Source organism: Lottia gigantea (assembly GCF_000327385.1).
Source record: "Lottia gigantea unplaced genomic scaffold LOTGIsca_11, whole genome shotgun sequence".
NCBI classification, from domain to species: Eukaryota; Metazoa; Mollusca; class Gastropoda; family Lottiidae; genus Lottia; species Lottia gigantea.
This window is the reverse complement of record NW_008707001.1, coordinates 4,263,149-4,407,327: the sequence shown is the minus strand read 5'-3', so window position 1 is coordinate 4,407,327 and position 144,179 is coordinate 4,263,149. Positions and strand designations below refer to the sequence as shown.

Below are 144,179 nucleotides of genomic sequence, written 5' to 3'. Positions count from 1 at the left end.
GGTAATGATAAAAACGCACCAGTTCTCACAAGCACAGGCAGTGGTAGTATAAGTTGGGATTTGAAAAATTCATTAATTATTCATATAGTTACAATCTAATTAAACTATGTCTGAATCTACTGATGCAGCAAGGTATATCTAAACTCAAATGAACTATGAAATGTGACCTGTATGGCCAAGACTATTAAAAGATTATCCAGGATTAAATATTACATCACAAATAGTTTAACATACACCTAACAGAATTACCATATACTTGTTTTAAATAACATTGTTTCAGAGCAGGTTTGACCTGTTCAACCAAACTACCACAAAAAAAAAATCTGCATGTTTTAATGAGCATCATAGAGTACTTTATTTATTTAAAGGAATACTACCACTTAAATCTATTCTGCAATTTGTACTAATACCTACTTCTTAAACTGAACATAAAATTTCAAATTTAAGGATTTTGTTGTAAAGTGAACTGATGATTACAATGAGCCAACTCTAATTGGCCAAGATTGAGAATTCAATTCATGTTTATAAGAGGTTGTATTTGTTTAAGTCTAAATTCAGCAAAAAGGTTGCAAAAAATCAATGAGCATGATAGAGTACTTAATTGCCTTAATTTCAAAAGCACATTTTTTTTCTTGTATAAGAAACAAGATCAGCATCTTTAAGAAGCCTGAGGTTTTATTCAATTATTTCCTTAAATAAATTATTCACTGACGAAAGATTGAAAAAGAAAATGTAAAAAAAAGCATGACAGATTGCTAAATATTCATCAATCTAGACATTTTGTGATTTAATTATCCGATTACATGTCAGAATCTGTGATGTGGAAGAATTTAACAAGACTGAGTCATCAGGTGGTTCTCTTAAACTAACTTCATTACAGAAAATATATAAAAAATATTACAGAAAATATATAAAAAATATCAAATACGTTTATACTTTAGTAAATCTTATTATATGAATGTGATTGTAAGGTGGTTTATGACATTTATATGTGCAGATCAGACTTAATTTACTGCCTAGATTGGTTATTTGGTTTATTCTCTCTTATTCATTAAAGTGCATGTGAATTACAGATATTCAAGAAATTGGAATATTGCAAGTAAAAGCTGTAAGTAACCTTGATGCAACATTCAAAGAAAGAAACTTCATTAACATCAAATACTTGGAATTTAAGAAGAGAAAGAAATACCCTCTTGTTAGCAGATTGAATATTGAAATTGTGAGTCAGAAGGGATTAATTCTATCACAGATTTCCAGCTTCCATTCAATTTCTCAGTTAGAATCAGGATCCAATCAATTCTTGGAGAATTATGAGATGACATTGGCACTGACAGTTACATTATGATTCACACTTCTTTTACCATAAAAAAATATTTGAAGAGACATTCTATTCATGTATAAGATGGAACTACGGTAATTGCCTCCAGTCAGTAGTTCTACAGAGATGATTCAAATAATTTTGAAAGACTTCACTGGACTACATCATTACCAATCATCAACCTTATATCAGAAAATGTCTGAATGAATGATGACAAAAAAACCTTCCTTTGATGGAATGGTTTCATTTATTCCTTAAGCATTTCGAATAGCCATATATCAATCTACTCTATAGGACTGTGAATCTTTTACCAATAAATAAGTATTTATCTTGTTGCTCCTTCCATTTCATTTTTGCTTTTTTGTTCTTGGACCTGATATATAAGGCTACTATTTAACCCCACAATGTTACAACCTTTAGTTCCTAATCCCCTAGATCCCTTATTAATGCAGTGATGCCCTACCCCTATCCCCATTATCTCTATATTTAAGGCCTTGATTTCAGTAGACATATATAATCAATAAGTACTAATGTATGGTCTATAGTAATAAATAATAAATATATTGATACTAGATAAAACCAATCAATACCGACTGTTAAATCATACTTCATTTAGTCATTTAGTATCTTAGTTATCAGTTCCTTCCTTTGTTGGTAATTTGTACTATTAATATCACTGTACACTAATGTCTTTCTCAGACAAATATTTCATTGAATAAGGTTAAGACGTTACAGTCATCTTTTCATATGATCGATCATGTTAGTTCAACTCAAACAGCATAATATTCATATTGCTTAATGTCTTGGTGATCAAATTGCTTGCAGAGTTTAAGTCACTAGTCCAGTCTAATTGATTTCTGTACTATGTAAGGTAGAAGTGATATGAGAAAAATAGTCTTGAACCATGCCCAAACCAAACTGAACATAGCTTCAGACATTTCTTTATCAAATTGGTGGCTTAAGAAATCTCTTTTATGTCGAATGAAACTTTTTAAACTTCATGAAGAAATATAGGCCATCTTTTTAGTTCATTACATGACAAACAGAAAAGTTTAAAAATGTAAAATTAGAACAAAGCAAAAACACAATTATCACCTTTTCAGACTATGTTCAAATTAAAATAGCAGATTGAAGACATGATGAGGATTGTTTAAACAATGTCAACATTTAAACGAGAGACTAAATACAGACATAGAACACCTTAACATCATCATTTAACATCCTCTACTTTCTCTATTACCTTCTTCAAACACAGAAATACTTCTACCATTTCATTTATAACACGTAAATTACTGAGTCCTCCATCAATACATTCATTGTCAGTTTAAGGTATCTACTTTGTGGACTCATCAAAAAAGATACTGAGTAGACAAACAAACAATTGCCAAGTGCAATCAAAAATTTAGATGAGCTCTGTGTCGCTAGCAACGACTGCCACAATAGGAAATAGAGTGGATCTTAAACTCTTTTGACTTGACCAAAAAAACAATATTTATAAGAAAAGTGGACTCTTAAAAATCTTTTTATTTGGCTACCATGTTGTTGAAGTTTTATCTTCAGGTCAAGCAATTATATAGATGACAGTATCACTTTAAAAGAAGGATGTAAAAGGAGAGAAAGTTAAATTGAAGGGCATAGAGAATATTGAATTAGGAAACACTTGTTCATGTTGTTCTATAGACTTAATGCATGACATCAATAGTTGTTTGTTTATTTTCTACCTTCTTTCTATTCTGTTGTACTCTATCTGTTGATTATACAGGGCTGGTCAATATCAGCTTTTACTGGTGTTTCTACGGGAGGTAGATGTTTAAAGAGGCCCAGAACTGAGGCTGACTGAGCTTCGACCAACCCCCATTTTTAATTCCTTTTCATCTTACTTAGAGAAAGAAAAAGCCTATGAGCCCCACTTGACAATTCTGTGGCAGCCCCACTTAATCAATCATAGAAACACAACTGGTTGTATTCAATGTGATAGTCAGGCCTAAGGGTTCATTAACCAATTAAAAATATATAAACAGATGAGAAGTTGGTTCAAAGGTGGTGGATTCTTTGATTTAGTTTTACTGAATTTAAACTCTGTTTAGGAGGTTGACTATCAATTTTTGTAATTCTACAATATAACTGTCTGGTAAAGTAATATTTAAACAGAGATTGAGATCAGGTTCATTTGAACTGTCTGACATTTTGGGGGAAATTTGAAACGTAATTAGGTCAAATTCAAATATAGAACCTTCACATTGTCTCAATTAAGTTTTATTAACCTTTGCGACTTTATTTCAAATGATGTAGATTGACGAAATGACATTAAGGTATGAAAACAGTATGGGAGTGTTAACTCTCTGAAGTCTCTTTCTATTATATTTGTTTCAATCTTATCAACAAATTGTCACATGGTTGACGTTAATCTCTTAATCATGAAAAAATTCAGGGTTCGAATTATGTTGAAACATTTCATTAGCAATTTATTACACCAAATTTCAGTTTTGGATAATCAAGTTAAATTTTGATTCGCAATTCTTCAAAATTTGGTTACAATTCATGATAGTTTTCATGAAATTTATATTGCAAAAGGATCACAGAGGGAATCACAATTTGCGATGTGATACAATTCAAATAAAATCACCTGGAGTTTAAATAATTCAAATCTACTTACATCAAATCTGGTCTGAAACGATGAATGATGGCACAAAATGCCAGACCATCACGCCAGGATGTGGACATGTCAATAACGTTGACATCCCGATATCCCTCAGTTCGTCTAGCACACCATTGCTGTAGGCCTTTAATTTTAGACGCCATCTTATTTCAGCAGCAACTTATTTCTGAATCTGAACTAAAGGATTTCTTAACCTTTGACCTTTATTTGGTTAACTCAACATGATTGGTTGTTCTGAAAATAAAAAACAGGAAATGAAGAAGTTCAAAATAAACACGAGTTATTTGTTAAAGCATCTTTAAGGTTAAGAACTGTGATTATTTTTAATCTTTCTTGGTTACCATGACGGTTTACAAGTCACTTCTGAAATAAGACCAGATTATCTTTTCTCTTTGTGTCTTCACAACTCTGCATAAAAAAAAGTTGCAAAAATTTTAAAAGTATTTTAAATACAAAGTACTATTGTTCCTATACATCTCAGTTCAGAATTGAAAAGAATATAGACGGCCACATGCAGTATACAATGAGCGGACGTCGAGACAGTAATTCTTTTTGCCTGTCCTTTTTGATTTTAAACTGTCTTGGGATCTTCAAGGAGTCAGTAGAGTCATGGTTGTCATGGATTTTATTGAGCTTTCTTAAATTTATCCATGTATGTGAGACATTGATAGCATCATTCCAATTTTCAGTCTGTTGTCTGTGGGGTATGCAACTCCACTTGAACTAAATGTTTTATGACATAGCTATTTGAAAGGTACAGTTAAGTAATTCTACAATATCAGGAACTACTGACATCATCTGACAGAAATTGGAATATGCAAATAGTTGCCATGATCCTAGTACACATAAAAAATACAATCCTATAACTGCTCAGTCAGAATCTTCTCCTGTAACCTGCATCACAGAACAATTTACAATCAAATCTACACTCTATCATGAAATAAATTTAAAGATAAAACCTTTAAAACTATATTAACAGCCAATTCCAATTCTTAGTCTATTCAATAAGATCTCTGAATAAATAAAATACAGCTTTCAATTCTAATATATATTTCAGGACTAAGCCAATAGAGCAATTTATACTAATTATATAGTAGAACTTGTAACAGCATGTCTGGGTCAGTAAGACCAACCTTTAATAACCTTTTACTTAATATATGACCAGATCACAATGATCTTTGGCAGACCCAAATAAAACAATTTCATAATTCACCATTATAATCCATTTAAAAACATTGTTAGATTATTACATTTAGAAAATATTGAATTGATTTCATAACATTGTTTATCTAAATAACAATTTTCAGATGAACCCTAAGCGTGAGCTCTCAATGTGAATGAAAAAATAGCCATTTACCCTGAACTACCAGTAAAATAACTTACAGTGTATGATGTTAATTTTATCTGATGTCACTTGGTAACGACTGTTTCATCAATCAATGTATTATTATAGTATCACAGAATTTTGTTGCCCTTAGTCACAATGCTGGTCAAAATCAACGTCACCTCAGTTATGAAGATATAGCACAATAAAAATTTGTTTTCAAAACAGTAAAAGAAAGTTTTGCAGTCAATTGTCTCATAGCATTCTAGAAATGAAATGAAATGAATGGAGTTTTACGTCCTACTATTCTGGGCTAATGAAGACGGTCATAGCACTCTAGAATAAAACTATGACGTATGATTGGATTGTTTAAAAAATAACAGGATTTGACGTGAAATGCCATATGAGAAATTCGTCATGACAACAGTAAAAGGATGTGATCAACAGGATATGATATCTTGATATTATGACATTGTTTTAAATTAACTATTTCCTTTATAGTCTACTGTTATTATATTAACCAAATATCATACATTATTTTAAAATAGTTTTTTCCTGTATTTAATTGGTTCAGATCCAAAATCGGAATACATTGGCAATGATAGCAATTTCAAAATTACCAGTTAAAGCTTATACAATAAGGCAATAAGGAAATACCATATAAAATGATACAATAAAATACTTTCATTGTTCAAATAGTGCTCAATACATCAACTGAAGAGCGATATTTTAATAATTCTAAACATTATTTGAAATAGACCGAATTTTAAATAATATAGCTATATGGACTTTGAGTAAGAGTTGTCATGTTGAGAAATCAATGGCAGTTGCTTTAAGTGTCATAATGTTTCCCTAAGCTATGTGAGTGCACAATTACATGTTATTTTGATTTGTTAAATTCCAAATTCAGACTATTTTGGCAATGTTACCATTTTATAAAATAAACTATTTATATATATATTTATATTTAAAAATAATATATAGAAATAACATTTGTAATGGTATGTATTATATAAATATCATTCATTATTTCTAAAATATACCAAGTTTTAAATATGAGCTATGTGCACTCTGATGCACTATATTATCATCTTATTATCATCTTATTATCACCATGGTTAGGTGGGGTCAAGAAAATTAGATTTAACCTGTCTTATTGTCTATTAGATGAAAGAGAAAAGTGTAAACTAGTGATAATAAGATATTATTATCATTATCAACAGATAAACATTGGGTGGGATTTTTACCTCTTTCCTTTTCAAGTCACGATCATATCAAAAACAATTATCACAACTAATTGGCAAATTGTACCTTGTGAAAGCATACTGTATCTTGTCAAGGCATATTGTATCTTGTCAAGGCATAGAAAGGATGTAAAATTCTATTTCATTTGATTTGTTAAAGAGACAAGTTCGCCAATCGCACTTTAGTCTAAAAATTGTGCATATTTTTAATAAGTATAAGTATTTACAGCTCACTGTTGAAATTTGAGCCATGTATTCCCAGAATTATCAGTATTTGAAAGACAAAATGATGAGTCGAAAAGATATATAGAAATAGAGAGTAGTTTGAGGTATTTTGTAAGGAAACCTGTCACATTAAAGTTAAATATGAGCTATAATGATTAAAGTAAACCAGGATCAGAAAGGTTTCTCTATCACAGTGGGTGTATTTTTCCATTGTAAATAAAAACAGATTTTAGCACTGGTACCAGGAAACCAAGATTTTATAATGGTTAATGTAAAACACATTTTTTCCTCTTACAGTCATTGTGCTAGAAAAATACATGACATTTTTACCCAATTCTTCAACATTTCCTGTAATTCAAAATTTGAATATTATTCTTAAAATACTTGCGCTAAGAATAATAGATTTTTTAAATCACAGCATAAAAAAATCAGCCCACTTCCACTGTTAAACAATAGGTTTAAAAATATAACAATGGCAAGATCACAACATGTCAAATTTGATTCTAGCATCTGTATGCCGCAGTTTCTGTTAATGAAACTGGAAAATACATCTGTACAGGCAGACATGTTTAGGCTTCTATAAAGTTTGAATTTGTAACTGAAATCAGTTATCACAAATGGAATTCATTTCAACGAAACTGACGAACACATCTAGAATCACTTTTCTTTTTAACTATATCCCAACTAACAACATTTGAAAATTTAAAAAAAATGTTGACCCACATCAAAGAGTAGTAGGTCAAGTTTGAATGAATTACTGTAATCAGGTAAAATCTAAGATTCAGGTAAATAAAGTTGATCATCTATCATAATAGTTGATGATGTTAGATGTTGATAAAGTGTATATAATATAATGACAGTTACACACCTCTATCTTATATTTGTAACATCAAATTATGTCAGTTTCAAAATTCTTTTCCCATGTTTATGAATGAATGACATGAATTTTATACTCTATTTTTATGAATAAATTATCATAAATAACTTTTCCAGATTTTGAACATTAATAATATTTGTCCCTGATTTTTTTCTTGATGGTGATTACTTACTTTGTGTGCCCTCAATCAGATTCAATTTCAATTCAATCACATCAGATGATTAGCAACATATAGTGGAAAACAACCGATTGGACATTTTCTGTAGCGCCCACAACCAGTTGTCAAAATCTTTGACAAAACTCTAGTCTGTGACAAAAAATCGTTTTATGCCCTCAGCAATGTGGGCAAGCCTAGATAAGCTTGTCAATACTGCTCTCAACAGAAATAAACTGAGTGTATGCTGGCCTTACAGTATTAACTTTTTTTCCCCAAGCAAACAGAAGTAAACCCAAGCCCTTAGTGAACAAATATAGAAAACCTTAACACTACAGTTCCCTCAACAGAAGATACATGTACAGTTCATTAGTATGTATATCCTCGATGATCAAAGAAACAAGCAACCTGCTGAAAAGACAGTACAATAATCTGATGTGTCTGTATTCAGTTTGAGACACCAGTGTATCAATAGACAGAATACAATAGAGATGATGTGAGAATGAGAAGATATACCTCACGAACTCATCAGAATGTTAAAACCCCTCTCTTACCTAACAGATAGATTACAGTCTTCACAAGATGTATCCAAACTACTCTAGCTTAATGACCCAACTAAGCTTTCCAATATAAGTAACTAGTTGTTTGATTTTTAAGTAGTTTTACAGGTAATTAATGGTGTTTTTAAACTAACTTAGTATGAGGACTGTAAATCCAGCTCAAGGCTGTACCAGTATCTTTAATCTTTACACTAGACATGTCATGATTTAAAGCAAAAATCTATGTTTATTTTGATAAATCAGGGCCCCATTTTTTAACATATTTTAAGATTCATTTTTGTTGCTTTAAAATGTGCATATTTAACATTGGCCAGGATCTTTAAAATGGTTATATTTGCATGTTTTGTCAGATTTGAATTTAGCATCATGTTTTTCTTAAATGATTAGGGTTAATGAAGGCAACTTTCAGAGATTCCAGTACTATATACAAGAATAAATTCATATTTAACTATTTAAATCTATATATGTTAATATGTACTGGGTATATCTGTAGAAACATCAAGGAGACCATCCAAGCATAAAGTCAGAACTATAATGTTGGCTATCTACTCTAATAATACCTATCATTAATCATTCATAAGATTTACATAATTAATATACATCCTATACTAGACTACAGGTTATTTACTTTACTAAATATAGTTCAAATTGTTTTAGACTCGTTGAATAAGCTCTCAGATTTGACAAAAGTGAAATGATGATAGAAAAAATGACACGCATGACATATCAATATTTGTCAAGTCAATATGTGCTCTCAACTTTTTCTATTAAATAAGTGTTAAATATACTTGTAAGATACAAAAGCAAAATATATCGACCGATAAATCTCATCCATTTTTTAGCACTCAAAATAAACAAGTTTATAATGGAATTAAAATAGATATATCAGCAAATGCTTCAGTATGACAATAGCAAATGACAATCCTTTACAATACAATACATACATCTTTCAAAATAATATATTTCTATGATTAGATAGACTGTCTAGTGTCTAAACACATAACATAGACATTTTGAATGTTAAAGTTGATAACATCAAATATTCTCTTTCCCCTGCCAAAGCAAAATTCTCTCCATTGCACACCCTATGGCATTTTCTCTTTTCATAAGCAAAATAACAAGCACAGACCATATAACACCTTCCTTCCATAATCAACCTCAGCTCAGACATTGTATACAATAATTTTTACCAACAGCAAAATTCTTACCATTGGATATTACATGATATTTTGTTTACCATAAGCCACAAGACCAGCACAATCTTCAAAAATAATCAACTTTAAGCCCTACCGTAAAGAAGTCTGAAACCTGGTTGAAGGCAAATAATAAGCTTAGCTTAAGCAGAGTTAAATACTGGTAGCTCTTATTTCATTCCTTTCAAATCATCAACTTTAGCCCAGACATTAAATAAAAATAATTTTTACCTTAAAGAAGGAAGTCCAGTTAAATCCTGGTTGAAAACAAATAACATGCTATGTTTAACTGACAACTGGCATGTAGCAGGTTATAGTGAGTAAGCTAGCTATAATACGTACTGATAAACTACATGTGACACGCTTATTTTCTATACAATAATATTGATTTTACTGTGTTTTGATGTAGATCTATTTTAACAAAGACAGAATCCAATTATTCAGCATATATATTGAAACTTATGCTGTTTACATTAAATGACACTAAATTCACTGTTGAAATTATGTTAAACTGTTTAAACCTCTGAACTTAAGCACCTGTTTTATTCAAACTTTTATTTGATGCTGGCATTGAAGGAAAAATAAGACAATGTATGGCAGCCCAGCAGAAGCATGATTTTAACTCAAAGTATAATACAAAACAAATTTTGGTAACATAAAAACAGCCTCTCATAGAACAGAATTCTATCTAGCCTGACAAATCTGGTCCTACCCAATTCCTTGTGTTATTCAACTCAAAAGTGCCATTAGATGTCTGGCACTACCCATGACACAAGATAATAAAACCTCTGTATATCATGTCTTAGGAACATTGTCAAGCTATTACAAATTGAAAAGGGTTAAAACTAAATAAGACTTTACCTTTGATATAGTCAAACACCATTAAATACCACATTCACCTCATAGTGCTCAGAAAAGTACAGTGTACACTTTAACAATATGCATAACAATATATATATATATCACCATGAAACCTGGTTGTCTAAATTCAGGTCTAACAAGTATTAAATCACTCTAACAATGCTAATTAACTATTGTTAACAAAACAAAATGACCATACATGGAAATAAAATCTTTACAAACTCAATACTGGTACAGTGGAATATAACACATTCAGGTACTTTCCTAAAGCTGAGTTCCAACCCATGTTTAATCAGGATTTCTTTTTAATATTGTATTAACCAGTCATGTCTGATTGATGTATTTATTAATTCCTTTGTGATTATGGTTTGACACATTTTGATAGTTTGACACATTTTGTGAGTTTCCCACAAGCTCAGGAAGAAAACTGGACATAAAATCTTAATATCTCAGTCAGAAAATAGAAATTCAATTCTACACAGATGACAATTATAATGAAGTAGGCTCTGTATACCTATGATACAGTATATTCAACTTGTTTATTATATTATTTGTTTATGTTGACAATATAGCAACATATCCTGATGTCATTTGTTTACATGTCACGTATAATATCATAACCACTTAACATGGGACATAAATATTGCGAAACATTTCAAATTAAATTTGATTTTCCTCAATCTAATATTAGTAAATATCAATTAACTCACACATATTGTACCTTAAACATCATTAAATTCATATTGTAGGCTACATTACAATAGTATAAAAAGTTTTGTAGGAAAATAGTCAAACAATATAAAACTCATAAGACAAAATAAGCCAATATCAATATATCATTTTTCTTAATACGTTCACATGCCATTTCTAGAGGGAAGCTAATAGTCTGCTCCTCAAATATCCTGAAATCCAGACAAAATTATTCAAATGATCAGAAAATCACAAAGAAATTTAGCATTACCCTTACCCTAAATGACAAACCTTCTTTCAAAATAATATTCAAAACATTACTTACTTACTACTTATCAAGAATATAATCCAATTCGTTATCCAAGCCTAATTAATTAACTGAATACCCTAATTAATAAAAGTCGTCAATATGTTGATCACATCTCAAGTAAATCATTTCAATGTTGTCTCTTCAAATGACACATGACTTAATGTAGTAAACTCAAGCACCTGATTCAAAATCGTGGGATAACCCTTAAAATAAAATATTGACTAAAGACAGGCCTCTACAAGTCATAATATTAACTGACGTCATTATTTCAAATTTGAAGATATTGTGACACAATACTGGCAAAAATGATTTCTTTTTATTCATCTATGTCATAGATATTTTAGAAGTTTACACACAATCTCAAGTAGTGATAAGTGATCAGGGTCTATTATGTTCCATCTGAAAGTCATGCAATAAAAAGTTACATAGAAGAAATAAGTCATATTGTCGTCTGCTATGCCATCTGCCTGCGTTCAGTTGGTCGCTTTGTTTTCCCATCAGTAACCTATTGACAAGGCTTGTTTAGTGTAAAACAACAAAACACATTTAAAATGCAGGAAATGGAACCCTACATTTGAATTTTCATTTAAAAAAACTCTGAGATCATAGCCAGTGCTTTTGACAACTACATGTGTAATACAAGTAATTTGAAATACACATACATGTACGCATGTCCTTTATCACAAAAGCCACTTCAAAATGAAAACGTGTTTAGAACATTAGCCTGAAGATACCTTTAGTTATCCCCACCCTAAGTAAATAGGACAATCTCAATTGAAACTGCCATAAACAAGAAATACAAATTGTGCTTATGAGTCACAATGTTTTTTTTCAATAAAACCCCTTAATTTAGACAAAAAAGAAAACAGGTATGAAATACAGGTAAATTAAGAAGAATTGTCATACTTTATTATCAGAAATCCCTTACTATTTCATTTTCCCAGGGTTTTATCTCAGATATTGAATGAATGGAGAGAAAACCCCACGATATAGTATGACTCTAAATGTGTGGGAGGTAGACTACAAAAGAAAATCAAGTGACAGTTGAAATTAAGAGATCAATAAACTTTTGACTATGTAGGTAAAATAAATCTAAATTCAACCTATTTACGTATCTAAATTTTTCTTCTCAAGTCAAGACGAGTTTGATGTCTGTGTGGACTGCAACTGACTATTCAAAATTTGAATTCCCCAAAGGCCAAAAAAAAAAACGTTTTGATGCTAAAAAACACTAAATTTGACATCAAACATTTGTGGCTATCTCCTCTACACTAGAGCCTTTATGAATAAAAAATAACTCTGTAGTTAATTTAACTCAGTGTTAAGTTTTATGCATAGTTTTGCATATGGCCCAGTTAACATTTCACAAAACTTTTCACCAAATCATTTCAAGGCCCAAATCAAAACAAAAGAGCAAGATCATTCAGTTGATACAAAGTCAAATTGTTTACCTTCTGCTTGAAATAAATTCCTAAATTCTCCACAAATCATTCTATTGTTAATAAATGAGGTTTGAAAGGTAAAATACCGAGCAATCTGTTGTTTAGTTAAAATCAATGTCATATTTTACATATACTTTATTCTATTTCAATATTCTCCAACTAACTAAAGGTCATATATTATTGGTATACCGGTACTAAATCAATACGGTACTTGAAAATTACCATTTAAATATTGATGAATTTTTCTCACCAAATTTTCTGAAGATGGGTGAAGATGCACTGTCTTCAAAAAAAGGCTACTTCAGGTTTTTACTCCAAGTAACTCAAAGAAGAAACAAAACAAAATATCTACTTTTCCATCAGAATAAATGTCCATGAGATTGAAGGATAATGTGACTGATTAGCATAAGCTGTAGTTTGTTTCCGAAAACGTACTTATATTGATGAGTAATTTCATGTGAAAAGTATTGTTTAAATATTGTTTAAACCACAAGAAAAACATAAACTATGAAAAAATAAAATTCAGCATGGAAAAAATCACATAAAATATGTCGCTGGTAATAATTCATTTGTTCCAAAAATCATGTTTCTTAAAGGTATTTGAATATTCATATTTTATAGAGAAACCTTACCTATTTAATTTTTATGAAATATTGTGTATACAAAAGTCAGAGTCTAAAACACAAACTGGTAACAAGACTACATAGAAATTTGTTTTAAATGTCACTATTCCTGGTAATAAAAAATTATATTTCTTTAAGTCTTATGAATATTCATATTTGTAAAGAAAATGTTACCTACTTATCCAAGATGTAATATATATTTATAAAAGTCCCACAATGTTCAAGAGCTAACTAGCTAGTTAGTTTTGTTCTAGTCTACTAACTTGGCTTTGTTCTAGTCTAATAACTGTCAGGTATTAGTATAGGTAGATTAAAGGTGTAAGTAACAACTGACCTCCCCTGGGCTAACACCTCTATTCAACACCTCTATTATCTGATGAACCTTAATGAGAATTGAGGCCTACACAAGTTATTGTTGTCCCATATTTCATGCTATCTGAACTTTAATAGATATACATTACTGTTAATTCAGATTAACACTGCACTGGATGCAGCTGCAATCAAATGATTTAATTTATTTTCTCACATTTATAGATCAAATCTTAAGTAAAAGGTTCTAGGTATTCAGAAATTCTGTCATAACAAGTTTGGGTTTAATGCCATCTAAATTGTCCAAAACAGTTATCCATATGCATGTTGGAACTATCATCTTTTAAAGGGATTGTAAAGAGGATTTCTAATTAGTTACGTACATCAAGAATATTGAGAGCATCAATTTGCGCCATTCCAATTTTCAATCAGACGTCTGTTGGTTTAGTCATTCAGTAAGAAGTGTTTTATGACAAGCTATAGAAGCTCTTCCCTTATTAAAAAACATATTTTTCTGTAAATTGCAAACACTGCCACTTTAAATTCACTGAATTGGGGTGAATTAAAGACTGAGAGACTATCTAGTACAATCTTAATCCAACTTTAAATATCAGGGTCATTGGCCTTTACTATGAGATTAGCTTTATCATTAATCCTCTTTCACTGTAATTAACACAGTATTATCTATATTATAATAACTGTGATAAATATAACCTGGCTACTGCATGTTAAAATCATGCAGATAAAATCCTTTTGAAGCGAATCTACATTATAACAGAAGTGAAATCGATTGGATATTTCATGTCATACTTTTCTGGTCTGGATTGCCAGGACAGTAACAGGAACAACCAGACGATTTTTCTCTCTGAGTCCTTGAACCTGCATCAGTCCAAAATAAAGATATTGTGTATTAGCCCTCTAAAGACCCACATCCCCATCATAGCACCTAGTTGTCTGGCAGATAAAAATGCAATTTAACTGGACCATTAATTTTACTCCTTCCATATCATGATTTTTTGATAAGCTTTATGAAAGATTTTAGAGAAGACATTGATGCTATGCAACACAAATATGCAATCTAGAACATATTATGCAATGGATTTTATACTTCACTGTTTAGTAACATTATATTAATATAATTGTTTCAGATCTTTTTCCATCTATTTAAACAATATTTATTTCATTATTACAATTCATACAGGTATATTACAGATATCAACAAACGATCATCAACAACTCCCACATTTTGATCCAATATTCAATGAGTTAATGTCACCCTGTGTCAGTGAATTGTTTTTGAATGACATAGGGGCACAATATGTGCAACAATATGAGAGATATGACCTGAAAAATAATAGTTACCTGCCCAAATTTGTTTTTTAGACTGCATTTGCCTGACTGGATACCATAAACATATGTAGTTGTTTGTGATCGTGTGTCAGTTGTGTGTAATTTGTTTATGAATTAAGATGAACAAGTTGTAAACAAACTGATATCTAATTATTAATTACAGATATCAAATCTTACATTTCTCAACAAGTTCAAAAGTTCATTTAAAGACAAATTTGTGATGAAAACAAAAATTCAACTGATTGCACCTGCCCTAACAGCTATCCTCTCTTCATTCAAATGAACTATATTTTGTAAAAATATTTCCTTAAAAAAATTTGCTAAATAATTGTACCATACCATGAAAAACCCATCAAAAATAGAATTTAGATCAAAAATGGCTGTCCTGGCATCAGTGAAACCATCCTCTCGAAACTAAATTCAAATAATATATTTCATTAAATGAATTCAATGTTTAATCACAAAAATTCTTAATTTGAAATCACACCTACACTTCAAAAATTCTTTGTACATTATAATAGCCCAGAGTATAATTTAACACATCATTAGTAAGCTTATTGATATTGATAGGGTGAAACTATAAATGTCATCCTGTAAAATGTCAATATTATAGCAATAACAATTGACATCCACAATATTGTCATAGTTATTAGACCTTAATTAACTTGCCTTCACTATCAAAATATTAGCTTTAGATCATAATGTCACTTTCATATTAACTTTCATTTACTTTATTCAAATTTGACAAAATCTTAATCAATCAAACATTTTCAAACAGTTTCAATATTTACCCTTACAGATTTTACATTTGATTACCTGCACATATGTTAAAATTTTGTAGCCTACTGCCTTATCAAATAAAGAAGAGCCCTGGATATTTTAGCTAAATATTTTCGGCAGTGTGATATTGTTCCGTCTACATTTTATATCATCTTTTCCATCAACATTAATGGTGTTAATTCTGCAGCAGTGTCGCTATTAAGCAATTCATCGAATATGACGCAAATTCGGCATTTTATACCCACCGTATCACCTATTGAGCCGCCGAATTTTTCAAAGATAATTTAGTGATACACTGTTGCAAATTTCTAAATTTAAATTGTAAATCTGAGTGATATTGGAGCAAATGACAAAGATTTGACCGATAAGAATTTTGTGATGACTTACCTTTACTTGATCAACTGTATTTTGCAATTTAGATGTTTTCAGACATCAATGTTTGTTTACCAGTTTTCCCCGTTCCTGAACATACCTTCAAATTGAAATGGCTTCATTATCCAGACATAAAATTAAAAGTAAAGATAACGGTAAAATCTGTCTGGAAAATCAATACTACTTATCGATGGGTGTAAACTGCTGGATGCCCAGTAGCCCACTTTAGATGTTCAATGTAGATGCATATAAGATACGTTTGTTAGAATAACATTACAATATAAATTATTGTAGGAAAAATAATATGGGAATTCAAATTGCTTAGTATAGTAAATCTTTCTGTTTTGAATTATCATTCTAGTCATCCTAGCATTTTAGATACACCATGTCGTGTAGTGTTGCCAGATCTCTAGACTGGATTCTTATGCATTTATGAAATGCCTTGCTTTTGAATAAATATTCTTTTCCAAGGTAAGAGTATGATATGGAATGTTTGTCTACTTCACATATTTTGTCTTATTAATCACTGTTTGTAGATGTATGAAAAAATTAAAAAAATAAATTTTCAATGATATTTAAGTCTGGCAACACCACACTTTGCCAGAGATCGAAACAATATGGCGGCAAAACAAACTAACAAATCTTGAAAGTTGAGCTAAGAGGATTGAAAATCTAGAATGGCTCATTGTAAGTACATCAAAATGGGTATTTTTCAATCACAATGATCTGATGACCTTGGGTTGTCAGTAACTGTTCTGATTTTGTCTGTTGACAAGATCTAGCTGCTTAGCAAGAGGTTACAGTGCCGAACACGATTTCTCTTGCAATCATAATAATCATAAAAATGTCAACAAATGTCAATGAAATTCAACTCTGCCTAGACCACAATCCTCAATCGAAAATCACATGTCTTCATCCTATGTAAATGATGTGCTGTTTTAGTCTGCTGCAGATTTTATTTAGTTTTATTGAAAAACCTGTCAAACAATTTCTTTCATTCATCAATTAACAGCATGTCCAGACTTGTTTTATGAGTGGACTACTCATATTCATACAGATTGTATCAACCTATTACTCACCCAAGAGTGTTGTTTATGACAATCAATTTCAAAACAATCTAATAGTAATGGTAAACTGAACTGCCATATTAGCCAGTGAGTTGCTTTAGACTCCATATAGATTGAATTGCCAAATAAGAACCCCCAAAACTGAAATATTTTAACAAAGCCCCCTTTCAACCATATAAATAGTCCTCATCAAATGTTGATAAAACTTATTTTAACATTTTGACATTTTTTTATTTCTGATTTTGTCCTTCTGATCATTTTAGTGTGGCAGCATCCTTATGTCAATGTCTTCAAACATTTCAATCTATCAACATGGAAGAAATCAACGAAGGAAGGAGAGGTTTCTACAGCAATGGTAGGATCATTTGAACTCTCATACCAGCCATATCTTGTTAACAATGCTTATGAATTTAAACTTTTCACAATGAAAGTTTCAGAAACAAGCTTACAAATTGAATTCAGATATTTTTTTCCCAAATTTGGTTGTCTTTCCTACATTTGATTGATTAAACTACTATAATAAATACAGCTGAATAAAGAGCAAATTGAATTCACCTATATTTTTAATTTGATCATTGGTGGAATTGCTTTAATGAAATGGTTCAATGTCAGACCTCATTACCGGCAAATTCTTTCAATAAACAATTCACTGAGCAAACTTCTATTGAATGGTTCCACTTTCAGTAACAATTCTTTGTATTATTTCAGGACAAAACTTTGAAAGGAACAGTGTTCAGAATAACAGGCTCCATCCCTGCTGGAAATTACATTCAACTACCCAAAACAGGGTCTCAGTCATTGGGATTAACAGGACGATACATGTATTTGATGTTTAGACCGATACCAGCTAAATATTTTGTCGTCCATGTTGATGTTGCCACTCAAGATAATTTAGTTGTTCGAGTTTCATTTTCTAATCTCTTTAAAGAATTTAAATCAACTTCTACATGTCTACAGTTTCCATTTATATGTCATGCTTCTAAAGGATCTATCTCTTCATTGGCTGCTGTTGGAGCTAAAGGTATGTTTTATGTATATTGGCTTTACTGACAAAAGCTTATCTTACATTGTAAAGGCATGTTTTGGATATAAATCCTAATCAGATGAATGCTGGGTTGGTTATAGGAAGGATGGAAAATTTGATATTTGGAAACACTATTTATAGTATGAGCAAAGTCAGGAAACCTGTAATTTTTTAGGACATAAAGAATCTATAGTTTTCTAAATCTATATTAATATGTAACATGTAACACTCAAATCAGCTTATTTCATTTTTACTTATTGCCCTTTAATACTTGGCATAATAGATAATTATTATTAGAATCATTTACTTAATGTATTTCTATAATTTCAGCTCAAATAGGTCCAACACCATTATCAGCCAGATGGACTGTTCTTTCACTAGACTTTCAGTATATATTATCAACGTATTTAAATAGAAAATATCACTTTATCAAGAGTATAAGACTATGTGCTAATATGATAGTCAAGAATATTTATACTAGTGATATGGTGTATGATCCAGGTGGGTTTAAATCAGGGCTTTTAATTAAGTTGTATTTGCGGGTCCTGTCCAATTCAAACTCTTAAATGCCTGGCTACATGTTTGATCTTCAGGGGTACTGAATTGAACCAATTTTTGTGAATATTATTTATATATTGGTATAAAACCTTACAGTAATACATAAGAATGTCCAAATATTAAACCTGTCCTCTTAAATAAAAAGTGTCTGCTCTTGTGTATGAACATTCTTATTTTTGGTAATTATTGAATTGCTACCAAATTTGGACAAGATTCTGACCTTTATTTCAATCACGTATGGTGTTCTTTTCAGGAATATCATTTAGCGAAAGTAAGAAAAGGGGAATGATTCCTGGTAATGCTGCTCCTATGCCCAGAGAAATGGCGTTTCCACTGCTAAAAGGCTCTGACTGGCATGAAGTCTATGATATCATCAGGTAAGTTGGAAGTATTTGTCTAAAATATAATTTCTACATATTGCTGAAACCACAGATAAGTTTGCATTTTAGATATTATAAAAAACAACAGACAACAAATCATATGCTAAGTTGGTATTGATTTAATTGATATGAATTCCCAAATTTTCATCTAATATGTATTATGTATTTAAACACTCACATCTTTCTATGCTTGCCAACAATATATGTTTACTTGAAATGGTGTAGGTGTATTGAATAGATCAAGAACAATATTATAGATATTTAAATATGAGCATTATGATTTATAGATTTCCAGCTGATTCTGAGATGCAGCCGTTTGATTCCATACAGTTCTCTGACAGGAGTAAAACAGGAAGTATAGTAGAACCTGCTAGACAGTTGTCTAAAACAGTAGATGTTAGTAAATGTGTATCTGATAGAGTCACAATGATTAATAAAGTTACAGCTCCTAGAGAGGTACAATTTAAATTCAAATCCATTCTAATGTTTTCAGTATTTAGACAAATAAAGGAAAAGTTTCTGAAGAATGTTTAAACTTAGGTAGCTCATTTCTGAGATATTTCACTTAGATTTTAAAAAAAACACAGAATATTAAGCATGAAATAAGTCAAATAAGTTGGTTATCGATGACTATTGTTCCAGGGATAGAGATAGAGTTTACTCACCTTCTTGAGGTCACTTTGACTGAATTTAGCAGCTCCTCCAGATTGAGCTTGAATCAGAAATGCTGTTGTTTAAGCTAGTGAAAGAAAATGGTTGACTTGCTTCAATTTTTCGTGACAATTATTTATTCTGTTTTTTAGAAGAAAGTACGTAAGACAGTAAGAACAGAATTACCAGAAATTGGTACCGTAGATACCTGGTCTGTAACACAAGACAACCGTGGTGATGTTCATCTATTTGCTAAAACTGATGATGATGTTGTGGTACATAGAGATGACAAATATACAGGCAGAGAGGTAGGAGATTTCATTGTTTCTTGTTCATCTATTGTCTGTGTGGATCAAAATTTAAGGGTAACTTCTTTAATAATTGACCAATCTATAAGCAGCAACTTTTGGGGGTTAAAGATGGCATAAGATAATGTAATTGGTCAAAGACACTTAGGACGTTATTTGATAATTGACTTCTTCAGAACTAAAATATGATATATCGTTGTTACTTCAATAGTATTCTGTATGCTTGTGTTAATTGTAGATAACAAGAGATAAAGTCAAACCACCAGCCATTATTACAGGAAAAAAGACAACTTATACAGTAAGTATATAAAGCTCTGGAAGATCAACAATAAAGGAAGACTCAAAGTGTTCCTATGATGAACCATTTAGATTACTAAGATTGTGCTTCACTTTGAATTTTGTTTCTTATTAATTTCTGAATATTTGGTCTAAAAAGACTAAGACTCAAAGTCTTGTATCAAACTTACATGTATAATGATAGAGTCTTTAAAATATGTTTTAGCAATTGGAGCCTGACCCAATATTAAAGTTAAAGAAAATTGTGGGATTTGGTGGAGGAACATTTAAAGAGGTAAAATTTTGATATCCTACGTGATTTTGGTATCAATGAAATATTTTCATTATCATAAGCTTAACCAATGAATTTCATTTGGATATATTATTTCAAGAGGTGAAATTAGTGACCTCAATCATATTATGAACAAAATCAATTAAACCTCTTTTCTATGTCTCAAAGATATTTTTGTACCTCTATAGAGGTTCTTGACCAACTTCTTGTTCCAGATAAGACTTTCACAGGTGACCAAAATTAGAACCCAAGACCATTATTTGTTCAGAATTTCTTAACTCTCACCAACTGTGCCACAGAACATCCTTATAGAAGTTAATATATAGAATATGTGATATGTTTTGTAGGTGTTATGGGCACAAGAAGGTACTACAGTAGTCTATCCATGTTATGCAGTAGTAGTAGCTATGAAAGTTGATACTGGTACTCAGAGATTTTTCATTGGTCACACTGATAAGGTACTCATGAATATTTATGTATATCATCATTATGTAACCATTTGCAAAGATGAGAGGACTATTGTATATTTAAAGCACATGTTTAAATTATAGATTTTAACAGAACTATGGTGCCTTATAAGCAAACCCATATTTGAATTAATTTTTTTTATAAATAATATGAATTAATTATCAAGGTTATGTTAAATTGCTTGAAATATATATTGTGTTCCAAACAAAAAGTATTCTTGCAAAGAGAAAGATAGTAAATTTTCTATTAGTTTCTTATGAAAGCTTGAACTGTAATAATTCGTCTCTTTATAGATTTCAGCAGTTGCGATAACTGGTAATTCTAGTCTATTAGCATCAGGACAGACTGGATCAATGAGTCTTGTAAGAGTATGGAGATTTCATAATGCTGAATGTTTATCAATGTGTAAAACACATGCTCATTCTTTACATTCCTTAAGGTAAGTAGGTTGGGGCGTCTCAGTGAGTGAGATGCTTTTTTTGCTTATTTAGATGTTTGGGATTCCATTCCAACAAGATCATATTGGCAGGTTTTTCTTCTGAGTTGTCCTGTGTCAATAATGAGTACATTATGCTTACTGATTTAAATAGGAAAGACTGTCCTTACCAAGTTTTGTTTCTCTGTAGACAGCATTTTGAATGGTTAGCTCAATAAGGTTCAGAGAAGCTATAAATATTAATCAGATTTAGATGTGAATGGTTGTATTATTTTATATTGCAGTTTTTCAAGTGATGGAAATGTTCTATGTGGGGTTGGTAAAGATGGTCAAGGTAAAAATGTGAGTATCATACTAATTCTACCTTTAATAGAACTAACTGTCAAATCTTTATATTTGCATCTTTAGCATCTTTCTTCATTACAATCGGTAAATAGGTAAATATTTATATGAGTATATCTTTAAAAAGTTATTTTGATTGTAAATCTATTATAGATGGTAGTGATATGGGATTGTAGTAAAGTATTAAAACATCGAGAGATGTCTGTCTTGGCTAAAGCTCATACTGATGTAGATATAGCTAGAATGAAAATAGCTCCCTTTGATAATACCCGGTAAGAACTTATTCCAATTTTCAGTCAGACGTCTGTGGCTCTTACATTTCCACTTAAACTATGTGTTTTCCTGTTCTTATATATCAATAGCAGCTTTTGTGATGGTGACTTCATAAAATGCCTAAATGGAATTGTAGTTGCAAGGCACTGAATGTAGATAGTTTGAACAAATTGTTCTATTAATCCATCACCTTCATGTATTTGTCTATGGTTTAGAATGGTATCGTGTGGGAAAGAGAATATTAGATTATGGAGAGTGAAGGAAGGGTCATTACGATCAGCTCCTGTTAATCTAACAGAACATCATAATATGGATTTAACAGATATTTGTTTTGAAGCTTGTGTTCAGCCTGATAGAGAATCAGCCAATAAACTTCTGTAAGTTTCTTACTCTTTACTTTTGTTTTCTTATTTTCATTCTATGATATTGAGCTAGTAGAACTTGATTTGTTTTGTGAATCTATCACAGGATAAAGTTAAGTAGATGTATAATGGTATAATGGTTCAGATATCTGCCCTCTCTTCTTCATGTGTACAAAAAATAGTAGATATCAAATACTTACAAAAATACTCGAAATTACAGAAATTACTTGTGGCATTAAAGTTTTTTGATAATGAATTTTGAAAAGGCTGGTATAACAAAGTGGTTCCACCTATTAAGCTGTAGAGAAAGTGAAAAGATACTTAATTTTTCTATATTTCTGATATCACATTCAGTGCTGTAGAATAATTAGTGTTTTATTAGTGCTGTAGAAGCCTCGTCTTGTGTCTGTAACTAATGACCCTGTATATTTTATTTGTAGATATGCCTGTAGTAAATCAGGTCATATATTAAAGATAGATTATAAGAAGGTAACAGTACAACATGTTAGAAGATTATTACCTGTTAGTAAAAAAACAGATCATAAAGACATCAAGGTTGATACTAAAGGTTAGTGGTGATTATTTTAGCTATGAGTACCTTGTAAATATTGAGCATGTATATTGGAAACTTTAATCTCTTACTCAAGTAATGAGGGATTTCGTATGTACGTATGTAAATATAGCTTAATGCTAGTTATTTTCTCTGAAGATCACATGTTCTTTGGTAAAACCTAGACATTTATATAAACCAGATTGGCTGCAATAGTTTAAATGGTATTTCTTGCTATTGATATACCTGAACTTCCCACAGAGAAGTATGGACTTTTAATGCCATTTTAATGACAAAACTTTGTGCATTCTGAAAATGAGTGAGAATTGTATTTGTTTCAGGAACAGGGATATGTATTAACAGTATGTATGTAAGTGAAGCTTTTTGTGTCACTGGATCAGATGATGGGTTTTTAAGACTATGGCCACTAGATTTTGCTCATGTATATTTAGAAGCAGGTAAGATATTTCAGTTGTTTGTAGCTAATATGGCATCAGAATTACGCTTTACTTACTCAGTTTAGTTACATGTGTTTCAGACGTAAAGTGCTACATGGAATCTAGGAAAAGGAGACAAAGTTGACAATCCTAGTTTACAGAGTGGAACAAGTATTGAAATGTCATGTGGAATCCTACTAATTAAATGTTGTCATTTCTAAACATGATTAATGACATATCCAGAATTTTTATTTCTTGTGATATTATTTTATATTTTAGAACATGAAGGACCAGTTACTGCTGTCAATCTATCAGCTGATGGTTTAAAAATTCTAGCTGGTACTATAACTGTAAGTCAGTCTTCTTGTTTGTATATTTTCTTCTGTTAATGGTTGTGCAAGTTAAACACAACTAAATTGACAGTTGGAAATTGAAAACTGTCAGCTAATGCCACTGTTTCGGTAAAATTTTCACACTCCTTATGTTCCTGTTTATGTGCAGAAAAGAATGTAAGATTTGAACGAAGCCAGGAGCACATGTAACTAACTAACTCATAAAACAGTTTTGTCATTACTATGTATATGTGTATATTACAGGGTAATATTGGTATATTAGATGTTTCTACTAGAGGATATAGTACTATAATGAGATCCCATACCTCTAGTATATATAGTGTAGCTATTGATCCCTATAGAAAACATATAGCTACAGTATCACAAGATAAAACTATCAGAGTTTGGGATGCTGAAACCCTACAACAGGTAATTACTATAGTTTCTTGTGTAGTTTTAAACACACTGTGCTCAAGGATATATAGAACCAGCTGGAGCTTTCTAAAATAGTTTTGGAATCTACCATTGCTCTAATTTTTGACCTAGAATTAGCTGGAAGAGATAGTCCCTATGTACTGCAGACCTTTCATGTTAAAGATTGTTGTTTATTCTTGGAAATCTATGATTAGTAGAAACATTTACGCTTCTACCGAAATGAAAAATACATAAACTTAAACTATATTTCATTTACAAACTATATGTATATTGTTTTGTAGCTGTATGATTTTAGTTCTGCTAAAGAATGTCCATGTACTATCAGCTACCATCCATTAAAACAAGTATTTGCTTGTGGGTTTGAGAATGGTATTATTAGAATATTTAATGTATCAACTACTACAATGTTAGCTGAACATAAGTGAGTTGTTTACTTGTTTTCTTCTATTTAAGGATGCACCAAGAAATATATGATTCATCCTCAAAATGTTTTTAATTACCAGTTAAGCACATACAAGCTTTGTTATTATAATAGAAATTGGAGATTCATTATCTTTTATTTTCTAGTGTATATAGGATGGTTTCTCTATCATTATTGACATAAAAAAATGTTAAATGCTCTGTCCAGTAAAAACTTACCAGTGATGAATTTAGCTGTATTGATACGCCATCTCATATCAACTACAGTTGTTTCTTTTTCATTGCAGACAACATAACAGTATGATAACAGGACTGGTTTATAATCCTAAAGGAGATTATTTATACAGCTGTGATTCACTTGGAACATTAGTGTTATATGATATTACCACAGATACTTACAGTGTTAACAGAGTGTTAACTAACACTGTAGCTAGAGGTGAACGCTATTCACCTAACGCTCTAACTGTATGTCCTGATGGTTCTCGAGTAGCTTTTATTGGACCGTCTGATTTTACTGTCACTGTAGTAGAAGGAAAGAGTCTAGATGAGGTATACATTTTTTCAAGTTAATTTCGTAGATAGATTTAAGGTCCCAGTTTTATCTGATACTGACTGGCTTTTATCATCATTGATAGCTTGTAAGTGTACAGTCAAAAGAACTAGGTATGTGTATCAAAGACAAGGTTTGATGCAAGAAATGCCATGTGTTTACCAATTCATTCTCTTGATAATGCCGCCTGTGAGCATGTGAAAATTTAATAAATTGGAAAATAGTTCGTCTATTCCTTGTTTACCTCTTCCGATTATAAGGAAACTTGCCTTATATGAAGAATTTTTTGCCAATATTATAACTGTTATAGGTATTAAGAATAGATGTAACTAATATGTATCCTACTGATACTAGAACATCAATAGATACTGCTGTACAAGTCTCTTATTCTACTACCAAACTTCATCATCTACTAGTTACTACTGCTAATAATAAACTACTGAAATTTGATGCTAGAAATGGCCGATTGTTAACAGAGGTAAGTAATCATTTACTTATATACATGGGTAAGAATAACTACTGTTTCACAAAATACAGGAGTAGAAATCAAGTTTATTTAACCAGATGATGAAAGTTGTTTAAACGTAGTATATAAGAAAACTGTATTTTGAAGCATCTTATATGGGTAGGGAACACAAGTTTATGGATCAGTCACCTGATGATGTAAAGTGTTTCGATTGTTTACCTTAAATTTGTGTGCATGTCAGAAGTTAAGTCCTTGTGGAATAACAAGGTTGAACTCTGGGTTTATGAGAGTGAAAGATGTTTAAATGTTGTGAAGGCTACAAAAAACTGTATTTTGAAGCATTATATAGGGGATAGAAACCCAATTTATGGATCACAAGCATGATGATTTCACTGTAAATTGTTGCATCCTTTTGTTGTATACCATGAATTTGAATGTCCCTAAGTAAAAAGTCACAACCATTATCTATGCTTCTAAATCCCCAACTATATCATATATTTTATATTGAAACTTTTTTTGCGTCCTTTACCCCAGATACTCCAGTGGCCATACTCCAGTTTACTCATATTAACTATATCAAAATTGAGTGAAGTATTTACTGGTACATTGTAAACTAATATTGTGTTTATAGATGGATCATATACATCGTAGTGGTTGTACATCTATATCAGTTTATGATACTGGTAAATATCTAGCTACAGCTGGTGATAAAGTTATTAAAATATGGGATTATGAGATGAAGTTAGACATAAACTTTCAGGTTTGTATGGAAATATTTTAATTCTTGTATATAAATAGTGTGGTGTAAATTCTGGTATGGCAGTCTTCTTTTCCTCTTGGTAATAAAACCTACGGACTTTGTCTCATTGACTTACTATGAAGAAAATGAAGGTACCAAGATTTGATATTTTACAAAGAAATTAAGACAATGTTGTTGAATATCCAAGCTATCAAAATTTACATTTTGTAAGTTTGATGTCTGAAACCATAGTAAGTGGCCATTTTGAATTGAATGTAACATTGTGTATTTATTGTAGGTATTTATTGGTCATTGTGAAAAGATAAATCGTATATTATTTACACCAGATGGTATTGGATTTATTAGTGTTGGAGAAGCCATTTATATCTGGGATTTCTTAGCTTTTCATAAACCACCACCATCAGAGTAAGTAATCTTAAACTATTTGATATATCTCATATTTCTCTTAATTATTCATTCCTTATGCTTAAAATCAGCCAGTTGCACAAAGGTTCTCCTTCTTTTAAAGCCTCTAACTATTTCAGTAATAGTGTGTTGTTATATTGTTAAAATTTGTTTCTTTAACAGGGGAAGAGATGTTGTTTTAGATAAAGAACAAGAAGGTCAGTCATAGTAATAAAATTTGCATACGAAAATCTTGTTGTAGAGTCAAGTCTTCAACTACAATATCAAAAATCGGCTCGTGCTCTTTTTTCTGTCACTCACTCAAATTAATTGTGCATCGTACAGAATATATTTATAATGTAATTTGTAGTAGCATATGTTTGCTTGGAAAATATGTGTATTTAGGAAAGATTTGTAATACTTATGTTATTTGTTGAATATGAAAAATTATAAATATCATTTGATTTAACAGAGTTAATAAAAGAAATGGAGAGATTAAATAATTCTATGGGGAAATCATTTACTGAAGTCCCACGTCGATCACCACCCAGACCAACTATAAGATTTGATTCACCAGGCCGTATAGATGATCTCAGTTCCATTTATAAATCTTCTGTTGGAGGTAAGTCTTTCTTTATATTTAACTTGTCAAGTCAACTATAGTTAACTTCAAACATACATGACTCATTAGATGTTTAAAAACCATCACATTTCTAATTGGAAAAGCTTAAAAATATATATATAAAAATTTGAAATGCCAGTAAATGTTAGCTTACTTTTATTACATTCACATCATCAAAAAATATATCAAGATATTTGTAATTTGAAATAGATATGCTTAAAAATTTACACTTATTCCAGATATTGATGATATTCAGTCAGTGACATCTGAAAAAGAAGAAGTTATTTTAGGACCAGAATTAGAAGAGGTCAATCAACAGATGTCATCAGATGAGGACAGACAGATTGCTGTAGGTTTCTTTATTATAGGGTTATAACACACAAGAATTATTCTTTAAGCACAAAATATATCAATATCGGACACATTATTACCTGATATGTCATTACAAATGATGTCGTATTATGTTGATGTCATACGCTTTAAGTTACTTAGAGGTCAGGGTATATAGAGACTGAAAGGGATGCAGAGATGACATTTGGTGTCATAGTAAAAGTTTTTTTCAATGTAGTTGAGTTTAAAAATTAATACAGTGTAAAGGAAGAGCTTCAAGCCAATGACGTGGGACAATCTTTTCCTCCAGCAGTCATCAGTTCATGAAAAATAAATCCAAATAATAAGTAATAATAGAAAGTTGTATTGTTATAGATGATTTGGAGGTATGTGCTATATTTTGTAGGTAATAAGAAGTGGAAACCAAGTGTATACAAACCAACAGACATCTCTACATTCTCCTCGTCATGTAACAGCTGATAGTGGTAATCATATCATTATAACATCAACAACTGTACCAAAACCTAATATACAACCTAAACCTAGCACCAATAAACAATCCAAACCTACTGTTTATAAACATTATAAACATAGACCAACATCACATGGTATAGCACAGGTATAATTATCAACTTTAATGTTCTTCATACTTAAATATTTACATACGCTATAATTTTTCCATTGAACTAATGCAAATTCGTTTTGATTGTATCTCACAAAACATGCATTTGCAAGCCTCACCACCAAACATTTACTGATTGTTTTACTATTATTTCGGGATTTTTCATAAAAAATGGTTATGATATGTACTTTTGATTTCACTGTCTGCTTTAAACATGTTAAACACAACTGTAGTTTGTCTTGTGAAAAATATGGCGTATGACTCAATCTAAGATTTATGGAATTACAAGTAAATATGAAGGCTGTGCATCTTGAAATGAATTGATAAACATGTTTCTACTTTTCTAGAGACGTTATACTGCCCCACCAAATCAAGCTGGTTTAAGATTATCCAGTGTAATAGGTTATAATGGAAACGGTAGAAATAATATGATCTGGCAACAAGATACAGGTAACTTGTCATGTTTATAGTGGATAATAGGAAGCAAAGCTAATATGGGATTCTTACTCCTTTCTGATTTCCTAATGACAAGAGATGTTATTTTTTTCAATAAATGCTCAAATGGTCTTGGTATAATGTCTTGTCATTATTTTCGTACTCAGTAATCTTTTACTGAATTAGATTCTTGTAAACATGAATTTTCACCTTGGGAGTCCTGATGGCTTTGAATCCCATAAGAAAGTTTTCTTTTCAATTCTTTTCTGTGAATGTTTTTGTAGGTTTGTTTGCCTATACTTGTGGTAGTATATTAATAATAGAAGATTTAAATACCAGTGAACAGAGACATTTACAAGGTAGGTACAGTATTATTGTTAAAATAATGAAGTGGAAAGTAGAAAATACAAATGATAGATGACAAGAAACAGAATAATGTTATACTTGTTGACATCAGACAAACCACCTGCAGATTATTTGAGAAAAATATAATATTAACAAGTATTTTATGATATTTTAGGGCATACAGAAGAAATTTCCACTATAGCATTACAAAATGATTACCAGGTAAGCTACTGTCTTATTATTTCCTCCAACTTTCTGATTTAATGTTGGACAGAATTATTGGACAAGCAGTCCAGCTAGTAGAGGGTATGGAAGTGTTTCTCTCAGTCAGATTTGTATCTGGGACACTAAAGATCATCATGTATAATTTTAGGTCATTGCCTCAGCTAGTGGAGGATATGAGGGTGTTTCACCCAGTCAGATTTGTATCTGGGATATTAAAGATGGTATTTGTAAGAAGACGTTGTCCCATCATGAATATGATATTGTGTGTATGACCTATTCTAGAGATGACAGGTTTCTTGTTTCTGTTGGTAAGAAATCTATTATTTTATTCCTAATCTCTGTGCAGGAAATATTAAGATTTATGCGTATGATTGTTGCACTTTTACAGTTTGTAATAAATCCACAAAGATCATATGCATAGAAGACGAGTTGGAGAGGGCAAGGAGGTGGTGGTGATGTGTTTTGGGCAAATCACTTGTATTTTTAATAGTTTTCACAAAAGGATAGGTTATTGTTTCTTGTAGATATTCTCAACCTCTTAGTTTAGGATGCATCTATGTGTTTATTTAGGGAAAACTGCTTACTGCTTGCAATAGGATTAATTTTGTATTCTATTATATTACTGTAGGTGATTACCGGGAATGTAATGTTGTATTATGGAGTACTAATGACTATTCAGTACTAGCCACTACAACAACTGACTACCCTATACACGATATTCAATGGGACCCCTCTACAGTCAATGAGTTTTCTACAGTTGGTGAGAATGCTACAGTATTATTTTGGTTATTGGATGAAACTGTATCTGAAGTTGCTTTAAATGTTCATGTTGCTGATGTTCCTGGTGAACTTGTTTCTGTGGTAAGTGTTTATAAAAATCCTAAGAATACTTAACAAATAGAACTACTATGGTTTGTGCATTTGAAATAGATATAAATTGGCATTAATATACAATTACAAATTTTTACAAATGTTGGCTTCAGACCACAAAACATGAGATCAAGCATCATGTAACTTTTCAAGATACACAAAATTTCTGATGGACTTTGGAGCATTATTCAAGTTCTTGTTATATTACAAACTATTAATTTTCTAGGGAGGAAAGGCAGTATCATTTACAGCATTAGAGTTTGGTAATGATAGTACGCTATATATTGGTACTAGTCATGGTAAAATAACAGCCTGGGATACCAGACAGAACTCTTGTTTTATGTTATGGGATGGAGATGATGCTGAGATTGGTAAGAAATATGAATAATATGATTTGATAAAGTTTTATAAGAAACAGGCCTGCAAAACGCAGAGCTCATGTAATGTTGGACATTCTTAAGGCCACATAATCACATGATATGTACCCAATGGGCTTGTGAATGGGCCTTTTCCAAGTATCATTATATGACGTTATATTTCAGGGTATATGAGGGTAGAGAGTTTTATCTTATTCACACTCTATTGAATTGAATATGGCTAAATATATTGTTTCAGATTTACTGCTATGTAATGGTAATAAGTTATTAACTGGTAGTTGTAATAATAATGTTAAACTATGGTCTCTAGATAATATCAATGATATTAAACAGTCTAATAGACCACCAGCTTTACAACATGGTTTAACTCTTGAAGATGAAATGACATTAAATGGTATTATAACTTGTGCTGTATTTGATCCTAATATGGAGATGGTGAGTCAGGGGATTTTTAGTCCATTCAAATTACCGAAATTAATAGAATTATTGAAAGTAACACAAATCTTGTATGGAATAATATCAAATAGTTACATTTTTGCTTTACCAGCTGATAGAAGGCTTCCTCAGCCATCTTTTGCACTGTAAAAAATAAAAATCAGATTATTTAGAAAACTATATCCATTTATACTGTTATTCACATATAGATATATATTCAAAATGTATCACATATTATTACATATTATACATCTATTTTCAGGGAATAGTTGGAACTGGTGCCGGTACTCTATGGTATATTAACTGGTCTGAGAGAACCAGTCTGAGACTAGTATCAGGACATATGAATAAGGTAACGGTATTCTCTTGGCACTACTTCAAATTACAGATCGATTCGTTTTCTGCAAATGTTTATAGAATTCTTTTACTTATAAAATAGCTCCCATTTAACTGATCAAGTACTATGTTAAATTTTTAGATCAGTATTTTTAGTACAAATCACTCTCTAAATGAATGCTATATAAACAGGATGAATGATGTTGTTAAAGAAATCCAACTACAAACTACTACGACTACCAGCATCCGCTGGAAGCGAACATTAAATTGTCATCTACCTACCTACCTGTTGTTCAAGATAAAAGTTTGTAGAAACTAATGATATTATTATACCTATAGATAAATGGTATGAGTATATGTAACAATGGTTTATTAGCTACTGGTGGAGATGATGGTAGTGTTAGAGTATTAACTATTAAAGATAGGGAACAAGCTTTACAGTTTCAAGTGTTAGATCAGGTAGCTAATTAATCATGGTCATTACATAGAATCTAGAGTGTTGGTAAAACTGTCTTTTTCTATCAATGTCAGAGATAAGATTAGAAATCTGCATGTAATTTGAACATAAAAAACAAATTATACGATAGCGCTGAGCTAGTTAATGTCAACTCTTTCTTAAATTAGGCCTAGAGCTCATAACTGCCAAAGGTTATCATGTGTTTTTTTTTAACTTTTTAAGTCCAATTTTCAGGTCCATTATTTTGCATTGACATCCTGTAAATACATTGCAAAAATCATATTCACTGTATATTTCAGAAATGTACCTGTCTAAGTTTTGCCCCACCCTCACAGCAATCCAATCAGTCTATACCTAATATAGCAGCTGGGTTTAGTGATGGTACAGTTAGGATGTTTGATGTTAATAAGGTAGAAATGGTGTTAAAGATGCAACCCCATGGTGTTTCTGTTACAGCTATATCTTTCTCATCAGACGGTAAGATATCAATTACATGTTTAGCCTTGAAAACAGGCCATCAGCGATGGATTGATAGGTTTTATAAACCTGCTTCAATTTACTACAAATTTTACTTCTATAAGGACGTATGTATAATATTCACTGTTTGGTCTAATCAAAACCAATTCGTCATAATCTAATAGCTGTTGTTTTGAAGTTTTATTTTAGTTGAAACTTTTGAATGATGAGAGTCATATTTCTTTACATGGCAAAGCAAGGCATGCACTTATAAAATTTTCCATGCTCCATGCCTCAAACGAATTTGGAAAAAATCACACTTTCCCTTTAACAAAGCGTGCGATATCATGTTATTTTTCAGGGCGTATGATAATATCTGGTAGTCAAGATGGTATATTATGTGTTAGTAGTATAACTACAGGTTTAACTGTTAGATTAATCAATGATCATAAAGGTTCACCAATATCTCAAATAGATATTACTGTTAAAAAGGCAAGACCACATATACTATAATGTCCTAATTAGACACTGTCGTTGACTAGTTAATGGTTCCTTAATTGTCAGTGATGTAGATGGGAAGAGCATTAATTTAATAGACTTGAAACCCATAGCCCTTTTTCACAATTGTGCAATTTGAAGATTTTTCAAGAGTTGGAAATTGTAAATGTTGGTTAAATTGAGCAATACATAGTACCAGTAGGCTGGTTCAAAAAAACCTTGCGATCTATTTTGTTATATGTATGGTAAATGTAAAATTCAACACTTATGACAAATTATTAGCATAAGATTGTTTGTGAAACGTGGCCAAGGGCCCAGTTCTCAGGAGTCCAATAACATGCAGAAGAGTAGGGTATATTTGATGGTTAATTTTTGTTTCTTGTACCTAGGAGGAAGACACTAGTGTCAATGCACCGTTGCTATGGTTAGCCAGTAGTAATGATAGAAGAGTCAGTGTCTGGTCAGCTGATTGGTCCAGAGATTTCTGTGAGCTTGTTGATTGGTTGACATTCCCAGCTCCAGCTTTTACTCCTGATGGGTCAATAATTGATAAGAATAACAAGGTTAGCAATTGCCACCAAGTTTCCTTCTCAACTTTTCCTTTTGCTTTTTCTTGCTTATTATGTATAATGAACTTGCAACAAAATATGTTACATCGTATTCCCTGTTCTTTCCATTGAATTTTCTTTTTTAACAAATTTGAAATCTTCAATAAAACTGACAAAAAAATGTTTGATTGTATTAATAGCATTTTATTTTTAACCTTGTAAATGTATCTCTAACTGATCTAGTTTTGAAAAAGAAAGGGTAGTGTGCCGATTTAACTGTTCCATTAGTTGGTCAATCACTGTGATTGGTTTATCTTCACATTAAATTAATAAAGTTTTTGAGTAACTAATTCTTGTAAGTAACTGAATGAAAATTAATTTTCAGGGTGACAGCAAGTCTTTTCCACCAACTTTAGCCTGTTTTTCTAAAGAAGAATCAGATATTATACTATATGTGGGCTATGGTATGCAGAAAAATGTCCAATTTTACAGTCTGTCTCAAAGAAAGGTATGGTAACAGAAATTTCCATTTGAATCAGTTAATCATGGAATTATGAAATGTTCTATTGTCAATGGTAGTTTTGTATCCATGTAGTGTATTATAATAGCAATGATTACAATGAAGTGTTATAAACTATTTTAACACTCTTCATACCAAAATATCATAATATGTATAACTGGACACAATAATATTGATAACAATTACTTTAATAAAATAACTGATAAATGATACCTGATCATCATTGCTTGATAAAGACGAAATCATCATTGTCGAAACGTCGCAAGTTATTTATTAAAGTAATTGTTATCCATCTAATTGTGTCCTGTTACTAAATGCCACTCAAGGTAGTTATCATAATATGTGCATGAGTTCAAAGCTCTCAGTACTATGGTATTAACATGATTCAAATGATGTATTCAACGTCCAAAAGTGCATAGAATATAAAAATTATTAATTTTGACTGTGTTTATATATTTATAGGTTGTAAGAACAGCAGCTCTAACACACTGGGCTACAAGTTTAGATGTGTCACCAGATTCTAGTCTGATAGCTATCGGTATTAATGGTAAGTTTAAATTAAACTTTGATATGGAAATATGTTAATGCTCTAGAACATAGCTATTTTCTTCAGATCAGTTTTTTCCAATGAATATGCAAATTATCTACAAATCAGAAAGCTTTTCGACAAATTAACACTTAAAAATGAAGTAAATGAAACTTTAAGATGCCCCTTATTCAACAAATATGATAAACGATATGTACCAACACACAAGGATAACGATTCTGCTTTTCAAACATCTTTTATATCAGATAGTCTTGCTGAAAAATTGATAAAAAAGTACTTATCTAAGTAGTGTTATGTTTTTTTATTTCAGAACGTTTATTAAAGTTATTGGACTATTTTGAAGGTAGTTTTCAAGATTTTACAGGACATAGTGATAGTGTTAGTCATGTAAATTTTCACCTGATGGTAAATTATTGTTTACTACTAGTTATTCTGATATAATGGTATGGGAACTGGCTTTATAATATTGGATAAGACCTGACATGACCTGCATACAGCCTAACAGCTTATGCTTATTTCATCAGTGTTCATTAATTTTGGCTGCTGGTTATTCTGATATATTGATGTGGGAAGTGGCTTTATAATAGTCATCAAGTTACTACAGACAATGAATGAGCGTGCTTCAAGGAGGTTGAATTCCTGTTAAATAAAACAAATCAACAGACCTGGGAAAGTGGTTTTAAATATTGATAAAGAGCATGATTGTTCAGTAATTCAGCTGATCTGTTTGGTCTTATATCATTCCCAACATTAAAGTATGTTCCAGATTCCTGGCCACGAAACAATCTTAGCACTAGGATATCCTAGAAACAGTGTTAGAAGTTAAAACCTGTGGACATCCTAGCGCTAAGATCGTTTTGAGAATATTGCGAGCTGGCAAATATTAATAATTAAGCCCTGAAGGTGACTCATTCCATATGACAAAGTCTGATCTAAAGCTGAGAACTGGAATACATTTCACCAGTAATATTGTCTCATCTAAGATATCATAATATCACCTTGAAACTCTTGCAAAATAGCATTAATGCTGCCAAATTACAAGATCTGGAATGTAACTTATAACATTGTTAAGATAAGACATTCCAAATAACATTAATATTATATACTAGTGTGTGCTTGTGTCCATTTCATATAACTCATTGCTGTGCTTGCTATGTGCTTGTATTTATTTTATGATTTTAATATGTGATCCTCCAGCACAAAAGTGAAAATGTTCAGTTTTTCAAACAAGGTATGTGTATATATCTTGGCATTTAGTTAAGAATTGTGTTATGTATAAGTTATGATTATGGTGCTCATAGGAAAGATTTTCGGGAGCCCAACAGGAGACCCAAGTGGCCTGACTTGTGATAGAGGACTTTATATATATGTTTTAACTGCATTTATATTTTTATTTCAATTCTCAATAAAATTATTCATTCACTGTCTCTACGATTTCATTAACAGCATTATTTTTATTCATATATATGTCAATCAAAATTGAACTGATTTCATTTCATCTTTCCGTCCCAGCAAACTTGTTAAGAATCAAATATTTAGATATTTTTATTATGATTGTAAATAAAATAGTTAAATGTAAATATTATTATTTATATATAAAATGATAAAGAAATAAAGCTTTGAATCTCTGATTGGTATTTTGATATCCTCAAGTGAACACAAAACCATAAAAGGTAAATAAATTTGCTGCATAATTCCAAATATTCAAATGTTGAAGGAAACTTCTATGCAATTTCCTTGGTTTTAGAATCTTTTGTACAGAAGCCAGGCTATACTCAAACTGTGGAATTACATTCAATATTTCAATATCATTTACCATTCACTTTAAAGATTGGAATAGAGCTTATTCCAAAACTCTTTTTCAAACCCAAGAGTTGATAATTTTCACTACATCAATAACAATCTACGAAATTGTCTTCATCCTGTTCACCAGCAGTAGCTAAAATATCTTCTAATAGTGATACAGGATTTTTACTGTATTCATCACTGTTATAGTCTATACAGGTCTCGATATTTAAACACTGCAGTTTATCTATCCATTTCATCAGATCTTGACTGCATTCATTCTTACCATTCTTTTTATTCATCCAAATCTTTAGAAATCTGTCTATCATATCACAGGCCTTTTCCTTTACAGATTGTTCATAATCATTATAGCCTAAGAGTATTGATTTACAAAATTCTTTGGAAACTAAAAGGCTGATACTAAGATGTTCCTTCTTCTGCAAAGATTCAGGAAATCCACTAGCATATGAAGGAATATTATTTTCAACACAATTGTTACTGACTTCTTCTAATGGTTTTAAGATATTCCTCTCCCAAAATTTAAGCACAAGAATTTTGACTTCCCAATCAAAGTCTTCCATAGCATGCTGCATAGCAGAGCATATGTCAACTTGACAATCAGGACTATTACAAATTTGATAAATATTGTCCAGTGTTTTTACAGCTGCTCTTCTTGGAAATGCTTCACTATCTTCTTTCAGTATTGAAGTTAGTTCAAAAATGAGATTTTCCTGGAAGAGAAGTACAGACAATATCATTAAGCATTTTCTATACAGTCTAAATGACACCCTCTATCTCCCCACCTCCCACAAACAGGTGTTACACAGAACTTCAGAGCAATTATTGTCAAAGAGATAATATCTCCTTCCATCTATACCAAATTCTCAATATTAATAGTTGAGCAGAGATATTCATACATCTCAGACTTGAAGCACATTCAACTGAGGTAACTAAACAAGCCTTGCCTCCTCAAATCCATTGAACTACCTCTAAATAAGTGATTTGCTCTTGTTTATGTTTTGAAATGTTCCAAGATGTTAACAAATTTCTTTGCTACACTTTGGTCACATAAATCAGGAATAAAATATTGAAACAGAAACTGAAGCATGTTCTTGCTCTGTTGAAAAAATCTGTATTTTCATATTGCTCTACAATTGATATATTGAACGTTATTGTAACAGGGAAAATATATTATAACTTTAAATCAAGAATGATATTATTACTTACTATTTTGATATTGAGTGATGTAAGGAATTGGTATAATAATGATTGTTGTTTGACTATTGTTGATATGAGTGTTAAAACACTGGCTCTAACATAACTATTACTATCTGTTCTACTAGACCAACCAATACAACATAGAGGTAGTACTACTTTATATTCATCATCATCTATAAATATTAATAATAATTATGAAGATTCTTGGTTGATGCTTGGTCATTATCATCAAATATGGCAACATTAACAAATACAAAAGGGCAAAGCAGGGCCACTTTGAGTTTGGATTTGCACTACATCAGTTTTTCTCTTTAAAAAAGATATTACAATAACATTATGTTGCAAAAATCTCATTTTGCACCCTAGTAAGATGAACATCATGGATTTCCTGCATAGAGCTATTCAGTTGTATTAAAAAAAAAAAGAAAAAAATTTAACTGAGTACAGCACCTTTTACTATAGAGACAAGTTGGTTAATAATTTCTAATGCTGTGTCTCTAATTTCCCAACCTGTGTCACACAGTTTCATTTCCAATATTCTAATAAACTGTGCAAGATCTAATTCTTTCCAATTCAGTTTAGATAAAATAATTAACATACAGCTTGTACCAGACTTCAATGTCTAAAATAGAACAAAATAAAACATAAGGATATAAGCTACTGAAATAATATGTGGAACATTCTTATAATTATAAGTGAATATAGTAGGTGGTTATGAGCAAGTTTTTTAATGAAAAATTGTTTGTACAAATGGACATTTTACTAATTTAATAGCTGAAAAAGTCACTCTATTTTGAATCTAAAATTTGCATATAAAGCAGCGAAAATCAACAACAAAAAAGGGAAAATTCCCTTTTTTACAAGGGTAACAACTTTGGTTTTCAAGGTAACTTTATACCAACTGGTCCATGTTTAACCTCTTGGAAATGATCTAAAGCAGACTACCCATACCCATTTAGGCATTTACTGGTTCATCAATAACAATCCTACTTACTGTGATATCAGTTGAAATGGCTGAAATAGCATCCAATAGTAAACAATAGATCTCATAAAACTTTTCGTCTTTCAAATCTTTACATGTATCTACAACAAAAATAACTATGAAAATAGCTGATGTATGTTACCAAAATAACACTCATCTCCCCTACTTACTATGTAGACTTTGTGAAGGGGATATTGAGATGTGAATCCAATTGCAGATTGCTACAGGTGCTACAGTCAAAGATATGATGTTGATGCATATTTATGACATCAACCAAGTTTCACCAGAAAACACAAAAGTTTCCCACAGGAATATAATCTCTGCCTTTTCTTTATATTTCCATGATTTTAAAAGTGTAGTCTCTATTACCATTTAATCTTCCAGTATCTTTGTACCATAAGGAGGTTTCATGGTTTTGGTAATGTAGTGTCTTACCTAGTTTTAGTTTATAGTGTAAATAATGTAAGATTTTGGATAATAACGATTTATTGGATAGTAAATAATGTTTATATTGGTGATCATCTTTATCTTGTATAATCTTTATACACTTTATCATCAGTTCTATCTGCTCATTCTATAATAAATTGATAAAAGAATAACTACAATTTGGAAAGCAAAATCTTGTTATATATCAATAACCAAATGTCTTTGACACTGACAGCAGCATCTGATTTACTATTTGTAGACATACAGCTGTATATACTAAAGAAAAAAGAGCAACATCAGATATGCATGAGACAAACTTTGTCAGAACAAAACTGATCAAGAGAGTTTGCCCATATTTCAAAGGGTTAAAAAGGAAAAAAACAAATAATTTCAGAATTTTGCACACTGACTGTGGGTATTCCCCTATATTAAATATAAATGACTTACTATGTTAACTGTATTACTATCACATGATAAATACTGTACAATAACTGATGATAATACTGTTTTAGATATCACTGACTTGGTATTTAGATAATCATTATTTTGATTAAACATTATATCACTTGGTATAGAAGCTACATGTTCTAGTCTTGGACATATTCTGTATTTAAATAAAGAAAAACTTGGAATTATATAGCATAAACAATAGAGATTGTTTGAAATTTTAGATTAAGATGAAGCAAATTACCTAGAGATGTATTTTAATCTAACTAGGGTCAGAAAGAGTGTGCATTATTAACTTTGACAGTTTTTTTCATATATTCCAGAGAGTAAGAAAGGATGCGCATTATATTCACAATTATACAGTATAAAAAAACTCACTGAATTAAATAACAGGCAGCATGGTGAGATTTCACCACATCAACTCTCACCAATAGTTTGATATCATTTTCAACTTTATTGATAAACTCTTCTCTGTCTTTACCATCTCTGAAATAGAATAACACATCTTGATGAAATCAGCTGTCCTGATGAGGACTTTGTATTCAAGCTCTGGTACTATGAAATTTTCTCTTTGTTGACTTATTTGCTCCTTTTGCTTACACTTTAAGTCTTATATTCACAGCATAATATGAGCACTTGTCAATTAAACTTTCCACAGCTTGTAAAAGACTTACTACTTACATCACTTTGAAAAACTTGACTATAACATCTGATAATATCTGTATATATAACGTTGGTAAAGTTTGATATAGTTTTAAACAGGAATATATAACTTGTGAGAAGTAATCAGTATCAATTTTCAGTCTCCAGTTGTCAGAGTCACCAAGTTTATAAAACAATGATAGCATACAGGATATATAGTCCATATTTTTAGATTTTGAGGTATTTTGTGATAATGCATCTAAATCTGTTAACAAGGATTTTGATAGTTTAACTACTATCTCTGTTTGGTCTGGTATGTTTAGTAGTGTAAAAACTAAAGTACTAGCAGCATTCTTTACAAACATACTTCCACCATTTTTCATACGGTCTAATACTATGTTTGGATAGTCTGAAAAAGTAAAAATCAAGGAACAAAAATATGAAAGCCTTTAAGCGAAGTTAGAACAATGTATGCACTTAAAAAGATCCGATGGACTGATAGTGAGCTAATTTAAATTCTTACTCAATTTTTTAAATCTGAGATCAAATATAATGCCCTATATAACTTAATTTTTTTAAATCACTTAAATACCTTCATTTTGAATAATGTACTGCAAGCCATGTTTATTCTGTACCATACTAGTCAAACATGTAAAACAGGCAGTGGCTATAGAGGAATCTTTTATCATGGGTTTAATCTGATCTAACAAATTGATTATAACATTTAAATATTCCTCAATAATGTCTTCCTTCTCACACAGTTTACCACATAATGACAGAGAAAATGTTAAAACACTGGGTTCTATTTTACTGAGATTTATTGATATCTTTTCCAAGAACCATTTCAATCCAGATGATTCAAAATTTTCCACTGCAACTGAAAATTAATGAGAAAACATGATTAACAAAATAAAAATAAGAAGATTTGTTGGTATAATTTTCTTCATGTTGTACATCTCCATGATTTTTAAGAAATCTGAAACTGAAAACTACCACTGTCTAATTTACGAGCTATATGGTTTTCATTGTTCCACCTATCATTTGTATCTAGAAAAAAATAACCTTCTTATCATTGTGCACCACTGTGTAATAATAATTAGGACCCCAGCATTATAAGTGCCCACAAAACTCAATTCTAACTCTAAGCATTGCCATCACTAAGCAGCAATAACCAAGTTCTTTATAGTTTATAGTCTTGACAATATGTGGACTATGTTGATTGTGGAGTATAGTACAGGGTTTTCATACTTTACCATATAAATGAATCAAATCTAGTAATCTGTTCAATAACGTATCATCTGGTAAATGGTGATCTATTTCCAAAAGGTACTTCAACACATCTTTCAATTTACTTGTACCAATAAAACTATCCATCTTCTAAAAGTTGTTATTTCTTCTCTTCAGTACGTATCTGTGATTGTAAAGGTAAAGTAACAAATGGCATTAAATAACAGATCTCTCCTTTTGATCAATTGATCATTGTCAGTTTAATATCTTAATTTCAATGAAATACCAATTAACCTCTCAAACGTTAGCTATTATTTAGCTATGCTCTAAACTGTATTGTAATGCATCAATTTAATTTTTCAGACTTCTTTGTGTAAATGATCAAAATTGATTTGCTGTACTTTCGTTTTATTGAAGAAAAGATAACTCTTTGAAGCTCTTCAAACGAAGAGAAACGATTAGTACTGTCACGTGATTCTGGCCATTTTGTCTGCTTCGGCAGTTGTAAGAGTTTGTTTAGAAACACCGAAGAAGAATGGCAACCAGTGTGTACAGAGGGCTGTCAAGAACTGTCAAAGTATGGATTCCTTCTTCTTTTTCCTTGACCATTTCTTTTAAGGCACGATCTGACTTTGTAGTTGTTTATATTGCGCTGAATTGGAGGCAATGTCCTTGAAAATACCCGACCTTCATTACAATGTTTTCAGTTCAATACTGTGAATTAAATACAATACTGACATTATTACTTCAGTTCGCTATTTTATTATACACCTACTGAATTGTAAAATTTAATTCTTTATTCATTGATACAATCTTGTTATTAGGGCTGCAAAACAGTAATTTTGCTGCTATTTAGGACTAAACACAATAAAATCCTTCTTCCTTTGCAAGTCTACTACAGTTAAGTCTTTTACAGTAACGTACACACAATTACAATCAATCTATGTGGAGGCTTATAAGCCCTTAAAAAAGCATTGTTTAAAGCCTTTTACAGATATAATGCATATGCGTTATTTGAGATGACTTTGGCTTTATTCCTCAGCAACTAGCATTATAAGTAAAGATATATAAATAAGTTTGTAAAAAGTAAATTTCTACCTTAATAAGTTTTATTAGAAATACATACATAAAGCTGTAAGCTGCCTACCATCCCTAAACTGAAGGCCATTTTTCGTCATCACATATAATATTTGACTTAACCTGGCTAAAAGCCACAGTGTTAGCTCAGGTATTAATCTGCAGATTATAACCATATGAGCCTTTAGTATAGGCCTGACATCTGCAAGCTCATGTCTTCTTCTAACTTTCTTTAACATATTCTGTAATTGCTTTTCTAAAGAGTCATGAGTCAACCTTTTGTCAGTTTGATGCAGATTCCAGTAGTTTTCTCTTGTTTGTAGGGAAGATGGTACTCAACTCAAGCTGCATTTTCAGAAGCAAGACAGCAACCAGCTAAGGTATGGATGAAATCAGTGTAAAACATTTTTTTGCACATTCAATCAATTTGATTATTTAGTGTAATAGCTAGATGAAAATAGTATTCTCAACAAAGCACTGGCCTAGGTCATGATGTAGGAAACAAATTCAAAGGATGAGAGTTTAGTAAAAGAGTGTAATTTCAAATTCTTTTAATAGAAACTAGTTTTGTGATGTTATCAATTTGAAAATTATTTGTTATCATTTCCAAATTTGAATTTGAGTTTGTTACGGATATAATCTGATTTCGAATGTCTTGCTGGTATTTGACTATTCAGGTAAAATTGTACAATGATATTTATTTGATAAAAATCTACTTATACTAGTTTGAATTGTATATTTATTTTATTTTAGGTTACCAAATTGAGTAATGGTCTATTAGTAGCATCTGTAGAGAATAATGCTTCTGTATCAAGAGTAACTGTGGCTGCAAAAGCTGGAGCCAGATATGAAGATGGGAATCAGTTAGGGCTTACTCATTTTCTACGCCATTTACCTGTCAAGGTATGAAACTGTTACATGTATCCCTGGCATACAAAACTATGTATGGTTATTACATGGAAATAACACACACACGAACATAGTTCATTGCCATTTTGTATCTCAACCTCGACTTAATAAGTAAAATTTTAAAGAAAGGCTGCAATATTCCTTGCGAAGCTTTCTCATCAAATTTAAAAGCTTAGAAAAGGCTTTAAATGTGATTTGAATGATTTCCAGAAATATTAGGTAGAGATTCAAAATGACAGTGAACTATGTATGTGTGTGTTATATATGATTAGCACTGGTATCTGGCAATAAAAACTTTGAATTTAGGCTGTAGATTTGTCTGTAGTTGCTTGTCATATCTGACTAACTAAAATTATGATCATTTTCTTTGCAAATGTGCTAGATTTTTCATATATTATTGATGAAAATTTGTATAGTATGTAGTATGTCAATTCACATGTTAAAATGACTGTTTAGGAATTTCTCCTATCAATGGCCCGGATTGGAATCCTTATAACATGCAACTATATTTTTATGGTTAAAATTGTCTGCCTATGAAATTAATAGACAAAATGTTACAATGCTTCTCAACATGATTTACTCCTTTTCAGCATAACTACAAATTTCAAGAGGTTATATTCTTAAAAGGTCTTCAACAGTTAGGATCATCCTTTTAGTAAGTTAAACTTCTTTTTTTATTGTTTATTAAGAATTTTCTTCTTGTGAGCTACTTACAAGTATAATCACTTGATGCTACAATTTTAAAAGTACAACAGTAATCGATCTCTGTACAGCATCAGATCAGCTCTGTAGAAATGGATATTCAGATTTGTGAAGTTGGCTTTGGTATGAACAATATCACAGTCTTTAAATGCGATTGAATTTTAGGGTTAATGTCAAATATGTGAAAATTGCTTTATTTCTATTGTTAAACATTTGTTGTTAAGCATTTAAAGTAGAAATATAGAACAATAAAGAAATTTATTATACCTTTTGTTAGAAGGTCCTTTATATTCCTAATAATTTTATAATTTATTTATAGCTGTAGCAACAGTAGAGAGTATATGTATTATACAGTAGAGAGTCTACGAACTGAATTGTAAGTATTTTTTCCCTTTTTATTTAGAAAAATTCTATATCCATTTAGCCTGAACTTTGAAGTATATGACATCTGTGGGGGGTATATATCACAAAATTATTTGGCTGGTAGAGCTGAACCTAGTGTTGAAAGGGTTAAACTGAATAGTTGGAGAAAAAAAGAGTATCTTTTACAGACTTTTTCTTTTTTGTAGCTGATGCCTTAGTTACAGTTCGTTTCAGTTACGCAGGTCAGAGGGCCTGACATGGATAAACAGGCTATGCTGAACGTAAAAAATATCCCTGGATAGATGGCTAATGCCACTGTCCTGGTAGATTACATGGCTATTGCCACTGTCCTGGCAGATTACGTGACTATTGCCACTGTCCTGGCAGATTACGTGACTAATGCCTCTGTCCTGGCAGATTACATGACTAATGCCACTGTCCTGGCAGATTACATGACTAATGCCACTGTCCTGGCAGATTACGTGACTAATGCCACTGTCCTGGCAGATTACGTGACTAATGCCTCTGTCCTGGCAGATTATGTGACTAATGCCTCTGTCCTGGCAGATTACATGACTAATGCCACTGTCCTGGCAGATTACGTGACTAATGCCACTATCCTGGAGGATTACATGACTAATGCCACTATCCTGGCAGATTACGTGACTGATGCCACTGTCCTGGCAGATTACGTGACTGATGCCACTGTCTTGGCAGATTACGTGACTAATGCCACTGTCCTGGCAGATTACGTGACTATTGCCACTGTCCTGGCAGATTACGTGACTAATGCCACTATCCTGGAGGATTACATGACTAATGCCACTGTCCTGGCAGATTACGTGACTAATGCCACTGTCCTGGCAGATTACGTGACTGATGCCACTGTCCTGGAAGATTACGTGACTGATGCCACTGTCTTGGAAGATTACGTGACTGATGCCACTGTCCTGGAAGATTAGGTGACTAATGCCACTATCTTGGCAGATTAGGTGACTAATGCCACTGTCCTGGCAGATTATGTGACTAATGCCACTGTCTTGGCAGATTACGTGACTAATGCCACTGTCTTGGCAGATTACGTGACTAATGCCACTGTCCTGGCAGATTACGTGACTGATGCCACTGTCCTAGAAGATGACACTGCGTGGTTGATAGTCTAATCTCATGAGTATTTTTTGTAGTTATGTAGTTTCTCTGTTAGATAGTATTTCTATTTACTTGATATTATATTTGTAGGGACGATGCTCTGTTATTTTTAGAAGATGTCTCTGTTAATCCTTTTATCAACTATTGGGATATTGGAGCTTTGGATTCAAATTTAAAATTTGATTTGCTTTGCCTGGAAAATGAACCAGTTGCCAGTAAGTTGAGAAGTTTATAAATCAATATTTATCATAATAGACTACTTCTTATTGGTGAAAGTTGCAATACATGACAGATTTACATAGCAGTATTTTTTATTTGAAAATTTAATAGCTTAGCTCTCTCTGCTTTCTTGGGACGAACTGTTCAACATTAATCATAACCATAGTGATATATTTAGACCTTTGTCTGACTAATTTGTATTTGAAAAGCTTCCCCGTTCACTATTTTATGTATGGCTTGCTTTAAAGAAAAAAGTTTTTTGAATGAACAATATTAAACAATTGTCAAGTTCTGTTATAATATTTCTGTATTTTTATCAGGATCACTCGATTCTCTACATTTGGCTGCCTATAGAAATACATTGGGAAGATCATTATATATGCCAGATTATATGATTGGTAATTTCAGTTCAGAACAGGTAATTTCTCTATATTATATGACCAGTGTAAAAATATTCATTGCTAATTCTTAGGTTACATTAGCTGGAGCATGTCATATTTTGAGAATAACATACTGTTTTATTAGGGACTGAAATTTCCAGGATGGGTTGAATTCAAAGATAAAACACACTTTTTGACCACTATCTTAGTTCATGCTATTAACTTATCTATCAATATTGCATATTAGAGCAAAAACTTGATAATATGAAAATAAGAAGTATTTCACTTATTTGTTGTTTGTTTGTTTGGTTGATAGATGACGTCCACTTCCAACTGATATTACAGATTAAGTCTGTTTTTTGTTTATCATGTCTTGTATTATTTGTATTGTAGATTAATGAGTATACATACAAACACTATTCACCTGATAATATGGCTGTTATTGGTATTGGAGTAGATCATGATGAATTAGTTAGTAGAGCTGAAGAATTTGATTTTAGTGGTTCTCCACCTACTTCACCTGATGGTATGGAACATATTTTCTTTAATATACCATAGTTATGAAATGTTGGGTGTCTGTAGGGCAGGGAACTGCAGTGGTATAGTGAGTTTGATGCCTGCCCGCTAACCTGTACTTCCTGGCAGGGTTCTATCAGGGCATAGGTTGAGATAATACCTTCAAATCAAATTTTTCAATCATGTCAGTGATGCAGGCTGCAGTGGCTAACATGAAAAAGTATCTAACTGATGTATAAGACAATAAAGCAATACTCTATGTGAGGCTGTGCACGTTTTCCTCCATTGCATTGCCCATTTTCATTAGCCCAGTCAGAATAGTTTGAGATGCTTAAGTTTTTATACGCTCATGTTTCAAAAGGCTGGTATCAGCCTTTACAGTGCTCACATAGATAATCTTTGATTGATTTTTCCAACCCTTGATATGATCTTTTGTCATCCTTTCTCTTGATTTTTTTTATCCAGTAAGTTTATATACCTATACATGTATATTCTTTGTTTGATATATTTGTAGCACCTATACAAACTGGTGATAGAAGTAAACCTACCCCTCCACAGAAAGCTGTATATAAAGGAGGTTTGTTATAAAAATGTTTCGTTTAGTACATACAGTCTGTGTTAAAAAAGTTAATGTATCACAAACATTCCATTGCAATGGTTGTTGTGGTGGATCTGAAAAGTCTTCACCCTGTTAACATGTCAGCCATTTTTGAGAGTCTACATAATCTAATGACATAGATGATTACAGATATTTATGCACATAAGGATGCAAATACAAACAAGAACAAAGTTTTTTTCAGGAAATTCCACTAGAATTAGCATTATATAATATTATTTATTTTTGTAGGTGAAATAAGAATACCAACTTATACTGACCAAACTGTAGCATCTGTTGCCGTTGAAGGTTCCAGGTGAGTAATTGTTTGCAAGAGTATAAAGTCCACAAATATTTTAACATCTTGAGATATAGGGCTGAATAAGAATATCTAAAATGAATTATTCTTATGCTTCCGGATTTCTCCAAACTCTTTTCCATTGTAGAAATATAGATTGAAAGTTCTGACTTTCAGATGTGGTGGTTGTAGAAAATTTTCCTTTATTGATCTCTGCATACACTGTTCATCTTCATCACTCCGAAAATCTGCTGTTAAAAGCTTATGACTTATTTTTTTCTTGATATAAATTAACAAATTTTTTTTTCTGTGATTGTGCTGCTAGTTTGTTACCTCGTGAAAGAGGGTAGGGCTCATTTTGTCATTTCATTATGATGTTTGTTGTATTGTGTATTTATTTTAACCCTTTGAACACTGAGTGTCAATGAAATTCAAAGTCATATACCTTAAACTCTAAGTAATAGACCTTATTCATGTGTCGGCCATATTAAATCCAGAACGAGGTTCAAACCTTGAAAAGTCACGTTATGTCACTGAATAATATAGCCAGCTTTACGACTTTAAAGCCTCCTTGAATCCCACTGACTTGAAACTAATCATATTTTACATCATTAAATTTGGAATTGATGAAGCTATTTAATGAAACTCTTACGTTTTCCGGGCAGTTTTAGAAAATTTTCTTGCTGTTTAGCAAGTGTTTAATGACGTCAAATTGACTGTTCATATTACGTCGCCATCTTATCAATGGATGATGTAATTTGCGCTTATACTTCGCTTTAATTGTCTCCAAAACTAGGCTGGAATAAGGTCTATATGACTTCAAGTGTATGACGTTAACATTATGTGACATCACTTGATACCGGCCGTTTCACTGGTTGATCGAGTATTATATCATGTGGTCAGTAGAACACAGCTAGTGTTAAAAGGGTTAACTTCATTAACATATCGATGCTGTGTCTAGAAAAATGTCAGTGGATGCTGGCAGCAGCGTGCTCAAAACTTAAGTTTCATTTAGCTTGTGTAGCAATTTTCTCAATTGGTTTCTTATTTGTTTTATCTTATTTGTTTTTTTCTTATTATGTGGTTATGTATAATGACTATATATTTGTACTAGATATTTGCATGTTATTGCATAATGTTTAAGCCCAATATCTTCTCACTGCAGACCGAATCGCTTTTAATTTGAAAGACCTACTACACATATAAACTTTCATGTTCTCTTTTTATCTGTAACAATTACTTTTTGATGGAATAATATGATGCTATTGGCACAAAATTCTACTGATTATAATTTAATGGAAAATTTTGTCTGATCATTGATGGCGAGCTTAGAAACCCCTTCCAGTATATGTAGTTTTCCCTGATTAATGAGAGTTTATTTATGTTTCTCGATCTTGTAGTTTATGTGACAAAGATCTGTTAGCTGTACAAGTTTTACAGAATTTAATCTCTCACCATTCATCAGTCAAATATGGTGCAGAAACTTCAAAGCTAAACACAGCTATTTCAAAAGCTACCAATAAACCATTTCACGTAAGTTGTTTATTTCTAGATTAGCGTAATGACAGGTTATTATAGCCTAAACCATAGCACAATCTTTAAGAGGGTTAGAATTTGATGTTATTTGCCTTGTTTTATGGAAAAAATATGGCTGTGGGATCTAATCTCTTATCCCTTTGCTAGCGAAAATCATTTCCCCATATTCCAGTCGATCCAGATGTAAATGGGTTTAGTTAATCCTGGCAAGTTTAATGACCAGGTCGTAGACCAGATCCTTTAGTGCCAATTGTTTACATATTTTTGCAGTGTTCCCAATTTTCTTAGGCTGACTAAATACTAAAACTATGACAAATTGATCCCTTCAAACAATGTGAGAAACATTTAGGATACTTTATTAAAGATTATCATAATATATGAGAGTAACATTGCCAAATTATTCAGTGTCAAATTCTGGTCATCATGTTGATTGAAAGAAACAGACTTCACTGTTTTAATATAATATTAATTAATACTATTATGTATAATTTAGGTGAGAAGTTTCAATATGAGCTATACAGATGGAGGTCTATTCGGGTTCACAGCTTGTTCTAGATACGATAACATTAGAAATGTAAGTAAAATTATAGTTTTCAAAATTGAACCCAAATTCTATTGATATTCAGAGTATCAATATTATTTGATCAGACAACTGGATTATTTCAATGTTTGATTAAAGGAGAGACCTTCAAGAGATTCAGTCTGTGTTCCTGCTGAAGTTAGACTAGCACCTTACTTGCAACATATCAGTCTGTGTCCCTTTTTTCAAAACGTTTCTTCATAGGTCTCCACTAAAGATTGACAAGTAGTATTCTTCATTTAACTGAGCTATGAGCTTGTGTTTGTCACTACTTTCATATCTTAGAGATCTTCAGATCTTCCTGTGTTCTTACAGGACTTATAAGTACTCTGATCTGTACTCCAAGACTCTAGTTTATAATTACATTAATATATTTCTAGGTGTTGAAGGCAGCATTCGATCAGTTTGTAACTTTAACTAAAGGCGGTATCAGTGAACAGGAAGTTTCTAGAGCCAAGTAAGTTTTCAACAATCTATTTCTTAAGTGTACAATCATATTAAATACTTTTCAACGGTCTTAACATAGAGGATCTTTGTTTTTGCTACAGGTTTATAGACTAAGATATCTATGAAATGAAGGCATACACTTGAGATATAAAGATCTTAATTTCTAAAGTAATGCTAAAATACTTAAGATAATTTCAATTACCATACTTTCAATGATGATCGCATTTTCACATTGGACTCTATTTGTCCTAATTACTGAATTTATACTTCTAGAACCCAACTGAAAGCTGATTTATTCATGTCCTATGAAAATGGTGGATATGTATTAGATGATTTATGTGAACAAGTTTTATGTCACGAGAAAATTACCTCCCCTGCAGAAATTGCTAAGAAAATTGATGCTGTTAGTGTAAAAGAGGTTGAAGCAGTAAGTTGTAATAAATATATTTATCATATATGATAAAAAACTCTTTGAGTTTGATTGGTGAGTTCTGCTCATTCAACCTGAAGCTGAATAAAACAATTTGGAACAGGGTTCAGAATGAAGACTGATGAAGACTTCAAAATGGAGCAGAGAGAAATAGAGGGGTAAATTTTGGATGTGATGTGTTCTGTTCCGTACTGTTTGATTGATGCTTAAGATTGGAACAGACAAAACCTGTTCAGAACTCACCAACAGAGCACCACCCTGGTAAATAGTAGCAAGTTGTAATATTGTATAAGAAAGGTCATTGTAAATATCTTGTTAAACTATATTCTATTATTGCAGGTTGCTAAGAAGATCGGAAGTAGTAAACCATCTATGAGTATAATAGGTAATTTATCAGATGCACCCTACTTAGATGAATTATATAAATAAAGTGTGAAATAATCCAGGAATATTGCAGGCTTTTTCTAAATTTATCATCTGACAACTGATAGAAATAATATTGTCATTATCAAATATAATTTATGAAAAAATGTTATTCATGTGTCAAAAAGTTATAAAAGTAAAATATGACTGATATTTGTTCTTTCTTTCGAGGATTTTCTAGAATTTTATTTTTGTTTTTGATACTTTGTGCCTAAAAAAAAAAGGACAGTTGAGTAAAAATATTGTTGTACATTTTGTTTGACTCAAACACATGCAGTCCACTTAACTTTGCAGATATTGTTAAAATAGTAATAAACACAATTTACTTTGATTTATATAGTTTCAATGACGGTATCTATCCATCCAAATGTAAAGTGGACTGGTTGTATTTATGTCTTGAATCCTACTCATATGTGCACAAATACCTTTGCTTGACTGTTGTTGGACATGGCTAGTGTAGAATCCAGTCCAGTAAAGATATTGCTCTTCCAGGTCTGATTCAAAACTTTAACGCAAGTAGTCAGCTTTATTTCAGTCAGACTAATATTGTGTTCATTTATCTACCTGAAGACGAAGTGGGAATGCTTGTGTTATGTTTTGGATCATACTGGGATGAGCTCAAATTTCTCTGATACCAGAATACACATAAGATTTCTTTATTTTTATTGAGATGAGTATATATACAATATGAAGACTGATAGCAATGATGTGACAGAATAATTTGTTACCTGGGTTCATAGCCAGCTCCTCTGTGAGATGGTGGAAACCCTCTGCCTCTGGGTGGTCCCCTTCCACGACTTCTGGTACCCCTAATACCTCTAGTCGAATCCCCTCTTCCTCTTGTTGTTCCCCTTGAATTAAACCCACCCCTAGCTCCTCTTCCCCTTTCTCCTTTATTTGTATGAGGTGGAGATTTCGGTCTCAGTCTTTCAATTTCCTCAGAACATCCAGTCAATGTACTAATCTCACTATCAAACATATTCAAATATACGTCTGGATCAAAGTTACTACTAGTTAATTCTGAACCTAAGGTTAACCAGCCTGGTCTTATTGTACTATCACGACCAAATAGATGTAGTCTTCGTTTACCCAGACAGAAATGTTCTATCATATGAAATATTTCTATAGGTTTGTCTTTGGTACCATATTCAGGCTCTTCTTCTATGATTAAGTCTATGTCCACATTGGCATGTATAAAATCACCATCAGTACTTCTCTTTACTGTTCCTTTGATACCCATTAAACAATGTTCCTGTAATAAAGGTAACTTTATAAATAATCAACTTAATCAAGAGGCTCGACACAAGCTTTCCACAATTACAATCTTCAGACTGCTTATTTTGAAGAAAGGATATATTAGGTAAAAAATTACATTACTATGTGGGAATGAACAATGTAGCTGTCGGAATGGACTGACTCCCCCCTAATTATCACATGACACTGGTTGAAAGCATTGGTACCTTATAAATATTCATGAACTGATACAAAAGGCAAATAATGGAGATTAGTTATCTTACCTTTGTTCTTTGAAAGACTGCATTTGGCTCTAGATTCTTTTTATGTGAAGGATTTTTGATGTTTGTTTTTATCCAGCATATATCTTCACATCTTCTAAATCCCCAACGTTTTAAACACTGAAATAGTTAAAACAGTGAGACTTACGCAGCGCACCAGTAACATATTTGACATCCCTGGGCCCTTTATTGAACTCCAAATGCATCGCATGTTATCAATCAATACCTTCTTGTTTAAGTTCAATTGTCATTTTTGGTTGCTACAAATTTGTCAAGCCTTAAATTGCATAGACCCTTCCACAAAAGCATAGTGTATAGTTCATAACATGACTACCAAACCTGAGTTACAAAATTGACTATCAAATCAATTTAATTAATCAATCAAAAGAGATAATTACAAAATCAATCATACCTGTCTTCCCCTGTCTAATCCCTCAGCATTACCACACCAGATCCATAGGAAAGATCTCTGAGCTGCTACAGCTGATATATCTAATCTTTCAATCTAAAATACAAAATATACAACATTGGATCTAATCATGTATTAAATGATTCTTTATGGTGTAATTACTTCCTTGTCTTACATTGGGTAAAATTCAAATGTCTTAACGCAAAAGGGTAGTCAAAGCACAATTATAAAGTAAATTTGAGATATTATTTCACCAATTTTCTTTGTCAAAAGATTGTCCTTATTGTCTAATTTAAGGGTGTATAATTTGGAACATCTAGCAGGAATGATTGATAAATTTCACAAACAGTAGGCTAGCAAACTCTTCAACAAATTTCAAAGTGAATTCTGAAGACTATCAAGTTAACAAAAGATATTGAACAATTCATGCGAAAAAAATCAAACCATTACCTCATCCCAACTCCAGAATCTGTCATACACAGCTCCCTGAGTTCTCTGATATTCTTCCAGGGGTGGTTCTACTAATATCACATCAAATTTACATTTTAAATTTCTTAAATCATAATCTTCTAGATCACACTGTAAATACCTGATAAAATGAAAGAAAAAAATATTTATTCTTGTGATAGGAGTAAACATAGCCAATTTGTTTAACAGTGTTGTAACAACAGTGAACACTAAAATGAAACCACTACAAGTAAAACTTACATAGGAGGTGTATTTGTTTTGGCAATCAATTCATCTTTTAACCTGATTAATTCTCTTAACTTTGGATATTCTTCAAATCTGTTAGCTAAACCTGGAATAACAGAAAATGTGAAGTGATTATTGGACATAAAATTGGTGGTATTTTCATTCAAACAAATTGTTAAAAGCCGCACTTACCAACATCTCTGATGAAATTCTGTGGCCTTTCTCCAGTGTCAACAAAGTTCTGACAATAATCATTATGTGGGTTTGCACTCTGTGTTCCCTGTAATTCAAAATCAAATTTTATTCCAATTTTTTATAAAGAATTTAGTACATTGTAACCTCCCTAATACCAAAACAAGCTATTTGAAAGAAAGCTTAATGATAAAACCAGCTGAGTTCAACAAGAGACCAACATTAACTGTTCATCAGTATCATACAGCCTATTTAGGTAGAATTTAAAATAAACTAAAAAGTCTAAATAACTTACCTTCAGAAATGTACTAGAATCTCGGTAGAGTTCATCTTCATCATAGTCATCTTTCTGTAATTAAACAAACACATTGTCAAACAATATTCAGTTAGAGACTGCATAGCTTATGTCAGACTGTTGGCATTAAAAAGAAAGCTTACCAGGAAAGTGTAGTAGTGTGGTCTAAAATACTAAACAAGAGTTGCTTCCCTTTTGTCAAGTATCCTTGCCTTCCAGTGCATTACTGTAAGACTCCAATCCTGTTAAGTATCCAGATGCCTCCATATGTTATGAGTACAAAAATGAAAGTGTAAACTCACTCACCTTTAATCTTTCTTCTTCCTCTTCCTCTTTATTTTCATCAACAGTAACTGGAGTCTGTGGAACATCTCTAGTTACTGGTTCTTCTACTTCACTAAAACACAAATTTCAAAACTAAAAGTATCTGGATCATTATCAATATCATTCTCAAAATGGACAAATTTCTACTCCAAAACAGTTTTATTTGTTTCCATTGCATTGATCTATTTCAATTTTAAAGTAAATGTTATGAGAGAAGCCATTTAAACCATGGAGATGATAATGACTAAGATTAACTACAACATATATTCTTTATAAACTAAACCAACCTTGATATCTTAACTTTATCTTTAACTGTCTCTGTTTTTCTCTCACCAGTATTTAATACAGTCTTTAAACTATCTGTTGAATCTACTCCAAGCTACAATATACAAAACATAAGCTTAGTCTGAGGCAGGGTATCTGTTTGGTAGCTGTCGATTTGTACCAACAATTCGAGAGGAACTAGCCAAAATCATCCTGGGTACTCATTTACACTTAGTCTTGTTCAGTTAACGGTGATGCGGCTTTTGACTCCTTTTACAATCTTTAACAAACGGTTATTGCTGACGATTACCCCGTTCGTAAAATTCACTAACCGTTTCAACACTAGTAATTAAGAGTTGCAATTCAATCATAATCTCGTAATCAAGCTCAACAATGACTAAATTTGATTAGAAGAGGGGTTAACTATTTATTGTAAATCATTCAACATTGATCTGTGATTAATCAAAAGTTGAGTGGCTTTCTTTACTTAGTTCTATCAAATTGACAAAGAGTAGTCTCAGGCAAAGGTTCAAATTAACTTGTACCATGGTATATGTTATTGCATTACAGAAAACTGCCATTTCCATTTGTCATTTTTCACAATAGAAACTCACAAACATATTAATAGAAAGAGCTGGAGGAATGAACCAAGATTTCAAATTGTGGTCGTGGATTGTTTATTGTTTTGCTGTAGCATCATTTTACGGAAATTGCATACTTACAGCTTGAGCGAGAAGTTTCTTTCTCATTTGAGACCTTTCTTTCAACTCTTTAAGTCTATCACCCATTTTGCAAGGCGTACAATCGTTTGCCAACTGATTTAAGTAGAAATCTAGAACGTAAAGAATAAGGCCTGTGTTGAATGTTTTGATTTCACATTTCTTCAAAAGGCAGATTGGGTGGTGGTTGTCGTACAAATTTTTTTTTACAATATTATTTTAGATCTAAAAATAAAAATAAAAATAAAAAAAATAAAACGAAATGAGGTCTATCATTCCCAATCATTATTTGTTTTCAATACAAAAGATTATTTTTCTAAATAAATGATACAATACGGAAATAGTGCTCATGGTCTAGATGATCGAGAAAAGAATTTACGACATCAAGTTTCGTTTAAGGTAATACTTCCGGTAATGGTGGAGTAAAGAACGATTGAAGGATAAAATGGAATGAATTAAATACATTTATTTATCAGTTGCTAGTTGTTGTCATAAAATAATCATATCATCATGCCTAAGTTAACAGACACTATGTGTAAAGCCGAAAAATTTACACATTACTTGCCGAACACATTGAAATACAAGATTTTACTACCCCCTGTTTTGAAAAACAGTGTTTCCACTAAAAAGGATTTGAGGAGCAACAGTAAGAATGATTTTCAATAAGAGCACCATATCGACATTTATAGCTTTGTAGCTTTTGCATCTAGATGGCATCTAGATGGAATCAGGTTTTTCGATAGGCTTAGCATACCTTGCAAAACCTGCAATAATTATTGGAATGACAACAATTTACTGATGTTGGTTTTTAAATGAAAAATCTGAATATTATTTGCCTTCCTTGGCTGAAGGTCAAGGACATAATTAATAAGCAATCACCACATTTATTAAAAAATTAGAGCAATGATATGCTCCAGTATTAAATAATTATATATTTGGGCCCTTCTCAAGATATGAAAAAGCTAGTCACAGAGTGTTATGCTAGGTAAAACATGGCTTTCAAAATTCAGAAATAGTTGTCAACAGAAATGATTAGTTCTTGCCATATTTGATCAACTTCACACAAAAATTGATTTTATTTTTGTTATTTAGAGCCAGTATGTGTGAAAGAAATTGCAGTATTAATGGCTTGTTTGAAGAAAGAAGAATTTAAAAATAACACCTGCGTGAAAGAATATCTCAAGTTTAATGAATGTGTTGAAGAATCAACAGTAAGAATTCAGTTTTCAAATTGTATTCATTGCTTTATGATATTTTTAAAATGAAACTTTATGTCCTATTTCTCTGCACCTAATTGGGCAAATGAAGACAGCCAACCCCATGCATTGTGCAATGAGGTAAACTTTGCAAGGACAGCATCATAAGCCTATTCCTTTTTCAATTTCCAAGTGGCAAGGGATTCTAAGTGGTAGACTTAGTCATTAATGAATATTTACTTAAATTTTTAGAATTAACAGCACAAACTTTTATAATTATTATGTATAAGATATGTCAAGAAGGTAGACACCATTTTTTTACGACAAAAATGGAAACTTCAGGCATCTACCATAGCTGATTTCTTGGCTTTTTTCTTTTCCAGGAAGAACTTGCCAAAATGAGAGAAGCCCAGAGAAAGGGTTTACAAATAGAAGGAAGCAATAAATTCCCTGCAATACAGGTCAATAAAACATTAAGAAGATTTCCTCAAAAGCCAGCAGTCTTTGAATTAAGTAAGCAATTTTACTAGATGTTAGGATTAGATATACAGTAGTCTTTATGTTGTCTTCTAAATATTCACTTACCCAGCTGATGGAGCGCTAGAGTAGGTTGATAACCATTATGAATGAAAAAAATGTAAGCTTATAATGTTAATATGCTTGAATTTGGCTGTATTATATGTTGAACTGAAAAAAAGAGAGGATTGAAAAAAAGGATGAAAACATATTTCTAATCACAATGAAAAATGTGTGACTCAATATGGTTGTGTATGATGCTTATTTTATACCCATGCTTGTATTGACTTCTGTATGTTTCTTTTTTCAGCAAAGAGACAAAACCCAGAGCACAAGAAAAAGTAAAATATATATATATCTGTAAGAGTGTTGTTAGTGTGTAAGATTTGACTGTAAATTAAATGTTTTTACATTACAAAAATTTAGTTTTAACATCTCTGGGTTTCAGATAAAATTATCTGAATAAGGGGGGCATCTGATATGCTTGACCTTGGAAGACAGATTGTTGAGGGAAATCATCTGTGCTAGTCAGCTGTCACACCCATGAGTGCAAGCATAGAACAGCTTCTGCATAACTGAAATATCATGTGAGACAACTCAAAGAGAAGAGTTATGTCCCTTGACACACGAAACTCATGTTCTTGAGCATTCCAAATTATCTTGTGGTTTGATCAAACTGTTATGATGGCGCTAACAGGAAAGCTATAATAATCCCCTATCCCCTAAGGTGGAAAATTATTCATTTTATCGGGCCCAAAGGGCGATCCTTCCCCTTTCTGGTCTAGAAACAAGTTGAAAAAACCATTCGTGTAATATTTCTATCTATATTGTGAACATTATGTCTATATACAATGAACTTAAATAAAATACAATATATAAACAACAAATATTATTTACATTAATTTAGATAATCACTATTTAACATCTAGTCTATATACTTCATTATTTACTATTCAACATCAGAAATATAACAACAACGTGAATTTATATCTATTATAAATCGGCAGCACTGGCTCAGGCAGGGGAAAACGAAGTTATTGAATCCATCTAGCAAGCAAAATTGTTTTCCTCGATATAGTTACTCGGTTAATGAAAATTAATGATATACAAGGATTGCACCCCCTAAGATAGTATCTGGCAAATGGCGTGCTTTATGTCGATATTCAGGCCTTCTTATCCGGTATAACTACACCCCCTCCCCCATTACCGTCCATTCATTGAGTTGATGAACACTGTTGGGCATTGCTTTTTATCAACAAGATGGCACTGAACTGAGCAAACGGTCTACCCTGCTACTAGTGATAGCACCCTTGCAACAGATTGATACTTGATAGTGCCACAGAAAACCTTTCCTGTTCACGAAGTAAGCAGAAAGGAGGTAATTTTACTGTGGCTTGAATGAGGTTAGTCCTAACACCAGTCCCGTAACAACCTCCAACCGATGGCAAAGAATCGGCCTTTTAGAATAAGGAGCTAAGTATTACACTGATTTCTTTTCTACTAAAGCGCATTAAAGCTAGAAATGCAACGCATAATCTACCTACTAATATGAAATCCATTACCAATTAAATTATGAATTGAAATGTGTCCATTTTTCACAATACAAAATTGACCATCGTCTCTATTTAGCTCAACATTGTGCACCGACGCCGATCTCAATTTCTTACTGAGTCCTCAAAAGCTCAGTATAGTGCTGAAATGCGTATGAGCTTCATTTCCACAGCTGTAACTCTGATTGAACTGTGTTAGCGAAAGATATGCGACGGGTAAGATGCAACTACATATACATGTATATCAGTTTCCAGAAATACGTTGTTAATCTCCGGAGAACAGTTACAATCTTCTTCTCCGAAGATGCACATTGTTCACACAATAACTAATCGTCTTGACAAAAACGAAAATATTTAACTTTATTCACATAGCACTTTTGTTACACCAAGAGTCTTGTTTCAGCCATAGAAATAATCAATGGCAGCCACACGTAGCTGCTACCATATCATCATATTGTTTTAATATAACATTTTCATCATCGTCAAAGTATAAGAGACTGATTGAATACAGTTTATTTGGTACACAACAGGGTGTTTCTACCGATTTACCAACACCTAACGCATACACAATACTTTGTACCGTAGCATGATTCGTTGGTTTTTGACTTTGTCCTAAAGGAAACGGACAGGTGCCCGTACAATGATTGGCGTTATAACCTTTAGGAGAGATAATCCAACCCGACCATCCGATCTCGTCGAAGTCTACATACATATCTTGTTTAGTACAAGATCGTTTCCTCATAGGTCGACTATATACATCATATGTTCGCTTTTTTCTCCCACTCTTTCGTTTAGATCTAACGCTTCGCCTTCTCCTACGACGTCCCATTGGACCCGCAGAACGACCACCTTCATTCATCATCTTTAACATCTGTAAAAACTTACTATTCCGACGAGGTTTAGGTGCGTTCTTTATCTGTTCATGTTTCAATGCACTTTCTTTTGTTTGCATGTAACCTGAAATATAAAAACCGTTTAATTGAGTCGCAGGCTGGAATCAGATTGTTGTACATTGTGTATTTGTAAATTTCCAACAGGTGGTACTGATAAGGCCTCGATATCGCAACGTCCCCGAGACATAGTTATTGCACAGTTATTGAACAATTATAAAGCAATATGTGCAAACGTTCTATGGAAAGCGTAACTGCACACTTACAGGAGATTGTTTTTCCAAATGTTTCCGAGAATTGATGTTCCAAAGTACACAGTAAGTGGTTTTTGCTAAGAAGTGAGAAAGTGCATTGTGTTCAAATCACATCCCCCATTCGTCATATACTTCCTCGGGGTTAATAAAACCATGTGAAAACCTGTATTATACGATGTAAGGAAGTTGTTTTCTTAAAGTATAAAATGATCTTACGTACCATCATCCTCTGCTGAAATATAGCTAGGATGTCTCACCGTACCATCATCAGTATAAACCACTAATATTGGCTGTTTACTATCATGGTGCTCATTTCTCTGAGCAAATCTAATATAGCTACCATTAACATGATCTCCTTTACGAGAAGTTGTCGTTATCAAAAAACCTGTAATTAAAAATGTGTTTTATACTTATTTCTGATGTCGATCAATCGTTGGAGGATCTCTTAGGATAAAAGTTTCCTGGTCAAAATTCACGAAACATAAGCTTGCATGTGCTTTAACTTTGTACGTATCATCACATGGACACTGCAAGTGAGTCTGTATTTTGACCACAGAAAAACGTAGTTATTCAAAGCAGTAGACGGACACAAAGAAGATGGTTTTATCCACTGAGCATTGTTGTTATGGTATAAAATATGGCATGTCATAACGAGGAATTTGCAACTTATATTTGCATAAAGATTCAGCAAAGTTACTTACCAAAATTTGGTGCTGTTTTATTTCTCCAATCATTAACTGCTTTAATAACTTGAAAAACTTGCCAACCATGTCCATAAGCTGATGTAGTTACTTTATCTAATAATCTCAGACCTTCTTGCTGGTGGATCTTTTTAATATCTAATACTTGATATATACTCATCTAGAATAATAGAAAAGAAAATCATGTGATATTGGAATTATTTGAGGGAAAGAAGACTAGAAATTTATTGCAATTTGTCCATAGGACAATTGTAGCCTGATCTGAAGGTGTTTTTTGGGGGAATTATGTTTTATTCCATACGAATATCAAATCCAAGGAACGAGAATTTTAAGGGTCAGATTTGTTGGGCTTGATTTCAAATTGTTGTTTTAGGATGGGGTATCAAGTGTGCCTGTGGAATTGAACGATAGTCAATTGAAGTGTGTCTTTGTAGGAAATTGGGAAGTTGTCGACATCAATCATATCTGTATTTTTAAAACACAAAGATTATTAATTGAATTACCTGTATAACATGAGGTGGACTAGCTTCTCTTGATGACGCTGGCTTAGGTCTCATTTTGAAAACTCGAAATTCAGCATGAAGAATCTTCTCTTGTTCACTAAGATGCGATACATTATAATGGAAATGCATTCGGTGTATTGAATCTAAAAGGAAAAGAATGCAGGATATAAAACTTTTATTTATTGAGCCAGAAATGTTAATGGTTTTTAATGCATCCTATATAACGGACTAATGAAGAGGAATATAAGCCGTACTTTTTAGAAATTGTACCTTAACAGTGGCTTCAAATCTCACACTTTGTTACTATTCCACTTTTTGTCTTAAAAGAGCTGGCAGGGAAAACTTATTTCTAAGTCGGCGACCTGCATCATTGATCATTGTTCAGCTGCAATATAGGCGCTTGGTAGTTTATTTGTGGTTATTGTTTCTTTGGGATGAGAAGGACATAAATAAGTTTGAAAATTCTCAAAAACAAGGCGGACATCTTAGCATTCTCCTTGAAATAGTTCTGTTAAATGTATGTACTTCATCTTGACAATTAACAAAGTACAACAGGTGGCTGGCATTATCTTGTTTGTGGTATTATTTCATTTTAAATACAGGTTCAGAATACAACCCGATACAAAACTCAGCAGGTAGCTTGCTTAATACCAACATACTTGACAAAACTTTCCTAGTCTTTCCACGAATTATTGTATTAACATTGACTTGTCTAGTGCTCTTGTGAATTCATTCAATTGTAAAAAGACTTTAGAATAATATAACCACCTCAAGTAGATACATTTGCTTTATTTGTTACATTTTTTTGTAGTTGTTACAAGACACCTGTGTAAGCTTATCAACAAACTTCTTTGTAATAAGTGTACCAAATAAATGTATTATTAGCCATATGAACTTTCTTAAAGATGGATTTCTTTATATTTTGGTGTCAAATTAAGCAAACTATTTGATTAATTGGTGTTTCTAATGAATTATCATGTATTGCTAATCATATCATTATGTTCTTATTGCATATAATTAACCAATCATAAATGTCCACGTACGTACAGTCTGGATAAACCAAAAAGACTTTTTGACCTTTCTTGATCGGTCACTCATTGAAATTCTGCTGATAATTCTTTTCTAATTTAGCTAATTATGAATTAATTATAGACGTGTGAAACAAACTGGTATTTTTCCAAGTCATTAAAACACATCTACTTTCTATTCATATAAGTATTAGCATTTTCATTTTCATAAACGAAAATAAGGGAACCCATCTTTAAAGGGATAAGTTCGAAGCGACATGAGGTATTCGAAACGTTATACATGTTCGGCAATACCTGCGACACCAGATACAATTTTCACCAAAGTAAAGCTCTTATCGTATGAGTGTTTAGACACAAGAAATTAAAGTGTGTTGGCGATAAAAAAAAAAATCCTTTTTAAAACATCAGTTGTCGAAGTGTTTTCGCAATTTAATGCATTTAAATTGAATTGAATTATTAACAAAATAATATAATATCCCCTTATTAGGAAATAAAGCGAAAGTAAAATTTCATAGTATATTGATCAACAATTGAAAGTTTAAGCATGGAATGTGTTCCTCAGTGAAATCATGCAGAAGACATTTCCGAATAATTATTATATCTATTGAAAATAATCTTGGCGTTGATTAATTCAATTCATATTCTGTTCAGAAGAATTCGAAATATCCAAACATCTCACACCTGTATCGTAACAATAAAAACTTGAAAAAACTGTGGATAAAAATTACCAGAATAGGGATGGTTAAAACGATTTGAACTCTTTCAAAAGCGAAACAATTGGAAATAAAAAATTGTTGAAATTTTCTGCATTTCCTAATGAAATAAAATATCTTCAATTTAATCACACTTAAAATATACAGTTACAGATTTATTGACTCAAGTAGATGTTTAAAAAAGGAGTGCCTTCTTAATTGTATATGTTCAATACGAACTTTATATTAAAGGGCCAATCTCAGTTACATTTTTTTTTTCAAAAATAACAAGAATTTTTTGTAGCATAATTTAAAAACAAAAAATTGCTGTTATCATATTATTTATTTCAGATATAAAATGTTGTCTTAATCGTAGCATTACAGATATCGTCAAAATTATCTTTGTCTTTGAATCAAATGTTAAACGCCTATGCGCAGTTCCAAAATGCTCTATCCATTCTTCAAGCTCTGTCAACTTATAAAGTACATACTTAAACGACTGAATGCCTTTAACACAAATTACTACCACTGCTATTCTCGATATCAGAACAAAAAGAAGTGTTTTATTTAATCTTTTTTTACAGCTTAAACATACGATTTTATGTTGCACTCGAGGAGACGATTGACTTTAAAATATGATTTAGTGAGATAAATGGTTTGCAGTCGGTACGTGTGTTCCTCATTCGTCTTATTTTATGTCTTCTACTAATTAAAGAACATAGCAGCCAAAATTAGGGAAGAATAAACGAGAGGATATTCCAAGTATTTCAAGATAAATAAAGCTGTTTCTAAAATTAGATACCATTCTATTTGTCATTTCAAGAAGTTTATTTAGTAACTATTGTAAAGTTTAAGAAGCATTATGAATGTAGCAACATTCAACTCAATGTTTCAAATGCTTATACAGGTGGGATTACCAACACAATTGGTATACATGTACTTTAATTCTATCTCGTTATGCCTACTTCCATGTCTTTCAAGATGAAGATGTTGCAAACAGAATTATCTTAAACCTGCTACTTGCACGCGTTTTGGGGAGTTCACATAGACCATATTTATCTGGTATTGCCATTAATATAATATACATTAGATTAAGATGAGTGTATATCATTATGCACAGATTATGTCAAAAAATGAAATAAAAAGAGTTAAAAAATTATTGAAATTGGGATAAGACAAGGTTAATATTTATCGCCCATTTTGTTTATACCACGCGTTAAGATATCTGAGAAAAGGTAATAAACTGCAAACTGGTAGGAATATGCTTGTAGTGTCTTAAAAGTTGCCTCGTTAGAATTGGACGTCGAATCTAATGCTACAAAATTACAGTTAAAATATAAGGAAAGTATTCCGTAAGTGCAAGTATCCGACACCGTGAAATTGCAGAATGTGTCCATGAATCGATGATGACTTTAAGAAGAGAAGAACAATAATCATTGTTACCTGCTTTCAGAACTCAGACTAAAGTCTCCCCATTTCCTGGATCGTGTTTCACTCCAGAGTCAATAAAAAAACCCTTTAGTGTGTTATCTTGAACAAATCATCTATTTAGTTCAGCATTCAAAACTTAACTAAATAACTACTTTACTATAATATAGTAGTGTTATTTTATTCTCACCCCAAATAACGATATCAATGACACCTTTTTATTCATTAACACTGAATGGGAGTTTTCTTTGGTTCATATCCGATAACCTTATTATAGTTCAAGCCCTCCACTTGGATGTTCTGAGTATTATCAGAGACCTACATCAGTCACCTATATGGCCATTAACGTGTACTAAAATAATGACCATTCTCGATATGCTGAGATGCAATAATTACCGACAGAGAGAATATAAATTCGGATAAACTTAGCCATAAGGAAATCGACAAGAATAACTTAGTTTCATTTCAAATGCGGAAAGGCATCGGTCACATATATGGTCATTAACTAAAATCTTCACAAAACATACTTTTTTCAAATAATGACCATTTCGTTAATTTCAAAATTAGTAGAAGAGATCATCTTGGATAAACCAATCTAAACGAACTCAACGAGGATAGTACATTTCATGAGCTGAAAAAGTATTTTCAGTCACTTATATCGATTAGAAACAAGATATTAGTTAATAGTTTGTTCTTTTATATTAGTTAATAGTTTGTTCTTCATAGGGGAACTACATCATACGCCACGTATATTACATTATTAACCCCTTTCGTTGTCTTCTACAATGCCACAGTGTTGAGGTATGGGCACTTGAAAATTACCTATAACGTACTGATGTCTCTTGAAGAGGATAATGGCGTACTTGTTAGGTGAAAAGTTACTATATAGTATTGCAAAAAGTATATTTTTAATTGATGTAAACTATCTGCGCATTTTATTCCTCCAAGCTTCAGTGGTCTGGCATTAATTTTAGGCTTACATCTTGAAACTCAAGAAGTTTTTATCCCTGCAATCAAAGTGTTAAATCTATACTTTCTTTGACAGTCTGTCGCTTACTTATAGAAAAGGAACTTCAATGAAATGGAGAATATCTTTCAAACACGCAACAGAAGTCAATGAAGTGGTGAAATTTGTGTCAGTTTGTTTTCAACCAGGAGATATTTAATCTTTCAAGGTGTCTTAAAAACTGAAAACTTAGAACTAAAGGGATAATCAGTCTAGAAGCATTATCACAAGAAACTTTTGTTTTATTCACAAGCTATTCAATTCTTGGCAAATAGTATACAGTACGTGTATATGCAAATATTATTCTTCGTTATACGATGATCGGCATGGCATTAAGTGGTATCTGCGAGGGTGATTTGGGGTAGGTTTCCTGATAGCAAACCTTGTATCATGGTTATGATAACATAAATATGAACTTTGATATCTGTCTTATCATTTCCCAGAGACGATTAACACCCGAAAGCAATAATAATCGTATCAGAAATCTGCATTGATTAAGCAATAGTACATATGCACTACACCTACTTTTTCGCAAATGGTTTCACTTATTGTTCGAAATAAAAAAAAATCAGTCACCAATCAATTGATTGAGTTAAAAACAAACAACACATATATAGATATATAAATTGAATATGAGTAAATACTACAAATATGTCTCCTCTATTGATAGTACTATATTGATTTGTTATAATATAAGATTTCTCACAAGTTGTTAAAGAACGTGACCCCACCCTTTTCATTCAGATACGCGGGTCAAAATACAAGTTGGTGTAAATAGGTTCCAAGATAAGCCAATTAATTCAACGCTATTCATTTAACAAACCTTGTGTCAAAACGCCTACAAAATGGCAAGACTTCAAAGGGAAAAATTAAAATACAGTACACCAACAGTTTCAACAACTAAATCCAAGTTATTTTCCAGTAGACAGTTTCAGACACTTTGTTTTCCAACCGTAGGTGGAATTGAAAGTCTATATCTAAAAGGATATACAGCCATCTGCTTTTTCTGTCTGATGAATCCCAATTTCATTGGAATGCATGCAAAGCCGTGTCTTTTAAAACTAATGGTTTACTATTCTTGGAGATCATTAGTACCTTGGCCTCATGAACGGAAATGGTTCGGCAAATCAGTATTATGCTTGGAAGCTTTTGGATTGGCCAGTCCCTAAATTGATTTTAAATTTTTTTTTTTTCATCCGATCAAATCTGAATTTTACCATAGTTAATTTTTTGAAAAATAAGGCCTTTCACTTCTCGAAATTATTTAGATACTCGACTCTGAAGTAATCTCATTTTTGACAGTCTGTCGTAAAGTTGCACTAGTGCCCTCCAGCACCTTCATCTTTACGGAAACTGCCGAGAACTGCCGATTGCAGGCATCTATATTGAAATATCCCACTTATATCTGAGAAAAATAATTAGACAATGATGTAGGTAAACTATCTCATTCGTCATTGAGTTTTCATCTCTTTTCTACATTTCTGAATATATCTGTCGTCAGTGTAATAGATGTAACAGACTAGTAATTTAGGGAGAGGGTAATATTCTGGCATTGTGGAATATAATGATGTCTGACTATTTTAACTCATTATTTTAATGTCACAGAACAATGTTAATGTAGCAATGTTTCAACACATGTTATGAACTGTAAATCAATTTGTTTAAAAAATAACAGTTAAATTATGAGATGGTAGAATTAATGCCTTTCTCTAGATCTTCACGTAATATACTCTCAATTGTATATACCCCTGTTTCAATAAGTAACCTACTATTATATTTCTATTTTGTTAAATCTAAATCTAGGATTATGTACCTACATTATTCACAATTGTATACAGATATTTTCTTTTCATTTATCCAATTTACACTTAATTCTATACAATTTACTTTCAATTATGTATAATTTTATGTACATTTACGTTGCATTATGAACTATTTAGGTTACATTGGGTAAAATTCCCTTTTCAATGTGTTAAATTTAATTTACATTATGTACAATTTGTGTTACATTGTGTACAATTTTTCTTACATAGTGTACAATTTTTCTTACATTGTGTACAATTTTTCTTACATTGTGTACAATTTGTCCTAAAATGTGTACAATATACACTAAACTGTGTATATTCTACTTTGTATTGTGTACAATTTTTATTACATTATGTAAAATTAAGTTTGCATTATGTACAAATTACTATACATTATGCACATGAGTGTTACATTGTGTACAAATGACAAGTAGCTTGTTTACAATTTGCTTATTTACAATTAGTGTACGCTCTTTCTCTTTTTGGATACATTTAAGTCCAAAAATTTGAAGTTTACACTTTACTTCAAATCAATTTTTATGCTCATACACTTTTATATGCTTTATACACTTGCTCACGGTACAGGATGAGCTTTCGTCAAATAAAATAGGCTATCAAAATATTTTTAAAAGTGGCATCAAATTTGTATTTGATATCTTAAAAGCTAATGCAAAATTATACGAAGATAATATCGTTTAAACAAATAATTTAAATGGGTCCAAATTGCTTGACAAAAGAGTTTGTCTGTGTTCATATTTCATTTTATAATTTGTCTAGTATTAAAGTCTACTTTTTCAATAAAATCAGTCAAAATTCTGAAATAATACTTGTATTTTGACGTATGCATATTCATGTTTGCATGTTGGTAAACCTTATTTAGGGCTTCGTAATAACATAAAAAACGAAAATCATGAGAATATAACAACAAAAAAGAAGATTTTCGGGAGAAGAACTCATTGATGGAGAAAAGAACAACTACCACCATAAGATCAGGTGATTGCTGAAAATACGTACCTTTATCTGGAAAACTTCTTACGATATTGGCATTGTAAGGATTCTGTTGTTTGGTTAAACCACCAGCGTCTGTTACATCTTTAAATAATTCCACCATATACTGGGGCGGAGACCGGTGGATGACTTTCGCCGGTATTTTAGATATTCCAAATAATCTGGAGAGTCTATCTATAGGATCCCTGGGTTCGTTAGACTCTGGATACACACTTCCAATTAATAACATCATATAAACCACAAGAATCACACACCATTTCATCATGCTGTTTTTCACACTATCTCCCGATACCCTTACGTCTGACCATATCATTTCCTCAAATCACACATAAATAAATAAATAAACAAACACACACTAAGATGTTTGTTAATCCAGCTCGGGAGGATTAAAACAACAACTGGAACACACGGATTAACTAACTACTCCTTTTATCTGATACAGAACACCAGCAATTTCAATCTACCAATAGTTACATACAGACACAACATAATGGGTCCCAGAAAAAACTCCCAAAAACTTAGACAATTTAGGCTGGTTTGACAGTCGATGTAGATATATGATATAAAGTGTTTATGTTGTATGTCACGGCACCTGGAAAATGGGCGACCACGTGTGAGCTCTTCAATATACCTCCATTGTTCCTCGCTTATTAACTAGTATTTGAGGTTAGCGTTTTATTCTACCTTTACAAATCGACGAATATAAAAGAAGCGAACACCTGTGAGACTTGTCAATGAATCGTTTCTTCACTTCAACTTTTTTTCAATGCCTAGTAAATAAAGATATATGTTCAACTCCTTGATTTTATCTTGATGCACGATTCAAGAGTCCTTATCCATTTCTGACCAAAGTGAAAAAATAAACATTTGTCGTTCAACAAAATATATATTCCTCTTCAAAACATTCCCGAAATTCTGTGGTATAATTTAAGGGTAAGGACCTAGGCTGTTAGATGATTAGTCAAGATATGGAGTGACAGTTGATGATTCTATTGTTAATTGTTTAAAATGAAACTTGTACATCAATAATGAATAACGCCCACCTTGTATCCTCTAACAAATTTCTCCACATTGTATTTTAATCTGAACATTATCCAAATCTTCTAGAAATGGTCGAAGTTTGATGATTAAGCTTCTATGAACGTGTCGCGCTAATAAGTGAAAATTGTATGCATTCGATCCGATGTAGTTCTGTGATTAATCCTCAAACACGCAAACTGTGAAACAATTCGTCAGTGGCGTTAATCCCCAACACATTTCAAAATGATTGATTTAAATATTTAACACGCCACTAATACTGTTACAACTCTGTAAATAAAAAAGTTACTGATAACCAACTTGGACGCGATTACAATCAAAACATTATAAATCGGTTGATATTAATTTAAACACGCTACTGTTTCTCGGATACCTCTGGAAAAAAGGTAACTAATAACCGACTTGGACGCGATCGTTAGCTCCAGATTGATATATTAATCCACACTAGACACATCTGATACAAATATCTTGCCGTAGTTGATGAGTTATTTCATTTGTAAGAAATGACTCACAAGTTTAAATGATACTATTGAAATGACACATGATGCAAAAGGATGGTGGGTGAAAGGAAGTCGAAATATTCACCATTTCATCAACAGATATTCAATCAATTTCCCACACGTTATCACAGAAATATTCCCGAAATTAACCATCAAAATGAGAAAATTGGACTACCATTATAACTGACTATAGTGTACCAGTCCAATCCACTATTGTACTATGTATAGAGCAAGACATGTAATGTACATATTAAATTATAAAGGGGTTGAAACTGATATGGAGGCACTAAAGATCTCCCACCAAGCTCTTGTTTGATTGAATTGAATAACCCCGAGAAATTACCACTATTTTAAAACATACTAATTCATCCATGAACTGCGATATTTTTAGTCAGTGTTTTGTAAGGGAAATAAAATATTAATTCTCGACATCTAGTTTGTATAGAGATCTATATTCAATGCTCGAGTCTTCACACGCAAATTAAAAACTGGCCAATTCACGGTGTGTATGGATCATTGAATACTAGTCCTCGTACTGAAAACAGTTCATCAATTGATTTGGTTAATCACTTACATTTTTCTTACATACAAATGTCATAAAACTAATTGTTGGATACACCAAATTGATATTTAATAGACTTGTTGCATAACTACGAGGTGTATCAAAATGTTCATTTTTTAGTTTATCTCAATTATGGAGGGGGATCTGTGCCAAAAGGAAATTCTTTGCATTGTCTATTCATGTAGTTGTGAACACAGATAGCCTACCGTATAGGATTCCTATTCACAAAATTAATTCAGCATGCATCAAACTGGTATTTAATACATTTGTTATTAGAGGAGGAATATCGAGATGTTCATAATTCATTTTATCTCAGTCACGGAGAGGGATCTGTGCCAAGACTAAATTCTTTGCATCGTCTACAGTTGTTAACACAGATCGCTTCTACATTTTTTCAGGTACCCTTTAAGCAAAATTAACTGAGCATACACCAAACTGGTATAAAATAGACTTGCTATAATAACTTAGAGGAATATTTATGATGTTCATATTAATTTCCTTTCAACTATGGAGGGGGATCTGTGCCCAGACTAAATTCTTTGCATCGTTTAATAGAGCCTATGCATTTTTATAGAAATAAATTAGGATATACGATACATCAGAGTGATATTTGATACTTATTCAGAATCAGTTGAATCAAATGGTGTCATGTCTTCTCAAAAGTCTCCTTTTGCATGATCATGGAGAAATGTTCTTTGGCTAATTTCTTTTTGACGTAGGTCTGGTGGCAAAAGCCACATCAAAAACCTTTGCAACATAATCCCTTTTGAACATTTATTAAATTGATGTTGCAGACTCTGTAACGGTGCTTAATATATAATATATACAGGTAGAATATGAGCTGATAGTATTGTTCAATGTTGGTTGAATATCCCCAAGGTATGAATTAATGAAGTAATCAATAGTATAGGTGTATCATTAATTCATAATACCTTCACACCTGGTAGCTAGATCCTGGTCAATAACACATAAATAATAAACTTCTGTATACCTCTACTCCAGACCTCACCCCAACCCCCAAACCTCACATACCACAACACCCACCCCCAGTATCAAAAATATATTCAATAGGAATCTTCATAGGGATAGAATTTTACTCTGAAAATTATCACGCTAAAGAATAAATATATCGTTAGCTTTTTTGAGAAATATGGGCCCTGAGTCTTATGCAGCATATTTGCAATATATTTTTTTCAAAACTTATACATGTAGGTCTGTATGACATATTTCATGTTAAACGTATTTCGATAATCAGAATCAGAGTTACTGCCCTTTGATTAGTTATCAACATGTTAAGAAATTTTGTGGAGCGGACCAGAGCTTTGATCAATATTTCACACTATAAGATATTAGTAGTATTAAGTAAGAACATATGGTTATTATACAAACTAATATATCATTCTTTATATAGTAATCAAATTAACATAACTAATTAGCATAACACCTGAATAGAGTACAATAGTCTGAGGTATCAATGTTAGACTACTACTAATTTATGTATTTTTCATCGTGATTGTCGCATTGAAGATACCGCTTCTTTAATCATTTTGTATTTGTAAAAAATATAGCATTTAATTTCTGCATAGAGGATCTTTCAATTTCACCATAAAGTTGTGGCATTTTAATTAAGGTTTAAATTCTGGTGAGAGCTCGATATATAATTCTTTTGCTAATTTATTTAAAAAATAACGTTTTAATTTACAATCTATCAATATTATAACAATGCAAATTACCACTGTTCAAGTATAATTTGAAATAAGAAAATTTCTTAATAATAAGAATTGATTACAGTTGAAATCTGAAAAGAATAAAAAAAAATTCTTCATTGCACATTGTATGACATTGTTTCCCCTCATTAACTCGATATTGAGCAGAAAACTATGATATTAATCTCCATAACATTTCATATAGTGTAGTTCTTAGGGATTCTCAGACATACTTCACATAGAAGAAGATTCAATTTAATCAAACCTACAAGAGTTATCTCCCGACACACGAATACCATTTTGTATCTACTTGATAAATTCCTCTTCAGTAGCGACCAATTACTTAACGCATCCTTCGATATTGAATACGTTAAAATTTATCCTTTATAGTGTTAAGAAGGATAATCGTATATTTTAAAAAAGCAGCATTTCAGAGCTGACAGGGAGAATTTATTAGATGGTTTAGGTGCTGGCAGGTCACCTATTCGGAACAGCAAGCCTAGCTTACATTATACGTAAATAAGTCATAGTACAAATGAAATAACATGGACTTTTACGCTCTTCTCTTCAAGTCATAAAAACAGATGGGAATGATTGATGACATGAGATTAATTTAGAATTATAACAATCAGAGTAAAATGGACAATAATAAGCCATTGTTCTGAAAGAAAAAAATCTCATTTGCATGTAAAAACACCTTTTGATTTTGCGTGCCAGTCTGTTCTGACGTTAAGCAAGAAAATTGGATTTAAATAATGAATGAGATCTTTTCATCTTGGACAATTGCAAAGACCGATAACTCCTTCAGAGAATTCCCATGGGACACAAATCACGCAGTAAAATGACGTTTTAAAGTCTAATTAAAGGCCAGAAGTAGCTGATAAATAAATAATTGATTAAGTTGGCTCACATACAGATACTTATATCCCAAATATCTTATTTACCTGTAAGTTTTCAGCGGGTAAACGTCCTCTTGTACACCTGGTCACGATAACAACAGGCTCATTGAAGACGTTGTTCGGATTACAGTTGCCTTCATGGCAGAGCTCCACATATTAATGTTCCTGGTTTTTCTAGGAATAAATCTGGGTAAGAATCTCTATAGCATTTTGCTATGCACTTATAGTATGACGGATTTAGTGATAAATTTACGGATATACATCTCTGGCTGGATTAGGAATTTGGCTTTATTATCTTGGTTGGTAACAGTCCTATCTTGGTTTGTGTAGTGGTCATAATAAAAGCTTCTGATTTATAGGGTCTTTGCAAAGTAAGTAGTCAGAGTACGTGGTGAGCAGCACGACTACCTCCAAAGAGCGACCGAAGTCATCTCCTGACGGCTTGTTTAATACAAGTTTGACCAATTTAAATAAAACTACGAAGTCCAAAACTTACTGTGCATTGATCATTTGATATTAATTCAATTTCAGTTTTACCAGCTACTGCAAGTGGAGAACCAACCAGTACATCGTTGAATTATTATGAAGGAAACACACTACTCTTCTCAAGAAACGAAACAAGAACAGGCAGCTATGTAGATTTAGGATCGTATCCACATTGGTGTTTATCTGATGTAATTGGTTGTACCAGTGGTTTTAGCACCGGTTTTATGTTCAAAAGTAAACCAGCTGTAGCAACTAAGAAACGAGAGATCATCTTTACAAATGGTGGTCATGTGGCCAATGGTGAAGGGATCTATATGGAACAAGTATACGGTTACCAGTATTCTGTAACAGTTAACGTTGGTGTTGAAACCTGGAACACTGCCTTCGACCTGACACCAGATATCTGGTACCACATCGCTGTGTCTTGGTCTGTAGGCGATGGTCTGAAGGTGTTTAATGATGGTTTTGAAATCGCTGCCGTATCAACATCCAGTGCCAGAGAGTTCTCAGATTCTGATTATGAAGATTCTAAGGATGTGGAAATTGGTTTGGATGAATTTGGAATACCAGAAACTGCAATAGAGAATTTCTACATAAAGGATGTGGTCCTGTATGATAATGTTACTAAAATAGATGAACTGACGAAGACCTTAGGTAAGTCTTATACCATTATTATCTATTTATAAAAATGAAAAGAATTGAATTTTACGCCCTACTCTTCTGCACCTAGCTGATATTATCAATTTAGAGAGACATGGACTAATATTAATGCGGAACACAAACATAACAAATTGCATCTGCTTTTTCTATGGAAGAAGCCCTCAATGATCGCATTAGCCCTAACCCCTGTGTGTACCATAGGTCTCGATATTAGGCCCATAGAAATATGATTATAAATTTAAGAACTTTCAATCAATCTCGCACATAAAGCTGCCGAATTTTTCACTTATTTTACAAAGACTATGTTACTTCTATTGTATCAAATTCCGCAAAACATCATTAGCTACGTAGATTCTTGAGAAATTCTACAGCCTTTCGCACAATGGCATCAGTTGCTCAAAATAAGATTTGAACGACATTTAAAAGCTGAGAGCACATATAACAGAAAACACAAGGGAATATATGACGATATAACACAATAATTCTTTGATAACAAAGTACATGACGTTTCAATGTTTCCTTCCACCTTCATTTCATCTGATGACGACATATGTAAATTGTGTTGAAACGTTATGTACTTTGTTATTAACGAAGTGTTATATACCATAAGATATTCCTTTTGTTTTCTGCTATAGGAGTTCAAAAGTACAAACTTTCCCTGAACATTAGAGCATTGTTCTTAAGTACGTTTATAGAACGAGATATGTTGAATTTGAAAATTGCGTGTTCAGAAAGTATAAACTATATGTATCTTCCACTCATTAAAACATTAATCACCATCGCCCATGCAGTAAACAACATGTTTTTATGTGATAATCAGAAAGTCAAGAAAACAAAAAATATACACCGGTAAGAATGTAATATAAAGAAATGGTGTTGGAAATAATTGGTCGTTTAGGTCATACTAGTTTGCATATGGTATATAGTTCTTTGAGCACATCAGTTCCAACCATTATAGCTGCACGAGACGGTAATAGTTATTCATAAATTTTAAACGACCGCCACTTCATCACTGTTTTTATTCATTTGCATACGAACGGAACGTATGTTTGAAACCTATAAAAGATACGAAGATATATTAAAACACTCTGATTTTGCAACAGAATACATATTTAATTAGGGAAAACCAAAATGCAATGTATAACAGAATATAAACAAACTTAATAAACAAACAAAAACCAAACAAATCAAATCGAGCATCAGAGACTAATGCAATATAGATCTTCTATCTTTAATAATTAATGAGTTAATTAAGCACCTGTCGTGATTAGGGTTAATAACAATCATCTATTTAGAGCATCACCGCGTTGATCTATTGAATATTCATCCTTACCTATACAGGTTTACATTAACTATTCATTGTTTACATACGGTGTTTATTTGAACCATTTCTTGATGTTTGTGTAATCTTAAAGCAGAGGTTTTCAACCTTTTCCTTTCCATCACACCTTTCAGGATACCTGATCAATTGCATTATCCCCCCTTCTCCCTATAAAATCCTTACTATTTCGTGATTTTTTCTCCTAGGTTTTCCTGCAATCTTTTTCACGTGGTAGAATATAGCCTGAATGAATAGGACAACTAAAGTTATGATTGTCAAAAAAATTTATGCTAAGACTACAAAGCACCTCATTACCCAGCAAAAAGTTCAATATTACCCCAAGGATGAAAAGCCCTGTCTTAAAGTAACACTACCTCTTAGAAAAAGCATTTTTAAAAAAATTCTAAAACCTGGCCAATCAGTGCACTTACCAGATGTCATAACTATACAATAGAATCAAGTTTGCGAATTTATATTTCCATATTGTTAATATATATAGGTAGTTTAACAATCTTCAAAATTATTAGCCCATAATAATGCATACGTTCTCAGAGCTTCAAATCAAAACATACTTTCCATTCCCGCATGTCGTTATTTTAGTACAAGTGCTATACCTTTACTGAAATAATTTCCATTCGATAATATCAAGAACATTTACTTTGATTTACTGCTATTTACGTATTACCATCTCTGTAGTTTAACTTCATGGGACAGTAAACGGAGGTCCCATGTGTTACAGACTGTGCACGTTAAAGATCTCTTGACAGTTGGAAATTGGAAAAGAGCCGCTGTTCTAACCGAATTTCCCTATTTGCTCACTGCATAGACCATTGCTATTTTGTATCGATCACCTCTGCTGCAAACAACACTTAGTTTTAATCTTTCAACAAGAATTTTGATTCGTGCTGTATATTACATATATATTATAATACATTTCAGATGAAGAAGTACGATTTGGCTGTAGTGTTACATATACACCATCAGATACCACCATTGATGTTTCAGCAGAAACGTATCCAATCTACGCCTGCAGGAAACATTGTCAGGATGCGACGATGGCAATGGCTCTACTCCAGAACGTCGCAACATGTTCCTGCACTAATGACGAAGCTGTTAGTTCTTCAAGCGATCCTTGTACATCAGGAAATTGGATTGGGTACATCATTACCAGACCAAAGCCAGTGAGTGAAGTCACAATGAATATTTGGTATGAGAAGATCAGTTCCAGAGCCTATATCATGCCTGGAGAAGATGTGAAAATTTTTGCCAATTTATCAATCAAAGTGGATGTTACTTATGAATTTCAGATTGAAAGCAACACAATATCTACATCAGAATTACCGATTAACTATCACTGGGATGCACCAGGGAGTCACAATGTGACTGTTAAGACCAGCTTCGGCTCTGTTGAAATTCAAGACTCCATTGTGATCCTGGTAGAAGTCGTGGACGAAGGTGTAGCACCAAAATTTGTCGACTGTGAAATTAGTCATACAAATAAAAGCAGACTTGTCTACTATAATCTCTACAGCGCGGATGATTATAGCAGATCTTGCATATTATACTACGGAGATGATAAAAGCAAAGACCACGGCGTTAAGACAGCACCTTTCAAGAAAAGTCCGGATGTGCGAATCTATAATCGCCCAGGACAGTACAATGTGACCCTGGTGTGTAACAACACGTATGGGTCAACCAGTTCCTCTCAGATGTACCTGGCCCGAGAATTCGAAGTTGAATCAGTGTATTTAAAACATTCCATGAACTACACAGCTCATATATTTGGTGATGATGACTTCAAAAGTGGGTTGAATGTTAAAATTAACTCTAGTACAGCCAATTTTGAACTGAAAAGTGATGGAATTCTCCTTTATGGACCTGAAATGATTCCCGGATCGGATAACTTGTTAACTGTAGAGTCTGGTGATATCCTGATCACCTCTACAATAATTAGAGCCGAGACAGGCCTACCATTCCCAGAAATAATCAGTAACACCACCAAAGGATCATGGGCTATGAATATTGAATTTACCTTCGTCGTTCCACCAGGCGATCACATAATTGTAACCATTGATTATGGACTGGGCGAGGACACCCTTGAGTACCATTATATTTTGGAGGCAAAAACTACTCAGTATATAAACGCGACGAAAGCGTTTTCAGGCCTCGGTCAATACAAAATAGTTCTGACTGTAAATAATGATATATCGTCTACATCATTTTTTAAAGAACTTACAGTAGAAATCCCAATTACTACAATTGATATTGAGGCCAGCAACGTCACTTCCCTGGCAACACCCGTTCAATTAAATGTGGATTTGAATGCCGGAAGTAAAGGGCCTGTTGACGTTCATTTTCAAATTGACTATGATGATGGTAACACAGACACAATAGTGTACCATAATACTGATACTTTAACATTTGCAATCTTCCAACACACATACTCGTATTCCAGCTGGGGTATCTATAATATTCAAATTCGTGCATTCAACAACATCAGTTCGGTGACAGGGAATATCATTTTACAGGTTGGCCAGAATATCACATTTTTAGATGTCACAACGGAAGTTGAAAGAATCTCGACAGGAAATGACGTCACATTTTGCATCACGTGTCCAACAGGATCTGACATAACGTACAGTATGAACTTTGGAGATGGTACAACATTTTCTTTACAAGAATCATCGTCAAATCCAACCAGCAATGATCACACAACAGCACAAATTGACGAGTCGACGGTGACAATGGTCCATACCTATACCACTCCAGGATACTTCAATGCCAATGTAACAGCTGCAAATACTTTTGGAACAGCAACATCCACATTATGTCCGACAGTTGTTGTGGATACAGAATCTAACCCAGTCTGTTCTGTACAAGGTGTTCTGTTTAAGGGAATGAATTCCTCATTAAGTAGTCCATACGAGGTGAAAAGGTCAGAGGAGACTTTGATAACCATAGACGAGGATATGCAGTGTCCTATCAATGCCACTGCCAACTATTCCTGGAAGGCCACAAAATTGTCACTAATCAGTGGAACTCAAACTGAGACAACTGTGCATGAAATTTGTTTATTTCAAGAAAGGAACAACACTTTGACGATACCAGCTCTAGCCCTATCGTATGGTCTGTATAAGATAACTGTTACAGTTGCTCCTGAAGGTTTTGATCTTCACAGTTACTCTAAAGTTCTTTATCTTAAAGTCGTCATGTCAGACCCCATCGCTGTTATAGAAGGAGGAGAAGTGCAAAGTTTCTTAGTGTACGCTACCGCCATATTTGATATATCCCAATCACGTGATCCAGATCTACGTTATGATTGGAGGAGAGGTGTGTCATATGACATGTTTTGTATGCCCGAATTTAAGCTAGCTGATAATGAGAATAAGAATCTTCAGGAGTTGAAGTCGGAGGCTGATTTTGTGGGAAATAAGACTATGTTTCGGACTGCTACTAAAAATGCGATAAATTTCCATCAAATAGGGACGTGTTTTAATGACACAGTGAGTCTAATGGAAGATCTAGCCGTGTTTAATGGAAAGATCACATTCGCGGCTAATCTCTTTACAGATTATTTTTCATTTGGATTTATTTTATATGTGTCCAGAGGTAATCTATATGATAGCTTTAAACAGATTGTAGAAGTTAGAAAAAGTAATGCCAGTTTAGATGACCTGTCCTCGTTATTAGATATAGCTTTAACAGCTGATCCCGACACTGCAATTAGATTATTGGACGGTGCTGCTTCATCTATCCTCAACGCTGCGGTAAGTTGCTTTTATTCAAATCCTATGATTGCCTTGTATCCTTCTTGTTAAATGTGGCATTCCTATTTTTTATGCATCACCATCTCTGATCTGAAAAGGATCTGGATTAATTTACCTCTCTTGTGTTATTCTTTGCTTTATTGGCGGGTTTCTTTTTGGGATATATATTGTTTTGATCATTAATAAAAAAAAAATATAACTGACTAAGCTTACATCCATTCTTTTATTTTAGCCAACATCTGTGGAAGAGCAAGAAAAATTGGCAAGCGTAAGTATCTGGTTACTTCTTAATCAAATAATTATATATATTCGTTATAACAGAAGTGAATGCCGAATCAAAGTAACAGCTTAACGCTGGCTTCGGTAGTGTGGTAATTGACATGAATTTTTATCTTCTGTTATCTTTTGTTGTTCTCTTTCAGAACACGGAAGCCGTTGTTGGTACACTAGGATCAGTGGCTAAGAGAGTCGACAATTCTAACCAAGCTACTAAATGCGCAAAGACATTTGGTACCATGACTAGTAATAAAGACCTAGTTAATGAAGAATCTCGAGTAAGTATGTTTACTGTTCAGTCATTGTTGGGATTTTACTCTATGACCACACCAAACCACTCACATGCTTAAATTTTCCCCCACAATCATTATGCTAGTTTAATTTTTATCACTACAACTACATTTTCGCCCTTCTCTGACCAATGAAAGCTTATTTATTAGGAATCACGAAAAACTACAAGCATGGAGCACCCACGAACGAATATATAACGGCTCTTTTACAAAAGAATATATAAAACTATTAAGAATTAACGACATGTGCTAATTCAGATCTGCATTCATATGTCCATCAACTATTTTGGATCAAGTGTTTCAGAAATGCTAGGTTGAAAAAAACTTCATCAATACTTTTGAAGGTATCGTTATGATAGATGCCTAATAATAAATGCATCATAATAGATGCATTATATTAGATGCATTACGATTCATTATATTTTCAGAGTAAAGCTGCTGAAGGACTGGGTGACCTGGCTAACGGAACAGCTAATATGGAAGATGCAACAGTCGAAGATGCTTCCGGGTTTGCTGCAGGTAACCATCAGACCAATTCAGTAGGGAACGGGAATATATTACACACTTTATCACACCCGGCCACAACAAGTTTAGTGGGATGATGTATAAAGTATTACACTGATTTGCTCCTCCCCTACTTTCAAATTTCTTATCATTTAACAAAGGTAGAGAATGACCTGTGAACTCCCTTAACAATTCTCCTACACGCCCATCTCACTGTATGATTCATGAAACGCTAATGCTTATAGCATCCCTTCCTACTAATATGACAAACATTTCATACTTCTGTTTCATTTCAATATCCCTCTCTTTTGCTTTCAGCATGCCTTGGTGGATTTGACAACATCTTTCCAACTAAAGTAGCGGAAAAAGCCAAGAGAACAAGAAATTCTGCTGAGACAAAGGTTAAAAGGTCTGTAGGTTCTTTGCCAGAGATTCTAGAAATGACAACAGTCGGCAGTGCCACTACCTTACCTCCATTGGACTTCACTACCAGTAACTTTCTTGAGGAAGACCAAGCTCGTGCTGATAACGATGAAGAATATGAGTACTCAATGGCACCTTGTGATGTAGCTACCAGGCTTCTTAACAAGCTTCCAGAGTTAAATACCTACGATGAACTCCTGTACTTTATTTGTGATGACTGTGCCCTGTTTAGAAAGGTTATGAAGACTATAACAGTCGAGTCAACATGTCCGTGCGTGTCTCTAGATCAAATTAACGAAATGCAGTGTAACGGAGATTTCACCATGCAGGATAAGATATTTGCTGTGATGACGTATCTGGAACATCCGGGTGATCTGTATCAGTATTATGTGAAACCATTGTTGGAAGCTAAACGTCAGCGGGATGAAGCCAGGCGATTGACGGTAAGTGCATCAAAAAAGAAGTTTTAGAGGGTTAGAGTGAGACATTTCACATTACCATATTCCTTCTGTGCCAAACTGATTCGGTTTATCAAGAGAATTGACATCAGCTAATTGCACCTATTTGACTCATTTGATACACAAGGTAACGATACCTAACCAATCTATTAACTTTTCGTTTAAATTATCTTTTTCAGGATGGTAAAGTATCCAAATCCGGTTCTGATGCTCTGATGACTGTAGCAGGAACAATTAACGGAAAGGCTTCTGATGATGACAGAGAAGAACGAAGTTTTGAATCCAGTCGTTTGGGAATGAAAGTCCAAAAAGTTGGCAACAGTAAGAATGGAACTGCAAACGGTAGGCATGATTTACACCATCCTTAAACTCATATTACCCTCTTTTTGAATAAATTAACTGAATGGGCAGGCATAAGGTGTACCGGTTATTGAGTGTATGTCATCAAATAAAAATCACCTTTGTAATCTGTCCATTCATTCTTACCATTGACTCTGTGTATATTTCTTTTAACAGATACAAAGAAACAGTCTATGGAAATGCCAACTGGAGCCTTCAATCTGCCGATGTCAGTATTATCTGGTGCTGCAGACTGTGAAAATGTTAACACTATGGTAGGTTGAGGAACAAAGAGCAAACAGAAGATCTTCTTTCTTCAGTTTATAATAATGGTATCTGTATTGGCCTGGTATTGACTATCAACTCATTCCACCTGTATAATACCTATATCCATATGTACTGGATACTAATTGGGTGTAAATCATCATTCTGCCTCACTACGAGCCGTTAATAATTCAAGTGTTGTTTCACTATTTCAGTTCCTAGGTGATAAAGACAACCCTTACACCTATTCTAAAGAGACAGCTAATGTCGGAAAAGGCGTATTGACTCTTGGATATTCGTGTGGTAATGAAAAAGTCACTGTTCAAGATACAAAGGAACCCATCGAATTGTGGATGAATCGTAAGTACCAAAAGAAACCAAAGAAATAAAACGTCGAATATTTTTTTATTTTTCAAAGATGCATTTAAACGAATTTTGTGCATAACACGGCTACAATTGTCCAGCTACCCTAACAAACATTTAAGAGTCCAGCAATGGACGATGATGTGCACGTGTTTCTTTACTAAGGTTGACATTCCAGAATATTTTCTGCTGTTCTACTCTGCGTTTATTCTCTTTTGAATTCCATTTTGGACATCCATGTGCCCTTTTTCACATTTTCATTGTATTTCCCTTTCAGGGGAAGCTGAAGCCTATGAACCAGGAACGTTTGTTTTATTAACAAGATGGGGAGATGATAAAGTCGCCTTTAATTATCACCCGCTAAATATCACAGATAAAAACGCCTCCTTGCAAGTTGTTTTAAAACCATTTGCTTTCAATGAAGCATTTGATGTATATGTGAGTTTTGGAATAAGACCAAACGAAACTCACTATGATCACATGGAAACAGTTCCTAAAACTGATATTTCACATCTTGGTGAAATTCAAGACGAACGGGAGAAAGAGGAACTTATGAATACAGTCACAGTTCCTTTAAATAAAACATCAAGCAATGGTACTTATTGGATTGGTGTTAAACTTCAACGTAAGTCAATTATACATATCCTGAAAGGATGAGTAGAGACACATTATGAATGTTCACATAAATATTATGAAATATAACGACAATCCCGTGCTTTCTTCATCTCCATTCCATATGCTCATTATAGTGTGACACTGTGAATATGATCGGGAGTAAAAAAGATGCTTTACTTTTGATAGTGCATGCATAATCTTCTGCAACGATAAACGTATTTTATAGACTCGTACCTTTCACCATCTTTACCAGCTAATAGCAGTTTAACAATGTATTATTTCTTACAGGTGGTACAGTTTCACTGACTGGTGAGTTGACGAACCATACATACTCATTATTGAATCTGGTGTCAGGTTGTCGATACTGGGATGAAGAGGAAGAAAGATGGTCATCGAAGGGATGCAAGGTTAGTTGATATTTTAACTTTTGCCTATCCCCTCTCCGTCCACAGAATTAGTTTTATAGGTCTTAGTTCTTAAAAAAAGGGTGTGAAGATTTGTAAAGATTACTGTATGAGACATTTTTTTTTATCACGCTATCTAAGGGTAGATGCTTAATTTGATAAGATATTCCTATGCTGTAACTGCAGAGTCTTTTTTTAAATATTGATCTAAAGATGGGATACTGGCAATTAACCATAAATGTATCTTCATCTTCTTGCAGGTTGGAGAACAAACAACTAAATATAGAACACAGTGTTACTGCAATCATTTAACATCATTTGGTTCTGATTTCGTTGTACCAGTAAATACGATTGATTTTACCAATGTATGGGCCAAGTTTAATAATCTGAGTGAAAACGCCGCTGTGTTCTCAACTATCATCACTGTATTGGGACTATATCTACTGTCATTGATATGGGCTCGATACATGGACAAGAAAGATCTTCTGAAGGTAATAAACAGATGTCATTCATTACATAATATGAATTTGAGCTAGGTTATCGCCCCAGATTCCCAAAACTATGATTCGATTAGTTAATAATCTGAGGCACTGTCCCTCTGGCCTTCTTGAACACTTTGTAAAACCTTATTTGGGTTGAACGACCAAATATTGTTTAGATATAAGTTCATTAATCCGTATCCTAACTCATTGGTAGAACATTGAAGAATGGGGTATAATGCGACATCTTTATGTTTCAGTGGGGAGCTCTTCCGCTCTCCGATAACCTACCAACTGACAACTATCACTACCAGATGACTATACAGACTGGTATGAGAAAGAATGCTGGTACAGAATCAAAGATTAGTTTTATTCTCTCTGGTGATGATGCTGATACTGGTGTCAGAAGATTGTGGGATGAAAAAAGAAAGGTAATTATGATCTTGTTACGCATTCTCAGTACTATCTGATATGTGAGCTACCTAGTCTGCGATATCAGATTCTGCTGAAACGGACGTTAACTTTACCAGAAAACCAATCAAATTTGATATCCATCTCCAGACCATCATCTCAATGACGACTTTGTAATATTCCACTGTTTTAAAAGAAAATTAGAGTATCTTTAAGTCAAGTTGTCTCATCTTATACTCGTCTTAAATAAGATCAATTTATTTCCTCTTCACATGGTTTGAACTACATCGTTAATGGTGTTCTACATTTCTATTTTAGCGTATTCCTAGAGGAACAATATTCAATTACGTATTAAGTGTTGAAGGTCCACTCGGACCACCAAGTTTCCTGAGAATCTGGCACGACAATTCTGGACCTGGTAAATCGAAATCATGGTACCTTGATCAAGTACAGCTGACTGATTTACAAACAGGAGAAAAGTAAGTTTATAGGTTTTGGGTTTCAGTAGATCCGGGAAATGTATTCCTTGATAATGGGTCGTATATCCGAAGATTAAAACAGACAATAGAAAATGGATGAGCTGTTTAAGAGACGAAAAAGAATATTCATTTCACTTTGAAAATGGACATGTATATATTTAAAGGACCACCCTATTATTTGATCCTTTGTTGGCACTATTATAAACTGAAAGTCTCAATAGGATTTATCTGTTATACTGGCAATGGCTTGGAGCCGTGTAAGTTAGTCGTGTATTAAAATTCAAATAAATCTTTACAGGTTCTTCTTCCTGTGTGATCGGTGGTTGGCTGTTGAAGAAGATGATGGTATGGTGGACAGGATAATTCCGGTTGCTGGCATCAATGATCTGATAGCATTCAAACAACTCTTCTCGTCGTCTGCTAGGAAGAAATTAGCCAATGAACATCTGTGGGTGTCTGTATTCTCTCGACCAACCCGTAGTAATTTTACCAGAGTACAACGTATATCATGTTGTATGGCTCTTCTTTTTCTGACCATGATCACCAACTGCATGTTCTTCAAGGCGGAAGACAATGTACAACATGTTACAGCCCTGACATTAGGACCGTTCCAATTCACCCTACAGCAGGTCTACATCAGCGTAGTCAGTACCTTGATCGTTTTCCCAGTCAGTTTCTTACTGGTTACATTCTTTAGACGATGCCGGCCAAAGAAGAATACGATCATGCAAAATCATCAACAAGTCAAACGAAACAAATTTAAATGGAAGAACGTCAACCAGTCTAACCAAACAGCATTATGGGGTCCTCAAGTGAAGAAAACCAGAATGGCTAAACTGAAAGATAGCTTGACCAATATTCTAAGTGTTCATCAGAAATCGAAATATGAAACTGGACAGACACAGTTGAATTCTAACAAGCAAGAGAAGAAAAAGAGGAAGAAAGAACCTTTCACTTTACCTCATTGGTGTTTATACGTCGGCTGGATCTGTAAGTTAACATTCATCTCTTTCAATATTCGTAATTTTGCAGATTGCATGATGACAATATCCAAAGACTTCTGTAACCGATAAGAGTCTTGCGTTTCAACGATTGGTGCGGACACACGAGGAGACAAAAATCTCCAGTCCGTCGTTTTTCACCTTGTCGATAATCATAAGCATGCAATTGAAAGGAAAAGGAATCTGATTGGATGATGACGATCTTACTTTTGGGAGATTTAACTGAAATTAGTTTTCTTCTATCTGTTTAATTTTGTTAGTGTGGTAGCATAGTAGCAATCCTTTTGAATCTTATCCATCACCTATTTGAATTTGTTTTTCAGTGTGTTTCCTGAGTATAGTTGGTTCAGCCTTCTTTACTATTCTGTTCAGTATGGAATGGGGAGCTACTAAATCTAATGACTGGTTGATAACATTCTGTATGTCATTCTTCCAATCGGTCATCGTTATTCAACCAATTAAGGTAAGTCTCTTCAGTTCAGACTTATATTTGTTATTTGTTACACATTAAAAATAAGAAGTCTAAGAGAGAGCAAAGTAAGCACATATTATCTGATCTTAACTGGGAACCTAATTCTCCAAAACTTAACTAAGATTAAATCCATTTTTTAGAAATACAGTATTTTGACTTGATAGTACAACTCAATTTAAATCGATTTTAGTGAATCATCTAAATCATAAGTCAAGTTTTCGAAATAAGGCCCAGTAATAAATGCCAGTCACACAGAAATGGTCTTTAAATTAAAGTGTACAATATGTAAACTTTCTACTGTAGGTATTGCTGATCGTTGCCTTCCTGGCTTGCATCCTCAAGAAACCTGACCTAGACGAAGAGGAAGTCCATGAAGATTTTGATACTATTATACAACATGATGAAGAAGCTGAGGCTAAGAAGAAGGATGTTGATGTTACTGGTAGGTAGATTCATATGATCACATGAGTATATTAGTTGTAAGCTTCAGAGACGTTTCTATAAATCATTAGGTTGTCTTAGTAGGGGCCAAAAGTTTGCCAAAGGGAGCTCGCAGGATTTTCCTTCCTAATGGAGGGGTCAAGGGGGTATGAACCCCACGTTTAGGAGTTTAACATCCCACTCGTCACATTAAAGAGCTGTCGTATTCGTCTTCAGCATGTTGGTTGGAATATTAATCAAAGTAGTTAGTTTGTGGACCTCTTTCTTTGTTTCAGCCTTAATGATGCAGAGAAAGCTAGCCAACAGTGACTATAGACCTCCAGATCTATCAGAACTAGAAGAAACTAGGCAACTCAGACTCAATGAGATTAAGATGGAAGCCGTGGTGAAAGATATATTGGTGTATGCCTTCTTCGTCCTCATCATATTCTTCTTGTCTTATCAACAAAGAGATTCCGAATCCTTCCTGTTTACGGAAAATTTGAAGAATAGATTTTCATCAAGCTTTGGAAATGTAAGTCGACTCTTTTAGTCAATATATGCTTTGGTGTGTAAGAAAGAATGAACGTCATATTTTAAAACCATAACAGCTTAAGTTCCAAGGATTTTTCTACAAGATTATCTAAAGCCTTTAAGAAAGATATGTCCCTATTATCCTACCCATGTAAGGATGGCTATAGTAATCATATTCCAATATTCTCGACAGAATCAAACTAAAATGTGCGCAGATAAAGGGTGTAAATTCAGCAAAGTATTGCTAGCTCTCATAGCTCTCGTCCTTACTTCATATCTCAATTTCCATTCATCAGGTTCAAACAATACCGGACTATTGGAAATGGTTGGAGAGACAGTTTCTACCCAATTTCTACGCTTCTCAGTATTTCAACTCTACTACTATAGTCAACTGGCACGACAGAAACTGTATCTCTGATTTAGATACCAGAAGAGTTGGTGTGGCTAGAATTCGACAGATGAGGATTAAGGAAGGTGAGAGAAACAGCACACAGTGTCTTGACAAATTTGATTTCAATGATAGAGATGTATAAAAATTCTAATATAATGAACTCAAAGGGTGATCTTGAGACATAACCCGCGTACTGACCAACGACAGAGATAATACTTCTAACATCCATCTGTGGAGATACAAACTAGAACAACTTTTAGATTTGTGTCCAGGAACCTTTTAGATACCTCGAAGCACTGGGTATCTCCCTATTGTACAAGACTGGACAGGTAATGCCTTAACATCACCGGGACTATCCCAAAGTGTAAATCATTCATTCACTAAACGTAAAACTCTGTTTAATTTCCCTTCTCTTTACTTTCAGATTCGTGTGAGCTACGTGGTGTAATGAAAAATTTTATCAATCACTGTCGAAGTGATTACGGGTGGATTTCTGATGATACAAGTGATTATTTTACTAGATGGGTGACACCAGTTGGTATCAATACTTCATTGTTGGAGGACGCCACTACACCATGGGTGTACCAGAACTCCGTCCAACTGAAGAATGCTCCATATGTTGCTAATATTGCTACCTATAAGGGTGGTGGATACGTTGCTTTAACAAAACGTCAACTGTGCAGAACCCGGAAAGTTGTTGAGACTCTGAAGAAACAGGATTGGCTTGATCTCCGAACCAGAGCTGTGTTCTTAGAGTTTACAGTCTACAATCCAAACTCCAATCTGTTCGGTTCAGCTGTACTTGTAGCAGAGTTTACAGCGCTGGGAAGAGCATTTACTAGAACAGAATTTAAGGTAGGTTGCTGAATTTCCTAGACGACAGACAAATATTCTGCCCCATAGTGTTAATCCCTCTATCTTTGCGTTGATAATTCATTAGAAACACCAATTAATCAAATAGTTTGCTTATTTTGACACTGAAATAAGGAAACCCATCTTTAAGTATACACTGAATACGGAAATAGTTAAAGCTGATGTTCATCATCACACTCCATTAAAATTAAGAGTCTCGTCGTACTATCAACATTGCTGTTTACTCGATGCCTATTGAAGGACGTATAATCAATGTACCATATATTATATTTTCTGTATTTTCAGGTGTTCCGTCTACTAAGTTATATTGGTGCTTGGGGTGTTGTCGTGGTTCTATTTGAAGTGGTATACGCCTGCTTTACCCTCTTTTTCTTTATACAATGTATTAAAAAAGTAAAAAAGAACAAGATGAAATACTTCAAGGATTTTTGGAGTCTTCTAGAATTTGTGCTATTGACATTTGCTGTTACTGTAATTGCTATGTATGCTTTTAAACATATTTTAACCAATCTGGCATTTGATGCACTCTTTGACAGAGAATCGGGTAAGTGATTTGATTTTATATCTTCCAGGAACGTTTAAATATTCCTTAATTTTCCTTTGTGGATGGTTACATTGATGCAAAAGCGGTGCTTTTATTACTTCAATATTTCGACAGCTTCTTCAGCTCTGCTCACCATTCTAAAACACTCGATGTCACTGTATGAGTTTTTTTTTCATTTTTAATGAATTTAATGAATTCCTTCTATTTTTGTATTTATTATTAAAGAAATATCCTTTGTATTTCCTTTCATTAACCTTTCGGTTTGGATTGTTCATTTCAGATGGTTTTGTGAACTTCCAATCTGTAGCGTTATATGATGAAACTTATGGCTATATGATGAGTTTTGTGGTATTTTTGGCTACGATCCAGTTCTTGAAGCTACTGCAGTTCAATCAGAAGATGAATATGTTGGGAGATACCATCAGGGTAGCCACAAAAGATCTTAAGGTCTTCAGCATCTCCTTTTTACTCTATTTCTTCACCTTTACAGCGACGGCATATCTTTTATTTGGTCCGGCTATGGCCACATACAACTCACTTATAGGAGCTGCAGAGTCAATGTTCGCTTTTGCTCTGGGAAGCTTCGACTTTGAAAGTATGGCTGACACTCAACGAATTCTTGGTCCCATCTTTTTCTTCTTGTTCATTGGTGTGGTGTATATTGGTTTGATGAGCATCTTCTTAACCATAATCGGCGAAGCGTTCACCAGAGTCAAGGAGGATGTCACACTGCGTACGAATGAATATGAAATTGTGGACTTTATGTGGAAGAGATTCAAAGCGTTGCTGGGATTGAACTGATTGCCATAAAGGTCAATATTTAGTTCACTGTGATATTGGCCTGATTAAAGAAAGTTATGCAAAAATAAGTTCAATATATTGAACACACTATAAACATTACTCATACCTATTAGTGAATCATTGAATATTGAAGATCCAGGACCTTTTATCAGAAAATTCATATCTTATATGGTCAGTATCTAAATCCCATTGGTTAATGTATTCACTTCATTAATATCAACGAATGGAAGTGTATTATTGATGTAATTTAACAATTTCTTGATATCATGATTTTGCCGAAAACAGACCTTAACTCATAATTTATAAGAATCTAATTTAATATTTTTGCACCAATTTCTCGACATGCGTGTTTATACTATTGCGCCAATATCACCCACTGCCCGTGCGTCAAATATCTGGCGACTGTTTCCTTATCGTGATTCCGTCCATGTAGAAGCGATCATCTTTTAATTTGAAGTCACCCTCTGATGTTAAAGCACATTTAGGACATCACCACCAACAACAACAAGCTGCCCATCTAGAAGATATTAAAAAATGTGCCGTTTGACCAATACATGCAAAATGGATTGCGCTTGACACAACGCACGTTTTATTTTGACAAGGACATCACATGAACTTAATCGCCAATTTTTCTGTATTGAAGTACTATAGAATTCTGATCCCGTAGTGTATGAATATAGTTAACTATAGAAATCTGCGAGATCAAAGCTGTTTACTACAAGTATTCCAAAAGGACGTGGGCTCTTTCATTTACTCATTCTGTCAAAAAATAAAACTCTGTTTGACATGCAACGTTTCAATTAACACTTAATCTATCTCCACAGAATAGGACAATAATATCAATATTTCATTAATTGCAGGGCGATAGGAAAATATTCAATCAAAACGCCAAGCAATTATCAGTCAACCGAACCATTTTAAATTGAGTTCCTACATTGAGGTTCACAAGATCTACACAAGTAGTTCTTTCACGTGAAGTACTTATTTAAAATGAAGTTAATGTCCTCTAACAGCTGATTGATGATCCCCGGATGTGCTTTAATATCTTTGATCTACATATAACTTTCACTGTTTACAACATCTTTCCAGAATTTAACTATGTTTTTGTTACTTTGTTAGTAAATTCAAAATTAACTGTGATATTATAGAACTGTTTTAAATTTATGTACATTATTTATGAGAATTAGAATAAATATTTTCTTTTGATCCCAAATATGTGTATCATAAACAGGGGAATTCATTCGTATAATAATTCTTTTCCATATTCATCGTTCAATTAGACAATATGTTAATTAGAAACAAAAAACTACAATGGACAATCCTGTTTGCATCGAAAGGCAGTTGGCCTACAGATCGGAAAAAAGCAAAGCCTGCAAATCTAAAACTATTAAGACAGCCATTGAACATCGGCGGCCTAAATTGAATTATTAGTTTGGGGTTTTCCTGAAAGACCATGAAGATGCATTTGGATAGATAACAATGGTATACATGTATACTCAACCATGTGTCATTATTACTCTTGTCAACACATTTTCCTTATCCGGTCACATGACATTAGTGCAGATAACTCTTCGTTACCAAAAGGGAAACAACTCTTGTTTGACATGATGGATACAGACTACAATAGTAAAAGTAAAAATGGTACTAAAGTCAAAAGATAAAAATATGCAATGCCCCTCAAAAGAAGGGTTGTCATGTTTAATAAATCAACAAATATAATACTAGTTATATGTTAACAATCTATGGAATATATTAAAACTCTTGGGGATAAACGCAATAGCAATATCTGACAAATAATGAAGTGTTTTAATACATTACCTTAAGTTAAGTTACTTCACTCAGTTTAATTTGATTGGCCGGATTACTGAGCATAGCTCTTAAGATTATTGTATTTTTCTGACTATTACGTCACTTATATTGAAGGGCTTGTATTATGTCATAACCCTGAACATATCACTTTTAAGATTATAGTTTCAATCAAATTTTCTATCTGTTCACAATTCTATATAGCATTTGTTTCCTGCTTATGTCTCTTACAATGTTTTGGACCATTTAGAAAATAATACTGCATTACATTGCCATGTATATTGCAAATTGTGATGTAACTAATACATAAATGACATAAAAAATAGTTAAAACACTAGATTATAATTTCCTTTAAATTTTGACCAATGGCTTAAAATATCGAGATTTGACAAAATTGTGGTTTTTCATATTATAATAATTATAATAAAATCTAATAGTTTTTGTGAAATGGGCAAACACAAGTGAGATTAATTAAGTAGTCTACTATGATATAGTGAGTAACATTCAAACATCACCTCCATAGACTTTCAATTATCTATCTTCAAAGCTCCTTTCGCTCTACTGAACACGCCTGCTTTAGGATTCATTCTCAAAGCTTCTTTGCCCATCTCCTTATTGGCTTCTTTACTCGTCATTTTAATTCCCGGATCTTCGGAAAACAACGGCAGTAATCGGTTAAAGTCGGGGAAATAGAAATTAACAAGCTCATCATCTGCTTCAGTGTAACCATTGACAAATTTCAGTCCAGGTCTGTTGTAGTTGACTCCGGTGTTCCATGGTGACATGCTATTTATACCATCATTGACGTTATCTAACTTCCGGTTGATGAGGTCGAATCTGTTCAGTGCGTGTTGGGGACTGTCTTCTGCGGTACTGCCAGAGTAACCTTAAAATACAACCACATGGTGAGTCAATATAGTTAATTGCAGCTACCATATAGGACGCGTGGGATATGCTTAGTTGGAGTCAATTTATACCGGAAGTAGTCCCATCGAACAGTCAGAGACTTTCAACATGACCAATGATAAAGAAGGAAGTTGTTATAATGGAATGGATTCATTTGTGTGGCCTATCTTTTATATATATCGTCTTCATTAGCCCACCTGGTGCAGAAAATAGGACGTAAAACTCTCTTCATTTCTTATATTTTTATATACAATTACACCAGTGGAGCCCCAAGTGTGTCCCTAGTGGACTACAGGCTATATATGTTTCAGATCACTCGATAATTGGAGATTGATAGCATTATTTTCCATTTCCTGAATAGCTGTTGAACAACAAAATATCTCACCCGCTTTATACTTCTTAGTAACATTTTTAAAGAAACGAGCAACATCCACGAACATCCAAGACTTAAATCGTATTTTAATGAAGTCCACCAACTCATAATCATTCGACAGTTCTTCCAGATTTCCTCTGACCACTGCGAACGAATCGTTCATTATAGTGACGAACATATTGAGAAGGATGAAGACGATAAAGAGAATGAAGGCGAAGAAAAAGATAGGTCCAAAAATCCTGAAATGAAAATCAAACCGTTTACAAGAAGAACAACATTCTACGAACACTGATGATACCACGTGATCATTTCGGAAAGTCATCGGGCAAGTCTCATCAACTTCTTTTAATGGTTAATGAATATGGTATATTTGAATGCGTTTTTCAGATCAGCTTACTGCGAGACTATTTTAAGAAGACAATTTTACAATTGTAATTGTAATCCAACTACCACCAACTACTACAACTACCAACAACTACCTAATTTGCGATATCAGCATCCGCTGGAAGCGAACGTTAACTTGTCATCTACCTACCCACCTACAATTGTATCGCTATACCAAGTGCACTGATGATGGCTTTTACATCATAATATGATCCTTTGTAAGATCAAGTACAATAGAAACAATTACCTATTAACACCAGAAAGATCTTCATAAGCATATTTCCCAAGAGCAAACGATAACAAAGTTTCTAATGTTGTCAGTACAGAGCTATAGCTTTCCAGATAGGGCCCAAACACCATATAGGAGAACGACATGAACGCTGTTACCCAGATAGCAAAACAAAAGGAAAACGCTGACAATTCTTTAGCAGCAGTCATTATGGTCCAACCCAGCATCGACATTTTTCTATTAAACCGGAACATGTGAATCAGTTTAATTGTAGATAGGAAGATGATAAACGCCAATAAAATTGAAAACAGTTCATCCCATAACGCCATTCGTTGAAAGTTGTAGAAAGCATCTGAAAAGGTTAACAACAAAATGATCTCAGTAAGCTATGGGAAACGTATAGCTGATATGCACTTTTTAATTTCTCGTTCGACATTCAAGGAAAAATTGCCCAAATCGTGCAAACACCATTCGCACTATGAGACAGAGAGCTGCCCACGATACATTTCAAATTGGTTTCTTGCTGTAATGAATTATAAAATTTCATTTTGATGTGATGTGTTACTAAAAATAATTTATATCGGCAAAATTTGCAAAATTTCCCCTGTAACATTTCAACAGCAAGTTATACTAACCTCTTAGTTTCTTCACAGTATTTGTAGCTCTGGAAGTCAACAAATGTCGTCCAGTGTACATGACCACACACGTTATAGACAGGGCAAAGTTAAGGAACTCAACACCGTTCCAAAACGTGGTAAAGAAAGCTCGACGTTCTTTCCTCAGTTTCTTTAACATACGAGTCGAAAAATACAGGATGAATAAAAGCGTCAGTACATCACAGAGAGCCACCACTACCCCGTAACCGCCAAGATAAGAAAATAATCTAAAAGTCTTGACCACTATTTCACTAACGAAGGACCCTGATGCTGGAACTTCAAAAGCTACAGTTGTCTGAGTGAACAGATTAACATTTGGATTATACAGTGTGAATTCCACAAACAGTGCTCTCGTTCTGTGATCTATCCACTTCAGTTGAATAAGATCCTCGATCATATTGTCCACCCGACGTCGAGCTCCTATTAAATCTACTATATATCCACCACTGGGATAGACACCAATCTTTCCTGCATGTGGAGCACCATTAGTCTCTGAGTCGGTTCGATACTTCCAAGGATAGTTTACAACATCTGAGATTGACGTGTTAACTGTTAGTGATTTCCACCCTTCTGAGTACGGTTCGTTGTCCTGAGTATCCCAATCCCAGTCACCATTACATAATATACCACTCTTCCATAGCAACCGTGGTAATTTGCACATCTCTGAAATTGTTAGTTAAACGGAAACATAAAGAAAAAAGTTGCAGTTCGAAATATATAAAGATTAAAATTATAAAAAAAACCTATAATATTCTCAAAGATATGTACACATATTCAGCTTTGAAAATCTCTCCATAAATCGAGTTAAAACGGTCAAAAGTATCAATTAGAAATTTCAAATAGAGACAAAGTACCTGTATCTATATAAATTTGGGACTTAACTATCTAAAGTTATTATCATATATAAGGGTAGAAGTTTTTCTCAGAAGTTTACAATATGGACCATAAACAAAAAAATTCATACCGACAGTAACCCGGTGTTGTCTAATTCTAACGGGACCGACCCTGTAAGAAGCCATGTCTGACACCATTCTCTGATCTCCAGAATCAAGTACAGGATCCCCATTGAACGTCTTAGATATATAGATATTCGGTACCAGTTCTTTCCTCGTCCAATCCCAGAAATTAGATATAGATCTTATCTGGAAAAAAGCATCAACGTTTATGGCCTTATATATGATATCAGTATATCTGGATGGTGCTTTCGAAGCTAATGTCAAATTGTTAGAGCATGGATGATTCGGCGTTAGCTTCTTCCATTTCAGTGACAAAACAAAATGAACTCGTACCAGGAACTCCGGCTGGCTGGCTTCATTGTTGTAAATTTCACAACCAACCATGAAAGATCTAAAAGAATATAGCATGAATATTTACCCCTCCTGTTTTAATCTTTGGAGTAATTTGCCACAACACAGCTTCTTTAGCATTGAAGGATCTGAAGTCTCGATTGTGGACAGACACCATCACGAGTAGAATGAGAAATATGACATAGAAGATTATCTCCCTTATAACACTAAACATCCGGATTTCTTTCAGTCTTCTCTCTCTGGCCAACATTAGATCCTCTTGATTCAACATTGGGGCTGGTAGTCGTGGTCGTGTTACTGAAAGAGATGATTCTTAACATGTTAACGTACAGGATTGCACCCAAATCGGAATCCTTGTCCAGTCTTGCTATAGGTGTATCTTTCTTCAGGGATTATTAGATAGTTTCAGTTGAATATCGAGACTTTGCTGACATATTGGGATGATTTCCAATGAAATGAGAAATCGAGACTTGGGTGATATTGTCCGATTGATAAAAAGCTTTCCGAGATTTGTTACACATTAATGCATTTTGCGAAAACACACTGGCACAGTAGCCTATTACATAAGGGAAATCAAAACAAAGCTTACCCGCAGTTGGTGCTTTTTCTGTGATTTCTTCATCTGAAAGTGGTTTTAATAAATCTTTATCCTCGATCACATCATCTAGTTCCGGTTTCTTTATCAACCAGGCCACGATAACAGCTATAATCAGGATCTGAAAGAAATAATTAGAAACTATATTACTGTAAATGTCAATGCCAGTTTCAAGTCTAAATTTTGGATTCTCGTTGTAGACATTCATATATTGAATATACCCAAAGCATATCAACATCGTCAATTTTAAGAATACAAGGAAATAGTTGGACAGGGAAGAAAGTACAATGGGTCATACGCTCAAAAAGTTAACATACAAACTCATTAGGGGCTGAAAGCCCCTAGTCCCCCGTTTCCTATGAGCTTAGTGCTTACCTTCATTGGCTGTATAAGAGCAACAGATTCTCCTAGTGATAATAACATGGATGATAACCAACCAATAGATTTAGTTTTACCCCATTCCATACTGTAGGAAAATGTAATGAAGGCAGAGACACCAGTTGTGGTGAAAACCAGCAACCAGCCGATATAAGCACACCAGTAGGGCAAAATTATCTTCTTACTGGATTTCTTCTTTGACTTTTTGCCTTTCTTCTCGTCGTCTTGTCGACTATCGGACCGAGTCTCTGATCGCGTTTCACATCTTGTTTCCGAGCTACTGGAAGATCGCGACTCAGCGCGTGTACTACTTCGACTATCCGTACGTGTTTCACATCTTGGGTAGTTCACGTCTTCAGTTTTCTTATTCAAGTCATCTTCTCTGTATTCCCAAGATGGATTCAGTCCAGTTGATGTTGATGGTCGAAGATCGACTCCTTTCATTATTTCATCAACATCCGCTAGTTCGTTGTCCTGAGTTATCACCCCTTCTTTACTCTTCTGCTTTTCAGTAAATAATGGCGGGACAGTTTTTGGTAAGTTTTTGTTTTTAGAATTAATGAAATCGTTCGTTATTTTATTAAAGCTACGAGGCTTACTTCTTCTGAAAAGCTGATCAATCAAAATATTTACTGGAAGTACAACTAAACTACACACGAAGCTGATGTAGATTTCGTGGACAGAGAAAACAAGTGGACCGATTTCGAACGACATTGTGTTCTCCATGTTGTCACTGACTTTATAGAACATGGCATCGGCCATCATGGTTGTAAATACTAATGATAGAATACAACCAACGCGTTGAACTCTTGTAAAGTAGCTTTTCTGTGGTCGAGAGAATACGGAAATCCATAAATGTGAATCAGTGAAATTCTTTTTTGTTTGAGAGAAGAAAAGGTGGTTAAAGTTTGTAACGTCACTATTTCCAGCAACCGGAAGTATTCTGTCGATCATACCATCATCTTCCTCTACAGCCAACCATCGATTGCACAGAAAGAAATATCTGAAATTGAACACAATAAATCTAAATTTTCCTATAATGCATGACATAGGACGTACACTGCTGGATGCAATTTGATCTTGCCGAATGCTGCTACCTTTCAAAGAGAATCAGCGCGTAGGCCTAATTCATACTAAAATTCAAGTTGAGATATGCTTAAAGAGTATTCTTATGTTGGACTGTTGAATCAAGAGGAAAATAGTCATGTGCATCAACAAACATATTTAGGCTACATATAAATCTACGAGACTTATAAATTTACTATCAAGGCTTAAATGTTGCCTCTAACTTACATTTGGTTTGTTTGAAGATCTGTCACAATGACTTTACTAAGATACCAGCCTTGATGCTTCTTCTTCCCAGAATTATCATGCCAGATTCTCAGGTATGATAAAGGACCAAGACCTTTTGGAACTCCCATTACGTATTGGTTGACACTTGATCTGTTGAATACCTGTGAATCAAACACAGATCTTTGATATTAACCATTTTATGATACTTTAAAGGAACGGTGCAAATAGAAACTTTGAACAATATTATTTTCTTCAAATATTTGAAGATGGTAATAACTTAATAATATGGTGTCAGTAATTTTTACCAAAGATTTTTTAAATGGGATCAAGCAGCCCGATATAACCCCAATCGGCAAATGCTTCAGTTTTGCATGTTCTAATTTATTAAAAAATTTGTGGTCAATTCGGACACAAGAAGTACAAGAAGTACGGTAATGAATAATTAAGTAGTTACCTTTTTGCCCTTTTCATCTATAAGCTGCCTGACACCAGTGTCCCCTCCATCACCAGATAGAACAAAACTAACTCGAGATCTAGTACCAGCTGATCCCCTCATTCCGGTATGGACACTTAACTGATAGAAGTATCGATCCCCAATTACATTATCAGCCAATGGTGCCACTCCCCACTGTAGATGTAAAAAAAAACATTAGAATACAAATGATTTTAATGTACAACCGAGGCATTGCTATATATATATATATCACTTTGCTTTGAGGACAATATCGCATGAAATCACTGATAAAAGCCTCGATATTGTTAACCCAACGACACAGATCAAAGGATTAGTGGTACAGATGCCTTGCTTATAACCACATTGTTCTTGTGGCGCCAGGCAGGGTTTGCTTACTCTTTGCGGTTCGTTCGTTAGTACTTGGTTTATTTCGTCAGACAACTATGTTAGTTTTGTAAATGATAAGAGTGAAGTATAATTCTTCAATTTACCTTTTCTACATCTTGCTTGTCTTTTCTCCTGGCCCAGACACTTGCCACCAGATAGACAAATATCATACAAGATATGGTTATTAGTACAGCGTTATTATCCAGCAGTTTAGCACCAAGATCATCAAAGACGGTATCAAAGTTGATTTGGTTAGGAGGTACAAATACACCAGAGGCAAAAGATGTTAAATGATTGCACAAACACCTGGTGAATTTGCTATTTGATATAGGACTGACCTGCAAAGGAATCAAATGATGAATATAGAAAGTACCAAGTCAAAATATTTAGATAACTGCGTTCTCCAAAGAAAAACACCCGGTTGACAAAGCACCAGAGCTTATCAGATCAAATAATTGTATCAGAATAACATAAATGTTCTAAATTTGCATAGTTAATGAAAATAACTAAAGAAAGTGTAAATCAATAACAATGGAAACATCCAGAGCTTTGAAATTAACTCATGATGCTACGGTAGAAGAAGCAGGAGAAGTAGAAGCAATAATTGAATTCCAATTAAGCATGTACACCTACCTCGCATCCTGCTGTAGACCAAGACTCACTTTCAACATCCCAGAATCTACAATCGGAGGTGACTATTTTAAATGTGTAGTTAGCCATGATGGTTTGTTCTTCCTCTTCCCCATTATAATCATAGTAATCACTGTAATCATCTATCTCAGTTTGATTACCTACAGTGTATATACAGATAATTAAAAAAGATACTTTGAAATACGAATATATACATATATTATAATGTTAAAAGCTGAACCAATCAGGCAAATACAAGCCAAGAGTTAACAACACTAGGATCTTGATCACAAAAACTAACAGTCTACCAAACGTATGAAAACGTGTATCATAATAGATTATAAGAGCAATATCATGTCCCCTTTGATCATGGAACTCAACATCAGATAATTTGTCATCTTGATAGTCTGATACCTGTCCCCGTGAAATAAAAATGCCACCAAAACTTACTGAATTCCTTGATACCAAGATATATTATACCAGTATCATTTTCACCAGGCTCTTCCCATGGGATTAACACAGTGTATCTCATATTTTCCATCTCTTCTTCAGCAACTCCCGAGTTGTATTCCACATCCATGGGTAGGACGTACACCTTATCATTATCGGTTTCAGATGGATAGTCGTTCTTCTTGATGAATAGTTCCAGAGAAACGTTAGGGTTCACTGGTTTCACAACCACCTGCAGAGCCTTTGCTTTCGTCTCGTTAAGTAGCAGAGTATGGTAGTACATCGTCTTATCCTTGGGCAATACTGGATATATTAGCGTAGCTTCTGTTTTGATATGACTTACATCGACATCTATAATGATGGGTGCAGAAAGATTATTTACTGGTATCTCATGACCATCCACATCATACAGGTTCATAGTTAATATCGGGGTATTGACAGAGGAGGAACTGGAGTCCCAGATGAAAGGATTTAGCTTAGATATTGTTAGCTGAAAGGTAAAATAACGCGTACATACAGGCTGTGAACAGAATGGCAATGGCAATGTCTCATGGATAGCCTTAACTTAAAAGATACAGCTTAACCATTGGACATTGGTCTGCCTTTTGGAATTTCATTTTTGGTTAAGTAATATGGAGTATAGATCTATTAGAGTATAAAAATATCAGATTATTCCACTTTTGTATTATTGTATGGTCTCGCCTGTACCAAGCAAACCATATCCCCATAATTAGTTATTGTTATTTACCAAGCCAGTGATATTCATATAACTCTTATGTATAAATACTAACCTTTGTATCAATGAAGGAACTGGAAGAGTTATCCAAGATGAGGTCCACAGTTGGTAGTTTAAACGAACCTTCACTGGATGATAAAATAGTGTTGTTTAGGTCTGATGCTTCACGACGATCAGCAACAATAGTAAACATCTGGTTCTGGAGTACCAATGGTGGTGCACCTGGGGTTCTCTTCTGAAGAACTGTCTTGACCACCTCGTCAGCTAATTCCAGAGCTTTTCGGGTTATTTGTCTTGCCTGGAAACAGATGAATAAAAATACTAAACAGATCATGGCAGCACCGTTAGCAGTATCAAATAGCTATAATCTGGATAAATTTGAGACTTAAGTTGAAAAATTGGATTAGCTGTAAGTGTCTCCTCAGCATATATACAAATATGAAGTCAAAATCATCTTATTATACAGACCACGACAGCACTATCAATAGTAACTTAAATCTGGGCAAATTTTTTGTGAATTCACTCAGGTTGGATAGCACTAGCTAAAAGCTCTATTGAACTTCCTGTGTGAAACTTATTTTGAAGATATTGTATCAATATTCAGAATGGCTTACTATTTCTTTAGCTTTAACCGCCTCTTCGGAGTCATCAGATGGCAAGTTTAAAGGAGCATCAGTAACTTTGTCCGGGTTCACAGTGGTTGATACTATGTTATTAGATCTATCAGTATAGTCACCTTCTGTTATACCACTGGCTACATTGGTCACTGATAGGATTACATTACCTAGACTGGCGATTATATCTACAATATATGATTCAAATAATACTACCATTACACAAGTTCTACTCTTTAACCAAAACAGTAGGATGTCCCAGTAAAGAACAAGTAACAGAATTGGATGCTATAACACCAATCGAAAAGAGAGAGCATGCACGAACAATTGCGCAACTGTGAACAGCTAATTCAAGAGCCTTTATATCAAGTGTGTTGGACAATTGTAGCATAAGGTATCCGATCAGCTGACTGATTGGATGATTTTGGTTAATACAATTCAATGTATCTTACCTTCAGCTGCCATTAGTTCTTGCTGTACTGAGTGACCTCTATCTTCATTGACAATAGATTCAAAAGTTGATGCCATATTATCCATAGCTGATAACGTAATTTCCTGAAACGATTCATTGCTTCAATATTTTCGGAGATCCTTTATTTCTCTCTTATCCTTTATAACCCTCTAAGTAAAATGTATACATTTGTAATCACACAACTTCACGCTAAAAGACGGTATGGATCTTACATACCTAAAAGATTATCCCGATCCTGAAATTTTAGAATCTTGACCATATTAGAAAGGCTTACCTGGCATTCGTCTGACAGTTCATTGGTCTCCCTTGTGATAACTTTATAAGCTAGAGCAGTTTGTTGTAGCGAATCCAATGTTAGAGCTTCTGTATTGGATAAGGTTTTGACCAAATCTGTTCTTAGCTGAAAGATATGATAATATTGAATTCATCTCTAGCTCAACACAAAATCCGTCATCATCAGCTGTTAAAATGATGAGGTATCTATTCAAAACAATAACTTCACAAGATTAATACAGATCCTATGAAATTCACAAGGTCAAAAGGAAATGGTGTTTTCGTCCTCCTTTTCCGTGGCTGATTGAGCTAATAAAGTATTAACCACTCTTCTTCGATTTAAAATTGTCAAGGTTTAACGTCCACACGGGACTTATCCGGCTCTTTCCTGTCATGATCTCACCTCTACACGCTGTTTTCTCTCCGCTTCGACTTTCTCTTTTTCTTCCTCAGTCATCTCAGTAGTTTTATAAGGCTCCGTTGTGGCAGCGTAGGTACTAGGTTCCTTAGGAGTTGTTTGGGTATCTATTGGAGCAGATGGAGTTCCTGTTCCTGATTCTGTACCAGGATGTGCTGTTGTTGTAGCCACCGTGCTACTTATTCCAGCAAGCTGTAAGTAAAGTTAAATATAAAATCAATTCCAGTGCATAGTTGTTCCGGAATAATTTCAATTCAATGAAGATATTTCATGGAGGAAGCACATACCAATAAAACACATTTAAGAAAAGACACTACGTTAAAAAAAAAAGGTACGTGAAACCTATACCCAAATTTGTCCATAGGCAGGTTACATATGGTTATTCTGCTGCCCAATTACAATGAATATATAAGTACCTTGGCAGAAGGGTCATTAAGTAATGAAGCGACTGCTACAATGAGTTGTTTAGCTTCCTGTTCTCTTCCAGATGAAAACAAGTTCCCCAACTTGCTGGACTCTCCGTTGGTTAAATTCTTATAGGTTGATGCTTGGTTTGCTATTGGTGGTACTAAAACCTAGGAGAAGACAAAGAAAGAAGCCAATATAAAATAAAAGATTGTCCACATAAAAGGTGTGGTTCCGTGGCTATTAAATGTAGGTTATATTATTATGAAAGTCGTGTGTTACAGGCGTTGCAAGTAGGAGACATTCCATCCGTTGCCGTCATCATAATGAGACATTACACTAAGTCATTATCAAAGACATCGTAAGTTATTGTTGTCAAATCCAAAATGGAACAGAAAAATACATCTTATTTGTATGATTGATAATACGTTTACTTACCTGTACAACTAGCTTAGTCTCAACATATTCACCAATAGGATTTGCAATTCTCACACTCAGATCAAACATATAATTCTCATCTATGTTACCCAATGGGAACTGAGATTCCGGTGTGTAGGTATCAGTCCCATAATAAAGTAACTGAGAATCGTCCACAGAGGTTGACCAGAATCTATAGAGTAAACCATCACCAGCAGCGTTTTCTTCTCCGGGATTCAACCATCCTTTACATTGTATCACAAATTTAGTCTTCAGGGCATAACCTATAATGGATTGAAGATACAAAGTTAATTGAACCAAATTCACCAGATGCGGATCCGGATACCATGCGGAAACTTTTACTTCGTCTGTTTTCTATTGTATCGAAAGCCACGCCGCAAACCGTACCTACACATGTTGTGGACCTGGGACCCTTTACAGGGTCTGCAGAATTGTCTTGGGCATATTCGTAAATAAAACTACGTGGTCTTACCAACGCTAGGTTCTATAAAACACGTTCCTCCATATGGTGGTAAATTCGTAACGAATTCATGTTCAGTTAAACTTCTTGCGTAACCAAAGACCTTTGCTTCCAGACGCAGTTTATAAAGTTCACCACCAATTAAAACTTTCGGTTTGAAGGAAATACCAGCTGAATATAGTTCTGTTGAAGAAAATATAAAAAAAATTGAAAAATATAGAGTTATATTTTGTGAATAATTATTCTATGATTTTTTTTGTTTTGTAATTATTTCTAGCAAGAACAATTGAAGGAAATGAAACTAACGTGTACCTCCATGGTTATTCATGGAAATTTTTCTTTAATCCATAGAACGTAATTTTTATACTTCTGACCAGCATCACCAATTAAAAGTATCTCAACCTACATGCCGAGGTCCAATCCTAACAGTAAACTGTCGAGAAACTCCTGGCCACATATTCTGGAAACGATCTTAGCGCTAGGATAAAATAGAATCTATGATAGAAGATAACAACCTAGGGCATCCTAGCGCTAAGATCGTTTCGAGAATAAGTGGCCTGGACTTCTGGTGAACTTTACCTGTCATATTTGCCAGTTACATCCGATTTTGATTTTTGATTAACTGTAAGTACTCGTATATTATTACTACTATTATTACTACATATCAAATATAAACTATACCTGTATCAATAAGGTCATCAAGATTGTCAACTGGAATCCATTTACTAAAGGTTGAATTGAAGATGAACAAAGACCATTGATAGTCAATTTTATCCAAAGGTCTACAGGAAGTGCACTGACTGACAATGCTGAATTCACCGGAGGGGTTCATCTTAGATTTACAATTCACAAGACACCTGTAACATACATCACATCACAGTAGTGGCATATGAACATACAAGAGAATAGAAACCGTCAATCCTCGCTGAAATTCATAAGTCAACAGACTGTTATAAATTAAAAAAATATCTCTATTAAGCACGAAAATATATAGCGTATGACTTTTACTCTTGTTTGCTGGAAGTAGCGGAGTAGCAACTATGATGTTTAATAAAGATTATATAGGCAACAACACTTACGTTAAAACGAATTCTCTAGGATCACCTTCCACAATAATCACAGTTTGCTCAAAAAAGGATAATCTCTCATCTCTCGATACTTGCAGGTGGAAAAGGTTCTCGGAATGCAGCATCAGAAGCCTTGAATCTAATTGCAGTACTGGATCCGTGGTGTTCAGTAAACCGATACCAGTCCCGAAACATCCTCCACCACTTAGTGTTTCGTTGGACTCGGGATCCGGAATTTCTATATACTCTAATGTTGAAGGGAAAGTCTCATTGTGCTTTCTACAACTCCAAGTAAACGTCAAGCTGCTTTTATTGTTCTGATCACTTGAGTCTGGGTCGAACGTTTCAGTTAAGCCGTCCATTGAAAACATGTTGTCATAACCTATAGCTCGAGCACTACCTCCATATATCTTAGCTACTATTTGCGTCTGATGTATGCGTAGGTATGTAAAATGGACAGCGAACAGTCCTGGGATGCCTTTCATTGATACATTTAAACTGATTTTGTAATCTCCAACGGAAAAGGCTCTCTGAGGAAACATCAGTTTAAAGAGACCGACATGTTGGATTTCTGGAGTGTAATCCGTAAGAATGAAATCTAAGAAAGATACCCCTTGTTCAAGTCTCTCAATGATCCATTTGTACTCCGCTTCTTCGGTTACTTGGCAAGAAATGTCCACATTACTCTCCAATGATATCCAGTCGGATCTCTCCCGTTCTACTGGCTTATCAATCTGCTGACCCCCACCAATGATGTGAACTTTTGGATAACTGCATCCAACTCCTGTGATCACCGCAAAATTTTGTATTGTTCCCTCAGATACTACATTAAGGCCTTCAACAGTCACAGTGAACGTCTCGTTTGCTTTAAACGAATATTTATGAATTAGTTCTTTTTGTGGTGTCCATGAAATGTGTCTGAACTGACCCAAATCTCTTCGTTCCTTGCAGTTATCTCCACCATAGACAATTGGAAGAGTGTTGTCCCCCATGTCCCAAACATAGCATGGATCAGTTCCGGCTCTTCCTAGGTTCAATGTAAAGGACAAGTCTTTATAGGTTTCAGTAGGTCCGTTATTGGTTAACGTGTTGATAAGAACCGTTTCTTGCAAGATCACGTCCGTCTGAATATAATCGTAAAACAAAGCATTGCTTGCGTTAATAGTAACCTTGTATCGCCCGGGATGTAGGTACTGGTGATCTGTCACGTTATCCTGGCTGGTAAAGATTGTCCCATCTCCGAAATCCAAAATATAGGTGACCTCATTTCCAGAATCAAGACCAGTTTTGAATCGCGTTTTCCTTTCAAGAGGATAGTATGTCTTTAAATCACCATGACCAGGTCGAAAGCTGTCAGAGTTGTCCGTATTTTTGTACGTTGGTGTAACAGTCAATCCAAACACATCCTCCAGGATGGACATCTGAAGATAAGCGGTGCGGCTGGAAACATGATTAGATGCCTCAAACCGAACATCGTATATGCCAGGTGTGTTATAAGCATGACGGACTACTAATGTTTCATTTTCCGTTATCATATTGAAGAATGAACCAGAACGGTTCTTACCGTCTCCAAAATCATAGCTGTAGGATATGTGACTTCCAAATTCCACTCCAAAAGAGAAATAGATAGTGGTGCCAAGAGCCATGTTCTGTGCTTCGGCTGCGACTGTTGCCCCTTCGATGATAGCTTGAAGAACTATTTCAGTTGAGAGTTCCTGGAAACCTAATATGTTGGAGCAATTAACCACGATGTCTATACGTCCCAAATCGGACTTCTTGTTCCATACGGGTTTGATATTCAAGGTTTTGTCAGTGTCAATCACATTAGTGTACGTATCGCTGACAAAGTTACCACCAACGAACGTAGCGCAAGTTATATAATTAGGTGGCTTTGACGCTCCGGTATAGCCGATAGTTATATCGATGTTACCTGGTGGAAGGGCAACTGGAGTATCTGCAGCTATAGTCAAATCCCTCACATCATACAGAATTATAATGGGATAATCTAGAGTTATCTTTTCATAGCTAATTAGATTTAAAGCACCAACAGTCACTGTGAAGTTACCAGTTTCAAAATATTGGATGGGAACGTTCAGATTTGTTAACCCTTTCTTGTTGTTGTTCATAGTGTACGTAAAGTTTCTGTTATCTCCAAGGTCCAGAGTGTATAGAACATTGGAGCCTTTCAGTGTCTGGATGTTTACATTCATACGGTCTTCTGGCCTCATATACGTTTTGCTTGTGGATATAGATAAATCTTGTATGCTTTCTTGCACCACGATGTTCTCTGTTGCATCCATGTAGCTCACATGATTTGAACAGTTCACTACAATTGAATACTGCCCCAAATCATAACTGTAGGAGACTATTTTAGGTTCGACATCAGAAAGACTTGCAATGCTCACAGTTGACTTAGTCGCATCTCCAAAGTCATAAAGACATACTAAATTGGAAAGCAAGAATCCGTTTTCTTCTATATTTAGACTTATAGTGACATTGTTTCCGGGACCATCCTCTTGAAGAAGGTCATGACGAACCTTTAGTGATCTTATCTGGTCCTCGATAATCAGATTGATCGATTGGGATTTAGAATTTTCTGAATTTTGAGCAGTAAACGATATGGTATATTCACCAGCGTTTTGGTACGTGTGCTCTATGGTGTATGGAGCTAGGAAGGACAGGGTCTCCGGATCTGTATAAGTAGCTAATGTGCTTCCATCTCCATAATTCACCATATACTCCACATGTGATCCACGGCTGAGCGTTATTCTGAATTTAACTGATTCACCTACTTGATAGTATATTTTGTGAGTAAATATCGATAAACCATCAATGGGATCTTTGTTATTGTCGTCGATTACTGAAATATATTTGGTACAGTGAATATGCTTTATAGTAACTATATATATATACATATTTCAATATCTAAAGCATACCCCAAACTGCAAAGAGAAGTATATTATGTGTATTCATAAAAAACGCAGCAATGGCTAAGTCCTTAGTCCAACATATTAAATCGACCACGAGTATTGTGTAAAATTAACATATCCTCGGTTTTCAATGGTTTTTGCTGCTTAATGGTATATTAATGACAGGAAGAAAAGAACAAGGCGTCAATAGAAGTTTTGCCTCGACCTACCAAGACAGATGCGACCTGGTCTAGATGGATTTGGTGAATGATCTATGAAACCAGCATTACAAGTACAGTTGTAAGATCCAATGGTATTGGTACACGTTGAGTCTTCAGAACAATCATTCCAATCTGATGAACTACATTCGTCAATATCTATAAGAAGAAAAACAGTCTTATCTCAAAGGAAACACGCTCAAATCACATTCTGTTATAACATTTCGGTTGAGAACTATATCTGACCAACTCTAGAAATTGCCTGGTTGAAATCCAAATGCCTACCTGTGGGCCTTTCCAAATTCGGAGCATGTAGTAATTATATAAGGCCGAGGCTATTCGTAATGCGACAGTACAAGAATGGGCATTAAAAAATATGGCCATCCCTACCTAACCCTAAAAAGGTCACTTAATATCATTCTTGAAAATCAAAATGGTAAATAAAACCTCAAAAATTAGCTCGCCTATTGTCTCCTATCTTATCAATACCGTTGTGCCGGTGCGATTATTTAAAGCCATGCTGGTTTTATTGATTTTACTCTTTGCTGACCAGGGATGTAGACTTACCATTTACGAACATTGCTGAAGGTTCAAATACCAATCCAGTGGTGTTATAGTAGTCTAAACCACTCAAAAGAGATCCCGTAAGGCTGGTAGCATCCCCAATATAACCACCGTTCATATACAGATAACCATTAGCAACTAAGCTGCCAGAAGAGATACCAGACACCTTGTATCCAAGGAAATGCGATCCCACAGTACTGTCTAACCAGGTTGTTAACTAAAGAGATCGCAACAGAATTGCATTTTTACAACAAATAATTGCTTGGTCCCAGCAGTCTAATTAAAATTAGACTCAACTTTCGTTTCTTTTTTTTATATTAGTTTTTATTTTTAGTATAGCCACTTCACAGAAGGCAAAGGTAATTTGCAATGGTGATCGTAAATTTTTGTGAAAGTTTTATACCAAATTAATCATTCTTAAAATCATTGGTTTACTTAGAGATAACAAAGAGTAAATTTATAATTAATCAAAAGAACAATATCGGGTGTATAGATTAACTTACAGCTGTATCAACATTTGTAATAAATTCTTGTGATTCCGTGGACTCCATTGAATCATATACAGCAGTATATACCAGTGCTTCGCCATTCATCTCTAGAACTCTTAGTGACGAGTTGTATACCAGCGATTCTGAAGGTATATAAGACAATCTTGGGGTATGTCAACTGGATTATGTGCCGATTACGCAAAACTATGGCTTAACTATGATACTATGAATATTCTGATTGCTTTTGCAATAGTATCAACAACCCTCAACCAATCCGATAGCAAGACACTATTTAGACATTATTACTATTACAGCAAGTTACAACATTTCTCACAGCACACCCCTGGTCACGTTTCTGTTCAAGGAAGTGCAACGCTTTCAGAAAAACCCACTATATAGCCAATTACCTTGACAAACCATAGAGCTAGCTTTATAGAATCCATTATAACAATTACATTGAAATGTTCCTGGTAAATTTTGACAAATTGAATTCTGTGAACAAGGATCATTAAAACACTCGTTATTATCTGTAAAAGTAAAAATTAATGTTCGCGTCACATGGAGAAAAGAAGTAACAATTTAACAGGGAATCATTAGGTGCCTCGCAGGTGCAATATGCTGGGGGAATTACCAAAATGCCATGGGCAATGGAAGTGATCAATATCGATCCACATGTCTATTAGTGCAACTTTGGTATGAGAAGATATATATTTATAGGTCTTTTAGAAACCATTTTGTACGGTCCATACATTAAGTGAAGCGTAGAGAAACATCTAACCTTCACACCCGGAGATTTTTTGACTATATCCTGCTTGACAAGGACACGAATAACTACCAACAGTGTTGATACAATCTGTATTGTTAGGACAGTTGGTTTCGGCATTAACACATTCGTCAGTATCTGGAAAAAGATAAATTTGAAGTAATGAATGCCTTCGACAAAAATTCACGAGTTGGTAAAGACCCAACCATGTGCTAACAGTGACAGCTGCGTAATATTATATCTGCGCTGTCGACACATCGTGATTTGGATGCAAAACCATGTTAACAAGAAAGTACTTGATGAGTGATAATAATGAACTTCTTTTCGGAAAACACGGGACAATTTTGTAACAGTACTTACCAGTACAACTACCACTTATATCAGAGAAACCAGTATCACATGGACAAGTATAGGAACCATCAGAGTTGATACAATGAGAATTGCTCGGACATGGATTCTGTCGACATTCATCAATATCTAAAACATTTAAATAAATTACTATTACTTCAACTTGAAATATATAGCTATATGAACCCAATCTCACTGTTTCAGCAGGTGTTCCGGCAGAAAAATCAATGATTGTTTGATAAATCAATTGTCAAATTTGTGTTGGTGAATCTTGGAAACATTACAGAAATTCCAGCAGACATATTGTAAAATTTCATTCGGACGTATTTGTATCATCCATCACAGTCTATAAACTGCAAGCAAGTAATTGAACAAGATGAAGGTTGCAAATCAAACTGCTTTATTGAAATGATTGAAAATACCTACCAATACAAACACCACCATGTGCTTTATATCCATTATCACATGGACATTCGTAACTACCCACAGTGTTAAAACATGCAGCATGAGAGATACAGGGCGAATCAAGACATTCGTCTACATCTGAAAAAGACTCGTACAATCACTAATATAGCTTGCCTCGGCTATCATTTAGCTAGAGATACCGGTTAAGAGGGATCTCCTGTATAACTTATTGAGGAATTTGGTTGAGAACATAAGGAACTTGGTTGAGAACAAAAGGAACTTGGTTGGGAACATAAGTGATGTACCTCTTTGGGTACAATGCTCTGGACAAAGATACGTACAATGGATAAAGATGCTTACCGACGCAGACACCATTCTGATCCTGGAAACCGATATCACAAGTACAGACGAAGCTACCCTGAGTATTCAGACATGTTGATCTTTGTTGGCATGTGTCACTATTACATTCATTTATATCTGAAATCGTGCAAAATGGAATGAAATTAAGAATAAAAACATCTTAAGTATATATTACAATCCGAACCTGCAATCCGAATCTAAAGTAAGAGTTTGGGAATACATTGATTGCAGCTCATGGACTTTACATATAAATGAGGAAGTACATGTAGATCTGAACTGAAACAATAAAACCAGTTTAAAATTGAATGAAACTGAGACTTGTGTCCTTCTTTTCTGCAATTTCTTGGATTTATAAAAGCATGTTAACCTTTGCTACTCGTGGTTTGAATTAAACGAATTAATCAGATCTGACCACTTAAAATAACACAGTACCACACTAACCTTCGCAGAGACCATTGTTCTTCTCATAACCATCTGTACAGTTACAATAATAACTGCCTATAGTGTTATCACATATAGAATGTGCTGGACATTTATCTTCTAAACATTCGTCAGTATCTACAAAAAAAGAGATTCGTGGTTCAATGAATGGATGTAGAACAAGCCTGAACACTGAAATTGGCACGATTCTACAAATAGATTTTTTGAATAAGGAGAGCAAGTTAAAAAACCAAAGTGTCTGCTAATGTTTGTGACTTAATTCTTTTTTGAACTGAACCAAAATGATAATGACAACGAGCATCAAAATTGCAATTCAGGCACAATGGCGAATACTACAACGAAGGGTTCATTGTAATAATTAATTAAGAGCGATATACACCACTGTAGCAATCGTAATTCCCAAGTATTTTGCGGATTCCACAGTTCCATTATAATAAGATTTGAAGATTACAATCATGTCTGTTCCTTACCTACACAATTTTTATTGTCTTCCCTGAAACCGAAGTTACAGGAACAGAAAAAACCTCCAGCTGAGTTGGAACATTCTGAATATTCAGGACAAGGGTCTCCCGTGCATTCATCAACATCTGAAACATAATTTATACAGTAGCCCCTACCACAGGGAATGGGTGAACCAGGTCCACGGGCCCCAACCCTGAGGGGATCCCCACCCCCAGAAAAAAATCACAATTTTAAAGAAATTGTTCCAAAATGATTATCTTGAATGTTTGCACACAATATAAAGTGGTAATAACTTATGATGGAGCTACTAAGAGCTACAGGGGGGTCTCAGAAAGCAGGATAGCGTATTTCTCGCGGAAGGGTCCCACCCCTCATAAGTCCACAGGTGCCGTGTCATATAGTTGAGTCACTGAATGTACCAGACAATACGGATTGGCCCTTAAAATTCCCAAAGTTAAAAGAAAGACATTTTATCAGTAATGATGTACTTAAGCTGTTCGCCTTACTGCTTGAGCAATATTGGAAATTATCCCTGCAGCTGGTATTATCTTACCTTTACAAATGGTGCCGTCTTTAACAAAACCCGCATCACAGTTACATTCATAGGAACCGTCAGTATTAGAACATTCGGAATGAATTGGGCAGGGTTCTTGTGAACATTCGTTAATGTCTGAAAAATACATAAAATGTCTCCACTGCAGAATCTATAGATCTCGAGAAGTTGGAATGAATATACACTAAAAGCTGCTATTTGTGTAGATAACGTTGATTTGGAGTTGTGATTGACTTGGGACAACGATCTCATTGGAGTACAGACTTCGACTAGGATCATCCATTGAAGAAGCTGATGATGATTCTTAGTTATCTTATCTATCAAAGCTAGCGAGGCTGGTGAATATTTCATGTAGTTTCTATCCTACACCTCATAAATTTAATGAGAGTTTACTTTTAGAATTTGTATCAAACAACCATACTCGTATATATTTACAGTCATATTTTGCGGAATTTAGGAACACACACGTCTAGAAGAACAATCATATCGTTACCTGAACAAACATCATTAATTTGAGTATAACCCACGTCACAGAGACATTGAAAACTACCATACGTATTCTTGCAATGGCTGTTACTTCCACATGGCGATGATACACATTCGTCAATATCTGAAATCAGCGATGATACGGCTTCGATATTTGCATGGAAAGGGTTTTTGAACAGCTTCAGTAATATCAGATGACACAATACATAACGTTTAGAATTTAAGGGCCATCATGAATATATGGCTTATTGATTTGGAAGCAGAATTGAATTGTACCATATTGGCTAATTGGACTCGTGACAAGACAATGACTTCAAGCTCCATGCTAAACTAAGAATTATTGTAAATTTTGAAACTTACCGCCACAGCTAGAAAAGTTAGCCCTGAAACCTTCATTACACATACAGAAGTAGGAACCACCTGTACTGTTACATGTTGAATGAACTGGGCACGGGTCGTTGTAGCATTCGTCGTCTATTTCTAGAAAATAATGTTGAAAGCTAACAATGATTTTAAAATGCTAGCAGTATTATAGGAGACATATGACGTGGCCGTTAATGAAAAGTAGAAGTTATTGTGCTTAAACTGCGTGGATATAAAACATTTCATAAGATAATCTGAAACTTACCCATAGCCAATGTACTACTCATTTGAACAGAACTGGACACTAGAATACTGGAAAAGAAATCTGGCACAGTACTTGAACTCCACAAGGAACTGTCCATTAACTGACTGCTTACAGCTGAAACACTCGCACTGACCGACAAAACACCAGTGGATGAAATTTCAGTCTGTGCTGATACTCCCTCGTTGCCCAGTTCCGAAGTTGCTTCAACAGAGCTTACTGGTGATGGGCTTATAGTGGAAGCTTCTTCAGTGAACAACTGGGTGTGTGATTCCTCGACAGAATTGCTAGCACCAGGACTTTGCACAACATGTGTTGCTGATTGACTAGAGAGAGTGGTGGATATATCGTTTTGGACTGATGTTTCCGTTGACATTTCATCTGAAGGATTAATCACCGATGTACTGTGAGCGCTTTCCAGAACGCCAGTCTGCAAATGACTTGATAGAATGGTTGTTAATTCTTCATGGACTGCAGTTTCTGTATTCTATGGGAGAACTAAACGGCCTACTGCTCATGCTTTGCTGTGTGATTGTTTCAGGATGACTGGTCAAATCTAATGATAATTCTTCACGGACTGTTGTTACTGCATGCATCACATTGGAAGAACCAACCGATAAACTGCTGATGCTCTCAGGAAGTAGTGACTCCCCTATACTAGACGATACCGTTGCCCCTTCATCTTGAACCGCTGTCTCTGTTGGCATTTCATTTGACATACTGCCCATGCTCTCCAAAACTAGTGACTCAACAATACTAGAAGAAACCGACACTTCTTCAAAATATGTTGATATTGCATCTGGCATAGTGCCTATGCTCACCAACACAGATGTCTCTAAACCATTCGAGGATGATTGTTCTTTATGAACAACCGACGTATCTGTGGTTAGCATATTACTTACGGACATGGATTTAAGAACCAAATCGGTTGCTAATGCCGTTGACAAGTCATCTTGAACCGAGGTTTCTGTAGACAACACATCTACTGACCTGTGAAAACTCTCCAAGGCGGTTGTTTCTAAATCACTGGATAGAATCGTTGATGATACTCGTTCGTCTGAAGATATCGAGGACAGCACATTCGAGGAACTGATGGATATTCCTGAAATACTCCCTGTGCTGGATAATTGTAAACTTTCGATCATCACCGAAGTGGTTGCATCCGAAATGGTGTTCTCCAAGGCAGATAATTGAGTAGACGCCACTGTGTTGTCTTCAACGAAAACAGATGTTACCGTATTTTCTTCAACAATAGCAGACGATGTAGCCCCCTCAAGACTTAATATTCCACTGGATTCCATTTCGGATGACAATAGCGATAAAGTGTTCGATATGGCTTCTTTGAGTGAGGTCATCTCTGCAACTGTAGATGTATAATCATCTGGAAAAGTGGAGGTTTGGAGAGCTACTGACTCAACGATTGAGGGTTCTACAGCAGTGGATGAAGTTACATCAATAGTGCTTTTAACACCTTCTCGTACTGAGGAATTTACATCAGTTATTGATGATGTAGACATAACTTGTGAGCTGATTTCTGTGAAACCATTTGAACTCGGCTCTGTATCGTGAATTGGCGAAGATGAGATCATATGTACACTAGTTGATACTCCAATTTGATTCTCTGCTGGCTCTTCTGAAAGTTAATGATAATAATCGTTATGATCATAAAGATGATAACTGTTCCTTTTGCTGTTATTTCTTCTGCTACTGCTGCTGCTGCTGCTACTGCTGCTGCTGCTACTGCTGCTGCTGCTGCTGCTGTTACTGCTGCTGCTGCTGCTGCTACTGTTACTGCTGCTGCTGCTGCTGCTACTGCCGCTGCTGCTGCTGCTGCTGCTGCTGCTACTGTTACTGCTGCTGCTGCTGCTGCTGTAGCTGCTGCTGCTGCTGCTGCTGATGATGATGATGATGATGATGATGACAAGGAGGAGTTGGTTTAGTATGGGCATGATGGCGATGACGAGGATGATGATGATTATATTGATGATGAGGAGAATGAGGATACTGATGGTGATGATAAATGATGATGCCGATGCTAGCGAGGATGACGATGATAATGATGCTGATGACAAAAGACGGGGAGAAAAAAAACAAATAATCTGAGTCTTACCTGACTGTGGTGGTGGAACCTGATGAGATGTTTGTTGTGCTAGTAATACTGTTGAAGTTTCATTATATGGTTGACCAAATTCTGCAATAGAAATGTAACTGTTGGATGTAGGATTTATTGAAGGAAGCATAGCACAGTGCGGTATTTAAAACACTGGCCCTTTTCAATGTGTTTACTTGGCTACGCTAGTAATTGGGCATTTAAACTAGCTGCCAAAGCAATGGCTTTTTTTAAACATTACTTAGGGTTTAAATGTTGTTTTGTGACTTACCAGTGTAAGTTTCAATGATCACAAACTCTGGCGCAGACAGTTCTGAATATCCATTATTAAACTCATCTGCCACGTGTTCTATTGGTATTTGTAGGTCCACAAAATTCACATTAAACTCAACAATTATACTACCCTGCCTATAATTGAAAGGTATCTGATAAGGTATGATACGTTGGTTTGATAAGGTATCTGATATATTTTCATTTCATCTCTCGTATTTCTAATCTGAAATCTGCAGGAGGAAAATCCATCCTCCTCTTAAGAACTTTGGTTGAATGACAATGACATGTATTTGCTTATAAGAATTATTATCATAAGGTAATTCCTGAATACCAAAGATTATTGCCTACCTGAAACCTGTTATTTCAATATCATCTATTGTCAATCCAGTATTAGCAAGTACTTTCATTAACTAGAAAATAAACTAGAGATAAAAACAAGCAATCTCTCATGACATAGAAACATATAATTATTTAATTGGGACATAATTCGAAGCCGAGGTTGACTCGTTATCTACCAACCGACCAAGGGACACGCTGACAAAGATCAGTTTCCTGCAGACTCTACAGCTTGAACTGGGTTTTATTATTGACTATGTACTATGTTTGATCATTTTACAACGGAGTCAATACCTTGTTCTTACTTTCATTTAGTATGAAACAATACAGGGACCAATAAGTATACAAAAACTTATACTCACGAATGTCAAAAACTGTTCTTCCATGTCTTTATATTCTTGAGAAGCGGGATTCGATAGACTAGGATCCCAATCTGACTGAACCTTCACAGTACCAGAATACGTCCCGGCTGGTCTCACTGTTGTTGGCGATACTTGCTCCAACGTGGTTGCCTCAGTGGTGGTGGTGGTTGTAGTGGGTGGTAGAGTTGATGGTGTCGAGGAAGAAGATGTTACTATTGACGTCAATTGAATCACAGCAGATGATAACTGCATCTCTGGCATTGATGTGGATGCGACCAAACTACTCGTGTATGATGAGGTTGTAACACTGGGAACTACTGATGTCGCTTCCGGATATTGGGACGATTCTAGCAGAACATCTTCTGTAGAGACGAACTGATCTCGAATAGAAGTTGATTTCAGAATAGATGTTGTCTCCTCTGGTTCTTGAATATATGTTGTTTCTGCTGATTCCAGAATAGATGTTGTCTCTTCTTGTTCTTGAATAGATGTTGTCTCTGCTGGTTCTAGAATAGATGTCTCTGCTGGCTCTAGAATAGATGTTGTCTCTGCTGGTTCTATAATAGATGTTGTCTCTTCTTGTTCTTGAATAGATGTTGTCTCTGCTGGTTCTAGAATAGATGTTGTCTCTTCTTGTTCTTGAATAGATGTTGTCTCTGCTGGTTCTAGAATAGATGTTGTCTCTGCTGGTTCCAGAATAGATGTGGCTTCAAGCGATTCAAGAATAGACGTTGTCGCTGTCTGTTCTAGAATATTAGTTGTCATTTCTGCTCCTTGGATAGATGTTGTCTCTGTTGGTTCTAGAATAGATGATGTCTTTGCTGATTCTAGAATAGATGTTGCCTCTGCTGGTTCCAGAATAGATGTTGTCTCTCTTTGTTCAAGAATAGATGTTGTCTCTGTTGGTTCAAGAATAGATATGGTCTCTGTTGGTTCTAGAATAGATGTTGTCTCTGCTTGTTCTAGAATAGATGTTGTCTCTGTTGGGTCTAGAATAGATGTTGTCGCTTCCGGTTCTAGAATAGATGTTGTCTCTGCTAGTTCTATAATAGATGTTGTCTCTGCTTGTTCTAGAATAGATATTGTCGCTGCTGGTTCTAGAATAGATGTTGTTTCTGCTTCTGCTGGTTCTAGAATAGATGTTGTCTCTGTTGGTTCTAGAATAGATGTTGTCTCTGTTGGTTCTAAAATGGATGTTGTCTCTCCATAGGCTAGAATAGATGTTGTCGCTGCTGGTTCTAGAATAGATGTTGTCTCTGTTGGTTCCAGAATAGATGTTGCCTTTGCTGGTTCTATAATAGATGTTGTCTCTGTTGGTTCTAGAATAGATGTTGTCTCTGTTGGTTCTAGAATAGATGTTGTCTCTGCTGGTTCTAGAATAGATGTTGTCTCTGTTGGTTCTAGAATAGATGTTGTCTCTGCTGGTTCTAGAATAGATGTTGTCTCTACTGGTTCTAGAATAGATGTTGTCGCTGCTGGTTCTATTATAGATGTTGTCTCAGCTGGTTCTATAATAGATGTTGTCTCTGCCTGTTCTATAATAGATGTTGTCTCTACTTGTCCAAGATAAGATGTTGTTTTTGATGGTTCAAGAATAGATGTTGTCTCTGCTGGTTTTATAACAGATGTTATCTCTGTTGGTTTTAGAATAGATGTTGTCTCTGCTGGTTCTAGAATAGATGTTGTCTCTGCTGGTTCTAGAATAGATGTTGCCTCTGTTGTTTCCAGAATAGATGTTGTCTCTGTTGGTTCTAGAATAGATGTTGTCTCTGCTGGTTCCAGAGTAGATGTTGTCTCTGTCGATTCTAGAATAGATGTTGTCTCTGTCGATTCTAGAATAGATGTTGTCTCTGTCGGTTCTAGAATAGATGTTGTTCCTGTTGTCACTAAATGAGTCGATTCTTGGATGACATCGGTGGTTCCTATTGAACTGTTCTGGTCGTATTGGGATATAGTTGACGACATCAGTTGCTCGGCAAGCTGTGAAAATGTAGCGTTCTTGGCCACCCCAAACTCTGAAATAATGTGATCAATGAATTCAAACAAGGACTTTAAAAAACATCCCGACAACAATTCTGGTCATTGATCTCAGGCGAAATTATTTAAATAATTGAAATAATTCAAAACTAGGCATCAATGCGTACCTGATTCGATTAAGAATGATTAAGAGGTTAAGATTAATTACCTGTATATGATTCCTCAAGAAGAAATTCGGGTGATGCGAGGTCGTCATAACCAGCATTAAACTGAGTAGCTAGATTCTCAATAGGTTCATTATTATCAGCAATTACTACATTGAAATCAACAATAATACTGCCTTGTCTGGAAGAGCATTAAGGGCAATATATCATATCAGAATAAAATAACCTTCATGGGTAAATGAAATGCATATATCAGATTTCTTACTGTATCGTCTACTAAGTCTAATTGTTGGTTAAAAACCTATAGGACTCCTATGTCCCAACCTAATAGCCAATAGATTTACATCCCAACCTGGGGGGTTTTCACCCCCTGGGGTGTTGGACTAGGGTGTCAGGGGTGTGGCCAACTGGTGTAGGAGAAGAATTTATTTTGAGTTGAGAGAGCACCCCACATCATCACATGCTGAAAATGTGGATGAAACAAATTTTTGGGGTGTGAAAGGTCAACGTGGTTGCTTCTGGCATGTGAAGACTGAAATAGGTTGGGAACCACTGCTTTAGGCTGAGCTTTTTTTAAACATCAGTTAGATCTTATATTGTTACCAGGTACGCTTACATTTATTAAGAAAGACAAAATTTGAGTTTCCGTTCTTACCTGAACCCTGTAATTTCAATGTCTTCAATTGTTAAACCAGTCTGCGCCAAAACAGCAGATAACTGAAAAAGATTGAAAGTAACAAGTATCTATTCAACTATAGGCACCGGCACAGGAACAGAACAATAGTGGAACATCAAATAAAAAAATAATTGAATGATCTGATTTCAGGTTCTAAAACGCTTTAAATACTTGTATTACGAAACTGGAAATTCACTTACAAAGCTCTGAAATTCCTCTTCCATCTGCTTAAATTTTGGACTTGTTTTATCCTCTAAATCGGGATCCCATTCAGCCTGTACTTTGACTGTTCCGCTATAAGCTCCACTTGGTTTGACCGTAGTTGAAGGAGCCAGGGTAGTTGGTGTTGTAGATGGTGATGTATCAGTGATATACGTAGTTGTGGAATCAGTCTGAACCGATGTTAGGTCTATAACTGCACTCGAAAGTTGTTCTGGTGACAAGGTTGATGTAACATAAGTACTTGTTGAAGAAAAACTACCTTCGATGGAAGTTGTGAAAAACTCTTCTGATGTACCATCAACCGTGCTGGTCGATTGTGTCGGTATATCGCCATTCACTGATGTTATCTCTGCTGGCTCCAGAATAGATGTTGTCTCAGCTAGTTCTAGAATAGATGTTGTCTCAGCTAGTTCTAGAATAGATGTTGTCTCTGTCGGATCATAGATGTATAAAGATGTTGTCTCTGCTGGTTCTAGAATAGATGTTGCCTCTGCTGAATCTATAATAGACGTTGTCTCTGCTAGTTCTAGAATAGATGTTGTCTCTGTCGGTTCTAGAATAGATGTTGTCTCTGTTGGTTCACGAATAGATGTTGTCTCTACTGAATCTAGAATAGATGTTGTCTCTGCTGGTTCTAGAATAAATGTTGTCTCTGATGGTTCCAGAATAGATGTTGTCTCTACTGGATCCAGAATAGATGTTGTCTCTGTTAGTTTAAGAATAGATGTTGTCTCTGCTGGTTCTAGAATAGATGTTGTCTCTGCTGGTTCCAGAATAAATGTTGTCTCTGCCGGTTCTAGAATAGATGTTGTCTCTGTTGGTTCAGGAATAGATGTTGTGTCTGTTAGTTCAAGAACATATGTTGTCTCTGCTGGTTCCAGAATAGATGTTGTCTCTGTTCGTTCTAAGATAGATGTTGTTTCTGTCGGTTCCAGAATAGATGTTGTCTCTGTGGGATCCAGAATAGATGTTGTTTTTGCTGGTTCTAAAAGAGATGTTGTCTCTGCTGGTGCTAAGATAGATGTTGTCTCTGCTGGTTCTTTAATAGATGTTGTCTCTGCTGGTTCTAAGATAGATGTTGTCTCTTCTGGTTCTAGGATAGATGTTGTCTCTGCTGGTTCTAGGATAGATGTTGTCTCTGCTGGTTCTTTAATAGATGTTGTCTCTGCTGGTTCTAGAATAGATGTTGTCTCTTTTGGTTCTGGAATAGATGTTGTCTCTGCTGGCTCTAGAATAGATGTTTCTCCTTGTTCCAGAATAGATGTTGTTTGGGCTGGTTCCAGAATAGATGTTGTTTTAGCTGGTTCTAGAATTGATGTTGTCTCTGCTGGCTCTAGAATAGATGTTGTCGCTGCTGGTTCCAGATTAGATGTTGTTTCGGCGGGTTCACGAATAGCTGTTGTTTCGGCTGGTTGCAGAATAGATGTTGTTTCAGCTGGTTGCAGAATAGGTGTTGTTTCTGCTGGTTCCAGAGTAGATGTTGTCTGGGCTAGTTCCAGATTAGGTGTTGTTTCGGCTGGTTGAAAAATAGATGTCGTTTCGGATGGTTCAAGAATAGATGTTGTCTCTGTCTTTTCTAGGAGAGATGTTGTCTCTATTGGTTCAAAAATATATGTAGTCTCTGCTGGCTCTAGAGTAGATGTTGTCTCTTCTGGTTCTCGAATAGATGTTGTCTCTGCTGAATCTAGAATAGATGTTGTCTCTACTGGTTCTATAATAGATGTAGTCTCTGCTGGTTCCAGAATAGATGTAGTCTCTGCTGAATCTAGAATAGATGTTGTCTCTGCTGGCTCTAGATTAGATGTTGTCTCTGCTGGTTCTAGAATATATGTTGTCTCTGCTGGTTCTAGAATAGATGTTGTCTCTGCTGGTTCTAGAATAGATGTTGTCACTGCTTGTTCTAGAATAGATGCTGTCTCTGCTGGTTCTAGAATAGATGTTGTCTCTGTTGGTTCTAGAATAGATGTTGTCTCTGCTGGTTCTAGAATAGATGTTGTCTCTTTTGGTTCTGGAATAGATGTTGTCTCTGCTGGCTCTAGAATAGATGATGTCTCTGCTGGTTCTAGAATAGATGTTATCTCTTTTGGATCTGGAATAGATGTTGTCTCTGCTGGCTCTAGAATAGATGTTGTCTCTGCTGGTTCTAGAATAGATGTTGTCTCTTTTGGTTCTGGAATAGATGTTGTCTCTGCTGGTTCTAAAATAGATGTTGTCTCTTTTGGTTCTAGAATAGATGTTGTCTCTTTTGGTTCTAGAATAGATGTTGTCTCTGCTGGCTCTAGAATAGATGTTGTCTCTGCTGGCTCTAGAATAGATGTTGTCTCTGCAGGCTCTAGAATAGATGTTGTCTCTGCTGGTTCTAGAATAGATGTCTCTGCTGGCTCTAGAATAGATGTTGTCTCTGTTGGTTCTAGAATAGATGTTGTCTCTGTTGGTTCAAGAATAGATGTGGTCTCTGCTGGTTCTATAGAAGATGTTGTCTCTGTTGGTTCAAGAATAGATGTAGTTTCTGCTTGTACTATAATAGAGGTTTTCCCTACTGGTTCTGTCAGTGATGTAGTTTGGATTGCATCAATACTTGAAATAGAGCTTGTTTCAGGATATTGAACAGAACTTGTCTCTGATGACTGTAAAGCTGATGTGTAAGCTATATCTAGCATGGAGCTTAATACTGTCGTGTACTCAATCACCTCACTGTCAGACGTTTTAGACGAAGTGACTTCATCAGTAACATAGGGAGTTGACGCTGTTGGCTGTAGAAGAGTAGAAAGCAAAGACTGCCAGGTTTGGGTGGTTGTAGAATAATCAACGGTTGTTGTCACTTCCTCGTTCATTACCACTTCTACAAAATACAGAAAAAATGATTTGTGTTGTTTTAATGGTTTTCCTTACTCTTGTGGATTAAGTAAATCTCTTTATATATTGTATAACAAATTCATTCGTTGAAACCGGTTAAATAAAAGTTATCTATCGCATCCAGAACCATTTTTATTCTATTTATACATAAGGTCTAACCTCCATAACCAGTGCATTTGCTGTATCAAATACCAAAGACAATTGATATAAACTTTCTGTTCTAGATTTTCGGCTAGCATTTACTTTGTAGAAAACTCAAAAGGCTATAAATACCAAGAGGCATGATACCATCAGATGTTCTGTTCAGGTGCAGATTCTGTTGTACTTTCTGATTTAAAAGGTTTTGGAGAGGATCAGTAAGGTGTGCACAGTGACGAGTGGTAATGGTGAGGTAGTGTTTGGATTGAGAGAGAAACAACAAATGGTTAAATATAAGACACATTTATTCACTATACAACCAATACACAGATATAAGATATATTGGAGATTAATATACAATTATATACAAAAGAACCAGGGGTATGTTGGGTTCAGATTTGAGGGTAGTAAATAGAATAAACTTACTTTGCTCAAAAGTCCAAGACCAAAAATTGAATTATTATTAGTTCCTGATGTTCTGGACACGTATGTGCATTTTCATTCAGAACCCTTATCAAAGGCATAAAATCACCTTTTGCGAAAATTCCGATCTGTTCAAAAATATCAGAATTTAAATATCTTCAGAATTATTGTGGGTATCAAATGAATTGGTTTAAGGCGTATATCCAAAATTTTTATCTTTACCGGTATTTGAATTGATCAGTATAATCAGAAAAGGTAATCACAGCACATTTAAAGAGAAATAGGGGTTATAGAGGGTGACACATCTAACACACAGAATTGATTTTCTCGTGATATGGGTAAAGAAGAAATGGGCACCTATGAAATTAGTTCCATTCATATCAATGGTGAAGTTGGACGAGACATTTTGAAGAGCTGCCAAGAAAGCTTCATTAATAAGCTCCGTGTCTTGAATCTGTGGACTGGTTTCATTGCTGGTGGTGTTAGACGATGGTGTGTCTTTAACTTTGATTGTGAAGTCAACGATGATACTCCCCTGTCTGAAATGAGCGAAGAAAACTTTCATCCATCGTCTCTTAAACATTTCAAAAACTATTTCAGTCCATCTTGAGTTGGAGCAGTGGTTTCAAACGACGATGACTTTCATCCTAAAGACGGGAATTGGCAGTTTGGGGAAGTGATACAAAATATGATGTATGTTTGGCAATAAGATAAGTATTTCGAACACACCTGTTTCTACGCTTAGTTTGATTTAACCTTTAAAAATTTCTATGATGGAAGCCATGATTAAGCTCTTGTATTAAGAAGTTATTTTGATAATTACTCTTTTGGATTTCACGTTTTTTTGTACCGTGTGCTTTAGTCGGTGAGCGTTAAAGATATGAAAATTGAAGATCGGTAAAGATTTATGCGGTTATCCTCGCAATATTTCCCTTATTGAACACTGTATAGCTTTATCCGACTTCAGTATCCCAATCATGTACAGAAAAGCCCATTTATATTAGAGTAAAAATACAGTAACCTTGTCTTACCTGACAGATTGGATAGAGACATCCTGATAAAGATGACTGATCTCACTCGAATCAAAAATATAATCCAACTGAAAAGAATCCAACAGTATGATTTTGCGTACTTCCAACTGATACCATGTCGAAATCACGTTTTGGAAGCATAAGTTATTGATTAGAAAAAACAATTATGCATTCAAAATTGTATTTTATTTGGCAAATCCTTAGATATACTGGCGTAATAAAGCTGTTTCATTTTGAAAAATAACTAACTGCATTTCGTATTATATTGATAAAGGCCGATTAATCAGTATGATTCAAACTTTGTCTTACCAAATTCATCATCTGATTTTCAAGATTTCGATACGCTGTGGTATTAGTATAATTATACTCTGTCTGCCAGTCTAAACCGTGGATAATCTTCAAACTACCCTGAGCTTGAATGATTTCTGTACTGCCTCCAGCATCTCTTTTACGACGTTTCCTAGCCAGACCGTATTGGACGGCGTCTACGTCGAAAATATTTTCTGAATAGAGCACGGCTAATGGTATTCTGAATGTCTGTGGTGCGCTGCTGATGCAGTCAGCACAAAGTTCACCAAGTATTGCTCCGGAACTTGTTAATTCGTTGTAAAATTCTTCGTTGTGTGTTCCTGAAGGATTGTGTATGAAGTTAAAGATCTTAAGGGTGGCCAGATATGAATAACACTCGTACCCGTCCATTAGCAATTTCATTTTGAAATTAGAAACTTAGAAGAAAGACAAACCACAATAATACACTTGCATGTTTTGATTTGATTTGATTATGATCGACGAAAATCACACTGAGCCTATTTGAATTTTGGAAAACATATTTCAAAATATAATTCAAAATACTTACTTAAAACTTGTGAATATCCAGACAACATGTTTAAAAATGTCTGATTTCTTTTATAACAGAATTATTAAAATTCCAAAAAATATTTTAGTTGATATAGATATGATAATTATATATTTCATATAATATATATTAATGTATATTGTGTTATCTCTTAAACCCTAAATAACACAATAAAAAAGCTTTCGCTTAAAACTGCAAGTTTAATACACTTCTAAATCAAAGGGAATGCCTAAAAAACCCAAATGTCTGATTGTTCTTAATTTAGACTAGTCTTTCGTGTGCTTTAGAATTAAGCCAAATACCATGAAATAAAGTTATGAATTTATTATTAGATCTAAAATAATAATGATTTATATGAATTATTATCTAATTTTATTGAGCAATAATTTGTGGTTAAAGTTAAATGCAGTGTTTCGACGTTTTTCTCTTGTCGTCCTCGAGACAACCATTCATTAAAAGGTATATTATTATATTAGTTAATTTATAACAAGTATAGCACAATATTTAGGAAAGTAAAATATTATTCTTAAAATTTATGCTCACCTTGAAAAAAGTATAAAAATATTAAGATGCATAGTGAAAACGCCATATTTATTGTTTGGCTACAAAATTTCAATACAAGTCCGTTTTGGATTAAAATCCATTCCCTTGTTGCATGTTTGGCATCCTCTGTTAAAATGAAATTAAAGACTCGGTTTAAACTTGCGTTTCATATGAAATGAGAAAAATTGAGTATAAATTGTTAATTGTGATTTTATTGATCGATAAAAGAATTGTTTTATCCCAGGAAATGTTTTGTATTAGAACTTTAATTATTTGTGAATTTTCACCTGTTCATTAAGAAGATATGTATGTTAGATCATTATCTATTCATAACTCATTTATATTAACAAAAGATGAGACACGCTAAGATACTTCTATTATCGTTAGAATGTGAAGAAATTCAGGTCTTTTTCCTTAAATATTTCCACTTATATCACATCTGCGTGATCAAACTTAATTATGAAAATGGCTGACACTTTAAACGAAATGAATCAAAGTATGGATAACCTTAATAACCCTAAATATTCGATGACCTGTTTACAAGCCTTAGGGGTTAAAATCTGAGGTACTCTAATATATAAAATTATCAAACGTATTGGATATGGTTAGCAAAAAAGTAAAACAGAATAGTTTGTAGGTTCAAAGAAGAGTGAGAATAGATAGAGAGATGGATAGTTAAGAATAGATAGAGAGATGAGTGGTGAAGAATAGAGAGATGAGTGGTGAAGAATAGAGAGATGAATGGTGAAGAATAGATAGACAGATGGGTGGTGAAGGATAGAGAGATGGTGACGATCAATAATAGAGATGTGTGGTGAAGAATAGATAGAGAGATGTGTGGTGAAGAATAGATAGAGAGATGTGTGGTGAAGAATAGAGAGATGAATGGTGAAGAAAAGATAGAGAGATGAATGGTGTAGAATAGATAGAGAGATGAGTTGCGTAATGGTTGATATTATTCGAGAATGGTCTCATCAATATACATGTAACTGTGGACGAATTTCTGAGATCCAATGAAATGATTTCTTTGAACAATATTTGATGTGATTGGCAATAAGTGCAATTCAATTAAATCAAATCAACTATAAGATTTAAATTGTCTCTATAACATTATCTCCCTTGCGACTGGTTAAACTTAGTTTACTCGATACGCTTCACTTCAAATAGTAGAATTAAAAAAAAATTATCTTGTATTATTATTTTAACGCTTATGCATATAACACTAAAACAATGCTATAATATTAATGTTTTAAACGGATTATATAACTTAATTAAGTAATTACTGAGATGAGATACTTAGTTAACTCTATAAGGCCCTAGATAGCTTCATGAGATAAAAACTTACTTTGTTTAATTAGACTTATAAGGTTCATAAAGGGTCATCCTTTACATTCTTCATTAATCAATACATGTACATTGTATCGATCGTTTTGGTCAGGTGCTTATCTAGCAAAAATCTTAAGAGACTCCTTAAAGGCGCACCTGCACTATCCGTTCGACCAATAATACCTTAGTTTCAGAAACAGGAATTTTTTGGCTAACATAATCAGTAATAGTGTTCACAGCTCGTCGTCGAAATTTGAGCCTTCAAATCCATGTGTATCCATAATAATTCGCGTTTGAAAGTTAAAAATTCGACTCGAATTTTAGTGAGACTATGCCATATAATAGAAAACACATATATAGGAATAGACAGTGAAATTTCTAGTCTGAGGTATATTTGAAGGGATTATGCGATTTTCGTGCGTTTTGGTACTTCTTAAAACTATTAAGTACAATAAAGACTCAAATCAATCCCCGAAAATGCCCACTGTTCCTTTTTAACAAAGTTCTATTTGACAAAACTACATTCTTTGGCTACCATGTAATTTGCTTCAGAAATTTTGGCGCGTTATACCTTTGGAGCACCAGCGTGACTTTTCGCGCAATGGAATACATAGAGACTTGCTCCAAATTTGACCATATCAATAAAATTGTGCTTTCGACAGAAATGTTTCAGATCTTTCCAAATAGAAAAGGTAGCACGGTGCAATATTGGTTGTCGCAAGCGACAAATTGACTTGTTTAAAATTACAGGATTCTTGGTGCATCAGCTTACATATAATAACAAGGCAATGAAGTCGTATATAATGTTCTTTATTTTTTCTGTTAAAACTAACGTGTTTAAATATACCTTATTTCACATAGATCAGTGAAGGAGCGATAAACTGTTAAATCAAATGGCAATAATAGTTATCCGTATATCGACCGATATAATACTGAACCGATTTTTCATAATCTGCATCTCTAAATTTACATGTGTTTAATAGTGCTATACTTGTAACCGTGATCCCATTGTGACTGTGATATGCGAAAGCATATATATTCTAGATGGGAAAAGGTTTTCTTTCATAAGGAAATTTAAAATTGAGGTTTTCCAATTCTTCACGTTGACAACTGGCCTTCAAGAAATACATAAAGAGTTTCAGATTCCCTTTTACCGCATTAATCTATCTTTGAAGGCACGTAAAATGAACCAATGGTTTTCATTACGTTCTTCAACACGAAAAATACATTTAAAAATTAAATACCAATTTATTATGCTTATTAGCTAAAGTTACAAGAGAGAAAGGGTAGATAAGTTGCAGTGGCGTTTCTAGGAAACATCAGGAGAGGGGGGCAAGAAGAAACGCCACTAATATTTTGCCTAAAAATTTCTGGTTGTCTCGATAGAGAGACTTTATATTTCTATGGATTATCGTCAAGCACAAAAATATCGAAGAGAGCACGGGCTGCAAAAGAACTAAACCATTGTAAAAAGTCTAAAAATATCCGACAGTCCACGTCAGTGTAGCCTTTGCAATGCTATCCCAATGTTGCCGCGATCATCCATTTACTCCGAAAACAGGCTAATGATCTTCTTTCAAATCCTCCTCCATGGCAATCAATTGAGCTTTCAACTCTTCCATTTTTAACCCGATTGTTCTCATGACTTGTTGTTTCTGACTATCGGATATTTTAGCCAATAGTTGCTGGTAACTTTCTAACGTTTCTTTAACTGCTTTCTGGGCGTCTTCCACGTCTTCTGAGAAATAAGTTGTGCCTTTACTCTCTCTCTGAAAAATAAGAAAAAATAAATACAGTGAATTTCTAAATATTATCTCCTATCTTGAAAAATGAGTTCAAAGTCAAATTTTCAGGGAAAGTAAGAGATAAAAAGAGGAAAATAACTAGTCACTAATCAATGCCAATTGATCTATTTGTGTAGAAGACCCTTAGATCTTACATGGCATGCCCTTAGGGCTTAAATTTTCTTTTTCCTCGGATACGACCCTCACTATGACTAGCTTTTAAAATAATGTAAGATAGACAGTAGCCTCATATGCCTTTGCTTTGAATACTCACAGCATCTTCCATCATTTCTCTAGCTTCCATAAACTGGTCGCTGATAGTTTCTATTCCTTTCTTTAGTTCGCTTTCTTCTATGCCGTTAGATGTGTTTAAAAGCCCTTTAGTTATACTGAAAGTTCTACTTGTTGTTTTCACATCACGGTTAAAATGTGATTTCAGGAATGTCTGATCTATATGCTGAATAGACCCATATGATGTGAACAGTCTTGAATTCATACGCTGTGGGTATTTAGACCTATTATAACAAACGTTATGTTCAGGCTCCAAATGAAACGTTCCCATTCCAGCACCAGTGCATGCCTTCAGTTTCAAAGACGTTTTGGCACCTTCAAACCGCCATAAGGCTTGTCGTAATTTTAAACAAGCCATATTAATCGCAAGTTTATTCACTTTGAAACGCTAATTGGTTCTATTCGCTAATACAGTGCTTCGATTATGAAGAAATTGCCATGAACATTCAGCTATTGATTTCAAATCAATGTTTACTCTACTTTCGCTTTACAGATACCCGGATGTAAGTTTACCGGAAGCGGAAGTGAGAAACGAGAACCGTGTTTCGTCGATGCCAGAAATATTTGAATAAAAATCTTGTTTTAGCACAAAATCCAGGTATGTATTTAAAGGATTATTTAATTAACTATGGAGACTTCCACCGGAATACATATTCTTCAAACTAACATCAATGGTTAAGGGGAATACGACACAGAAATCCTACAAATCGCAATTTTCACAGGCGGTGCTGAATCAACGTGGTTCGTCGGAGACTAATTTGCATCTCAAATTTTAGAAATTTGTTCCATACTAAATTCATTTGCCTTGATCATCTGATTCTATATATCCTGTTTGTATTTTTGAAAATGATCGTTTAGCCCTTGTCGTTTGCAAAGTATTATATTTTGTCTTCCAAAGTTTCGAAATGGAACGAAATTGGCAGCATCTCCATAACGACAGATGACATCACGTCATCCTTTTCAGCAGTAAATTTTGCCGTTTCTTAGCTACTAAGTTGGACTTCTACTTCTATTACTAGAGCTAGAATTCTTGCAAAACTTTTTTCAAAGCGATTAAAAGTTGAAGATAGTTATCAATTGTGTTCAATTTCAAGATTTCTTTGATCAAAATGTAGGTGTCCTTCTTTAGCTTCAATTTCAAATGATTTCTTGGCTTAGTTTTTCTTTTTTAACTATTTGAAATTTTGACTCAGTCAAAGTCAGTCTGCAAAACTCACTTTGATCTTTTTGATCTTTGAAACTTTCATGGCCTAAACTTTGTCTTTAAAGAGTATCTAGAAGAGTCTTTACAGCTTTGTTCTCATTTGTAATTGATCTGGAATCTTAAAAAAAGCTTTTGTTTCAAGTAAATGCATTTCTCCAAGCTAAAAATCCAGGCAAAATCCCTCTTCCAAAGTCCTTCATTTAGAAGAAGTTTTCATTCAGTTAAGAAATTTAGGGTCCAATTTGTTGATTTTTGACAGAAAAATCATTCAGAGAAACTCAAAAATCAGCACAAAATCAAGTTCAATGCATGAAAATAAACATTTTGAAAAATATCTGAACATGAGCTATAACAGCCTATATGCTCAATTTAAAGTTTTCAAAATCAATGACGATGATCTAAATCCAATCTTGGGCTGAAAGCATCATTTTTTTTTTTTTTTTTTTTTAATCTTGTAAGAAAGAGAAATTTTATATGAATTTGATAGCTACTCGTAGAAAATTTACTTCACAAGACAACTTTACTGTAGACCAAATGTTAAAAAGAATTCACTGCCATAAAAAAAATTAGCACCAAATAGCTTGTGTTCCCTACAATTTAACACAGATCTTCTAACTCTTCTCCTTTCTTTCAGGAGGGGTTTTAAATTACCAATGCTATGCCAGCTTGTGCTTCAGATAACATCCCTAATCTCACAGAGAGTTTAAGGAGTAACTTATCTGTAGGACAGGACATAGATCAGTCAGTGATATCGTCAGCAAAGAAAGCTTTACTTCATCAAATAAACTTCAAATCAGCTGTCAAACCACATAGTTTACAAATTGATTCGTTAAGGACTAAATATATCCCGTTGAATCCTTCCAAAAACTATGGACCATCATCTCTAGAACCCGGTTCTAAAAGAGATAATTCATTCAAAGGTAAGTTCAAGATTTGTTTTTTTTTTTTACCAATTCTTTTTAACTTGGGTTTGAATCATTCTGATCCTGATGATTTAAATGTGCAAAGGGAGATTATCATCTAAATATCAGCTTTCCACAGCAGTTATTGGAATTAAAATCTGAACCCTTTTTGGACTATTTTCACTTCCAGGATATTATCATTTTCAAATATTGGTGGCATGTTTTTGTATATTATAGTTTTAAACAGTTGATGAATCTTTGATTCTAGGTCAGTTTTGAAAGATTTGTAATTTTTTTTTTTACATATTCCAGATAAAATGAATGATCACAAACCCGAAAAGAGTGGCGAAGGACTTCCAAGTCCAAGAGTTGTTTTATATCCGGCAGATAAAATTGCTTTACAATGGAGGAAAATTCACAAAGTGGGATCAGGATTGGAGAATATGGGCAATACCTGTTATGTGAATGCTCCATTACAGAGCTTGTGTTATACACCACCTTTAATTAACTATTGCTATAGTCAAGAACATTCTCTGCACTGTAAGTATAAGCTTACATTTTAGGTCTCTAATTCTATATAAGACAGAGCTAATAAACTGCCGTATAATGATAAAAGATTGAAAATAGATATAATGATAAAGATTCCTTTTAAAAGGCCCTTCTAAAGTTCCAGTATATTTATTGATTAAATGATTATAAACATTGAATAAGTTGCCTTATATGAATGCCGCTATCCTAGCTAGCACTTCAATTGATAGACTGTCAATGAATTCAATTCTTTGACTAAAATGGCTTTCAGTATTGATTTCTACTGCCAGTTTAAATACTTTTATCAATTAAGGTCTAAAATTTCAATAATTATCATTGAACTTAGATGATATGATAGATATGATGTTATAATAATTTTCAGATCAGTGTCAAATAAAAACTTAAAATTTTTTAAATTTGTGGTATTCTTTGGTGAAGTATAGTGATTTAAATTGAAGATGAATATTGAATTATAATGATCTGTGACTGCAAAGAATTGATACTGAATTCTTGTAGTGACAGATGATATGATCTTTAAATAATACACTTTATATAAATTCACATTTTAAGTATCATTTCATTTTTTTATCAGGTAAAAATCCAAGTACTTGTTTGATGTGTGAGTTCATAAGACATGTGAGAGAGAATTTTGAAGCAAATCAGACCTTTTTGACACCATCTGGAATCTTCGCAAGAGTTAAGCATAAGACAATCTGTAAGTTTGAAATATTGCCTTCTTTTGTAATAAAATTACATTGAGTCTGTTTTAATGTTTCTTTTGATAAGCTTATAACCTCATAATATAAAAAACATGTATAAGACTACTTTGGTAGTTTTTGAATGTAGTTTTACAAGTTGATATAAACTTTCCATTATTGAACTCTATGTATTTGAGAATATTTTTTGTAATTCTTAAATGAAAATGATCAACAATGTCTGTGTTCATTTTCAGCACCATTAAAACTATTTACTAATGGTAAACAAGAAGATGCTCACGAATTCTTGCGTTATATGATAGATGGAATGCAAAAGTCTTGTTTAAATGGGTATAACAAGTAAGTACCAGTAATAATCATTTGATTTAGAAGTGTATTGGACTCTTAATGTGACTTGTCCTCTTGGAGCTCTGGAAATGTGAAGCAGCAGCCACACTGTTTGACTGTCACAAACAAATTATTATGAATTTATAAACTAACTGAATACTATTTATTTACAGATTGGATAGATACAGTAAAGAAACTACTGTTATTAATCAGATATTTGGTGGATTTTTACGCAGTCAAGGTAAGCAAAATATATTCTAATATTCTATGATTACATGAGGACATTGGCATTACAATGAGTTATAAAGCTATCTGAAATAGTTTTCAATTTAACTGTTATAATTGAAGCAAGTTTTCACCAAGCACTTTTAATTGCACATTTCTAAAATTGTAAGTCTATGCTAATGTGTTAAAATGTTTAACAAAAATAAATGTTACCAGTTTAAAAATATATTTTAATATTTCATAATTACAGTGCTGTGTACGAGGTGCAAGAATAGATCTAATACTTATGACCCTTTTATGGACCTGTCTTTGGATCTAAGGGTGAGTAAGCTTAAATTCTGTAGTAGAAGAAAGATCATTGACAAGAAGGGCTTGTCTTGTGCTGTCAACCATATACATATTAAAATTTGAGTCCAATACTGTACTAAATCCTCCTGTTACACTGGCTGTTGATCAATAGTCAAGCATGTTATTGAAGTCTCGTGGGTTTTTAGTTTCCAGTTACTACTGATATCCACGGGAAAAAAAGAAAGAAAGCAATCTTCAAGGTATGATTTCGGAAGCGTTGCGTCGTTGCTGTTCTGAGTTAAAGCGTTTATTTTGTGTTTTGAGTGTTTGTTTGTTTGTTAGACTGTTTGTTATGAATGGGACACAACTGTGAGTTATAGTCAATTTACAATATATATGAGCCCCGCGGATGTATCACATCACTTTTAAGACTTATATTAAGAAAGTATAAATTATGGATGCAGTCTGGATTTCTATACTCACTTTTCATGTTTTGATATGTACTGGATGTTCAAAAATATTGTTACCTGACTATACAATGTCCAACAATAAGTTGAATGAATGATTGAATGAATACTAAGAGAGATTTGATTTTCTGTTGTTCTATGCTCTGTGATGTAAACACAGCAATTGATCATAAAACTAAATCTATTTTTGATATTTTCAGAACAACACTAGTGTTGATAAATGTTTGGAGAAATTCTTCTTGCCTGAGTATCTGGAAGGGGACAATGCCTATATGTGTCCAGTTTGCCAACAGAAAGTTAGAGCTCAGAAAAGATTTACTATTCAAAAAGCACCTAATGTTCTTACTATACATCTTAAGAGGTAAATATCACATTTTAAAATTTGTATCATCTTATGTCAGATATTCCTATTCCAGATGTTCTGTTTCTCTTAAGCTTAAAGGGTCTTATCAAACTGGCAATTGTCTATTCTAAATTGTCATAGCAATTTCATTCATCTCAGTACTTTTACTCTTGCAAAGACTTTACAGTCCCAGTTTATGGACTTTGTTTTTAGAGAGCATTGCTTCTAATATTTTTTTCACATTACATATATGTTTCTTTGTGTTTTAGATTTGACTTTGATAGGATGTGTAAAGTAACGAGACATATTGACTTTGAAAAGAAGATTAACATTCGTCCATACATGAGCTTCAGACAGGTTGGTGTTTGTTTTTAGTTCTAAATCTGACTTTCCTGGGGTTATTATATTATATCTGATATAGGAGAGCCCTTATTGGTACAAAACATACTACATTGTAGTTCACATGCTTGCTTCTTGTCCTTAAGTTCTGTTATTGGTGATATAACTTACATTTCTGAATAGGAATTTCAACTCTGAAAGAAGTGTCAACACTTTTTATTCAAAGCACTTCAAGGGGTGTATTTATCTGTGATGTAATAAGATATTATTATATTATAGGGAGAACCTGTACTCTATGATCTATACAGTATTATTGTACATGCTGGAGGTAATATGAATGGTGGACATTATTTCTCCTATAACAAGGCACCTAATATGATCTGGTACAAGATGAATGACGATATGGTAACAAATTTTTTTTATTTTTGGCAAACTTCATGACTTGTTTATTGGGCAACAATTCTTAAAAGGGCACTTATTGTCTTCTGCAAACAAAAAATACACCATATGCCTTGTACTTCTCCTGTATCTTCAAATATTGATACTCACTAATTTAATGCTCATTAGTTTAATAAGGGCTGAAGAACAATGAAATAGTCTTGGATGTAACATTTGTATGGTGCATTTACTATAATGTTATGTTATACTACCCCAGTTTTGTTCATTATGTTTTGATGTCTATTTCAGGTACAACAAGTCAGTGCCCAGAAAGTGTTCCACTGTGAAGCCTATGTATTACTGTATGTTAAATCAGAACTCAACTATCAGAGTATTCAAATGGCCAAGGTAAGATAGCGGAAATTTCAAAGAGATTTTAGATATTCATTCATAAAGTTTAATCTGGAAACATGTCTCTATGAACTGTTTTATGTGTATTTTTCAATCTGAATGTTTTAAGTGTTTGAGAAGATTTTAATTACAAACTTTAGGGTGTTTGCCTTCACACTTCCTTCTGTTTATTGCAACAGTTTATGATAACAATTGTGTTTATATATTTCAGGCTGCCTACATGGCACCAATGAAACCACTGTCACTGTTTCCTAATAGTAATAATAATTACAAGAAGGCTAATGGTAAGTCATTAATTGTTATATGAAAGTTTATCTCTGGTGAAAGAACCTGAAAACAAGGAATTCTATATTTAATTCAATAAAATACCAGGTAATGGTAATGATGCAAAAAATCAAGATTTTCGACACATAAAAAGTTTAGAAAAACCCCTTTGCTAGATTTGATGTAATGTAGTAGAAAGCTTTTAAATTCTGTGTTAATATATTTTCAGGTATACCTACTAACGAACTTGGTACAGCGATGATGAGAAAGACTTCGACTAAGTCACTCTTCTCACCTGATAAGCCTTTATTTACTCCTGATAAAGTCACCAAGTCTGCTTCTACATCCTCTATTTTACCACCTAAACATGATAAAGTGAGCTTTGGTATCAAACCAAACCCTCATAAAGATCCTAACAAGCCTCCTATTATCGTAAAGATAAAGAATGGCAAGGTGTATAATGAGACAGAGGAAAAGAAAGCTAAGTTAGTACCCTATGGTAATGATAGTGATTCTGATAGCTCCAGATCTAGTGGATCTAGAAAGAGAAAGAAGGAGAAGGAAGCTGATGGTGATAAAGAATCCAAATTTGCTAGTACTGCTATTAATAGTATTGTTATGAATGGTCATTTAGACACCACTACTTCAGTACCTGGTAATAACAAACTACTTCATTCTATATCTGAGAACGGTCTTATTAGTCCTACTAGCAAGACTAAAGAACTTTACCTTAAACTCAACAAGAGTACTAAACTCAATGGTGAAAGCTCGGCTTTATTATCACCTAAAGTGAATGCAACAAACAACCATTGGTCAGTGCAGTTAAATGATTCTGCTCCTAGTCCATGTTCTAGCAGTAATCATAGTAGTACAAACTCTACATCAGAATGGCATGTAACTGGTGGTAAAGACCAGGGAAAACTCAGTGAAAAGAACCACAACGGCTGGACTGTTACCCCTATTGGCAGCAGTACTAGTATCTGTAGTGTTACGAGTGATTGTAAAGACATTCATCCTACAGATGGTTTAGAAAAGAATATCAATGGTGTGTTCTCGGAATCCTGTTTATTAGGATCCAAAACTGACACTTCTCCTTTGAAGAAGTCTCATAGTGAAACCTCTGTGCAAAGTACAAAACCTCCTTTTACTGAACTATGTCACGAGAAAACTAAAGACATTACTGTTAATGGTATCACAAATCCTGCGTATGAGAAGGATTGTGAAACTAGTTTTAAAGTGAATAGTAAGAAGGAGAAATGTGATAGTTATAAATTAGATGATTTCTATTATAACAACAGAATGAGAGTTGACGTCTCTGATAAACAACACTTACTGTCCGAACCATCTTCACCTCAAACCTCTCATAAAAAACACAAGAAGAGTAAGAAACCTAAGAAAGAGAAAGAAGGAAAATATGAGGAATTAGTCAATGAAAGCAGCAGCTCTGGTGACGCGCAGCAAAAAAAATTAAAGAAAAAGAAAAAGAAACATCGAAAGCATGACAAAGATGACTCAGATAATGAACAGAAGGTTAAGAAATTAAAACGTAAATCTGAAGATGGAGATGTTGATGATGATATTGATAATAAGAAATCTAAGATTAATGGAGACGAGGAATATGAATGGGTTGAAAAGAAAGTTGACAGTAAACATGTTAAACAAGGTGAGCATTCTCAAAATTACATAAATAAGACAATTTTATAGATAGATATTTCTGGTATATTTATTACTTCAACGTTTCAATGTGATTTTCACACCGTCATCAGGAATATAATATACCAGAAGTATATATCTATATAATTGTCTTATTTATCTATATCTTGTGCTTCTAATATGCCATTGGAAGATTATTCTCAAAATTGTTTTTTTTTTCTTTTACTAAGTCTATGCCACAATAGTTTTAGACCTTAAACATTTTAATTTAATTGTTATATTCCATTTTTAATTGATTGACTACATAATGTTATTGGACAGATCTGAATATGTAGTTCAGAGGAGATCATCTTATGTTGTATATAAATTCAATCATCAAGACAACTGGTAATGAGATTTGACTTTAGATTCCAATATTAAAGTATTTGATAAGTAAGCAAGCGCTCTCTGTAACTTTTATGTTCTATTTATAGATGATGGCCTCTCTTGGGATTATTATATCAATAAAGATAAACGTGATGAAAAACCAGTTCATGTTTCTGGTTGGGATGGACAGAAATCTTCTAATATTGTTAAAGAATTAGAGAAAAATTCTATGCATGGATATGGAGGTTCAGGTAAGAATATTTAAATATTTTAGTTTAAGTTTAGTCCATTTAGAAGAATGAGAATTAAATTTTGGATTGGATTTTAGCAATAATGGGTCACTGGTTAATCTGTCAAAGAGTTGAAAATGTTTCTGTTATGGATCACTAAATTCTGTAAGCTTAGTTGAATATTGGAATCGAACACATATTTTAACAGTCTTTAGTTTGATACCAATAAGGGTTTTTACTCTACAGTAAATGTTCATAAAGTAGACACAATTATAACATTTCTAACTTTATTTTATTAGTATTATCCTGGGATGGTAATAAATCTAAGTTGAATGAAGAATGTGATAAAGAAAGAGTGAGAGAAAAACGTAAAATGAATAAAGAGGATAGCTATGATGAGGAATATGACAGGGGAAAGGTAAGTTTAATGTGTTTAAATTTTGTTCTTCAACTCGAAATCTCTGCTTGGACAGATTTTATTGTTTTGCTTGAATTTATTCTTGCGTTTAAGAGTTGAGACTAAGTCAATGTTCGTTCATAGGTTTCATGACTAGATATGGAACAAGTCAGATTCCATGTAATGATTTTATAGTGCCGAAATAGTACTTGAAGTCTAATTTACAACGTGGTTTTTAACTCTTTGTTTTATTACAGGTAAAGAAAATTAAAACTAAACAAGAAGAAAGATCGTTTGGGTTTAATCCTTTCCAGAAATTTCAAGACTATAGAAACAAAAAGGTTAGTTTTGTAATCTGAATTAGTTTTCACTTCTTATTTTACCTCAGAAGGATATTATGTTTGGAAATGTTCACAACAATTTTTTTACCGTGTCATTGAAAATGGAGGTTTTGGCCAATTATATTCATCCTATCATATTTGAATGTGTCTAAAATGTTTTTGATCAATTGTGCAATATTTTTACGTTATTTTTTGAATTTCAGACAAATGGCTCAAGCTCCTCTCACAGTTCACCATCATCCAACAAACGCTGGAAATCTTCCTACACTTTTCATGGTAAACATTCTTATTCTCGAAACCCTCATCATGGAAATCATCATTCAAGTAATCATCATCATCATAATCATCATCATAATCATCATCGTTCAGACAATAATAACAACAACTATCGACGTCATGACAATCGACATTATAGTAAACACTGATATCATTGTTATTATATAATATACTCTAAATTATTTTGTAAATTGTAAATTAGAAAACTGCCAGAAATTTTGTTAAAGATTCCAAATTCTCAGTAAAATCTATGGTCTTACGTATTTTGTAAATTGTAAATTTAAAAGTTGCCTGAAATTGTGTTTCTAAATTCTCAGCAGAATATATTCTCCAACTTATGTCGTAAATTGTGAATGAAAATCTGTTTGAAATTTTGTTAAAGATCTTTAAAAAAATAATTTTGATTTTGATTATCATTTTAAATTGTCAGAAAAATCTATTCTCAAAATAATTTACTAACTATGTACATGCTCATAGCACTATTGACTATTTTATTATTTTGTGGTTTTGATACGGTAGATTTTGACCTCTAGATTACTTTTTCACTTTTCACAATTTCTTAATGTCTGAATTATTTTGTAACTTTACAACTTGTCTTATTGTGTTGGCCAAATTTCAGTGAATTTTCAAAAGAAAATTGTATGCGGCTCAGCTATCTGTTTTTCTGGCTCTGAAATAATTATGTCGAACTTTAATAAAATTGCACCAAATTTTGTACTTTTTATGAAATTAGATTGTAAAGAAAAAGGGACGAAAGAATTTGATATTTTGATGCCTATTTATAAACCGGTAAAGTTCCTTATCATGTTGTAAGATGAAAAATTGTATTAATTTCAAAAATCCAATCATGTGTCAATTTTTTTCATTTAAATTTCATTTACCACAAAACCATTGATATTTTTAAAGATAATTTTGAATGAAAATAATGTGAAATGTAAAAATATGATTTTGTTAAAATAATTTTGTATAGAAGTAATGTAACATATAAACTGATAATGTTTAAATTTGATTTTGAATGAGTGCGAGAATATGAAGTGTAGTGATTTGGAATGGTGTGTTATGAAATTGTAATACTGAGTATAATCTTATTGTAAATACCAGTGAACAGTATGTTAATAGAATGAACGATCTATTTTATTGACTGTATTAACTAACAAACCAAATGATGTACAAAATGACTATCATATAGATATCATTTATTACGACTTACAGTGCTAAATCATTAGTCATCTTCATCATCTAGGATGGAAATAGTTTGTCAGTCTCGTAATTAACACCCCTTAACCTTTGAATGAACTTGTCCTCACATGCATACTTTCTATTAATGTTATACCTTTATTTGAAGTACAGAAAAGTTCATTTGCAAAAAAGGGTGTTTTCAATGCCTGGCAGATTATTTCCAGCCGCCTTCATCATATTGTTTATTGTTAAATTTTCATGTATTTTGTTCATTTCTTTGTATTCTATCATCATCATCATATTGTTATAAAATATCATTGAGTTATATTGAATTAGTTATATTTTTTGAGTTGAATTATGTTAGTTCTTAGAGTTATAATAATATTGAGTTAAAATTGTCCATATATTGATGTGTCATCATCTACTCTTTATAGGCAACAATGAAGCACGAATAATCATGAAATTCTGGCGAGTTGAACAAGAATCTGTTGAAGAGCCAATGGAGTTTTAAACTCCTACAATTGAACTCTTATTGCACTTGATTCAAATAAAAACTTTGAAAAACTTGATCTCAAAGCTAAATGCTTCTTGATCCAAACTTGAAGATTAAATAAATTATCAAAAATCTATTAAGATTTTGAAATGATTATTGCGAACTCTTAAGAAGATTTTGTACAGAGATCCAAAGAAATCACAGTGATTTCTTATTGAAGATACACACTAAAATCTATCATGAGTTGCTTCAGAAGAATTGTGCCGACTTTCCTCAGAGAAATTGTTATGAAAGGTATAAATGAAGTGAGAATGAGAGAATATTGTTATTGATATATAAGATATTATCTACTTATATTATGTTATATAATATGCTGTATATAAGCTTTTCTCTATTTATGAAATAAAATGGCTGGTATACTCTATTTTAAGGCTCTTGACCATTCAACAATGTCTTGGGACAAATGAAAGGTCTTAAGCTATTTGAATTTTGATACAAGACCTTGGTCATTATCAGAAACATATTAACTTAAGATACTCATACTTGATTGGTTATTAGAAAAAAAATATATTGACCGATCATTGGTCTGAGAGTGTTAAGTTATGATATTTCTGCCAGCAGACCTAAGAAGTATATTGTAATATAACAATGAAATAAAAACTGTTTGTAGTTGTGATGTTCTATGTACTATGTATATGTTATAAGTGTTACCCTAATGTTATGTTCAAGATAACTGTCTTTAAGAAACTAGATATATGTTTAAGTTATAATTGGAGACTTATTTTCGCAAAAACTCAATTATTTTTGACCGAGAGAACAAAGGCACAGAAGTTTTTGACTTCTGATAAAAAGGATAGTAATGGTATATTATATATATCATATCTAAGTCTTTGCCCTGTTGGTCAAATATGACTTTTAAAGAATAAATTAGGCATTATTATTAAGGGGAGATATTTAACTTGCTATGAAATATGAATCATAGTGGTTCTTATGGTATTTACAAAAAGTAATAAATGCTAAATAAGAATTGAGTCATTGCTGAATTTTGTAGTGTTTGATTTAAGACTCTTGCAGGATTTTTTGCAATGTTCTGGCATGAGATGATTTAGTTGAGCATTCAAGATAAATAACAGTATCTTAAAATAAAAATAAATAATAAAAAAAAAAAAAAAAAGAAAAAATGGATATAAAAAAAAAAGAAAGAAAGAAATCCATTATATAAGATGCATTTTATTTATCTTGAATGCTTGACTTAATTATTTCCAGCACAGCCTTTATCGGCTTCTATTTTTAATATGCAAAATGCTTGACTGGCAAATGATTATGCAGGAGTCTTAAATTGAACACTATTTTATCTCTTAATTAAGGACAATACACCTCACAGTCTGACAAAGATATTTATTCTGGAGTTTTTCTAGGCATAAACAAAAACAATTTACTGTCTTCAACTCATCTTCACAATATCAAGCTATTACGAACTTCGTCTTCCAGACTTATTCTTATAAAGACGTAGTTCGTAACAACTTGACATTATGAAGATGTATTCAATGTAGAATAACAATAATTAAATGTATGTACCTATGTACTTATTCTATCTTGATATAGAGTAGACTGTTTTTGTTTATGCTGTGAAACCAATTCCACTTGCACTTAAATATCTTTGACTGATTATGGATTAAGATAAGACTGTTATTCTTACATATCATTTTCAAGCAGTCTGCTTGATGCATATGAAAACTCTTATGGAGGCCACTTACTCGGAGCTATTTTGAAAATATTTTTTCATAGCACAACTATAGATTTCTGATATGAAATGGGGGTAAAATTTGAGAACTGTTCTGAGGAAAAAGATTGAAGTCTTTGTAGGTCTAAACAAAATTGTTTCATTGGGGGTGAAACAGAGAAATTTCTTACAATACTTGCAATATAGAAATTTTTCTTTACATTATTTTATATAAGTTTTCTGATGTACCTCTATACACCAAATTTTTATAGTTTACTTTAGTCTTTCTTATTTAGTCTTTATTTTATATTCCTTTATTTAAGAAACGACTTAAAACAATTTCTAAAGATTTCTTTAAGAAAGAGAATGGACACATTTCATTATTTCCTGTAGGTCAAAATTCAAATTATGTGAAATTTTTAGCAGAAAATTAGATTTTGATCACATTTGATCAATTAAATCTTTAAAATCTGTTTATTTTGTATCAAAATATCAGATTATTATTGGCTTTAATTTTCCCAGTGGGGATATTTTATTTTTGGTTTATTTTTTGTAAAAAAATGAAAAAATATAGCTATGTGTTCAGTCTGTCTAAATGTTTGTAGAGGATTGTATAAGTGTATAAGAAAGTAATAATTTCACATGAAAAAAACCTTTGGTATATCAAAGAAATATCAGTATATAATTTGCATAAACCCACTAAATGTTTCTATTGAATTTCACAAAGTCTTAACAATTTACAATAGGGCTGTTCTCTTATTGGTTAAAAAAAAAAACAAAAAAAAAACTTTGACCAATCAGATGAACATTTACTATAAGTATCTAAAGTTTTTGTGAAATTATGATACTGTGTTGTAGTGAGATTTATTTTTACTTTTTTCTACAACTTGGTGCACATCAACAGAAGTATTTACTGGGATATGTGTTATTATGTGCTCCCCCCTTTCATGTGCTATCCACAAACTTCTCCTTTAATGTGCTGTTACTCCTCACTTACTACTATATGTGTAGTCAGGCAAAAATATTTGTGTACATCCAGCAATGATTCAAAATATAAACAAGAACATTTCATTTTATTTCTAGGTAGAATAAATAGTAATTGGAACTATACAAGCCAGATTTTATTGTGTTCATTACTACTTTAACTACCTAAAAATAAAATGGACTGCTCATGTTATGTTTTGAATCATCCAAGATAAGCACAAGATGTTTGACCTTATCTATGTCAGGCATAATACTATATGTTATTGGGTACAATGTAATTGTTTGTTTTGTTTGTTGTATTGTTATTTAGTCTGATAAACAATGAGTATATATATCTCCTGTAAATAAATAAGGTACTATATGAATCTATTGTTGATTATATGTGGATACATCAGGTTAACTAATATATAAAATGATTGTATATAATTTACTTGTCTCGTTTTCTTTCCTCCTTATTTCTCCCAAAATCACCAGTGAGCAGACTGTCACTACCCCAGCAAGATTTCTTATCTTCATTAGGAGATCAGTTGGACTTGAAACTCATTTCATTTCCAAAATCCTGAGTGAAAAGGCTACAGGTATCTACCCTGGCAAGACTTTGCCACTCTGTATCTCCTCTTCATGAACAGCAAAAGATTTGAAACTCATTTCATTTCTAAATTCACAAGCATTTATGTTGTAAAGTAAATATATTGAGTCCAAACTCCTTTTCAAGTGATCTTTACCAAGAGTAAATTTGTTAGTTATAAATACCTGGATGATGTGCACAACAGGTTGGGGGCCAATTTAATATAGATGAGGAAAGAGAATAGATTTACAAGGACAACTCGATAGTTGCGGCTAATGGATTTATTGACCATTGGTCACTTCCCGCTCAGCCACACTCACACTTAAAACACCCCTCTTGCAATAATCTATCATTGCTATAAAGCTAAAATTCTGAACACAGTTATACCATAAAGATTGATACAACGATAGTAAAACAAAGAGCACCACAGTGTTTTATTCAGTTTAATATTTTTAATAATGAATTTGATATAAAAGATGATTATTGTAGTTTATATAGAAACAATATTCATACTCTATTTACAATAAAACACAAACAATAACAGATAAACAATAGGATAGTCAAGTCAAGATAAGGTGAAGAGATTTGAAAGAGTTTTAAAGAGACACTTGCATCTTCTTATACTTGCACTGTCATAATATATTTACCTTTCAACAATAGTGATTCCTGTTGTTACACCCAACATTGTGATGTATATTACAATTTAGACAAATTTTGATAAAAGATACAGTAATTTAAATGGTAAGAATAAGCAGCAGGAAAACAGGTTCTGTTTGTTATAAAGATCTTGAGATATTAGTTTCAAGAAATCTGATGTTTTTGACAATAGATCCTGAAGTATCCAAGAAGACATCTTCACAATGTCAAGATATTACAAATCTCCTCTTATACCTTAACTGCAATATCCACCTTTCTTTTTATCATGGAATGCAGCAATTTTACGCTACAGAATACAGCAAATCAGAGTCCTCAACAGAAAGACTGTAAACATATCATATCTTCTGTCTTCAGGGCTAATCTCAAATCGCTGCTGTAACAACCTTCCGTGATAGAAGAATAGCGGCTATTGCAGTCAAGTTAAATCATGAAGTTGTTAATAGTTTGACATTGTGAAGATGCCAAGAAGTATGAAAGACACATAGAAAAGAATAATAAACATAGGCTAACCTCCCAACGTTTAATTTCAGTGCAAATATCCCACTTATTACAAAAGATTTGATCAAAGGGCCTAGATTACAATAATACAATAAGACATCACAGTAAAACAACTAGAATCTCTTCTAAATCCTATCATTACATTTCATCATTCAACACTAAAACAGTTTCAAACACAAACAAGAGTTGTCTCTTCTGTTCTAAGGGTGTGCAAAAAAAATGTGTGATCCATTTAACACAAGTACAGTCAAACAAAGACATCTTTGGACAATGAACACAAGCAGTCTACATTATTTCTAGGTAGTTTAAATAGTAACGTAAACAGTATAAGTTTCTATTACTATTTATTCTATCTAAATATTGAACAGTCTGCTCTTGTTCATGTTTTGAATAAATCC

The 144,179-nt window shown here is 33.6% G+C and overlaps 14 protein-coding genes across 14 annotated transcripts in view; 6 read left to right on the top strand and 8 right to left on the bottom strand.

The window, feature by feature from the left end:
• The window catches only part of LOTGIDRAFT_78103 (hypothetical protein), a gene marked incomplete at both ends in the record, with an annotated part of 7,532 nt that extends 3,424 nt beyond the window's left edge, over window positions 1-4,108 (bottom strand). Inside the window, one exon of the mRNA XM_009047300.1 lies at window positions 3,975-4,108. Within this exon, the coding sequence (XP_009045548.1) occupies window positions 3,975-4,108 (134 nt within the window). The remainder of the gene's footprint in view (window positions 1-3,974) is intronic.
• Window positions 4,109-16,968: 12,860 nt separating this feature from the next.
• On the top strand, window positions 16,969-36,313 carry LOTGIDRAFT_230310 (hypothetical protein; the record flags this gene model as incomplete). Its single annotated transcript, XM_009047299.1, has 43 exons — window positions 16,969-16,978; window positions 17,622-17,713; window positions 18,067-18,379; window positions 18,713-18,883; window positions 19,194-19,317; window positions 19,608-19,776; window positions 20,124-20,279; window positions 20,518-20,577; window positions 20,782-20,850; window positions 21,195-21,305; window positions 21,609-21,754; window positions 22,036-22,093; window positions 22,247-22,365; window positions 22,582-22,743; window positions 23,169-23,296; window positions 23,620-23,736; window positions 23,995-24,065; window positions 24,312-24,476; window positions 24,764-24,903; window positions 25,190-25,451; window positions 25,763-25,930; window positions 26,550-26,678; window positions 26,956-27,083; window positions 27,246-27,280; window positions 27,535-27,684; window positions 27,924-28,033; window positions 28,421-28,633; window positions 28,984-29,086; window positions 29,356-29,430; window positions 29,592-29,638; window positions 29,790-29,949; window positions 30,270-30,502; window positions 30,738-30,882; window positions 31,127-31,323; window positions 31,586-31,675; window positions 31,999-32,118; window positions 32,416-32,593; window positions 32,934-33,001; window positions 33,460-33,633; window positions 34,004-34,126; window positions 34,601-34,685; window positions 34,996-35,090; window positions 35,210-36,313. 43 exons carry the CDS (start codon window positions 16,969-16,971, stop codon window positions 35,267-35,269), a joined length of 5,529 nt encoding a protein of 1,842 aa, XP_009045547.1. The 3' UTR covers window positions 35,270-36,313.
• A 264-nt stretch (window positions 36,314-36,577) lies between these two features.
• Window positions 36,578-41,559, bottom strand: LOTGIDRAFT_156674 (hypothetical protein; the record flags this gene model as incomplete). The annotated part of the gene is made up of 10 exons (XM_009047298.1): window positions 36,578-37,201; window positions 37,698-37,861; window positions 38,139-38,310; window positions 38,683-38,771; window positions 39,106-39,244; window positions 39,544-39,700; window positions 39,922-40,029; window positions 40,225-40,594; window positions 40,778-41,062; window positions 41,439-41,559. The coding sequence occupies 10 exons, from the start codon at window positions 41,557-41,559 to the stop codon at window positions 36,578-36,580; spliced, it is 2,229 nt and encodes a 742-aa protein (XP_009045546.1).
• A 1,580-nt stretch (window positions 41,560-43,139) lies between these two features.
• On the top strand, window positions 43,140-51,042 carry LOTGIDRAFT_156673 (hypothetical protein; the record flags this gene model as incomplete). Its single annotated transcript, XM_009047297.1, has 14 exons — window positions 43,140-43,166; window positions 43,243-43,392; window positions 43,989-44,053; window positions 44,420-44,476; window positions 45,703-45,827; window positions 46,152-46,249; window positions 46,605-46,737; window positions 47,242-47,304; window positions 47,575-47,638; window positions 49,021-49,153; window positions 49,650-49,730; window positions 50,117-50,193; window positions 50,457-50,610; window positions 50,953-51,042. The coding sequence occupies 14 exons, from the start codon at window positions 43,140-43,142 to the stop codon at window positions 51,040-51,042; spliced, it is 1,317 nt and encodes a 438-aa protein (XP_009045545.1).
• A 4,815-nt stretch (window positions 51,043-55,857) lies between these two features.
• LOTGIDRAFT_230307 (hypothetical protein) lies at window positions 55,858-57,579 on the top strand. The gene is made up of 4 exons (XM_009047296.1): window positions 55,858-56,092; window positions 56,539-56,657; window positions 57,026-57,155; window positions 57,469-57,579. Exons 1-4 carry the CDS (start codon window positions 55,957-55,959, stop codon window positions 57,501-57,503), a joined length of 420 nt encoding a protein of 139 aa, XP_009045544.1. The 5' UTR covers window positions 55,858-55,956; the 3' UTR covers window positions 57,504-57,579.
• Window positions 57,580-59,123: 1,544 nt separating this feature from the next.
• Window positions 59,124-68,252, bottom strand: LOTGIDRAFT_110168 (hypothetical protein; the record flags this gene model as incomplete). The annotated part of the gene is made up of 5 exons (XM_009047295.1): window positions 59,124-59,557; window positions 60,073-60,237; window positions 60,554-60,713; window positions 61,057-61,199; window positions 68,030-68,252. The coding sequence occupies 5 exons, from the start codon at window positions 68,250-68,252 to the stop codon at window positions 59,124-59,126; spliced, it is 1,125 nt and encodes a 374-aa protein (XP_009045543.1).
• A 14,568-nt stretch (window positions 68,253-82,820) lies between these two features.
• LOTGIDRAFT_73820 (hypothetical protein) lies at window positions 82,821-84,827 on the top strand (the record flags this gene model as incomplete). Its single annotated transcript, XM_009047294.1, has 5 exons — window positions 82,821-82,905; window positions 83,166-83,389; window positions 83,638-83,808; window positions 84,107-84,267; window positions 84,566-84,827. Coding segments are annotated over 5 exons (903 nt in total), but the record flags the coding sequence as incomplete, so codon positions are not given.
• A 2,148-nt stretch (window positions 84,828-86,975) lies between these two features.
• Window positions 86,976-89,303, top strand: LOTGIDRAFT_110316 (hypothetical protein; the record flags this gene model as incomplete). Its single annotated transcript, XM_009047293.1, has 4 exons — window positions 86,976-87,168; window positions 87,510-87,940; window positions 88,244-88,502; window positions 88,783-89,303. Coding segments are annotated over 4 exons (1,404 nt in total), but the record flags the coding sequence as incomplete, so codon positions are not given.
• A 4,328-nt stretch (window positions 89,304-93,631) lies between these two features.
• LOTGIDRAFT_110212 (hypothetical protein) lies at window positions 93,632-94,318 on the bottom strand (the record flags this gene model as incomplete). Its single annotated transcript, XM_009047292.1, has 1 exon — window positions 93,632-94,318. The coding sequence occupies one exon, from the start codon at window positions 94,316-94,318 to the stop codon at window positions 93,632-93,634; it is 687 nt and encodes a 228-aa protein (XP_009045540.1).
• A 2,318-nt stretch (window positions 94,319-96,636) lies between these two features.
• Window positions 96,637-98,791, bottom strand: LOTGIDRAFT_109826 (hypothetical protein; the record flags this gene model as incomplete). The annotated part of the gene is made up of 5 exons (XM_009047291.1): window positions 96,637-96,940; window positions 97,231-97,391; window positions 97,685-97,858; window positions 98,176-98,409; window positions 98,705-98,791. Coding segments are annotated over 5 exons (960 nt in total), but the record flags the coding sequence as incomplete, so codon positions are not given.
• An 8,356-nt stretch (window positions 98,792-107,147) lies between these two features.
• LOTGIDRAFT_109984 (hypothetical protein) lies at window positions 107,148-112,147 on the bottom strand (the record flags this gene model as incomplete). Its single annotated transcript, XM_009047290.1, has 6 exons — window positions 107,148-107,320; window positions 108,627-108,740; window positions 108,992-109,114; window positions 109,352-109,474; window positions 109,766-109,867; window positions 112,045-112,147. Coding segments are annotated over 6 exons (738 nt in total), but the record flags the coding sequence as incomplete, so codon positions are not given.
• Window positions 112,148-114,241: 2,094 nt separating this feature from the next.
• On the bottom strand, window positions 114,242-123,935 carry LOTGIDRAFT_156666 (hypothetical protein; the record flags this gene model as incomplete). Its single annotated transcript, XM_009047289.1, has 12 exons — window positions 114,242-114,549; window positions 114,767-114,847; window positions 115,038-115,174; window positions 115,388-115,449; window positions 115,738-116,099; window positions 117,923-118,059; window positions 118,534-118,595; window positions 118,755-118,987; window positions 121,472-121,618; window positions 122,551-122,732; window positions 123,225-123,292; window positions 123,534-123,935. The coding sequence occupies 12 exons, from the start codon at window positions 123,933-123,935 to the stop codon at window positions 114,242-114,244; spliced, it is 2,181 nt and encodes a 726-aa protein (XP_009045537.1).
• Window positions 123,936-127,181: 3,246 nt separating this feature from the next.
• LOTGIDRAFT_230306 (hypothetical protein) lies at window positions 127,182-128,493 on the bottom strand. The gene is made up of 2 exons (XM_009047288.1): window positions 128,008-128,493; window positions 127,182-127,718 (listed from the first exon to the last, which is right to left on the bottom strand). Exons 1-2 carry the CDS (start codon window positions 128,380-128,382, stop codon window positions 127,512-127,514), a joined length of 582 nt encoding a protein of 193 aa, XP_009045536.1. The 5' UTR covers window positions 128,383-128,493; the 3' UTR covers window positions 127,182-127,511.
• Window positions 128,494-129,979: 1,486 nt separating this feature from the next.
• Window positions 129,980-133,771, top strand: LOTGIDRAFT_53476 (hypothetical protein; the record flags this gene model as incomplete). The annotated part of the gene is made up of 9 exons (XM_009047287.1): window positions 129,980-130,148; window positions 130,443-130,670; window positions 131,251-131,373; window positions 131,611-131,713; window positions 131,875-131,942; window positions 132,177-132,247; window positions 132,882-133,042; window positions 133,294-133,381; window positions 133,643-133,771. Coding segments are annotated over 9 exons (1,140 nt in total), but the record flags the coding sequence as incomplete, so codon positions are not given.
• Between the last annotated feature and the right edge of the window lie 10,408 nt (window positions 133,772-144,179).

Bases quoted from the DNA above. Each gene is read 5' to 3' on its own strand.
- LOTGIDRAFT_230307 (XM_009047296.1), top strand. From the start codon at position 55,957: ATGCCTAAGTTAACAGACACTATGTGTAAAGCCGAAAAATTTACACAT. The intron at 56,093-56,538 runs GTAAGAATGATT...TTTGTTATTTAG, and splicing joins AAAGGATTTGAGGAGCAACA to AGCCAGTATGTGTGAAAGAA. The intron at 56,658-57,025 runs GTAAGAATTCAG...TTTCTTTTCCAG, and splicing joins AATGTGTTGAAGAATCAACA to GAAGAACTTGCCAAAATGAG.
- LOTGIDRAFT_230306 (XM_009047288.1), bottom strand. From the start codon at position 128,382: ATGGCTTGTTTAAAATTACGACAAGCCTTATGGCGGTTTGAAGGTGCC. The intron at 127,719-128,007 runs GTGAGTATTCAA...CTTATTTTTCAG, and splicing joins GAGAAATGATGGAAGATGCT to AGAGAGAGTAAAGGCACAAC.